Source organism: Schistocerca serialis, chromosome 9, assembly GCF_023864345.2.
Source record: "Schistocerca serialis cubense isolate TAMUIC-IGC-003099 chromosome 9, iqSchSeri2.2, whole genome shotgun sequence".
Classification (NCBI taxonomy): Eukaryota; Metazoa; Arthropoda; class Insecta; order Orthoptera; family Acrididae; genus Schistocerca; species Schistocerca serialis.
The window spans coordinates 344,482,044-344,626,222 of NC_064646.1; the positions used below are offsets into that span (position 1 = coordinate 344,482,044).

The 144,179-nt window shown below is 41.5% G+C and overlaps 1 protein-coding gene across 1 annotated transcript; it reads right to left on the reverse strand.

Moving 5' to 3' along the window:
- Positions 1–19,313: 19,313 nt before the first annotated feature.
- Positions 19,314–79,706, reverse strand: LOC126419024 (septin-1). Its single transcript, XM_050086081.1, has 9 exons — positions 79,516–79,706; positions 79,234–79,426; positions 58,304–58,427; positions 57,765–57,899; positions 57,245–57,362; positions 48,707–48,793; positions 41,605–41,765; positions 29,433–29,534; positions 19,314–21,672 (listed from the first exon to the last, which is right to left on the reverse strand). The coding sequence occupies exons 1-9, from the start codon at positions 79,537–79,539 to the stop codon at positions 21,543–21,545; spliced, it is 1,074 nt and encodes a 357-aa protein (XP_049942038.1). The 5' UTR covers positions 79,540–79,706; the 3' UTR covers positions 19,314–21,542.
- Between the last annotated feature and the right edge of the window lie 64,473 nt (positions 79,707–144,179).

Genomic DNA, 144,179 nt, shown 5'->3' on the forward strand with positions numbered 1-144,179 from the left:
TGTTGCCGTCATGACATTCGTCTTGTTACAGCTCTGCCATTCCGCCCTCAATCAAATGGCAAGATACAATAACTAGTGCATACGTTCAAGTCCCAAATGAACAATTTTGTTGTGGATTCTTTGCCAGATGATGCCCTTCTCTATTTTCTGAGCACCAACTGCTTCACACCTATGGCTGAGATACTTCACTGCCAACAGCCACACTTGCTACTCCACCTTCTGTGGCCTGCTCTTCACCTGCCGCAGTCGGGTTCATCCGGCTGCTTCGCACTGGGATTGCCCGTATGGACATGAGGGTTTTTCTTCAGCCCAAGTTGATACCAGCCAGTGTTGTCCACCACTAGGGTTGTCGTCTTTGTGATGACCATACAGCTGACAGCGTGATGGCATGTCATTTTGGCTGAAGGCTGGTGGCGTGTCATTTTGATCATTTGCACCTCAGCTCGCTGTAGCAAGCTTCCAGTTCACGAGTGTAGCTCCCGTCATCGTAGCCTGCTCTGTCGCCAACTGCCTTGCACCTGCCATCAAGATTCTTCCATCCTATTGGTTGCCTCCTTCACATGCGGCGCCCTGGTGTTCCAGCTTCCAAGCGTCGGGTGCTGCTCCATCTTTGGCATTGAGTCCATTGCCGCAGCCTGCTGTTCCATCTGGACTGCCTCCAATGGCCCCCTCGTCATCATCGCCTTGGCCCTTGTTGCCAGTGGGTCCAGCCCTGTCTTCTCCGCACTGGGGCCTGCTTGCTGATGACAACACAAAGATGATGTTGGCACCCTCCTCTTTGGTGCTGGCACCGGCCACCGTGCAGGCCCATCGCCCTCGGATGTGCCAGTATCCCTGCACGGTGCAGCCCTATACTTCGGTGCCCGCCTGGCACATTGTCCTATTCCCTTCATTGGCATCAGCTCCGATGGGTGTGCATCTAGTCAAGCCACTAGTGTCTCCTCCGTCAACTGGGCACCCACATTGCATGAGGAAGAGTGGTGCTGTATCATGCTACTAGTATGTGTCAGTGCGAGTGTGCTGAGTGTGGGTCGCCTGCCAATGTATTAGCATGGGCTGGGCATTAGAGGCCACCGGTAGGAAGCATACACATGGGCCTATCTTCACTGCACCATCTACTGGCAGCCTGCACCAATATACCGGTATCAGTGGAGCAGCACTGCCTGAATCTCTTGTTGTATTTCTAGGTTTCTTCATGCACACCACTGTTCAGTGTCCTTTGGAGTCAGGGGACTTGGTTCCTACAATAATAAATGTGGGGATACACACATCTGTTTCTTAATTAATATTTTTAATGAAGTAAGTTTTGCACACTTTCCCTTTGTATTTAGCATGTTTACGTCTATTATGTATTTGTGGTGTTTGTTTAAGCCTTGTGTGTCAAAGATTGAATCTGGCTTCTTAAATCTCCAGCTTCTATAGTGCTTTTTGGGCATAATAGAGATTGCCTCTTCATCTGTCCAGTATTGCATGACTGACACTCTTGGCATATGATCTCATACACCCCACTTTTTATGATGGCTGGTTGTCTACCAGTATTTTTTGGACTGAAGAAGCATCTACCTAATGTCTGTGGGACGTAGAAAACAAATAGGATCACCTATATCAGGTTGTCACTATCGATGTAATCGAAAGGGGGAGGTAATGGTGGTCTTTTGTGTGGGTACATTATGTTTTTTTAAAAAAAACTGGAGGGTGGACTGTGAAAAGCTGTTTTATGTGTCACAATGCCCTGGAAGTGCAGAATGTTGTATGATCAGGGCTTTTATCATATTGTTCCTTTGAATTGGGTCTAAAGTTTTTGTTATAAAGCTTTTATGTTGCCCTATGGAGCGGTTGTATTGCAGAGTGTGTTCTTGAAGTAACATGCTTTGCTTCTGTAGAATAATAAAGTGGTGCACCACTGCAGTTAGTAAGTTTTAAGTAAGGGTGTTTGGCTGCAACTGATGAGCTGAGTACAGTTGCACTGGTTATTTAACATTGTTTTTCACAGCATCTTAGTGTCTGCAAAGTGTGGCCAGTGTTCAACCTGGCTTGCATGGCTATACCCTGTTAAGGTTAAACTATTGCACTGCGGTTGTGGCTCCATGAGCATGTAGTGCATCTGGGTGACAGTAGCTTATTGTTGGAATGTAGTGGTCATTGAGCTTGGTCAGAATTAAGTTTAGTGTAGTAAGTTTTAAAAGACATGTTGCTAAGCTCTGTTGCATATTCTATTTGAATGTAGTAATCATGTGTTTGACTAGTACAAAGTTTTTTTTTAGCATAGTAAGTTTTAAAAGCTTGTTAGCTTAATTATACGTTTGACCATTATTAAGTTTAAGTTGTAAGAACCATGTTGCTAAAGCTTGACTCTGTTTTGCGTGCCATTTACGTGTTTGATGGTTAAAGCTGTACCGTAGTATTGAACCTGCCTACTGCCCTTTCTTGTTGTGTGTTATTTATACTCATTGTGGGACTAATTAGTTGAGCTTCGGGCTTGGGCCACACCCATTGAAGCTGAAAAGGGCTGATAAAAGAAATTTAACTGTTCATTGGAAGCTTACACTGTTAAGCCTACTGCTATGTTTGTGCTTAGTTACTTCTAGGGTGAAGCTAGTGTGTAGCATGTTTGGCCTGGGTTCAAGTATCATCATCCAATCTTGCAGGGGTCTTCCTACGGGAAGGGAGGGGGGGGGGGGGGGGGTGGGAGCGAAGATCCCAGAGCTCAATCAGGACCGAGACAGTGTTTGCTTCCTGCTATCATGCAATGGACGACAGGTGCTGATCATCCAGGAGAGCCTGTTTTTTTTAAATTGTTGAAGCCCATTTAAAGAAATTAAAAAGATTGATTCCATTTCAGGCTCAACACCTAATAATCCAGCCCTCCAGTCCTATGATAAATGTTTTGCCAATGTTATACTCTTAAGAAAATCATTCTTCCATGTGACATGAGCATTTTTGCTAGCAAGGAGGGTGAAGGTGAGCCCACTGCCATACCATCTGCTTGCTTATAATATTGAAAGCAGATAAAATTTTTGTTTAAGCAACATCCATTGTACTAATTATGCTCAGCTGTTCTTCTCAATTACTTTTGTGTACACACAATGATTGTGACACAATTTTATATTCTGGGCAACCTCAGCCGTAGCAAGGCATGATGTCAGGAAGAATTCTGCTCCTGATGGGTTTCACGGCTTTAAGTCACATCATCAGGTGAACAATGTTAAAAGATCATATGCATACCCACACCTGATGATGTGGCTTAAAGCCACGAAACTGACAGTCTTTTAATAAACAATAATTTTACCAGCTGTGAGCAGAATTCCTTCCTGATGTCATACACTCTATACAATATTTCATAGGAACTGGGGATATCAAATTGTGTCCATAAAAGAGGCTAATTTTGCAGTTGTTGGAATCTTAACATCTTTTAACTTATTTACTGAATCTAAACTGTTCTTTATGCTGTGTGTGTGTGTGGTTTTTTTTTTTTTTTTTTTTTTAGAAGTTCATTTATTATTGAATGAGGAAACTCATTTCAGTTTTACACCACTTCTAGACAATATTACAAATTTCACATAGGAGAAGAACCTGGGTGCCTCCATTCAGTAGTAGATAATGACAAAGATTCCATTTCCTGTGTGCAGTTCTCCTCTAATCTATGTTTAGACATATTTATTGTAAATGCTGCTATAATGAATTTTGTATATCCATACGTAACTGTGTTAAAATTGTCAACAGCGATAACTTTTATACTTTAAGCCAAGAATTGATAAATTAGAAATTTCACCTGTTTATCTTTGCTCGGTTCTCATCTTTGGGACCAGTTGTGTATTATAAAACAGGTTTATAATGTGAAATGTAGGTCTTGCTGTAATAATAAAGTTTATGGAACAAGGCTAAAAATGTGTTTCCCTTCATTAATACAACAAATAATATTCCATGAAAACCCTGCAGTTATATCAGTTAAAATGAAGAGTAATTATTTGATTATTTAAGGAGTAGCGCCAGGCCAGTTCCAGAGGCAGTTTATCTATGATGTTTCTGACACACGCTTGCTATACAAAATACATGATAATGTGGCACAGAAGTTAGTGTTTCATTCCAAAATTTGTGTAAGTCCCACACCAATCAGTGAAGATTGTATTAAGACTGGTCATCCCATTCATTTTTTCTAAAATGGGTGAGAAAATGAAGACTTGCAGGGAGTAGAGGTTATTGGCTTAAACAGTTTAAACTAAAAGAATTTGTATGTTTGTAGTGTATGACAATGTGGGGGCTCAATGCAGCCAAAGACTGCTAAGGTGCTCCTTCCACACCCACCCTGGGAACTGGCACAAAACTGTTAGGTGCATTAAATTTTGTTACAAGATCCACTTTTTCTCATGAAACATGTTGAGCAGCTATCCCACTGTCCTCAAATATCAACAGTAAGAAAAGCACTGTCTCAGATTAGCCAGAGGGGACACTTGGTGAAAATGTCGACTACCACAACTGCACAAGGGTGGATCCTCTTGCCGTAAGAGAAATTTAGAGGACAGTCTGACTGCTTATTGTGAGAGGCTTGAAGAGAAGTATGCCATGCCTAAGTGGACCCATTGATCGCCCTCAAATTTGGTGCATCAGTTGCAGTTGTAAGTTCATTCCTGATCCTGCAAACTAAAATTTTTGTCTTTCCATTGCTTCTTTCGCTAATTTGGTAGCACATTCATTTCCCAGTACTAAAATGTGGCATGGTGTTCAGATGAATGTTATAGTGGTTCCAGTAGTGTGTAGGACCGATAAGAGGTCTCATATCGGATACCAGGATGTTTTGGGGTACACTGATGTATTCCTTGTAGACAGCTCATGAAGTCACTAAAAACCAGAAAGTTCTTCATTGTGAAAGTTTTTATGTATTCCAAGTCGTGAGCTGTGGCTGCCAACTATCAACTCTATGGTGAACATGTTGCATGAACTCAGTAGAGAATGCCATTCATGCACTGCTCATGCTGTAGCTTGTATCTATGGTAGAGTAAGATTTGTGTGCTGTATTAGTGTGTGTTGGATCTCTGATGTCAAGTAGGGAGGGCTCCAGCTCAAAAATTAATTGCTCTGTTACTTTGTCCCTACTAGATATGTTTTTGCTGCCACACAGGTGATTGTGGGCAATTTAGATCCCCCATTAGAAGGAATGATAGGGCTTGTGATATGGCGTGTCTCAGTCAGGGAGAAGGCAAATTTTATGGTATTGTTACCACAATGGACAAGTGCACATCAGCTGCCGAAGCCTCCAATACACTGTTTAGTCGTAAATGTTCTTTAAAGGCAACCAAGCATATGAGCATGGCAGCATTCTTAGACACCCTCTAGATATGAGTATAATTTCTGTAGGTGTTATAGGGACAATTGTTTCAAAAATAATGTAGAGCCACACAGAGTGGTTATTAGCTGACTGAGCTTGGACAGTGGGATGGTAGCTGTTACAATTCCATTGAAGGAATGCCAGAGTTTGGTCTGGAAGAGCTGTGAAGTGTATAGTGAGTACAAGTTATTTTATTAGAAGTCAGATTACACATAAGACCATGGTTCCACATCAGTTTTCATAGATTCAGTCTCAGGAAGGATGAAGGCAGAACAGCAAAATCAAGTTTCACTTTTGATGTTTTCTTTTTGTCCCTGTGAGGTTTCAATTTATGTGAGGATTTTCCTGTTTTAAATTTGGGACAGAAGATGACAGTTCTTTTCTACAACCTGCAGCTCTGTCAGCCATAGGTTGATGTTAAGTTCCTTAACTATTTTATTCTGAGAGGTGTCCTGCTCTTTGTCGGTGCCAGAGGAAAGTGAGATATCTTCAGCTGTACTTGGGTTGGGGGGGGGGGGGGGGGGGTACTTACCATTAGTGCTGTGGGTCTGGAGGCTGATGTAACCCGAGCCTCTCCTGCAGCTAGATAACTGGATTTGAGATGTTGCTAGTGTTGGCAATTTGTGTTTGAGAGCTTGGCATTGCTGTCAGGTGCAGACTTTGTCACTATGTTTACAAAGTTTGATGCCACGTGTATAGCATGAAGTTGTCCACACTTTTTCAAGCATCTTCATGTGATAGGCAGGGTAGTGTTTTGAATTCTTTAATCTTCTTCTCCACATTGAACACTGATCATGTGGTGTTCTGCACAGTTCATGAATGAAGGTAGTTGTTTGCAAGGTCAGTCATCTGTTGCAATGCCCTACCACACACCCCACAGATAAAGACATTAATACAGCAGAAGGACATATGTCCAAACCTCAGGCACCTAAATTATCTCATACACAGGGGAAAATAATAATTGACATCACACATGTAAGCCAAAACCTTTATCTTATCAGGTAAAAGATTTCCATTCAAGGCTAGGATAAGTGTACCAGTGTCCAGCTCCTTGCTGAATGTGGCAAACAAAATGTACTCTCCTTTGCTCTATGTTAGGGTATAGTTCCTTGTGTGTTTGTAATGTTAGGGCCTGGTGAAAGATAAGATGCTGAATCCTACTGAATGTTTTAAGAAGATGAATAGTATTCAGTATATCTCCAAGCTTGTCATAGGCCTGAAGAACCTGTGATTGGTTAGAATTCAAAGTTTTGGTCAACAGAGATCCATTGCTCTTTTTTTTTTTTTCAGATGCTTCTCCAAATTTATCTGAATATTTTTAATGAAAAACAATGACTTAAATGTTGCGAAAGATTCTTCATTGTTTCTGGAGCATACCAAGACCCCCATTTCTTCTTCCATTGTTGTCATCCCAATGTGTAACCAAAGAGGTGAATGCTGTGGTTGTAACTTCGGAGTTGTGTCTTTGCTAATGAGATGGCTGTGTTGGCATGGCCACCAGTTTTATCTGTTTCATTGCAGCTTGTTCACCCTGAATGCCACTCACTGTAGGTGCACCTCTTCCCATGTGTGCCATTCCATTGACTCCACCACGGGAAAGGTTACCTGGCACAGTAACTGCTGCATGGAGTCCTGGATTGAGCAGGCACCTATTCCTTGGCATACCTGGGGAGTTTGCAGCTCAATTATCAGCAATTTGATCCCTTCATTGTCAAAGGGATGTAACTATGATGGTACGTAATGACCCAATGAATGACAGAGTGGCAGCTGCACTGGATTATGGGTGTGAAAGTAAATCCATTTGAACAAGAGTTGCATCTGATCTTCATGCTCAGTGCATGGATTATGCACTACATACAGTGTCCTCCTACAAATGGCCTGCACTTCTGTTTAGAAAATGAGTCAGTCCCTAAAAGGGGATCATACGTAGTTAAGCCAAAAAAGTATGGAGGTTTTATAAGAGGAACTAATATGAAGGTTGTCCTGGTATCAGCTTAGTCATCAACCTGGAAGTTTACCTAGGTACAGGACTTCGTTTATTGCGTCTTGCAGCAGGCATGAGTTATCGTGGGTCTGTTCTAGTCTCAAACCCCTCAGGGAGAAGGCCGGGTTTCATTGTGTTAAGGGGAAGGTGAAAAATATAAATGAAAATAAGGCATATGCATGTTTTAAATACTTAAATGGGAGTAATATGAAAGGCAGCGAGTCCAGGAGCACCAGTATATAAAAAATAGAAAAAAGTAAATACTGCAGTGAGAAAAAATTATTGTCAAACTCTGTTTGTGTGTGTGTGTGTGTGTGTGTGTGTGTGTGGAGGGGGGGGGGGGGTTATTCCACAGAAACGAGCAATCAGAATATTATGCAAAGCTGATAAGTAAACATGAGAAGATTGGCTTGGGAAGTTACCCTTACTTATAAATGTCCCACATACGGCAAAATTTTTTGATGACGGGGGAGGAGGGGGGGGGGGGGGTTTGGTAACATCATCTCAGATGCCTGAAGATAAGTAACGTTTCAGTGTAACCTATGAACTAGTGTGCAATGAGGATGCTAACTAATTCAAGTTAGTTATCTCACAACAAGGATCAGAAACAAAAATTAGTTGCAAACAAGAAGTAAACTACGAACAAGAAGAAAGGAAACAATCACATATGTAGTATGCAGTTTGTTGAGTAGCTGAGTAGAATTGAGCATTCGGGTACTTGGCAATCAGTGCACCTGTGAATAACAAGGTGGGCAGAGCCATTTGTTGCAGATTTCACAGAATGTAATTACCTTTTTCACTCATTGCAAAGCTTCAGACCCTCCGTGAGTTTTCAGAGTTCTTCAAGTAACTCTTGTGGCATCTCTTTCACACTTTTCTATTTCTGTTATCTTTTTTCTTGTGAAATTGCTAGGCAGTGACCTTGTTACCGATATTGGACCATGAGATTGTAGTAATTTTTGTGGTGCCTAGAGAATGTTGAGCAAGATGTATCTGGTTTTTTGTACACTGGTGCAATCAAGAAATACAAGTTAATACATCATACTGCAAGGAATCTACAGCAAGTAGAACTTTAAGAAGCTTTAAGTGTGACCAAGGCTAAACTGATAATACATCACCAACCTAAGAACACATTTCCAGTCCACATTCATCTACAGCATGTTTTACATCAACAAGCTGCAAGTGACTGATTGTATTAGGGGAAAGATCCACCGTGGTATAACAATCATGTACGAAAGGTACTACGGAAACAAAGAAAGCTTCATCATAGGTTTAAGAGTAGTCGAATCATAGCTGATAAGGAAAAGCTGAACGAAGCGAAAAAGAGCGTAAAGAGAGCAATGAGAGAAGCATTCAACGAATTCGAACATAAAACATTGGCAAACAATCTAAACAAGAACCCTAAAAAGTTTTGGTCATATGTAAAATCGGTAAGCGGATCTAAATCCCCTATTCAGTCACTCGTTGACCACGATGGAACCGAAACAGAGGACGACCGAAGAAAGGCAGAAATACTGAATTCAGTGTTCCGAAACTGTTTCACTGCGGAAAATCGTAACACGGTCCCTGACTTCAGCCGTCGCACGGACGCCAAAATGGAAAATATTGAAATAAACGATATCGGAATTGAAAAACAACTGCTATCACTTAGTAGCGGAAAAGCATCCGGACCAGACGAGATACCCTTAAGATTCTACAGTGATTATGCTAAAGAACTTGCCCCCTTTCTATCAGCAATTTATCGTAGATCGCTGGAAGAACGTAAAGTACCTAGCGACTGGAAGAAAGCGCAGGTCGTTCCCATTTTCAAGAAGGGTCATAAATCAGATGCGAATAATTATAGGCCTATTTCGCTTACGTCAATCTGTTGTAGAATAATGGAACATGTTTTGTGTTCTCGTATTATGACGTTCTTAGATAATACAAATCTCCTTCATCATAACCAACATGGATTCCGCAAACAGAGATCATGTGAAACTCAGCTCGCCCTATTTGCCCAAGAAATTCACAGTGCCGTAGACACTGGCGAGCAGATTGATGCCGTATTCCTGGACTTCAGGAAGGCATTTGATACGGTTCCGCACTTACGTTTAGTGAAAAAAATACGAGCTTACGGAATATCGGACCAGGTTTGTGATTGGATTCAGGATTTCCTAGAAGAAAGAACACAACATGTCATTCTTAACGGTTCAAAATCTGCAGATGTAGAGGTAATTTCGGGAGTACCGCAGGGAAGCGTGATAGGACCTTTATTGTTTACAATATACATAAATGACTTAGTTGACAACATCGGTAGCTCCGTGAGGCTATTTGCAGATGACACGGTTGTCTACAAGAAAGTAGCAACATCAGAAGACTCGTACGTACTCCAGGAGGACCTGCAGAGGATTAATGCATGGTGCGACAGCTGGCAGCTTTCCCTAAACGTAGATAAATGTAATATAATGCGCATACATAGGGGCAGAAATCCATTCCAGTACGATTATGCCATAGGTGGTAAATCATTGGAAGCGGTAACGACCGTAAAATACTTAGGAGTTACTATCCGGAGCGATCTGAAGTGGAATGATCACATAAAACAAATAGTGGGAAAAGCAGGCGCCAGGTTGAGATTCATAGGAAGAATTCTAAGAAAATGTGACTCATCGACGAAAGAAGTAGCTTACAAAACGCTTGTTCGTCCGATTCTTGAGTATTGCTCATCAGTATGGGACCCTTACCAGATTGGATTAATAGAAGAGATAGACATGATCCAGCGAAAAGCAGCGCGATTCGTCATGGGGACATTTAGTCAGCGCGAGGGCGTTACGGAGATGCTGAACAAGCTCCAGTGGCGGACACTTCAAGAAAGGCGTTACGCAATACGGAGAGGTTTATTATCGAAATTACGAGAGAGCACATTCCGGGAAGAGATGGGCAACATATTACTACCGCCCACATATATCTCGCGTAATGATCACAACGAAAAGATCCGAGAAATTAGAGCAAATACGGAGACTTACAAGCAGTCGTTCTTTCCACGCACAATTCGTGAATGGAACAGGGAAGGGGGGATCAGATAGTGGTACAATAAGTACCCTCCGCCACACACCGTAAGGTGGCTCGCGGAGTATAGATGTAGATGTAGATGTATTACCAACATGCCATCCGAAGATCTATTGTACTAAACAGAGTGGAGCTTGTGGCCTTTGGTGGGCAAATGGCATCATGGGTCAGGCTCTGCTGTGGCCTCATGGCAGTTAACATGTTGAACATTTTAATACTTTGGCACCCCTAAAGCCCAAGACTCCTACTCTTCACTACCATGAGTGATATGTACTGCTTCCAATAATTAATAATCCAGTACTCACGATATGAGCTAAAGAGAACAGATGCAGGAATCCTGCATTACCGCCCATGGCCAGGTCCTAGTGGATGTGGCTTGCCATTGCTTTCCGCCAACCCGTTATGAAATGTTAAGTGTGTATCTGTGCCTAATGGATGACTGATGAATGTTTGCACAGTGTAGTGTTGTGTTAGTGTTGTTATGGATGAAAGGAAGGGAGAGGGTGAAATCCGATGCCAACACACAGCCTAGTCCTTATGAATAGCACTGAGGTGCTGCTGAGCTTAACATCCCCATCCGGGTGAACAGATCACCATCAACAGTGTCACATGCCTTCACTTCATCAGACACTGCAGAGAGTTTTAGTATCTAAACCAGGACATAGGCACAAAGACTGGTGATAAGGAGCTTTACACCACTCTCTCTCCTCACCTCGCCGACCAAATACTGGCAGTTAAAATTTCATCCACCAACTGGATTTGAACCAGCTTACCTCATGAGTCAAGTGTAACTGCACAAATATGCATTAATGACCTGAGCTTTAAAATTGTTTAGTAAGTGGAGTACAACAAGCAAGTGAATAAACTCTTCATGTTTTTGTAAACATTAACCAAAGAATGAACAAAGCGTGTTTTCGTAGTTCTACTGTGGTATTACCTATCTTGCCTGTGAACAGGTTCATGTCATACCTGTTTCAATTGTGTTTATTATAAAAATGCACAGTTCCTCCCATAAGTATATATTAATGAAAATAAAGGACGGTTTCAGGATCAAAATATTGGTGTATGAGTCTGTGTGTTCATTTTTTGAAATTACTTCCCTGTAAAGTTTATTCACATGGACTTACCCCTTCTTCCTCCACAGTCTTCGATTATTGAAGTTAAAATATGCTATTTATTGCTGCAAAAGAAAAAAAAAAACACTAAGCAACTGGCAGTTAAAAATCATTCTGACAGTGGAACAGAAATATTATCTTATGACAGAGGCAATGAATTTTGGTTGATTGGCTTGTTTAATGATTACACTGGCCAAACTAAGAGGTCATCAGCCTCTCCTATCTGGAACAGGCAACTCAACAAAACTACATACCACAGAAAGGCCTACTGCACAAAACCCAAGGAAAAAACACTCCAAGGTCAGCAAAGCCTAGAGGAAGGAACAAGGAAGAAGAAAAGGGGGGCAAAGGAAGAAAGGTAGGTGAGACACCCCATGCAGGAGCAGCCAGCAGCCCCCAAGAGCACAAATTGCCATGGGAGACATACCCCTTCCTATGTACCAGAGGCACCACACCTAACAATAACCATAAAATATAAATGACATGGACAGAGTGGGAGAAGCACAGAAAAACAGATGAAGATGACCAAGTCAAACAGAACATGTGAGAAGGGGAAAGAAGAGCAAAAGAATGGTTATGGCATTGTCTGTGGTGGACTACCAAGCCCACACAGCCGCTGCACATTCGGGGCAGAGGAAGCAACAGGACATCCTGCCAACCCCTCAATGGTCCAACAAGGCTGCAGCGCCCTCCCTTAGAGATAATGGTAAAATCCTCCTCCATCAATAAACTGTAAAACCAAGTCATCCTGTGAGACATCATCCAGTAACACCAGGGGTAGCAAGTTAGGAAGATAAAGTGTTCACAGCAGGGCGGCTAGATGAGGACAGTCCATCAAAATGTGGACCACTGTCGAACAGGCATCACAACAATAGTGGAACAAACCCTCGTAACAGAGTAAATGACCATGAGTCAGCCGAGTATTGATGGAGCTGGCAAAGGACAGTGGAGTCCTTACGAGAGGTGCACGTGGAGGACCTCCATAAATTCGTGGTCTCCTTTATCGTGTGTAGTTCGTTCAGCAAAGTCGGAGTATGCCATTCCTCATTCCAGATCCTCAGAACTTACAGCGTAATTCCAATCAAAGGTCTGATTCCAGAATACCATTTCAAAAGGCGGCGTGTCAGTAGCCAATATGGCCAGCCTGTTAGCAAGTTCATTTCCCCAGATCCCAATGTGACCCGGTGTCCAGGCACAGACCACCAAGCATTCACATTGTTTGAGGGCAAAAATGGAATCCTGTAGAGTCAGACCAAATGGTGGCAAGAGTAACACTGGTCAAGAGCCTGTAAACTGCTCAAAGAGTCACTACAGATGGTGGACGACTCACTGGTCCAGCAATGAATATTCTCAAGAGTACGAGAGATGGCTACCAACACCAAACTGAAAGAATGCAGCCATGCAGCAAGGAGTGGAGTTCATTACATCCTGCATGAACATAAGCAAAGCCTGTGTGACCGGCAACCATCGAGCCATCAGTGTAGACTACTTATGAACCTCGAAAGGCACTGCTGGTGGATGGCCTCAGGATAAGTTGAGTCTTTCAGACCTTGTGACAGGTCGAGATAGAGCTGTGGACAGGGGATGCAACATGGAGATGTACATGAGCAGGCCTGGAGAAGAGGTGGTAAAGGGGAAAGCCAGAGTTCAGAAAAAAGGGACCAGATGTGGAGAGCAATTATAACCCTAGGTGGAGCTCCATATCTGGAAAGAGGAGATGATAGTTCAGGTGCTCTGGGGAGCAGCAGATGCATAACGCATAAATGATCAACTGTTGTTGGTGCAGAACTTGCAATGATAGAATCTCTGCCTGCACTAGGGGATCGATCACAGAGCTAGCCGGAAAAGCACCAGTTGCCAGTCATATCCCCCATCAGTATATCAGGTCTAGCATCAGTAACATCGAAGCTGATGCCGAGCCATATGCAAGACTCCCATGATCTAGATGGGACTGGACCAATGCTGTGTGGAGCTGTACCTGCACCCCAGCTAGTGTTCATGAGGCATCGAAGAACATTGAACTGTGACGAACATGACTGTTTTAGCTGATGAAGATGAGGAAGCCATGTCAATCAAGCATCAAAGACCAGTCCCAAAAAAAGATGAGAATTCACCGCATTGAGGGATTGGCCATCAATGTACAGATCCAGATGGGGTTGGACTGTATGGTGACGACAGAAAGGCATAACACGTCTTGGCAGCCAAAAAATGGAAGCTATGAATGAGACCCCAAGACTGAACTTGATATATTGCCCCATGCACTCTGCATTCAGCAATACCTATCACAAATGAACAGAAATAAATGCAAAAATCATCAGCCTACAAAGTGGAGGACACCGTAAGCCCCACAGCCACCACCAGACCATTGTTAGCCACTAAAAGGAGAGGGACACTCAAAACTGTGGCATGCTCCTGATTTTTATCCAGAACTTACTTTCATGTTACACTTTTCAGATACAGGCCTCCCATATCACCTTCCATAAGCAGGAGAATGGGGTTCTGCAATGTTCTGTTTCGAGATCCCCTTCATGTAAGGTGGCAAGGATGTGGTGGCGCCATGTGGTATCATAAGTTTCATGCAGACCAAAGAAGACTGCAGCAAGTTGTTGATGCCAGATGAAAGCAGTTTGGGCAGCAGAGTCCAGGTGGCTTAAATTATCTGCAATTGACTGGCCTCAGTGGAAACCATCCTGGGTCAAAGCCAAAATGTCCCGAGATTCCAGGATCCAGTACAGCCTTCAACTTACCATATGTTCATGTAACTTGCAGGGGACATTGGTTAAACTGATCAGATGAGACCCTTCCATACGATGAGGCGATATACCTGAGTTCAGAACTGGAATAACGATGCTTTCTTGACATTAGGAAGCAAATTCCTTTTCACTCTAGAGATAAGGGCATGTATATGACGTTGACTGTGCACCAATAAGTGTTGAAGAATTTGGTTGGGCAAACGGTCCGGTCCAGGATCCATGTCAGAGCAAGGGCAACAGTGAATAGTGGACCCACAGGAATGTGTCATACCTGGGTATTATAAGGCTACAGGTGGTGGGGAAGGAAAGATAAACGGAGGCATTCCAGATGGTGTTTAATATGAATGCGGGCAGATAGCGGGCCGACACTGAGGACAGGGCAAAACAATCAACAATAGAATCCAGACTGGTGAGGATAATGCCATTCAGGGAATTATCCAGGACAGCAGTAGGAGGACGGCAGCCAAAAAGTGCCTGATCATTGCCCATACCTGTGAAGAGGGAGTATGCAGTCCTAAAGCACTGACATATAATTCCCAACAAATCCATTTCTGATGTTTACAGGCCCAGGCACACAACTGTGTAAAGGCCACAAGGTGGCTGAGAGATAGACACCATTTGTAGCGTTGGAGGGCACAATGGCATAACTGCAGCAATTTTGGGCGTCCACAAAGGGATACTCTTCTGTCGGGGAGAACCCGAGGAGGAAGAAATCACCAATGCAGCTGCTGAAAGGATGGCATTGATCGAACTCCATATGGACTTATCAGTGCCATAATGTGGTGAAGTGGTTGGGTTGGTGACCAAGGAAAAGGCATCCCAATCAGCAGTGGCAGAGGTCCACCTGGCACGTTGTCCAGGCAAGTGATACTGAAGAAAAGACATGATGATTGGAAAGTGATTGCTGTTGCACAAATGTTAACTAACTCCCCACTGAACAGAGGGGAGGAAACCAGAGCTGCAGGTGGAAAGAATAATGGCTGAGAAAGTGCTGCATGCTACACTAATGTGTGTGAGGGCTCCAGTGTTTAGGAGGCAGAGATCATGCTATGCTAGCAGGACTTAAAACAGTCCTGCCTCAGTCAGTAGTCACAGTACCATCCCACAGACGGTTATGGGCATTAAATCCCACAGGAGGAGGACATGGGGTGGGAGATCTCTAAGGAGAGAAAGAAGAACAGAAAGTGAAATTTAGATTACAGTGCTGTAAAAATATTTCTGAATGTGAAAACTAAGGCAGGCAAAATTTGCATACTGGCCAGTGGATAATCATAAGCATTGAAGAGTTATGGCGTTTCTTTGTTTGTTTCTCCATACAGAAATTAAACTGGTTATGAGGTAATAGAAAAATAATGCCCTCTTCAGTGACACAGATTTCTCAAGGAGTACAAGTAAGATCTGATTTCTCCTCATGCGGCAGTCTCCACAACTTATTCTCCAATAATTTAATATTTAAATGTGTCTTAATTATAGTGTTTTGTGTATTGAACCCCAAAACGACGGAGAGACTTCGTCCCACCGTAGCCCTTGGCGGTTCACAATCCCCCAAAACGCCACAGCAGTCCACCCACCCCACCACCGCCCACACCGAACCCAGGGTTATTGTGCGGTTTGGTCCCAAGCCCCCCTCCCTCTGGGAATGTCTCATACCAGACGAATGTAACCCCATATGTTTGCGTGATAGAGTAAGTGTGGTGTACACATACGTGGAAACAGTGTTCGCGCAACAATCGCAGACATAGTGTAACTGAGGCCGAATAAGGGGAACCAGCCCACATTCGCTGAGGCAAATGGAAAACCGCCTTAAAAACGATCCACAGGCTGGCCGGCACACTGGACCTCGACACTACTCCGCCAGACAGATTCATGCTGAGGACCGGCATGCCTTCCCGCTTGGGAAGCAGTGCGTTAGACCGCACGGCTAGCTGAGCGGGCCTTAATTATGGTTTTAATATCCGGATCCATTTAAACATTCGTATAGCAACCCCCAGCACAATAGATACAAAGTTACGACATGCAGTCATTTCACAACAGCAATTATGATTCAGTATTGACTAGTGTGTGCCATGAAAAACATAACAAGACAGAACAGGTAGTTGGGCACTAAATTACTGCAGCCAGTGGCATCTCTACAATCTGAAGCTGATGGAAGATTCGGGTTTAATATCCCACAGACTGAAAAGATGATCTGAGACAAAGCACAAGCTTAATTTGGGGAAATGCAGGGGAGAAACTTAGTCCTGACATTCACCTTAATCAATTTAGGAAAAGAACAGAATGGTCATGTGCTTAAGCCCCAATCCTGCTGAATGATATCTGGTGCCTTGATGTCGCCTCATTTGGTGCACTTGGACACTCAATGAGAGTTGCAACAGCTTATCACACCAATTATATAAACTCCTACAACCTTATTATTGACATGTTTAAAACGATTCGCTGGTCATTACTGTAACACCAATAAGTTCCAACTCAAGATCTAGTCAACTATCTCATCACCAGAAATATGTGTGGAAATCTTAGGCAATCACTTGTCAAATTTCAAGGGCTTGTACAATCCATGCCACATCAGATTGAAGCAGTTTATTGCACAAAACAATTATGTATATTGTTTCTGTGTTATGTATGATCAGTTCTTAGACTGAGCGGGTGAGATTTTAACATAAAGATACGTCCTACTGAGATACAATTGCATCCCACACATTTGCAAAGTACATTACAGTGTCTGTACAAGCCAAAAGACAAAAATGTGCCAAAAAGAAATGTCCATACTGTAATGTAGCCCTCGTTACAGCTGGGCATAGACATACTACATTCAGACAAATTATGTGTAAAACTGACGTGTACAAGGCATCCCCCCAAGAACAAAGACGTGATTCAGTAAAACATTTTGTACATCTATTAAGTTTAATTTTTCATAAGTTTTGTAGGAACAGATTTCATTTTTTCAAATGAAACACTGCATGTATTTATTGTATTCATAGTTACTAAGTGATGATTTTTTTAAAATTATGTTAAAAGTAGTAGTCCAGCTGCCCTAATCAAGGTGACAGAGTCTAATCTCGAATGCGTTTGATGTGAACAAGCATGCAGAATCTCCTTATCAAATGTCTGGACCCATGTGAACATGAAAGTAATACTAGTTATAATACACATGAAGGTGGCAGTAGTAACCTTGTCCCTCCTAAAGCCTCACTGCTTGTCAAGCAATACAACATATATCACAAAACCAATTTTTCGTATATTTTCAAGGATAGAAATTTAACTACAGCAGCCAAAACTTTCATAGATGCAGCTTTGTTGAAAGTATCCTTTCCAATGATATGCAATTGCATGAATTTGTACTGTACATACAAGGTACATTGAAGCGCCAAAGAAACTGGTATAGTCATGCATATTCAAATACGGAGATATGCAAACAGGCAGAATATGGCACTGTGGTCGGCAGTGCCTATACAAGACAAGTGTCTAGTGTAGTTGTTAGATTGGTTACTGCTGCTACAAAGGCAGGTTATCAAGATTTAAGTGAGTTATAGTCGGTGCATGAGCAATGCAACACAGCATCTCAGAGGTAGCAGTGAAGTGAGGATTTTCCCATATGGCCATTTCACGAGTGTACCGTGAATATCAGGAATCCGGTAAAACATCAAATCTCCAACATTGCTACAGCTGGTAATAGATCCAGCAAGAACGGGACTAACAACAACTGAAGAGAATCGTTCAACATGACAGAAGTGCAATCCTTCCATGAGTTGCTGCAGATTTTAATGCTGGGCCATCAACAAGTCCAGCGTGCGAACCATTCAATGAAATATAATCAATATGGGCTTCCAGAGCTAAAGGCCCACTCGTGTACCCTTTATGACTGCACGATACAAAGCTTTACACTTTGCCTGGGCCTATCATCACTGACATTGGACTGTTGATGACTGGAAACATAGTGCCTGGTCATATGAGTCTCATTTTCAAATTGTATCAAGCAGATGGATGTCTACGGGTATGGAGACAACCTCCTGTATCCATGGACTCTGCATGTCAGCAGGGGACTATTCAAGCTGGTGGAGGTTCTGTAATGGCGTGGGGCACGTGTAGTTGGAGTGATATGACTCTTGACAGGTGACACATACATAAGCATCTTGTCTGATCACCTGCATCCATTCATGCCCATTGGGCATTCCTACAGACTTGAGCAATTCCATCAGAACAATGCAACACCCCACACACCCAGAATTGCTACAGAGGGGCTCCAGGAGCTCTCTTCAGAGTTCAAACACTTCCGCTGGCCACCAACCTCCACAGACATGAACATTATTGAGCATATCTGGGATGCCTTGTAAAACATGCTGTTCAGAAGAGATCTCCACCACCTCGTACTGTTATGGATTTATGGACAGCCCTGCAAGATTCGTGGTGTCAATTCCTTCCAGCACTACTTTAAACATTAGTCGAAGCCATGCCATATCATGTTGCAGTACTTCTGCATGCTCGAGCGGCCCTACGCAATATTAGGAAGGTGTAGCAGTTTCTTTGGCTCTTCAGTGTAACTTTGCAGCACTTTTTGTGTAGGCATCTGGAAGCATGCGATTGCCAGCAAGCACCGTGGTTGCTGCGAAGGGAATGAAACTGCGGGGCACATAAGCTCCACCTCCTCCAGGGGGGAGAGGAAGCAGCAAACCAAAATCAACATTGCATTTGCATTACCTATTCCAGTGCTGCACTGCTATGGAGTGTTTTATTGTTTCCTAACCAGGGTTGGCAGCAGGTGGAAACAATACATAACAGCACTGAGTAATGAAAGTTCCATAGATTCCTTAACTTACCATTAGGTACCATGTTACATTGTGCATATAGAGATAGAACTGAAACTTTTTTCATTGCTTTCTCATATCTCTGATGTATTCCACATTCCCAAAGGTTATACTGAAAATGATGATTCATTTACTTCTGCCTCTCTGCTCCTCTTGTCCTTCACGCATGTGCATTTGTATTTCCTGATGATTATAAGAGCACAGCTTATACAAATTATAGAATAAATACTTAAAAACATGCAAAATGAACAGGATATACATTTTGCAGAAAATTAATTGCTTAAAATCTTTCTGAAATTAAATTTATTTATTTAGCAGTGACTGGGAGATATTATCTATTAGGTTTCATAAAAATACTTTATCCCATCACTGGAATATACATAGTCATCTTAGTGACTAATAAACATCTGGTTCATACATGACAAATATATTTCTAAATATTAAAAAATAGTGAGTAATATAGTTTACAGACACACTTTCAAATTCTTCATACATTTGTTCTGCCTATCTCCAATAACTCACAATTTTTTCACATTTTCTGTTGATAATTATAAAATGCACAATGTTTTAAAAGAATATGCATGGCACATTACAATTTAACTGAATATACTGCTATAGCTACATAAAAAAACCAACATCTTATACAAAATATTGTGCATATAATTTGCAAATGCAGTCTGGGAGTATGAAAGTTTATCTAGTGCAAAAACAGCAGAGGCAATAGAAAATAAATAACCACATTAAAGTGACTGTTCTGCAGATGAACATATCAGACACATTAAAAGTTAAATAGTTGTATTTTTGTAGGCACAATGTTTATTAAAAAAGGGATTTCTTCTTGTTTAAATACTTTCTCACATGGTAATTTATTTCTGCTTTATATCAGTACCACAATATTTACACATACTGCTTAGGGAATCAGAACAAAAAATAATAAAATCTTCAGATTTATAAAACTGTTACACTCACACATTTTCTAATTTATAATATTAAAGCAATTACAACTAACTCCTATCACAAAAAATGTGAAGTTATCCATGTCAAAACTATTAACAGTCATTAGTCATCAGGAACAAAATATCTAAGTACAAATGTTATGATTGTGAAAAATGAGAAGGAAAACCAGTCTCATTCCACTAACCATTTATTATGCTTCCTCACTAATATGCATTGAAACATAACAAGTAATAATAAGTTCTTTTTGATCATAGACTAGGGGAAAAAACTGGTCTTATAATGAACATGAAATATGACATTGTTATGTCATATAAATAATGCGAGGACAAAGAATCAGATCATTGGCTGGCCTTAATATCAATTAGCACAAGAGTAATGTAAACATTTCAGCATGAAGAGACAATCAGCTTAGGACAAAGAGTACTTCATCTTATTTGAAAAAGAATTCAGAGGAGGACATATATTTCAAACTACAGTATAATGAATAGACATTTAACACACCAGGAAGGAGCTACTAATAAAGTACAGCACATTTTAGATGAGGTAGCAAATCTGTATGACTGCTCTGTACAAAACAATATCCATTATGCTATGGAATGTGCCGCTTTATGGTAAAAAAAAAATTATACTGACTGACAGAAGAGCAAGCAGATATACCTCATCTAACTGCCATTATACTGTTTTGTATAACTAATAATAAAATAAATTCCGATAAGGTTGTTTTGAATATAAGAGAAAAATAAAGTATTATTTCAAAGATACAACTGTGCCAGGAATATTTACTAGAATTTTGTTTTAAATTCTAATGCATGCACAGTTAAGTTGTTCTTGTTAATAATAAATTATTTTCTTTCACATTTTGTCTAACTGTTGTGGGTGTTCTCCGACACATATTTGCACTATAAAATGTTTGGAAAAAGTGCCTTTATCAGACATGTAATAATGTTAGTGATTAAACCTTATTATGCTGAATCAAGTGCAAATTATTGTAAGGATCATAGTAACACTCCTGCCAAAACATTTTTGTTCACTGTGTACATTGTAAATTTCTGTTCATTGCCTTTGTGAGAAAGAGTAGAGTAATCAGATGGACTGGTGTGTCTTAAATTCAACAGAAATCATTTGCACAGTCAAGGGAAAGTAATACTGATAGACAATGGAGGCATTTATCCACAATTAGTATGTTTCCTGTATAAGCAATATCAGCATGGAACATAATTTACTAGCAACATTCAAACAGTACATATTCATTCCTAAAATTACAGTTGAATCTGTGACATTCCTAACTGAAGTAAGTACATTCACAGCAAAGGTGTTTCTTTCCTGTACCTACTGAAGGTACTGGCTATGGATGCAGCCACCAATCAAACAAAAAGAATGTTTCCAACAATTTGTATGCAGATGTTCCTACATCAACAATGGTTATCCTTTATATTCTTATGCAACATAATTTCATAATAATTTCGAAAAATTAAATCAATGTAATGAAATTGACTTAATAACTCTTCACATTACTCATTAAATAAAATGAAAAAAAAAACACCACACATGACATTACTAAGGCTGTTGCTGCTGCATTTGTGCTTGCATTTTGGCTAACATCTCTTGCATTCGTCGAAGTTCTGCTTCTTTCTCTTGCAGGATACGATCCTTCTCACCTGCACCAACTTTCTCCTCTGGCAACACCCTACCCAGAAAAAAGACACACATAGTAATGTAGAATTCAACAATGCGAGTCAATAACCAACTCACTGTATAGTGGTGACATTGGGCAATACACACACAGATAAATGCAAACTGGGCACGAGAGTAATTAAACGCAGATTCTAAACAGAAAAGACAAATGAAAAGCTCTCTAATTCTAATGTTCCTTTTTTCTTTGGTAAAAGAAGATAATACAATATGCAGAGGGTATGCAGGTGTTCTCAAGAGAAGGATAAATCAATAAAAGGTGGTCAGCAATTAAAAGTTCTGAAACATCTCTGGGATATTATGACAAGTTTCACTGCATGTGCAAAATAGTGATTTATTGATGGTCAGTTTTGTGTAGGAGAGGATGTCTATGTGTGATACTTAGAACAAAACAACTTTGAGAGTTCCCTTGTTATGAAATATCAGCTCACTTGTCTCTGCAGTCTTGTGCATGTTGTCACCCACAGAACTCATCCTGAGTGATAGCTCAGTATCATTGCAGCAAGAGATCTTTATAGGGCTGTTTTTAACACTCTCATTTGGATAAATACTGAACAATATGCCTCTTTTGGCAAAACACAGGAAAATGATGTAGCTGTAAAGAGGAATGTCATCCTCATTCTTCCTCTTAACCACTATGGAGCCCAACGTTTTAATAGGTATCCATTTATGTACAAGTAAAACCATAAAAAAAGGTCCCAACAAAGCTTTAAATAACACACACACTTGTGTGCAAAACTTAATGACGTACTGTCACATGGCGAGAGGTGGGAACACATAATGCACCCAATAACACTGTCGAACATAACTGTTCTGGTGGTGCAGGTGCTAAGGTGTGAGCAGACATAATTGGGCATGGGTGCATTAACCTCCAAATCTCTGAACACAGTACACTCACTGGTCAATGTTATTGTGACACTGTACTCCTTCCCCATGTGTGTCATTTCAGTGGTGCATTTTCAAGCATTACATTGTTCGGTCGCATCAAACTGTGCAGGTAGAGGGGCTCTTGGAACAAGAGTATATTGAATGATTGGACTATCCTGCCCATTCCCCTGAATTAAATCCCACTGAGAAGCTGTGGAATGTGTTGGGGAGACGTATTGCAGCACACAAGTACCAACGACCATCCAGTGCTGGTGAAAGAATGGATGCCATAGACAACCATCATAAATTGCAGTGGCTTCAGTGTAATTACTGTCTTTAAATAAGGGTGTAATTTCTGTTCATCTCATTTCACAATTCTTTCAGTCACCTTCTGTACTACACTGTAGCAGTTTTTTTCTACGTATGGTCCACGTTTCATTGAGCTGCCATACACGGCAGTGACACATTATGCGAAAGTTACTTTCCTCCTTTAGTTTTGTACACAAATGTGCTATTATATTGGTACCGGAAGATTGTATTTTGTTTGTGGATAGTTGAAAATGCAAGTGCTTATTCACCTTACATTTATTAGGTGTAAGCAACAAAATATTTTTGTATTTGCAGTTAAATGTTGTAGCATTAGCATTTATTGTGTCTTTGCATAATAACTGATTCATAAGTCTGCTTAATTTACTTCAGGAGCTATAACTAATTTCTCTACTTTTTTTGTTTATTTATTTATCTTTAAGTTTGTGCAGAGACAAAACTGACCACTAGTGATGGTTGTAGGAACTAATGGAGGTCCATTAGCAGAGGGGTATGATACGAGTTTTTATTTATTGATGCACAAAAATTATGAAGAAACCAGTGAGGCCCTTCTCTTGAAATGCAGAGTGGGTAAACTGAGTAAACTGTTAGGGGAATAAAAGAGAATCAGTATTCTTCACACACATTTAGAAGCAGCAAAACATGAACTTTCCAGGTTGTGGATAGTGGACCATTCAGAGAATGCTTTCTGAGATTATATTCTCATCATTAATATTTAAGCTGGATGTAAAAACAGTGCAATTAACTAATTGTTTTAGGGCTGTGTAAGATTATTTCAATTTTTAAGCAAAGTACATTTAATTGTGGTCTTCTACAGATCTCCCATTTTATACTACAGGGTGTAGACTTGAAAGTGTGCTAAGCTCAGGTCACAAGCGAGATCAGCATTAATATTTGAACTACACTGTTTCCAGTTTTATTTACAGGTTATTTCAGGAACAATAATAAATATTTTAGGTGGTGTTACTACAGACCAATTTGAACAAATCGTTCCATACGAAATGTGTCCAGTTTTTATTGCTTATCAAGATACAGATTTTAGACTGTAACCCATACAAATATTCACAAGTGGTGCTACATAAAGGCAAATAATTAACACAGTAATACTTGTTCTGGACTCACAGTGTTCCAGAATTTTTAAATGACTTACGTTGACCGTCCATTTATTAATGATATCGACTATAGCAATTCAGATATTTTGGTCATATTCAAGTGGTTACTGGTGCTCAGAACAATGCAGTAGCCAGTGTTAATAAGAAGTATAAAAATGACAGGAGCTTCTATGGCTTGTGTCAACCTGTGTCACATGGATAATAATAATCTGATGCATAGGATACTGTGTTTTCCGCACCTGTGCACTTGAAAGATTGAATTTTCAATGGTGGATGTTGTTAATAAATGTACAACCAATGCCCAACATAATCTCATTAAAAAATAAGAATGATTAAGTTTGAAGCTGTTTTCCATAAATCACACCTCCAACTTCAATGCACTTTCAAACTCTCGAGAGTAGTTTTTCTGAGGTCATCTTGGCATTATTTTATGAGAAATGCATTAGTCATTATTCAAATGATCAATTCCTGTACTTTGCTTACTTTTAATTTGTAGACTTCACCTTTCAAACCATACCCTCAGGCAAAAATCTGAAGAGGTGATGTCCTGAGACCTATGCAGGCAAGAAATATGATGATTTTTGTTGATCCATCTACATGGGGAGATATGGTGCTACCTGATGACTCGAATGTGCAGGAGATCCATCATGCTGGGAGAACGTAGCTATCCTTGTAGCCCAACAAACCTCTTCGAATAATTTTGGAAGCTCGTTCTCAGGGGGCTAGATAACTGGGCCCTGTAAGACAATGCAGTAACACAACAGGCCAAATCCAGTGACTGTCTATCATACCAGATTGTACATAAACAGAGAAGTGTTACTGAAAATATGTATCCACAAAGGCATGTGGATTTTCATTGGATCATTGATGTGAGTTATGAGCGTTATTCATACCATCACGAGAGAAATGGTGTCAACAGTAAATAGTATTAATGGGGGTTACTTGGTAATTTTCTTTTAATTTAGATCTGAAAATCTGAAGTTTATCACTCAATGCTCTTCATTTCTAGTTACATGACCAACACTTCAACAGATACGTAAATTATGCCACAAAAGCCTACTTACAAAGTTTGAAGAACCAGCTTTAATTGAGGATCTAGAAATATACTATGGCTACCTATATATTGCTCCAGTGGAGACTGCAAAAACACTTAAGAGATTAGACTAATTACAGTGAACAAAGAAGCATTTATATAGAAAAGACATGTGATACAATGCTTTCTTCCACGCACTTCACTCTGGTTAGCAGACTATAGGCAGACTACAGATGTACACATAGATTGGTTTAGAGAGCAGGCTAGTATTTAATATCAGGTTTAAGCAACAAGCATTTAATATCAGGTTTAAGCAACACTAGTCCAGAGCAAGACCCTTCTTTGTGCTAATGTCTTCCAAATGTGCAACACACAGTCCTAGAGTGTCGGTAGGAGATAATTGCAAGTCCCATCTTATCAGCTTCCTCACACTGGCTCTTATGTTCTCTATGCTATTCAAGATGAGATCCTTTGCAGGCTAACAGAGGAGTCTGGTTTTACAGCTCCCAGTAAACCTAGCCATTACACATTTACAGGCAATAATGATCTCGGAATCATACCTGTTGGACATCGTACCATCACAAAGGGTAACACTGGAGATTACCTGCTACAAAAGATCCTGAATGGCAGTAAGGGCACAATCAAATCAATGAAGTATTTCAAACCCTCATGACAATCTCCATATCAACCTGAAACAAATGTATACATACTGAATAAAGGTGAAACTAACCCCCTCTAAGTTTGTATGCATACAACTTGTCATGACTTCTTTTTCTATTCAAAACGGGTATTCATCATTGAATATTATGTGTCTCCACTTTTCATTAAAGACAAAAGCATGTGGTGGTATATTTTGCAGTCCCATCTTTTGAAGATGCTTTTCAACAGGACAATGTAGCTTCCTTCAGTCATTACCAAATGCTCTTGGAACTCCAGAGAAATAAAATAAGGACACTCCTGTAAGGTTTCAGTCAGCAACGCATCTTCCTTCTTTGCTGAAGTGGGTTGCAAACCACCACTTGGAATCATCTCCACGTATTCTATCCCCTCATCCAACTCAGTACTGTTTGAAATGGTGTTCAGTACCGTAGAAATACAGTCCTTGCAAGTCCTATAAAATTGTCTTCAATACTATATCATAATTACCTGCCAAGTGTGGCTCTCCCCCCCCCCCCCCCCCCCCCCCCGCACACACACACCCCGATTTCATGCAAGGACACAATGATTTTAAACAAATATACAAGGACACACTGATTTTAAACAAATATAAATCACTTATAAAGGGTGTTTAAAAAGTTTTGCACAGTCGTCTCCAATTTTTTTTATTTTTTGCAGGAGGAGAATGAAATTTTTTGTGAAGATACTTGGAACATTTAGCTATACGTTGGTATATAAAAGTATTTTCTTTAATTTACAGGTGAGCCATAATGGACCGTGAAGCAGATGTCAGGTTGCGACAACGGTCGGTGATGGAGTTGCTTTTCAAGACCGGCGATGACTCTGCCACATCGGTTCACAGTTGCTCCCTGTTTATGGGGAGGACACAGTGGATCGCATCAGTATCCAGCAGCAGTGGTTGCAGAGGTTTAAAGACGGTGATTTCTCTCTACTTGACAATCCACGATGCAGTAGACCATCGACGGCAGTGAGTGACGTGAATAAGGAGACCACTGATCAAATCATCCAAAATGACAGATTGTGTGATGACACGATAGCTTGCTGAAGTGACTCTTTTGTCACTGGGTTGTGTGGTATCACTGGTACAGTCACTAGGTTACAGAAAAATCTGTGCATCTTGGGTGCCTAGATTATTGACAAGAGAAATGAAAATGATGAGGAAGAATGTGCGCGAGGGTCTCATGAAGACCTTTACTGAAGAATGGACAGTGTTTTGACAGCGTCATTACCCAGGATGGAACATAGTTGTTTTTGTCTGAACCTGAGAGGAAAACCCAATCCACGGAGTGGTATCATCTGGGTTCCCCTCGGAAGAAGAAACAGACTTTCATGAACAGCAGCCTGAAAGGTGATGGCCTCCTTCTTCTGGGATCAGTGTGGTGTCATTTTCATTGATTTTTTGAAACCTGGCAACACAATTAACTGGGACCGTTACTGTTTGTCATTGGACAAGCTGCAATGTGCCATCAAGACTCACAGACCACAGCTTCAGGGTGAGCTCATCAGACTACACCATGACAATGACAAACCCCATACAAACCTTATAACGCAGGAGAAAATCAAGAGAATGGGTTGGAAAATCGTTCCTCATCCTCCCTACAGTCCGGACTTGGCTCCATTTCATTTTTACCTCTTTGGTCGTCTGAAGGCCCACCTGCACGGTAAAACATTTGATAGTGAGAAAGACCTATTTCTTGTGTCAAGCAATGGTGTAAAAGTCAATCCCCAGAATTTTACCAAAGTGTATTTACATCATGGAAAGAAAAACATTGGGCCCGATGCATCATAGCTGATGAAGGCTACATTGAGTAAGCTCAATTTGTAGCTAAATGTTCCAAGTATGTTCACAAAAAATTTCATTCTCCTCCTGCAAAAATAAGAAAATAGAGACGACTGTGCAAAACTTTTTGAATGCCCTTTGTATTTTGTTGTTAGAACGCAGCTTTCAAAACAAGAAATTTGTCACTATGAGTAAGGTTTCAATGGCCTGGAATAGTTGTGATGACTGAATATTCTTTACAGGATAAACACTTACGGTGATATTTTTCTCTGTTTTGAAAACAATACATATAAATTCTAAATGACGAACCTTGAGACTAGCACTGAGCTTCTATCTAGAGGCAAATAAATGCATATTTATGAATGGCCATGCACCCAATTCATTATATTTATTGTTTGCAGCATAACTGATGCGTGTCTGACAGAGCAGTATCTTTTGTTCCTTCTGAATTACGAAAATTTAATCTTATCACCACCAATGCCCTATAGTATTGTGACTCTACAGAATGCATAAGTATTCCTCATTTTAATGAGTCACTTTGTTTGCTGTGGATTTTACAATCATACTTAATCCTTCCAGGCCTGAAAGTTGTTAACATCTATACTATATATAACTTATGCATCTATTTACACTGATGTGACAAAAGTTATGGGACAGAGATACGCACATATACAGATGGCAGTAGTATCAGGAATACAAGGTACAAAAGGGCAGCGTTTTGGCGGAGCTGTTGATTTATACTCTGGTGATGCATATGAAAATATTTCCGATGACATTATGGCCACATGAAAGGAATTACCAGACTTTGAATGCAGAATGGCAGTTAGGGCTATATGCATGGGATATTCCATTTCAAAAAACGCTAAAGAATTCAATATTCTGAGATCCAGTGTCAAGAGGACCAAATATCAGGTGTTACATTTCACCTCAGACAACGCAGTGGCCAACAGACTTCACTTAATGACTGAGAGCAGTGGCATTTTCACTGAGTTATGCCAAACATAACCATCAGGAAAGAGCGGGTAAATTTGGGGCAGCAGATGACTGAAATGAGTGCCTTTGCTAATAGCATGACATACCTGCAGTGCCTGTCCTGAACTCATGACCATTCTGACTGGAAAACCATGGCTTAGTCAGATGAGTCCCAATTCCAGTTGGTAAAAACTGATAGTAGGGTCAGAGTGTGGCACAGACCCCACGAAGCCATGGACTCAAACAGTCAAGAAGACACTGTGCAAGCTACTGGTGACTCCACAATGGCATGGGCTATGTTTACTGGGTCCTCTGGTCCAACTGAAGCAATCATTGACTGGAAATGGTTATTTTCGGCTCATTGGAGACTACTTGCAGCCATTCATAAACTTCTTGTTCCCAAACAATGGTAGAATTTTTATGGATAACAATGTGCCATGTCACTGGGCCACTATTGTTCACAACTGGTCCGAAGAACGTTCTGGACAATTCAAATGAATGATTTGGCCACTTGGCTCACCCGACATAAACCTCATCAAATATTCATGGAACGTAATCGAAAGATCAGTTCATGCACAAAATCCTGCGCCAGCCACACTTTCACAATTATGGCAGTATGGCTCAATATTTATGCAGGAAACTTAATAGAGCTGTTGAGTCCATGCCGCAATAGTTGCTGCACTACACCAGGCAAAAGGAGGTCAGAGACAACATTAAGAGGTCTCCCATGCCTTATCACCGTAGTGTATTGTTCAAATGCAATGTCCATATGTAATTTTATTACTCTGGTTTCAAAGTATTAATTTTTTGTGCTTCACCAAACTGATTAATAGAAAACACATTTTTGTTTATCCAGACAATTGATGGCCTGCTAACCAGACTCAAAACCAAGAAATTTATTTTTTATCAATAACACTTCTCATGCCTTAGATATCACTTATTGAATACTTCCAGTTTCAACATAACAGAAACTATAAAACACTTACGTTTGCCTTTTTGGCACCGAAGCTCCTTTAGCAAGTCGCTCAGATCTGTAATTTTCGTAGTGTACTTCCTGTGTCACTTCCTGCAAGTCCTGCATGTGGGTTCTGCAAACAAATGAGATTGTTAATATTCCATAAGTAATCCCTCCATTTTTCCTTAAGATCTCTAAACTGCCAATGCCCCCAAAAGCTTTAGAAGCTCAGAACTTACGAGGGCAGTTCAATAAGTAATGCAACACATTTTTTTTCTGAAACAGGGGTTGTTTTATTCAGCATTGAAATACACCAGGTTATTCCCCAATCTTTTAGCTACACAACACTATTTTTCAACGTAATCTCCATTCAATGCTACGGCCTTACGCCACCTTGAAATGAGGACCTGTATGCCTGCACGGTACCATTCCACTGGTCGATGTCGGAGCCAACGTCGTACTGCATCAATAACTTCTTCATCATCCGCGTAGTGCCTCCCACGGATTGCGTCCTTCATTGGGCCAAACATATGGAAATCCGACGGTGCGAGATCGGGGCTGTAGGGTGCATGAGGAAGAACAGTCCACTGAAGTTTTGTGAGCTCCTCTCGGGTGCGAAGACTTGTGTGAGGTCTTGCGTTGTCAAGAAGAAGGAGAAGTTTGTTCTGATTTTTGTGCCTACGAACACGCTGAAGTCGTTTCTTCAATTTCTGAAGAGTAGCACAATACACTTCAGAGTTGATCGTTTGACCGTGGGGTAGGACATCGAACAGAATAACCCCTTCAGCGTCCCAGAAGACTGTAACCATGACTTTACCGGCTGAGGGTATGGCTTTAAACTTTTTCTTGGTAGGGGAGTGGGTGTGGCGCCACTCCATTGATTGCCGTTTTGTTTCAAGTTCGAAGTGATGAACCCATGTTTCATCGCCAGTAACAATCTTTAACATGAAATTGTCACTCTCAGCCACATGACGTGCAAGCAATTCCGCACAGATGGTTCTCCTTTGCTCTTTATGGTGTTCGGTTAGACAACGAGGGACCCAGCGGGAACAAACCTTTGAATATCCCAACTGGTGAACAATTGTGACAGCACTAACAACAGAGATGTCAAGTTGAGCACTGAGTTGTTTGATGGTGATCCGTCGATCATCTCGAACGAGTGTGTTCGCATGCTCCGCCATTGCAGGAGTCACAGCTGTGCACGGCCTGCCCGCACGCGGGAGATCAGACAGTCTTGCTTGACCTTGCGGCGATGATGACACACGCTTTGCCCAACGACTCACCGTGCTCTTGTCCACTACCAGATCACCGTAGACATTCTGCAAGCGCCTATGAATATCTGAGATGCCCTGGTTTTCCGCCAAAAGAAACTCGATTACTGCCCGTTGTTTGCAATGCACATCCATTACAGACGCCATTTTAACAGCTCCGTACAGCGCTGCCACCTGTCGGAAGTCAATGAAACTATACGAGACGAAGCGGGAATGTTTGAAAATATTCCACAAGAAATTTCCGGTTTTTTCAACCAAAATTGGCCGAGAAAAAAAATGTGTTGCATTACTTATTGAACTGCCCTCGTACATCAATTATCAGATTTTCTCAGTTGGCAATTTTTAGCACAATACAAATTGAAACCCTGCAAAACTAACTGCAGATGAGACACGAGAGAAAATCACCCTGAATAGTGAATAGACTGAATGGTCCTCCTCCTCCTCCTTTGTACTTCCAAGTGTAGATGGTTGGTTATTTTATTTTTAATTTTAGCTTTGAATAAGAAAATTTCATTTTCATGAAAGATGCACACAACTAACTCCAAAAAATTTGACACCTAACTGTTTACAACCAATTACACGGCACTGGTAAAGCCAAAATTTAAATGACACTCATAAGAACAGAGTCAAAAGGTACCACAGATGCTGATGAACTGGCACCAACAGAAAAACAATAAAAGAGAAATAATGGTGAAAAGGCAAAAAAATAAGAAGATTATATGATGTGGTAAATATAAAGGAAGGAACAATGAAAGAAGAAGGTTCAGATTACATGTCACAGTGGAGCAGCACTTGCTTATGAATGGCTAAAAGATTTTCAAGCTCTGGCCTAAAGTACCAAAAATGCTTCTTTATGTCTGGATAAGTGTTATATTATCCAACAAACTACTGTAACAAAATTTGTCAGTTTTGTTACACTACACATGTCTACATTTTTCATTCTCTTTTCACATGACCCTCTTCGATGAAAATCTTCCTAATGCACAGGTCCCTCAATTGGTATCAGATATTTTAATCTTGTGGATTAACGAATACTTAAAATGAAGGGAAGCATGCAACTCTGACATCTGCAAGAGTTATGTCAATAATTTTGATGTGACTAGTAAGTGGTTTCTTTGGTTTCTAAAGCCTTGCCTGCTTACACTACTGAAATTCACTAGATTAGCATATTCGAAAAAATATGATGGTCGCAATAAGTTTTTAAATCAGCATTACATATTTGTTCCCTTCAAACAAATCCAAACTAGTATGATACAATGAAAATTAAATGAGATTAAACTTGGAAAGGAAATTCTTTTAGGCCTCACAGTATTGCTGTTGGTGGCCATGACAAATCCGGACTGAGCTGTCTAGCAACACTTTACCTCCCAACTGTGTTGGTTGGTTGGTTTGTTTGTTTAAAAGAGGGGGTGAGGGACCAAACTGCTAGGTCATCGGTCCCTCATTCCGATTAAACTAATTCCGCAAGGGCAGGAGTAAAATAATCGAGACATACAAAACACAGCTGGAAGAAAGGAGAAAACCACAAGAATGACAGAAGGGCAACAAACATTAAAATGGACAAAATCAGACAAGAAACACACAGAGAGATGCAAGAAACATGTACAAGAGATCAAAGCAAGGGAGCAGATTACCATGTCTGCCTGACCGTGAGAATAATGAGGAGAAGCCAGTCACTCTGCAATACATTAAAACCTCCACCCTAAAAGCACTAGGGTGGAGGATACAGATGAACAAAGGATCAAATTATAAAACCCATCCTTATGCATAAAATGTAAGACTAAACCTGCTGTTGAGGCATCGTCACCCAACACCGAAGGTAGGGTGCTGGGAAAGTTAAAAGTCCACCGCAGAGCGGCTAAAAGTGGGCAGTCCAGCAAGAGGTGGACGACCGTCATTTGTGAGCCACAGCAACACCGAGTTGGGTTTTCGTGACAGAGGAGGTAACCATGCATTAGCCACATATGGTCAATGTGGAGCCAGCAGAGGGCAACTGATTCCCTGCGAGAGGACTGCATGGAAAACTGCCACACATTCGTAGTCTCCTTAATGACATGCAGTTTGATGTACGTTCTGTTATGCCATCCCATCTCCCAAAGCCAAAAAGCCCTGTGGCATGAGACAACGCAGGTCAGTTTCGGAGATGTCCATCTCCAGAAGCAGTTTCCGCATAGTCTGTTTAGTCAGCCTGTTGGAAACTTCATTGCCTGGGATTCCAACGTGTCCTGGGGTCCACAAAAACACCACTGAATGATGGGACCGTTCCAGCGCATGATGGACTCCTGAATGGATGCTACCAAAGGATGGTGAGGGTAGCACTGGTTGATAGCTTGTAGGCTGCTCAAGAAGTCAGTACACAGGAGAAATGAGTCACCAGGGCATGAGCCGATGTGCTCAAGAGTACAACATATGGCCGCCAGCTCTGCAGTGAAAACATTGCAGCCATCTGTCAAAGAGTTCTGTTCAATATGTCCTCCATGAACATACGCAAAGCCTATGCGACCATCAGCCATTGAGTTGTCAGTGTAATCCACTTCATGGCTCTGGTACATGTCGGGAATCGAGAGGAAGTGATAGCGGAGAGCCGCAGGGTTAATGAAGTCCTTAGGGCCATGCGAAAGGTCCAGAAGAATCTGCAGCCTAGGTGTACACCATGGACGTGTACGTGTATGGCTCTCGAGGAGAGGTGGTAACGGGAAGGACTCCAGTTCAGACAGAAGGGACTGGACGCGAACCGCAACGGTACGCCCTGACCTGGGCTGCGGTTCGGAAAGGAGACAGTAATTCGGATGCACAAGAGAACTACTAATGAGTGCAACGTAACTCGCGAGCAGTTGTGCACGCCTAACCTTCAATGGAAGGACTCTGGCTTCCACCATGATGCTGGTCACCAGACTCATCCTAAAAGCTCCTGAATATGAAGGGAACTAGGGGAGGCACCGGCTTGGACACGTAAAGTACGGAGGAACAGTAAGTTTTGGGTGAAAATCGGGAGTGGGCCCCAGAGACCCCACTCATACAATGTGACAGGGATATGATGTCTCCAGGTCATGTCATATGCTTTACGTAAGACAAAAAAGACAGCAACCAGATGTTGGCATCTGGAAAAGGCTGATTGGATGGCAGACTCGAGGGACACAAGATTATCAGTGATAGAGCGATCCTGGTGGAAGCCGACCTGACATGTAGCCAGTAGGCCACGTGACTCCAGGACCCAACCCAACTGATGATACATCATATGTTCCAGCAGATTACAAAGCTACAAGGCTGATGGGCTGGTAGCTGTCCACATTAAGCAGGTTATGACTGGGTCTGAGCACCAGAATGATGGTGCTCTCCCACCATTGCAATAGAAAGATGCCATCGCACAAGATCCTGTTGAAGACCACGAGGAGATGTCGCTTGTAGTCAGACCACACAGGTCGTCATGTGCTCTCCAGTGGATAGATGGGAGGCCAGGACTGCAAACCGAGAGATCAATGGCCAAATATGTGCCATGTGCCACGCTGAAATGTGTGGGGCCACCTGTGTTTGAGAAGCAGAGGTCAAGTTGAGACAGTAAATTTTCAACATCCTCGTTTACGCACGTTAAAATCTGCCAAAAGGTTTAGGGAGTTGCTCAATCAGTGCAACCAATGTGTTCAGGGATACTGCACCATCTGGAGGAAGATATACATTGTAGACAGTTATTTCCTGCATTGTCCTTGTCCTGACAGCCACAGTTTCAAGAGGAGTTTGAATGGGCACAGGTTCACTGCGTACTGAGTTCAGGACATAGATGCAAACTCCACCTGACACTCTATTATAGTCACTACGGTTCCTGTAATATCCCTTATAGCCGCGGAGGGCAGGGGTCCGCATTGCCGGGAACCAGGTTTCCTGGAGGTCAATGCAGAAAGCAGGTATAAAGCTTAACAATTGCTGTAGCTCAGCCAGGTGGTGGAAAAACAGCCGCAATTCCACTGGAGGATGACGTTATCGTGAGGCTGGGAAGGCATTAAGCATACAAAAAGGTAGATTATGCCTCAGGTTGAGCCACTGGCAGGTGTCCGCAGTGGCTTAGTGGAGACCTTGGGAAAGAGGGCCCCACGAGACCCCTTCTGCACGAGAGGAGGCTGTTGCTGCTCCAGCAGGGGAGAGGGAACCGATGTCACTTGCGTTTGGGGGGGGGGGGGCGGGGGGGGGGGGGCGGCCTTGCACCTGAAGTAGGTGCTTTGGGAGCAACGGAGGAAAATTTGCCCCCTACCACCAAGGGGGTGGATGTATTCTGGTGGCCCAGAGGGCCCACTGTTCTTGTCACAGAGTGAGTAGCCGCTGGGACTTGGGACGGCGATAGTAATGTAGCTGCAGCATATGTCGACAACAACCGAATAGTGTGTAATCTTTTGAAAGTATGTTTAGCCTCTGTGTAAGTCAACCGGTCCAGGGTCTTTTACTCCATGATTTTCCACTCCTTTTGGAGTACTGGGCAGTCTGGCGAGCAGGGAGAGTGGTGCTCTCCACAGCTGATGCAATTGGGAGGTGGCGCACAGAGTATCTGGGTGCAGTAGACGTCTGCAGTCCTGACATGTGGTGCTGGAAGTGCAGTGGGAAGACGTGGCCGAACTTCCAGCACTTAAAGCACCGCATAGAGGGAGGAACGTATGGTTTAACGTCACAGTGGTAAACCATCACCTTGACCTTTTCAGGCAATGAATCACCCTCAAAGCCCAAGATGAAGGCACTGGTAGCAACCCTGTTGTCTTTGGGTCCCCCGTAAATGTGCCGGATGAAATGAACACCCCACCATTCTAAATTGGCACAGAGCTCGTCGTCAGACTGCAATGATAAATTAGTTCCTGGACCGGCCTTTATGGGGAGTGATGGAAACAGGAATATCACCCGGCTTCTCACAGGTGAGTAACACTCAGGATTGGGCTGGGGATGCTGTCTGAATCAAGACTGCACCATTTCGCATCTTGGACAACGCTGTCACTTCTCCAAACTTATCCTCAAGCTGTTCAACAAAAAATGGAGGCTTTGTAGGTAGAAAAGAGTCCCCATCAGTTCTACAGATTAAAAACCGAGGCGAATATGGCTCTCACCATTCTGTAGCCCTACGTTCCTTCCATGGTGTAACAAGGGAGGAAATCAATTTAGGGTCATACCTGTTGGCATTGTATTCTATCTTGCCCTTCTTAGAGATTACTGGTGCCGTACAGTCACCAGCAAGAGATGCCATAGTCCGCTTCATTGCGGGTCATCTGCGCTGATGCCACCCACTGCGATCAGGGGCTCTCCCCACGGGCGCCGCCCAGCCACAGCAAAGGCCAACTGGCATGATGGCTGTTGCCAGGAGTCCCAACACCCCAGGAAGACAGGCATCTCCTTGGCATACATGGGGAGTTTACAGCTCAGGCATCAGCAGTGCGACCCCTGTGTTGTCAGTGGGCTACCACCAAATGGATACATGATGGCCCCACCACAATGGACAATACTGGATTATACTGTGGCATATACTGCACCTTCCAGTGTAGGTATCAGTTGTTTTATGTTATGATCATGTTATTTTTACTTAGTTTTATTTGTGTTACCTCAGTAAAATTGTAACAACATTGCGGAGATGCTGAGTTGCAGGTAGGCACAACAAAAAGAATCTTGGAATTCACTGCAGTAGTGTGTGTGTGAGTTGCGTTTGTGTGAGTGTGTGCACATGTGTGTATGTCTGTCTATTGTTGACGAAGACCTTAACAGCCAAAAGCTATAATTGAGAGTCTTTTTGTTGTGCCTATCTGCAACCCAGCATCTGCCCTGTATGGTGAGCAGCAACTTTCCTTCTCATAATATTGTTACATTCCATCCTGGACTTTCCTCAGTAAAATTGTTTTTGACAGCTTTGACAACTCCAGAAATGCTATATGTTTACAATGGAAATTATATTTTGTGGAAAGTCAGTACGTTTATTTTCAGAGATAGATTATTTGGGTTTTACGCAAAAAAATTCTATTGGTTTGTGTCATGATAATTTACTCTCTTTTCTTTTATAGTGCCAATTAAATTTTCCACTTATTCTTTGTGTTTAAAATCTGTTTTTGATTAAGTTTGTCTTCTGGATATTTTGGGGAAATGGAAATTTATGATCATACAGAAAAATTATGAGCAAACAGATTTTAAATATCAAAAATACCAGGAAAATTTTATTAATATCATAAAAAAATGTAAATTAGCACAACGAACACAAATCAATAGAATATTATTTACATAATACCAAGAAATACCTTCTCTGATAATCAAATGTACTCACTAAATTTCCGCAAAACACTATTTCACTGTAAACATATAGCATCACTGGACCTTTTGCAGTCAAAATGCTGTCAAAATTAATTATACTAAAATTATACAAAAGTATATAAAAATAACATCATCAAACACAAAAGAAAGGTAACCGATACTTCTGCTCCAAGATGCAAGATTGATCATGACATACCAGCCAAGATGTAAGCATAATGTACCATACACGGACAAAGAATCTAACACAGACATTAGGAACAATATTATATGTATTGTACCATCTTACAAGTACACCAGATAATATAAAACACCTAAACAAGTTCACCATGGAAATTTGTAATACCTAAAAGTGAATAAATCAATAGTGCAGCAGAAACCTGCAACAAAAATAAAATATTTTAGTCAAAGAATTCGTGAAGACCACATGCACTGCTAAAATTCGACCTTACTAATCATCATGTTTTTGGACTTACATAACTTACTTAAAAGACCCCATTCCCATCTTTGTAAAGACCATGTTATCTTTTCCGGAAACTATACATTTCAAAAGTTATCCCAATTAAAACTTTTATCATCATAAGTATTCCAGAGTTTTTCAATTTGACAGGGTAATCCTTTCAAAAATTCATTGTCATAGTATTGTAGCCCAAATTTTGCTGATTCAAGAAATGAGGAAGTCTCTTCAAATAACATGTTAAGTTTATGAAATATTCCAATTAGAGAATTTTGAGTTTCTTGGTAAGCTTTGGTAAATTTTCGTATGCGCCAATACTTCCACACTATAAAATAGCACCACCATTTGTACCATTTTAAGGACATTGAGCCAATGGTTCATTAAAATAATTTCTCTGCCTACAGCATATGTATGTCTTAAGTTACTATCTAAAATGGAAGGACATTGCATTTTAACATTTTATGATAACTATGCTACATGCATCTAAATATGTCTCGCTGCACAAAGCCACATCTGGTTGGTGTCTGTAGTAACCAAAACCAACTGCGGGAACGCCTTGGGCTGCGGATTGGAGCCGCCAGGCGGGGAAGCCGGCGGCGGTGGAGCACGCACCACCGGGTAAACACAGGACGAGTCGCACGACAGACCAACGACAACTGACAACAACCGACCACGACCGACACAACAAGGAAGAGATAAACAACGGAGGCTTGTGGAAACCACAACACCAAACACCAACAGTAAATCCACTCGGAAACAGAGCCAGGCAAATGTCAACAACAAGCAACGACCAGAACGCAGTACCACCGAGATAGAAACGAAATCCAGAGCGAGTACCAGACTGACTGGGCTAGGGCAGAGCGGGTCCCTATACACGAAACCGGAGGGAGCAGCTATTGGCCGCTGTCTGCACGTGGTGTAGAGGTGGTGCCCTCGCTGCGCAAGAGCCGCTGCCCGGAATAGCGGCCGCGGAGGCGGAGCCGTCCATTTGTTCTGGCACGTGTTCCACTACCGCGGCGGAAAGTACTAGAATGTCCAACATTCACATTATCGTAAAAGGAAATCAGTTGGAAGTAATGTAATAATTCAACGAAAATTATTAATTGTTTCTTTCAACAGTCTCACTGTAATTTTATTTGTAAAAACAGGGGGAGTAATATATCACTGATTATAATTGTGATGGACAACAGTAATGCACATGTGTAAATGTGAAAAATCTATTCCAACAACATTGTCTGCAAAGAGTCTTACAATCAACATATAGAGTTTTAAGAAGAAGGAGGCTATCGATGAACACGATTGGTAGGTCAGTAAAATTACTATCCCACTTTTACAAATTGGGGAGGCAGGAACACATACAACATGCATTATGGGGCAGAAGAAAATGTGAAACAGTTGTGACAGGTAGCTGTTGCATAGTTGTTTGGTGTGATACTTGGAAAAATAAAATTACTTGACTATATTTCACTGATGGAAGCCTCAGCTGCACACTACTAGAATTGCAGGAACATATTCCACTGCACTGTTGACAAAGTATTCAGTATCAAAATGATGGCTGTCCATCACATCTTACACATCCAACAGTGCTGTCCAGAAAAGAAAGTATCCAAACAAATGGATTTATCAAGCAGAGCTCTTTGACTGAATGATTTCTACTTAAGTACATTGTCTACTGCCATCCCCCAATAACCCAAGAAAATATGTGAGAAAGTATTCTTAAAGTATGTGACATAATCATAATGGAATGTTATGATAAAATGATTTCAAAATTGTATCAAATCAGATAACTTCACTTTGAGCAGCTAATAAAATAAACAAAAAAGTAGCTCACAATTCTTAATTTACACAGTAAAACTCTTTCTGAGTTGAGAAATATCACTTAAGTTGTAAAAAGACTAGAAACTAGTTTCTACATTTAATCACACTTAAAGGTAGTCACATTATACATGTCTGGAATTGGCTGAAATCACCTGCCACTCAGTGAATACGAGGTGCGATCTAAAAGTAATTAGAATTTCTGTTTTTCTTAACGAATCTTTCCTTATTCATCAACATCAAATTTGTCCCCTTCGAAGTAATCCCACTCTTTTTCCAATCTTGAAAGCACTTCTGGAACTTACTTTTCATTACAGTGTTGAGCTTCTTCAGTGATTCTGTTTGTATCCCATCAATGGTGACAAAACTATGTCCTTTTATGGTCCTCTTTAGCCTTGGGAATAGAAAGAAGTCAAAACAGGGATATGCCTGGCAAATATGGTGGTTGAGGCAACATAACAGTTTTGATTTCTGCCAAAAAATCATGACCAAGCATTGAGGTGTGAGCAGGAACATTATCATGATGCAATTTCCACAAGTGGTTTTACCATAATTCTGCTCGTTTTCTTCACTCAAACGGTGCGTATCTTCCAGGTAGAATTCCTTATTGCTCATATGACCATAAGGCAGGAACTCGTGATGCACTACCCCACTGCAACCAAAGGAACCAGTCAGAAGAACTTTCAAGAGATCAAATTTGTCAATTTTTTTTTTTTTTTTTTCGGTCTTGGGCCTTCAGGCAGTTTTCATTGGCATGACTAGGCCTTGGTTTTGATGTCATCCCACTACACCCATGTTTCGTTACCTGTTATAACTTTCTTTAGAAGTTCTGGATCATTGTTGACTTTATTCAAATATTCCTGAGCAATATCTATGTGACATCATTTTGGTCGAAATTTAACAATTTTGGAACAAACACTGCTGCTACACGTTTCATGCCCAAAATGTCTGAAAAATTTGCGCAGCATGAGAGAAAGGATACGCCCACATTGTCAGCAACCTTTCTGATGCTGATTCAGTGACTTTCCAGAACAACTCTCACTACTTCTTCCATACAGTAATCAATAATTGATGTGCTAGGGTGTTCAGAGCAGTCATCAAATTCATTGTCTTCTCGATCCTCTTTGAAACATTTACACCACTCAAACTCTTTTCTTACTCAGTGGATTCTCCAAAAGTCACAGACAATTTTTAGAACATACTGCTGGATTTAATGCAAATTCTTTGATCCATCTTTTTTGAAAGCAAAAATTTGCCGAGCACCTGAAGACACATAAATCTTTTCGAATGTCAATAATGAACTAAATATTCAGAACAGCCAAAATGCAAACATACATCAGGAAAGTGTGAACCAAAAACATAAAAAACTGAAAATCTAATGTATAAGCCCCATGAAATTAAAAAAGTGCCATTACTTTTTAATCACATTTTGTATTTAAAAATGACACTGATCTTTCTTTTTTTAGAATATGTCATTCAAGCAATTTTCATTAGCATGACCAGTTAAGGCTTTTACAGCCAAATAATGTTTATTTGACCCATTCCTTGTCAAATAAAACTTACCATGGTTTTTGCAGATGCACGAGTTAGGTTGGACATCCTGCAAATGGCATTTATCCACTATCCTGAGAGTTATGCAAAGAATTTTGTGTTGCTACACTCTGATTAAAATTATTTTGTGACTGAAGTTTCAGTGAATTGAGTGGAAGGTGCCAGCCACCATCCAATTGTAGTTTTTCCTTGAGTGCCATATGCTCACTGTGTTGCCTGTTTTGCATATTACAAGCAGTGCCCTGTGAGGCATGGGTGGCTGCATGCCAGCAACACTGCACCTCTCCACTGCAAACTGTCAGTCACAAAGTTTAATTGGAGTAAATGAACACAACTAATCTCATATATCAACTAACTCTTACAGCAGCACTGAACATTCTATTCCCAAATACACTTGAAACATTACAGTACAAACTTCTTCCTTCCCTTTTCTTCTCTTTTACTACCGCATTTAGCTTTTACCATACAGCTGGCTATCCATCACATTAGTATTTTTTTTATATATGATCTCTTCTCAATCCTCATGAACAGCTTTTTTCCTTTTCTTTATAATTTGCTTTCACTTTTTAGTCTGTCTCTTCCAGTCTCCTTTTCCAATAAATTCCTAGATATGCAGTGTTTGGGTGTGTTTGTGTTTGTGTGTGTGTGTGTGTGTGTGTGTGTGTGTGTGTGTAAGAGATATCAGTTCTTAGCCTCATTACAGCAAATAGTGTGTCTGTTGTTAATACACAAACTAGCCACACAGTTCACATCTCCTTATATTTAATAATGTTACAATCTTCATAAATCACACAATCAAATGGAGTGTGAGACTATAAGAGAAATTAAATAGAAAGACATACATAAGCATTGTGCGCAGCTTGATAAAGTCACAATGGTCTGGATTCTCCACTTCCACCACCCCCCAAGGATAGAGACGGCCTCGCACCTTTCGTCCTCTCACCTCCAGAAGTGTATTTGCACCACATACAGCAAAAGGAACTGCTTCTTTCAACTGCCGGACCTGACAGAAAATAATATATATTAGTTATCATTATAAAATATTTATCAATGTTAGCACTGATCGAGGACAAGTATTCAAATTAAAAAAATTCTGACTGTCAAAAGATGAGTTCTGTAGGTCAGCATACACACATGTGACATTTTCATAAACATAATTTAATAACTCTGGCACTGTTTTGCAAATTGCAGCTAGTGAATGAAAAAAAAAAAAAAAAAAAAATCAAAATTTACAGCAATATCAAAAACAATGAATAAGTATTACACATGCTTGGCAAGGGCACTAAGACTATCTAAGAAGTGGCCCAAGACTTGTATTAACAGTAAGCTTTTCCTGAGAAAGAAATGTGTAAAATCCTGGAAGATTGTGGTCAATCCATGTGGTGAGTCTCTGAAGTTAATCTATTAACTCAACTCAATTAGGATGTTCATCAAGAGAAAGTCTGGACCAACTGCACTTTTGAAAAGACACATGTGGTTGCAGTAACGCATACCTGTACTTATTATCATTAACAATACTCCTTCAGTTACTAATTGCTATATGGTATCCACCACAATGTCTTTTCTTTACAAATTCATGTGTGACTAGAATCCTACAACAAACAGAACCAGAATTCATCAGTAAAAAGCACTATGCATTCTAGATGACATAATAAACAGGTGGTTTGTGTCTGCACCACCATCCCCCCCCTCCTCCCCCCCCCCCCCACACACACACTGAACAGGCGTGCCTCTGCACCATCATCTCACCCTCCTTCCCAACACATGGGTGGAGCGGGAGAGGGAGAGTGAGGGGGAAAGGGAGGGGGAGGGGGAGAGTGAGGGGAAGAGGGAGAGATGTCTGACATACAAACCAACTGATCTTGGCCTCAAACACTTAATTTGTCAGAAACTGTGACTGAAAACTTTGAACACAGAAGTCTTCAATCATCAATGTATTCTGCCATGCATTTACAACCAGTTACTGTCCTTTATAGTGACGACTTTACACTAGTAGTCAGAAAACTGTGGCTCACAAACCACATACGCGTCTTTCTCCAGTTGAGAGTGATTGCTACAAAATATCAAATGCTAGAATGCACACTCAGTGATAAAGCTCTTAATGACTGCCAAATTACAGAATTTTTTTGTTGAAATGGAGAGTGAGTACACAAGAACAGAAATTAAAGCATTTCTTCTTGAGAAGGATGATCACTATTCAGAACTACTGAACCATCAGTGCATCCAAAAATTTTATTTCGTTGTAGATATAATGTCTTATTTAAACTAGCAGGGAAAAGGTGATAATTTGTTGATGTTAGATGAAGTTGTTTCATTGAGAACTAATTATATCATTTTGGTCTTTATTCTGAAGAAAAATTTTGATTCACTTTCAAAGCCTGCTTAAATACCATTACAAAAATATTCTAATACCAACATTTGCCATTCCAAAACAACACTTTTAAATATGACAATCTTTTCCCCAACAGATTCCAGGAATTCAGAAATGGCAAAGTGACATCAGAAATTGCAAAAATTATTGCAATAACAAGTCAATGCATACAGTAATGGGATTTATAAATAATAATTGTTAAACAAAAAAATATATACATCAACCTCTTACTGCTACTAATACTACTACTGTAACATAATTAAATTATTCTCTCTCTAACATTGACACTGCAACTCCGAAAAGCAACAGCTAGATTCAAAAAGCAGAGAATTGTGGAGCATGGAATTTGAATGCCTTCTTGTGATATAGAAATACTGAAGAGAAACAAATGTGAACTTAGTTCAGAGCACAAGTGGGCTGCTTTGAAAGACCTGGAGTAGTAGGAAATTCTGATTCTTCGCACCTGGGATAGTATTCTTGATTCATATTATCAGTTGGGAAAAAAGAAGATAAAGAACAACAACAACACCAAATGGTCCCTAGCCAATTCTTTGTCACTAAACATTGAAAAAACACACTACATGCAGTTTATAACTTTTCAGAGGTTTCCCACCTGTATATGTCTAAAATATGATGATAAATAGATAAAATAAGTTGACAATGTTAAATGCTTGAGATTACAGCTCGATAATAAATTCAACAGGGAGGTGTGTACCACAGAAATGCTGAAGTGCCTAAAAAATCTATATTTGCAATCTGAATGTTGCCAGGCATTTGTGATACAAACGGATAGCATACAATGCTTACTTTCATTCTATAATGTCATATGGGGCTATTTTTTGGGGGTAATTAATCAAGCCAAGGTAAAGTTTTCTGGGCCCAAATATGTGTAAAAAGAATTATTATTTGTGGTGTGAAATCAAGAATATTCTGCAGAGGCCTGCTTATGCAACTAAAACAACTAACTACTGCTTTCCAATATATTTATTCTTTAATGAAATTTTTATTAAAATATATCTCTTTTTCAAGTCAACAGCTCAGTTCATGGAATCAACACCAGAAATAAGAATAATTTACATCTACATCCATGAGCTGCAAACCAATGTGAAATGAATAGCACATCACACTGTATCAGTTATTACAGTTTTTTCCCGTCACATCAAAATATGGATTGTGAGAAGAATGCCCGTGTGTGCCGCAATTAATCTAATCTTGAGGTGCTGGCAGAAGTGAAGCTGTGAGAGCTAGTTGTGAGTCTTTCTTGGGTCGATCAGTCAGCAGAGCAATTACCCGTGAAAGGTAAGGCTCAGTGTTACACAACAACTCACAGAAATATCCAGAGGTGCCTCACACAAAGAGCATCCCAGAGTTCCCCCGAGAGCTGCAACACCAAGAACAATCATTTCTTGGCTTTTACACGATCAATGTATAGTATCTTTTTTCTAAATTAGGGCAAGGCTCTTTATCTCAATTTTTATAATACATTGTAAAATAAGCCACAATTTTTACATTTGCACATACACCAGCACCTTTAAACCATACAAAAAAAGACTGTCTCATTAGCCTTACACACCTCCCAAATCCTTATAACTGCAATGCATCAGACGAATCACACGATGCCGTGTTATTATAGGAGGAGAAGGCATTTCTGTGGTATATTTACAAGTCTGTTCAAAATATATCAATTACTACACAGAGCCAATTAGGTGCTCAACCTGTTCTTCGCAGGCCGTCTGTTTTTGTTGGAGGACTTTTGAACCTTACATTTACAAAGAAGAATACTGCCTATCATGGTTGGGGTGGACAATAGCCACAATTGTATGTTATGGTAGCGTTAAAAACAAGCTTGGCCTTGAATTTTTCAATGCCCATGACATTATTGCTTATCAGACATTTCAGATATCAGAAGTTTTTAATAGGGACATAGAAACATCATATCTCAGTTTAAGTATGCCTTTAGTTACAAGGACTTGGAATGTACTTAAGGCTATTGAGACCGAGTCTGTTTTTGTATGGTTTAAAGACTCTGTTGTACAGAGTGCCAATTACTGAACTATACGAAATAAAACCGTCATAACTTCTGAATGGTTTGCGTTAGGAAGTTCAAATTACGCAGTTGACTGTGCATGATGGGAATTAGTATGTGCAGTGCTGTTTGGTTTAGTGACAAAACCCACTTTCATTTGGATGCATCGATCGATAAGCAAAATTGGTGCACTTGGGGAACTGAGAATTTGCATTTCACGATTGAGAAGTCTATTCACCCTCAACAGGTGACTGTGTGGTGTGCAATGTCCAGTCACAGAATAATCGGTGCGATATTTCTCGATAGCACGATGACTACCGAACGGTACGTGGAGGTTTTGGAAGATGATTTCATCCCCATTACCCAAAGTGACCCTGATTTTGACAAGATGTGGTTCATTCAAGACAGAGCTCAACCTCATCAAAGCAGGGAAGGAGCACTTTGGGGACCACAGTCTGGCTTTGGGGCACCCAGAGGCCACTGGCACGGCCCTCAATTGGCAGCCGTATTCTCCAGATCTGAACACATGCGATTCCTTTTTGTGGGGCTATATTAAAGACAAGGTCTACAGCAATAACCTCAAAACCATTGCTGACCCATTCAGGACATCATCAACAGCACAGATGTTCCAAAACTTTAAAGGGTCATGCACAATTGTGCTATTTGTCTGCACCACATCATCATCGATGATAGCAGGCATATCAAAAATGTCATAACGAAGATCCGAATATCTGTAGTAACATTTACACGTTGAATAAAGTGTGTGCACACCATAGTCTGTAACCAATTTACTTTTTTTCTTATAGTTCAGTAATTGTCATCCTTATGTGCAAATGAAAAAATTGTAGCTGATTTTACAATGTATTATAAGGAACTTTCAGTCGGTCAGCAATAGTGCGCGCAGCGCCTAGTAAAACCAGGGGCACCGCAGATACACAAGGGTTACTACATCCAGTATGGCTCAGAGTTGCGCAACAAATCGTAAGCCAAGACTTGCAGAGATGATTTACTGCACAACGTTGAGCCGTCTGCATGCAGGGACCCCCACGCACCTGCCATGCCTCTAGTTGTTGTAACATTAACAATAAGCTTGGTCTTGAATCTTTGAATGCCCATGACATTAGTGCTTATTGGACATTTAGGCATCAGAAGATTTTTAATACGGACATTGGAACACCGTATTTCGGTTCAAGTATGCCTTTAGTTATAAGGACACGGAATGTATCTAAGACTAATGAGACTGAGTCTATTTTCGTATGGTTTAAAAGTGCTGGTCCAGCACACAGTTTTAATCTGGTAGGATGTTTCAAATACTGCATCAAACTGACTCCCTTGATTCATAGCTTTCTGTATGTCATGTGAGAAAAGAGGAAGTGGGGTTTCACATAGTCAATGGTTACAAATCCATGCTGGATGGCACGGAGGATGTCATTCTCTAAAAGATATCTCATTATGTTTGAGCTCTAAATACATTCTAAGATTCTACAACAAATGAATGTCAGGGATACTGGACGGTACTTCTGTGGATCACTTCTGTAATCCTTCTTGTAGACAGGTGTGATCTATGCTTTCTTCCAACTACTGGACATCATTTTTTATTCAAGGGATCTACAACAGATTATAGTTAACAGATGATGATGATGACTGGTTTTGAGGCACTCAAGTGCGCGGTTATCAGCACCCATACAAATTTCCAATCTTTGCTCAGTCCAATCTCGCCACTTTCATGAATGATGATGAAATGATGAGGACAACGCAAACGCCCAGTCCCCGAGGAGAAAATCGACAACCTGACTAGGAATCGAACCCAGGACCCCGCGATCCAGAGGCAGCAATGCTGCCCACTAGACCACGAGCTGTAGACTATCGTTAACAGAGGGGCTAACGCAGCCACAAACTGGGTATAGAATCTGATCAAGGCTCCACTGGACCATGGGACTTAGGTCAATTTTAACAATTTCAGCTGTTTCTCACCACCACTGGCACTAATATTCATTTCGCTCATCTTTTCAGTGGCATGAAAATTAAATTGGGACAATACCAATCGATACATTTGAAAACAAGAGTAAAGCATTTTGCTTCTGCTTTGTCATCCTCAATTTCAGTTTATGTCTCATCTATGAATGATTTGACTGACTTTGGTGCTACTAACAGCCTTTACTCAAACGTGTTTTATTCGGAATGTCTCTACCTATAGTACTATGTTTTGTTTTACATCTGTATTATGAATGGATTATTTGCGGGGTGTGAAGCAAAAACTATGTTCTCTGCATCATCGAGTGACAATAATGGTGGTTGATTCATGCCAGAAATGGCGTTAATGACAGTAAAAATAAAAATCGGTGTGGATGCATCCTTTGATTGTAGACCATCCACACTGCAGATACTTTCATCAAGTCTAATAACAACTCAAAAATTAAACAGAGCATTTTTTGAGACAGTTACAAATGTCACAACATATTTTCCAGTTTACTTTAAATATTATTGTACCAGAATTGTTTAAGATATGAAGGTCTGATCCCAAATAATTAATGTAATTTCTGCTGAAAGCAATTTGTAGGGCTACTCACTCTGAGGCAATATTTTGTCAGTTTTTATCCACATTTATTTCATGTACTGCATGTGCCACTTGCACATTTTCATGTAGATATTCTGATGAAAAAATTATAAATTAGTTGAAACACAGGGACTAATTACCAAAAATTATTACACTTAATATTACCCATTACAAAGAAAAAGCGGTTTTCTATAAGAACAGTGCTCAAGTGTGTGGGATCTATTCAAAATAAGACTATCTGCAGACAATGGAAGTATATAACAGGGGGCAGCATCATTGGTCACATATTTGATTGATCCACAAGAGACACTCACAGAAATGCAGAAGAACTACAGTTGGCAGGTTTCAAGTATTAGTATTAAGTGAGGAATCTAGGATTGTATGACAGCTACCTACGTATCACACTTGCAGTGATTGTGAAGAGAAGAATAATCTAATTACAGCATGCACAGAGGCATCTGAGAAGTCATTTTTCCCGCACTCCATACATGAATGGAATGGGAAGAAACTTTAAGAATAAATGGTACAATGGAAAAGTACCCTCTACCTCAAACTTCACGGAAGTTTGGAGAGTATGGATGCAGATGGAGCTGTAGAAGTAGTATGATATGTGGGAAACCGCAAAACAAGGAGCTTGCTACAGTGAATTTGAAGCAGTTGATCACGGCTCAAGTTTCAGGATGGATGGTAATGGTTACTGCTCGAAACACAAAACAGCTCGATATCCTCACCCGGCAACGATCGTAGCGAGCAGTGATGGTGCAAGTTAAATGCAGAGGTAAGACTCTGTGTACTTGTTTCATCATCAGCACGACGTCCCGGCCAGGGGCAAATATTGAGGGGGCAGCATAACGCAACCTTAAAATGATCTATCATTTTCCTCCTTTACTGATATGATGACTTTAGGATAGTAGGGTGCACATGGTAGTAAAGTGTGTACATACATTGATTACGTGAATAAAAAAAAACTGCTTATGGCTTCAGTAATACCTGCTCTTTGTAATCTTCATCTTCATCACTATCACAATCAGGCAGTGGATAAATTTTGATGCCGTTGCTTTCAATTTCTTCCAGTACCTGCGAAAATGAAAGTTATTAGAACTGTACAATTTGCTACAAGATCATGCGAACAAAACTTTGATAAAATACTGAGGAAAGTTTATGAAGCTATTAATATACACTGATGTCATGGAGATCATAGGATAGTGATAAGCACATGTGCAAATGGTGGTAGTATGATGTACACAAGGTATAGAAGAGCAGTGCATCAGTGGAGTTGTCATTTGCACCCTGGTGATCCATGTGACGTGGTTTCTGACACGACTACGGCCGCGTGACTGGAATTAAGACTCTGAACACAGAATGGTAGATGGAGCTAGATGCATCGAACATTCCATTTAGGAAATCGTTAGGGAATTCTATGTTCTGAGATCCAGAATGTCAAGAGTCTGCCGAGAATACCGAATTCCAGGCATTGCCTCTCACCACAGACAATGCAGTGGCCAACGGTCTTCACTTAATGACCGAGAGCAGCAGCATTTTCATAGAGTTGTCAGTGCTAACAGAGAAGCAACATTGTGTGAAATAAGCAGAGAAATCAATGTGGGATATATGACACATGCATGCATTAGGACAGTGCAGAAAAATTTGGTGTTACGGGATATCATAGCAGACAACCGACACTAGTGCCGACAGTGCCAACAGCACGACATCACCTGCAGCGCCTCTCCTGGGCTCATAAGCATATCGGTTGCACCTAGATGACTGGAAAACCAGCGTCTTGTCAGATGAGCCCCAATCTCAGTTGGTAAGAGCTGATGGTAGGGTTCAAGTGTGACGCAGATCCCATGAAGCCACGGACCCAAGTTGCCAACGAAGCACTGTGAAAGCTGGTGGTGGCTCCATAATGGTGTGGGCTGGTTACATGGAATACACTAGGTCCTCTGATCCAAATGAACCAATCACTGGCTGGAAATGGTTACGTTCGGCTCTTTGGAGACCATCTGCAGCCATTCATGGACTTTATGTTCCCAAACAATGAAGTAATGTCACTGAGCCACAATTTTAGGGAATAGTTTGGCCACCCAGACTAGCCAACATGTAACCCATCTAACATTTATGGGACATAATCAAAATGTCAATTTGGGAATAAATTCTGCACCAGCAACACTTTCGTAATTATGGATGGCTACAGAGGCAGTATGGCTCAATATTTCTGGAGGGGACTTCCAATGACTTGGTGAGTCCATGCCATGTCGAGCTGCTGCACTACAGAGGGAAAAGGAGGTCTGACAATATTAGGAGGTATCCCATAACTTTTAATACCTCAGTGTAGATCATATAATGTAGGAAAAGATAGACTGCTACTTGCTGTAAAGAAGACACGTTAAGTTGCAGACAGGCACAATTAAAAGACATGTACATAAAGCTTGTGACCACAGCTTTCACCACTAAAATAGACACACACACACCATTCACACACATGTGCAGGCACAGAAGACACACACATGACCACCAGGAAAGCTTATGGCAGCAAAGGAAAGGATAAGGGCTGAAGAACAAAATTAATGTAGTTTTAGGGTGACAGCACTGTGACATGGAGATATAATTGAAGGGATGGTTTCCACCTGTGTAATTTAGAGAGATAGTGCTGAATACAAGAGAAGCGTGGAACCCAAAATGGCACAGCAAATGAATTTGTTGGTTGTGAGACGTTCAGTAGTATCTGAAATTGGTGTGAGGGAATCAATTCTTCAAAAATTTTCCTGTATTACTATGAACTTTCAATTTACTATTCTCTTCTTTTGTGATTATTTTCTTAACTTTTACATACAATCTTCACATTCCACATTGAATTTAATATTCCTCAACATATAAGTATCTTTTCTTGTTTAACTATGCAAGTCTAAACATGACAGTTTGGTGCCATAAAAAGGACACTTGCCACAATACAATGGCAGAGCATTACAACGTGGCACCCACTGAGCACCACTGCCCATCAATCAGTCTGTGCCTGTCTAATTACCGAAATCCAGAACACTTTGCCACTTGACATACACAACATCTGCAGCAGCAACACCACAACAAACCTGCTTTGACATGTGTAAACTTTGGCCATCTAGGCATGCAGGCCACTGAATAGTCAAGTCATCACATTGGCATCCATCACAGTGTCCGGTTATGAGATGTCGCTACTGTGCTACTATTGCACTGGCATCCTGGCATGACCACCTGCCAGGAGGTCCAACCCCAGCACTGAGACACAGGGTGTCTGCTAACATCAGATGCCACCAACCTGTACCGCATTTGGCCTGACAGTATCAGTCTGCTGTATCAGCTCCTGATGCTGTTCAGCCACCAGCCGAAATTGCTTATCACACAAAGTCATGCCACACATGGTCGGTGCTGGGTGTAGGTGCTGCAAGCATCTTCACAATAACGATTCAACAACTAGGTCTGTGATTCGATGGCTGCTGTGCAGTGGCCATCAGATGCGGGCTTGAGCTACTAATATAAATTGTTTGAAAGTAATAAAGGGCTTCTACCGCCATTAAGTGGCTTTTTACTCACCCTCAACCCGTCCCACCATTCTCCACCAGAGCACCTCCACACCCCCTACACTTAACAGTCACTAACAATAATACTTCCACTCAAACATTTGTTTAACCTCTTCAATTAAATTATTTATTAACAAAGTATACTGTAGATGTGCTCATTCTGAGTCTTCTTCAACGACTGCCAACTTTTTATCACAAGAACACATAACATTCATTAAGAACAATGCTTCAGGACACTTTTCAAAGAAACTTTTTAAGTTTTGTATGTTACTTGATAATTTCAGAGGCTCCCATCTAGTCCACATACAATGACTAGCAGACACACCACATCACTTTCTGTTCATGATACTTGTGCGTTTACCATGCCCAATACACAATTGCACCACACTGGTGGGTGAGTGTGGGGGCAGCGCCTGAAAATTATGAATATATCAGCATCAACTGGTTGAGCTGATGCTAAATATTTACACTCTTAGATTGGGTTCTCTTTTCTATAGTTAGCCTGGTTGCAATACATTCAAGCAGACCACTGCAGAACAGCTATAAATAATGTGATTGCTTTCACATGTCTCTACCTTTAATTGGACAGGAAATGTATGTGACTGGACTGCAGTACGAGATACCAGGTTGGTGTACATTAGATGTATTACACCTTGGTCATTCGCAGTGCAAACATTTTTAAACTACCTAGGAATTTCTCACTTCCCACCAGGCTTCACTTTCTATCCCAAAATTCCTATCCATAGAAACTAAAATCCTATCTATGGAATGAGTAGCTATTCATGATCTTAAAACCAATCCTGACCTCATTATTATTCTGTACCATCATGGTCATGATGTAAGGTGACATGTGGCTGAAAGTGTCTAGCAGCCATTCGACATTCGCACTTACAAAACACACTATTAAAAACATATTGCTGAAGTCCATTATATCCAGTGTCTCCAAAAAACTACACATCCATCTGAAAAATGTGACACAAATTGAATGGCAATACTGACAATACCCACCTGTCCAAAACATTCAACTTTTCAGAAGATAGAAAAAGCATTCCATGTCTTAAAATTATGCTGAAATTCTGGTTTTCTTCCCATTTTTTGTTAAAATGAATGTAGAGGGAAGAGTCTCAATGCACGCTGGATGATCACGATATGTTTTCTTGACATTATGTTAAATTGTATGTAGTGAACATATGGGCTTTCTCAATATTATGTAATCCCACACAAGTTTCATTCTTTGCCCATGTTTGCCAACTGAATGTGACAGTGTACAAGCACTGGATGACCTCTTCTCTTGGTAGGAATGGTAAAGTCGCCTTAGGCCATCCATTTTCTTGTCATTTATAGATACACACTGATTATTCTCTCTGTTTTAAAACAGTACCGACAACATAAAAGTTTGGGACATCCCATATCTTTTGTGCCTGCTGGGATTTCTCTTTGATTTAGATGATACAGTGGTTGCATAACAACACAGAATATATTACAACATAAGGATTTTTCTATTCCTTATTAAACTCCTTTTGCCTTTTCTCAAGCTGTCAACTCCAGTGGCTTCCTTACCGGTAGTCCCAACGTGGCTGGTTGCGATACTCCCATTAAAGGGCAATCTATCTTCACTGACCTGCACCTACGAACAACTGTTTGCAGTTTTCCTTTCACGGAGTGTTTCTTCCTATATCTTCCCTATCCATCTATGCTATATATTACTCCATCCCTTTCCACCCATACTTCCAATACTGCCCCATAGGGAAACCTACAGTTCACAAAACTTCATGCAAATTCGATGTCATTTCGACATCACATGCTGAATCGAAGACAAAAGGAGCTGTCTATCGACTTACGATCATTTGATTCACATTTCACAACATGTGAGAATATATCACATTCAAAACAATAACATTCACCGCAAGTAGCGAGAACCGGAGGTTAAGCTGTTTCTTTACTACAGGATACTTAACCTCTAAGTTACATTGTTTATAAATGTGTAAAGTTCTGCCTTCATGTGGACTTGGTTCTGAATAAGGGAGATAAAGTGTTGACAAGAATTAACTCTTAAACTTACTGAAAAAGATGTACAAACTATTTTTCCTAATACGAAGCAGCTGAAGCCATCCAGCATTTAATCCAACGACATATTTATTCAACAGTTTTCATTAATGTGTCTCAACAAAATAATTTTACTTTTTATAAACTACAAACACTTGAAACTTCCTGGCAGATTAAAACTGTGTGCCGGACCGAGCCTTGAACTCGGGACCTTTGCCTTTCACGGGCAAGTACTCTACCAACTGAGCTACCCAAGCATGACTCACGCCCCGTCCTCACAGCTTTACTTCTGCCAGTACCTCGTCTCCTACCTTCCAAACTTTACAGAAGCTCTCCTGCGAACAGTTCACAAATCCATGCACATAACTATTTCTCCACAATGAACTAGAGAACATTCAGCCTTTTTACAGTAGTTTAAAGCTCACTGTTGATACATCATTATATAGCATTTAATTATAACAAATCACACTAAGAACAACATATTTTAATCAATATGTAGAGTCGACAAACTGCCTAGTGGCTTTTGTCTCAGGTTCTTCGGCTGACGTTCGTTTGATGATTTTACTGAAGTTCTGCCAGCATGAGTGGCTGACATTGTCAAAGCTTCACGCTCCATTGCTGGTGGTGAACTGGAGCTGAGCTAACGGCTGCAGACTATATGTACCTGGTGTGCCACTGTCCAAGGGCTTCTCTGAGGCCATTTCCAGTTCGGTTCTCCTCTTGCTACCTCCGACAGTCATTCACTGCAGCATGGGAAGTCAGGATCCGTTTACCTTATGCTTTCTTCTTTCTTGTTGAAGCTATTCTCGTGCTTTTGTATTTCTATAGCCTCTCTGAACATGCAGGTGTGACAGTGCTTCTCTACAGCCAGATCTTCCATGTTGGCTAATTTTACTACGTGGTTGGTCTCACACAGTGCATGCTCTGCCAATATTGATTTCTCCACCTGCCCCACATAATGTCAACAGAAGAAACCGAGACAGAAGCCAATAGCCAGTTTGTCAACTAGTGGCCACAAAAGCCTTAACAATTTTGTAATATGTAGAGTGCCATTATCTTGAAATGGCATATTTTAATGATATGCAAGTTACGATATGCATTTATGGAAACCAATACAGTGTCTCCCGTGCACCCATACCGAACATTAATGAAAGTTGACAGCAGTTCCTGTGGTCTTTGATAACTCTGTGGGACATCAAAATGACGTCACGTTTGCATGAAATCTTGTGAATGTACGTTGCCCTGTCACCTAGTTATTTTCCTGCTAACAATGAAAGTTTAAGACCTGTCCTATACACCCACCAACCTCTTCCAACTGCAGTCTAGTCACAGGCATTTCCCGCCTTTTCACAATTAGCTCCAAGCGCGATAGCAGCCATGCCATGTATGAGCTTTTCTGTAACAATCATGCAACATTTCAATGTTATTGTGACAATATGTTGTCAACTGGTAAGAATGGGCACAGCCAAACAATGGTCAACAATGCAGTCAGCCTCCAAGTTACTGAACTTGGCTGCACATCAGTGACTTTAACAGATTATTCAGTACCTATACCATTTGGATACACTCTCCCTCCAAATCTTCATTCTGAACTATGTAGATGATAACTGTGCTTCTACCATTATTCAGTTGCCAAAATACCTCTGGTCTAAACCCCTGTTAGTCTCCTTCTTTCTCTTCTTATTCCATTACCCACTTGCTTTTTGCTCCTGTTAATTTCCACTCTCCATCCATCCCCTCTTGCCACATCTACACACAGTAGTCCTCTCTCTCTCTCTCTCTCTCTCTCTCTCTCTCTCTCTCTCTCTCTCTCTCTAAGCCCCCCCCCCCTCCCACCCTCCCCATTCCAAAATCATACTGTTACCAACACATCATCTCTCCCCTCTCTCTTGCCCCCCCATTCCCACCGTGGCCCCAGTTGCCATAATCCTTCTGGCATTTCCATTCCACATCCCCTCTTTCCAAGGTGTCACTGCAGGTAAGTCCACTTGGGTGCACAGTAATTAAACAGTAAAAAACTGAAGTCTTGAAACCTAGTTTTGCTGAAATTCAAAATATAGTGCATACTTCAATGCGAGATGCTTTTAATAATTTCCACAACAAAATTCTGTCTCGAAATCTGGCAGAAAACCCAAAGAGATTCTGGTTAACATAAAGCACACCAGTGCCAAGACACAATCAATACCTTCACTGTCAATTATGACAGTTATTAAACACGGTTTGCCAAAACTCTTCACAAAAGAAGATGAAGTAAATATTCCTGAATTCCAATCAAGAACAACTGGCAAGATGAGAAACACAGAAGTAGATATCCTCGGTGTAGAAAAGCAGCTTAAATCACTTAATAGAGGCAAGGCCTCCGGTCCAGATTGTATACCAGTCAGGTTCCTCTCGAGTATGCTGATACAATAGCTCTATATTTAACAATTATATACAACTGCCTGCTCACAGAAAGATCCATACGTAAAGGCTGGAAAATTGTTCAAGTCACACCAGTACCCAAAAAGGGAAGTAGAAGTAATCCGCTGAATTACAGGCCTATACCACTAATGTCAATTTGCAGTTGGGTTTTGGAACATATGCTGTATTCAAAAATTATGAAGTACCTCGAAGAAAACGATTTATCGACACATAGTTAGCATGGATTCAGAAAATATTGTTCTTGCAAACTACAACTAGCTCTTTATACTCATAAAGTAATGAGTGCTATCAACAGGAGATGTCAGATTGATTCCATATTTTTAGATTTCCAGAAAGCTTTCAACACCGTTCCTCATAAGCGTCTTTTAACCAAACTGTGTGCCTATGGAATATCACCTCAGCTGTGTGACTGGATTCACGATTTTCTATCAGAAAGGTCACAGTTCATAGTAAATACACGAAAAGTCATCGAGTAAAACAGAAGAAATATCTGGCATTCCCAAAGGTAGGTTATAGGCCCTCTATTGTTCCTGATCTATATTAACGACATAGGAGACATACTGAGTAGCCGTCTTAGATTGTTTGCAGATGATGCTGTCATTTACTGACCTGTAAAGTCATCAGATTACCAAAGTGAATTGCAAAATGATTTAGATAGGATATCTGTATGGCGCAAAAAGTGGCAATTGACCATGAATAAAGAAAAGTGTGAAGTTATTCACACGAGTACTACAAGAAATATGCTAAATTTTGATTACACAATAAGTCACACTTAATCTGAAGGCTGTAAATTCAACTAAATACCTAGGGATTACAATTGACAAATAATCTAAATTGGAAGGATCACATAGATAATGCTGTGGGTAGAGAAAACCAAAGACAGTGATTCACTGGCAGAACACTTAGAAGGTGCAACAGGTCTTCTACAGAGACTGCTTACACCACGCTTGTCCGCCCTGTTCTGGAGTATTGCTGTGCGGTGTGGGATCCGCATTGGGTGGGACTGATGTATGACATCAAAAAAGTACAAAGAAGGGCAACTTGTTTTGTACTATTGCGAAATAGGAGGGACAGTGTCACAGACATGATATGTGAACTGGAGTGGCGATCATTAAAACAAAGGCGTTTTTCGTTGCGACGGGATCTTCGCATGAAATTTCAATCACCAGTTTCCACCTCTGATTGCGAAAACATTCTGTTGGCATCCACATACATAGAGAGAAATGATCATCATGGTAAAATACGAGAAATATGGGCTCGCACAGAAAAATTTAAGCGCTTGCTTTTCCCCTACGCAGTTCGAGAGTGCAATGGTAGAGAGACAGCTTGAAGGTGGTTCACTGAACCCTCTGCCAGGCATTTTATTGTGAATAGCAGAGTAATCAAGTAGATGTAGATGTAGTGTATTGTTATGTGAACCTAAGAACCATGCATCGATCACGCGACATTGAAGCAGATTGAAAAATTCAGACATGTTCTGAAAGAAATTACTAATCACACTTACCCTCTTTTTCAAACGTGAAACTTCCTTCTTTGTCAATACATCAGCTTTCGCAATAACAGGCACTATATTGACTTTATTGTGTAGTTGCTTCATAAATTCTATATCTAGAGGCTTCAATCTGTAATAGACGAAATAGTTGAAATAAACATATAACAGTACACAACATTTTTTCCAATGCAACTCTAATTACAATAAATCAAAACTGATGTTCATCATTGTAAGAATGACATACACTTTCATAATTGCAAATAGTCACCACTGCCACACTTAAATAAGCACGACAATAACCTACCCAAGCATTATCCAAGTTGCTCAAGTAAGTGGACTATTGCATAAAATATGGGGACTACTTTTGTGAGATGCGAAGAAAATTTCCAGAATAAACCTCACAAAAGAAAGCTGAAACTACATATGACTTTTGCAGTATAAGAAGGCATATCTGTAGCTAAAAAAGTATAATAAAAACACACAAGCTTACAATAATAGTTTTATCAACACAGTTACTTTTTATTTTGCTTACCCATGACCAAATGGAGATATGAAATAAAAACAACAATGTATTCTGTTGTCCACTATATTTCTGCGATTCAAACCACTTTCATCCCTAAGAAATCTCTCAAACTGGTCATCAATATATTTGATTATTTCATGGAAACTGAAAAATAAAAAATAAATATATTTCCAACAGTAGAGGTAGAATATCTCTTCAGCTAATGAGGAAGCATCAAAACTAAAACCTTCTATAATGCAGTACTATGTAATTAATGATTTGACATTTCTCTGCTACTATGAAAATAGACTACAGAAGGAAAAAAAAGTTCAAGCAAAAATATTGTGGTTAGCAAGAAGGTTGAAATTAATTTTTAATTATATGAAATGATCACTGTTTTGTAAGAAATTTAAGAAGAATGTCCTGAAAATTCCCAATTTCATGTTAAACACAACTTTTGTGAAAATAAAAAAATAAATAAAAAAAAGCTGAGAAAATATAATACGTGAAGTAATACAATATTGATACAAATGGCAAGCAGAAAGATCTGACATAAATTTTAGCATTACCAATCTGTATTATCAATTGCATCTCCGTATCCTGGTGTATCAACAACAGTAAGCCGGAGCTTCACACCTCTCTCTTCTATTTCCACTGTTGATGCATCTAGCTTCACAGTCTGGTGTGTTTTTTCTGCAATATTGAACAGTTTTCATCAAATTGCGTTTGACAAAGCTGTTTTAATATTGTATTAAGTGTAATGAGGAAGGAAAGAAGATTATGGTTTAACATCCTAATCACAAGGAGGTCATTACAGATGGTGCACAAGCTCTTACTGGACAAGGAATTTGGCAGAATCCTTTCCAAAAGAATTATTACAGCACTTGCTTTACACAGTTTCAGGAACCCAAAAAAATCCTAAACCAGTATGGCTGGATGGGGATCTGAAGAGTCCTACTCCCAAGATTAAGTGCGATGTCGTAACTGATGCATCACCTGGCTTGGTAAAAATATCAATGAGATTCATTGCCTTCAAAACTCGGGCAAAGATTAAAACACACATATTAGTTAAACATTAAGGTCAGTCAGGAATCTGCTAATGTTTGAAACACTATTTGTTACAATAACTTTGTCTTTAAACTGCACGTGATGACATTCGCCTACTGATAATGTAACATCTAAAACTACAACAGAACAGAACAGAATACTTTCAACTTCGAAACACCTTCACATGCAGCCATTATTGTCAGATAAAACTAATATACCAGGAGAAATAAAATATTACATGACTTTTGCAAGAGCCACAACTTAATGTATTGAATTCTTTACAATCTTGTCACTATTCCAATGTAAGATGTCATGTATAATGACTGCAACAAAGTATTGACTTACATTTTTGATATAATACTTTAATTTGTACTACAGGGTGATTATAATTAAAGTTAAACTTTGTAAACACTATAGAAATAACACCACTGGTCAGAATGATGCCAAATTGTGACAGAATATTGTCGGAGAACAGGGAAAACACACGGCAGAAGAAAAAAAAAATATGTGAAAATTGATCAATAGGTGGCACTGTATGTGTTGAAATATATAAATAAAAACACCTGTCATGCACACTACCCATAAAAGTTGGTATAAACACGCTGGGTACACGGCTTTTCTTCCTTTCGCGTCTATGACATTGCCCACAACTGTCTCAATGCAGGATCCCTCTCTGCTTGTAAAGCTGTATTACAAGAATGATGACTGTGCACACGTCACTCTGCAGAAGTTCAGGACACTGAAGGGTTTGAAAAAAGGCGTTGGTCCGATGACTGCCATGAGTCTGGAGAAAATGATTCAGCAATTCAAAAAGACAGGTTCTTTTGGTGTGCAATCTGTTATAGGGAGGAAACGAATTGATTCAACGTCAGTTGCAGCAGTGGCCACAGCAATGCAAGAGGAAACGAGTGGTGGTGTGCAAACGTGTAGTGCACAGAGAATTGCCCGAACATCGGACATAACCGTGAGCACAATGCATAAAATCCTACACAGCATCCTCCTTTGTTATCCATTCAAAATTACCCATGTGCATGAATTGCTTCCTGTTGACCTGCCAGCAAGAGAGACCTTTGCTTTAGAATTTCTTGCTCACATGGAAATGGACAATGATTGGCCGTGGAAGATTTTGAGGACAGATGATGCCCGCTTCCGTATGACAGGATATGTCAATATAAAGAACTGTTGAATATGGGCAATGGAAAATCCACATGCAAATCAACCAGTACCACTTCATCCTGGAAAGGTCACTGTGTAGTGCGGATTTATGGCATCATTTATTGTAGGGCCATATTTTTCCGAAGAGACATGTGCTTCCGGTTCTGTTACCTGTACCATCACTAGTAAGCGCTATGAGTGTCTTTTGCACAACCACATCACTCCAGCTCTCCAACAGCGTGGACGTGATCATTTTTATGTAAGATGCCGCACCTCCGCACATTGCAAATCCAGTTAAGCAGCTGCTGAAGCGCCATTTCAGAAATGCTAGAATTATCAGCTGCCGTCTCCCCACAGCATGGCTGTACCGATCACTTGATCTTAATCCCTGTAACTTCTGGCTGTGGGGCTATCTGAAAGATGTTCTATTCAGTGTTCTGATTGCAAACTTAGCTGCATTAAAAGCATGCATTGCGCAACACATTCTGAATGTGAGCTCAGAAACACTTTGGTCAGTTGTGGAACATGTTGTTTCTCGATTTCAACTTATTGCAGAAATGGTGGACAGCATATTGAACATGTTTTGCACCAGTCGCACAGAAATTAATAATCTGATTTGATTTTGATTGATGCTTTTTATGCAGTTTTTGGGCTCAGGACAGTTAAAAACTGATGAGATTGATGATTTTTGTGTTTTTTTGCATCAGGACAATTAAAAACCAATGTGGGTGATGTTTCTATTCGGTTTTTGGCCTCAGGACAATTAAAAACTGATTTTTCCTATCCAATGTGATGTGGCCTTGCCAGGGTGGATGGGCTTAATGTAACTAACAGTATCATGCCTGTATATCCACACACACTGTCTAGTACAGTTCGTTTAACGTCAAACGTACACCTTAGGCATTGTTGTATCTTTCATTTTCCATTTGTACTCAACCATTATTAAATTATGGTGCTTACAGCACCATCTATTGCTACATTTTGTAACTATTTATTTTTCTTCTGATATGTTTTCTCCCCTCTCCGATAATATTCCGTTACAATTTGACATTATTCTGACCAGCGGTGTTTTTCTACAGAGGTTAGAAAGTTTAACTTTAATCATAATCACCCTGTACATTTCTAAGAGCACACTGTATTGAATAATCATAAGTTTTAAAATCTTGCACATGGATGGACGCAACAGCAATGTATTCATCATAAGGAAAAGATGAAAAAATAGCCAAACCAGTTGCACTAGTACAAGGTTTATTGAAAAGCACTTGACCCAGGTTCTGATGTCTTTAAAAATGTCTTCTTTGGAAGGCTCAATGATTAACACCTACCATGGTTAACATTATATATATATATATATATATATATAGCAAAGGTAAAAATAAATCACTGACTTACGCAGAATTTTTACCGTTACCAGTTACATGAAGTTTTGAGGCACATATTAAATATGTAGCCATAAGGCGCAACTGAAGATTAAATTCACCTCCCCAATAAAAAAACCACAAAATATTGTACAGCTGTTTATTAATTCTCCCTCATTGCAAATTACATACAATCTTATACTCATCAATAAACAGTAACAATAATAAGTAGAAATTCTAGTGTCAAATACAGATCCCAGTGATATATACAGACTGTACCTACCATTCACAGCACGTTACTCTCATTTATCCCTCCCCCCAACCCCCACCCTTCTGTGGCTTTGTATTTACAGGGTGTTTCAAAAATGACCGGTATATTTGAAACGGCAATAAAAACTAAACGAGCAGCAATAGAAATACACCGTTTGTTGCAATATGCTTGGGACAACAGTACATTTTCAGGCAGACAAACTTTCGAAATTACAGTAGTTACAATTTTCAACAACAGATGGCGCTGCGGTCTGGGAAACTCTATAGTACGATATTTTCCACATATCCATCATGCGTAGCAATAATATGGCGTAGTCTCTGAATGAAATTACCCGAAACCTTTGACAGCGTGTCTGGCGGAATGGCTTCACATGCAGATGAGACATACTGCTTCAGCTGTTCAATTGTTTCTGTATTCTGGCGGTACACCTGGTCTTTCAAGTGTCCCCACAGAAAGAAGTCACAGGGGTTCATGTCTGGCAACTAGGGATGACAATCCACGCCGCCTCCTGTATGTTTCGGAAAGCCCAAAGCAATCACACGATCATCGAAATATTCATTCAGGAAATTAAAGACGTCGGCCGTGCGATGTGGCCGGGCACCATCTTGCATAAACCACGAGGTGTTCGCAGTGTCGTCTAACGCAGTTTGTACCGCCACAAATTCACGAAGAATGTCCAGATAGCGCGATGCAGTAATCGTTTCGGATCTGAAAAATGGGGCAATGATTCCTTTGGACGAAATGGCGGCCCAGACCAGTACTTTTTGAGGATGCAGGGACGAAGGGACTGCAACATGGGGCTTTTCGGTTCCCCATATGCACCAGTTCTGTTTATTGACGAAGCCGTCCAGGTAAAAATAAGCTTCGTCAGTAAACCAAATGCTGCCCACATGCATATCGCCGTCATCAATCCTGTGCACTATATCGTTAGCGAATGTCTCTCGTGCAGCAATGGTAGCGGCGCTGAGGGATTGCCGCGTTTGAATTTTGTATGGGTAGAGGTGTAAACTCTGGCGCATGAGACGATACGTGGACGTTGGCGTCATTTGGACCGCAGCTGCAACACGGCGAACGGAAACCCGAGGCCGCTGGTGGATCACCTGCTGCACTAGCTGCGCGTTGCCCTCTGTGGTTGCCGTACGCGGTCGCCCTACCTTTCCAGCACGTTCATCCGTCACGTTCCCAGTCCGTTGAAATTTTTCAAACAGATCCTTTATTGTATCGCTTTTCGATCCTTTGGTTACATTAAACCTCCGTTGAAAACTTCGTCTTGTTGCAACAACACTGTGTTCTAGGCGGTGGAATTCCAGCACCAGAAAAATCCCCTGTTCTAAGGAATAAACCATGTTGTCTACAGCACACTTGCACGTTGTGAACAGCACACGCTTACAGCAGAAAGACGACGTACAGAATGGCGCACCCACAGACTGCGTTGTCTTCTATATCTTTCACATCACTTGCAGCGCCATCTGTTGTTGAAAATTGTAACTACTGTAATTTCGAAAGTTTGTCCGCCTGAAAATGTACTGTTGTCCCAAGCATATTGCAACAAACGGTGTAATTCTATTGCTGCTCGTTTAGTTTTTATTGCCGTTTCAAATATACCGGTCATTTTTGAAACACCCTATATATACAGGATGTCTCAGAAATGTTTTGACAGGCTTCGAGGGGGTGTAGAGGGTTTCTGGAAGAACAAATCAAGGATACGAACCCATGTGTAGAAACATCATCTAACAATGCTACAGAACGCTGAAGTTATAGGCGTTGGCACATGCTATTAGGCCACCCCTTCAGCAGAAAATATGACTTTGTACACTGACAGATCATAGGCTGAACATTTCACAGTGTTGTTCATTTTTCAGTGATCACGACTGATTGTCACCATGGCCAGTGGAGAAGTGGAGCTAGCGGCTCCATAAAAAAGTCTTCTCTTCTACGAATGCGATGCTCTGTTAGCTCGGTGGATGTCTGTTTCAGACACAGGTTTCCATTCACATGTTTTCTTTCTCCTCGAACCCTCTAAAATTTCCAATGTTTCTTTTTACACACGATAAAAATAAACTGCAGATGTAAATTCTTGTTTTCATCACCCACAAAGGCAACGGAACACTGTAGTCATAAGGGACAAGGACTATCTATGCAACAGCTAGCACCATCTTCTCCGCTGTAGATCATGGCAATCAGTTGCACACCACTGAATAAGAAATAACATTGCAAAACATTCTGCTTACAGCCTGTCAACATACAAAATCATGTTTGCTTCCATAGGAGTGGTCTAATGGCAGGCACTGGTGTCTATAACTTTAACGTTATGTAGCATTGTTGGATGTTGCTTCCAGACACAGGTTCATACCCCCGATTTGTTCCTCACGAGATCCTCCACAATGCCTTGGAGTTCATCACAACTTTTCTGGGTAACACTATTTCACAACGCCAACTGACAAGTTCTCCTTCGCTACTGTATAGGCAGTTTTAGATCGTATCCTACTTTGTTTATGTTTTAGTTATGTATATATCATTTCTGTAATGTACCTGACACGTCTGATACTGTTGCACCAAATAGTCTAAGGATGAACAAATAAATAAACTAGGTAAATTACTGAAGTGGACATCGCCAAAAATATAGTTCACATGAACTTAGCAATACTAGATGTCAGCTTCGCTGCTGAGGTAATAACACTGTGGCATGTGATGATATACATGCACAAACAGAAAGAGAATGCTGTCAATACTTCTTTTGCATTATGTTAGTTTTTGGAATGTAGGCTGTGGAGATAGTTTGATCTGCAACACGTCCCAAAGTGTAGGTTTTGCTGAAAGGTAATGGTTTGAACACTTCAGTTAATAGGGAGGTACTTTTTAACTACCATGAACGCTCACCAAACTATGATTATTGGCTGTATGCTTCATGTGTTGTACTCATGAACACTGCACATTAGGTACATATAAGGTACCGCAATTCTCAAGACACTGACCTCACATTTGGAAGCATAGTGTTTGCTCTGTTCAGCCATTTTTATTTGTTTTCCCAAATCATTTCAGGCAAAAGCTATGATGGTTCCTCCAGCAAGGCCATGGCCAACCACCTACCCTATTCTCATAAAAATATACTAAGCATATTTTATGCTATTTATTTTCACTTTGTAATGACAACGAATCTTACATCACCGTAAGATGATTCCTATGTGAATAAATAAATAAATAAATAACATGCATTTACCTATCAACAAAATACTAATGACATTTATGATATTCAGTTTTTTCAAATAATCACTACATGATTCACACAGATATAGTTAATAACCTCTTTCTGCACTGAAAAGGAACAAAAGCACTTCCTGAGAAATGTTTCTACAATGCAAGAAAATATATTAACTTCCAGAAACATCAAGCCTTCATTTATTATTCTGTATATTTTTAATCCATTAACAGGTTACCAACTTTGCTGTGTGTGTCTTTGCACACAAACATTTCTGCTGTTGGTTTCCTGTTTCCTCTGTTTCACATGCAGTGCAGTAAACGACCTCAGTGAAGGAAATCTGTTACAAGAATAATAGTGGAGGAAGTAGAACTGGCAAGTGTTCCTGTGTATTTTTCAGAAGTGTAATACAACAAGATTTCTTGTCCTAATAATGTTATTGTTTATCTATTTATTTACACGTCTAGTTCTGGAGGACCAAACTGAGTAGCAAATCTTGAAAGACATGGAACATGTCAGTACACGAAATTACACCACAGAAGTAATAACAGATGAAATAAAATGTTTATCAATCCAAAAAATGTCAAGCCATAAGCTTAAGTAAACGCAATCTACAATATAACATAGGAATTGGCTTGATTTTTCAAGGAACTCCTCAACAGAGTAGAAGGGGTGACCCATGAAGAAACTCTTCAGTTTCAACTTGAAAGTGCGAGGATTACTGCTGCGATTTTTTAATTCTTGTGGCAGCTTATTGCAATTGGATGCAGCCGTATACTGCACACCTTTCTGCACAAGAGTTAAGGAAGTGCAATCCAAATGCACATTGGATTTCTGCCTAGTATTAACCGAGTGAAAGTTGATAGTTCTTGGGAATAAACAGATACTGTTAGAAAATGACAGTAAAGAATATATAAATGTAATCTGAGGTTTTCCAGGCATACAGAAATCTTGAAAATTTCTCAGGTATTCAGCTGGGTAGCGTCATCCAAAAGGCGCGATATTTCAACAAGCGGATTTCTTGCCATCTTCAGGTGTTCTTGGAGTCTGATTGATCTCTGATGGATGCCGACTTTAATCTCCACCCCTCTCCCACAGCCTCCGTCTGGGTGCTTCCAAATGGCCCGTGGCCAATGGTGGGGGAAGAGCAGGGCTGGGTGGTGGGGGAAGCGCGGCGCCCCGCGATAGATCATGGGCCGCAGTCCTTCCGCGGCCATGGCCGCTTGCAGAACTCTGCTGTCATGGTGACAATGCTTCTTCTTCTTCTTCTTCTTCTTCAGGTGTCCTGACAGTAGCGGATTTCCATGTAGACTGTTGTTGTGTTTTAATCATACTCAAAGCTGGATCCCAAGCATTGCTTAGCTGGAAACCACTGTCTTTATTTATAAAGTTCGTCATCCGGCCGCATCTCCACTGACTCTTTGAGGATACAGCCCCAGAAGGTGTTCAATTGCTGTAACACCTTTGTGCCATCGTAGTTCATGTCATGTCCATGTGAGATGCAGTGCTTTACCATGGCGGTCTTGGTCATCTGTGCGTTGTCTGTGTGGCACTTATGTTTAAGAATATATATACTGAGAGGCCAATGTCAGAATATCCAGACGTGAACAGGGGTCGACAAGAGGTTCGCGAACTTAGACCAGTTACTGCCCGTTTCTCAGCCAAAAATATCCTATGAGAATGAGAAGAGTTACACCAAAATATAAGACTATATGACATAAGTGAATGAATATATGCAAAGTAGACTAATTTTCGTGTTGTAAGATCATTTACTTCTGACACCATTCTAATAGACAAAATGGCAGCATTTAGTCTTTTCAGGTCTAATACTGTCTACATTATTCCTTTTTATAAAGTGGCTTTACTAGTGAGTACTTAAATTGCCCAGGAAACTGACCATTTTTAAAGGAAAAATTACAAATATGGCTAAGTACAGCACTAAAACGTGCAGCTTAGTACTTTAATATTCTGCTAGGCAGTCCATCATATCCATGAGAGTCCTTGTCTGTATCACATACGAGCATTTCCGACATCAATCTCGGAAAGCCATTTTTCAACAGAGTTATGTGATTCCCTGTAGAAACAAAATTTTTATTTAATTCACCAGTAATGCTCAGAAAATGATTCTTACATACTGTACATATATCTGACTTATCAGAAACAGAAATATTTTTACTACAAACTGACTTTATATCATCAACCTTGTGCTGCTGAGCAGACACTCCCTTCACTATTGACCATATGGTTTTAAATTTATCCTGTGAATTAGCTATTCTATTTGTGTACAACATACTCTTTGCCTTCCTAATAACATTTTTAAGCACCTTACAACACTGTTTGCAATGGGCTACAGTAGCTTGATTGTGACTATTTCTAACATTTTGATATAATTCCCGTTTTGTCCTAAATGATATGCTTATCCCAGTAGTCAGCAACCCAGGCTGCATTTTACTGTTAGTACCCCATTTAGTACATTCTAATGGAAAATAACTCTCAAAGAGCATGAGAAATGTGTTAAGGAAAGCATTATATTTGTCATCTATGTTATCAGCACTATAAACATCCTGCCACTCTCATTCCTTGACAAGGTTTAAAAAACTCTCTATTGCTGTTGGATTAACTTTCCTACATAGTTTGTAATTATGCATAACATTTGTTTGAGTACAAAAGCCTTTTAGAGTTAAAATTTGTGCATCAAGGTCTGAAAGGTCATTCACCCTTTTACTAACAGAATACCCAGCTAGTAATGAAGAAAGAATAAAAATATTGTCTATGGCTGTGCTACTGTTCCCCTGCCTCTTGGTTGAAAAATATACAGTCTGCATCAGGTCATATGAGCTTAGGGGATCAACCAACATCCTTTTTCTTGCATAATCATATACAAAATTAATATTGAAGTCACCACATATAACTAATTTTTGGTACTTCCTGTGAAGTGAAACAAACCCTCTATAGCTTGAGTAGAAATGCTTTGAAGTCAAAGCTAAAGGACCTATAAACAACAACAATTAGAAGTTTAGTTTCACCAAATTCAACTGCCCCTGCACAACATTCAAATACCTGCTCAGTGCAGTGCCGTGATACATCTACGGACTCAAATGGAATACTGTTTTTTATGTACATGGTTTTTCCCTACCCACTCCGCAAAGAAATACTTGAAATACAACCAGCTAATCTGTATCCTGGTAAAGGAAGCCTCTGAATTGTCAAATTATTTAAGGGGTGCTCCGATATAACAATAATGTCAGACTCAATATCTATAAGCAGTTCACTAACTTTATCTCTAACACCTCTTATATTTTTTTGATGAAATATGTTAAATCCTTCTCTAATACATGCTTCTTGTGCTTGATGTAAGCTAATTGTCAAGTAAATACATGTGGTTCCACATCTTCATTGTACCCCACAAGCCACCCAATGATATGTGGCGGAAGATAAAACTGGCATCACTAACTGATCCCCCTAACCTCCTACATCACGATGGCACAGGGAACAGTGACTGTCAGTAAGCCTCTGTATTGGTTCTAATTTCTCGAATTTTCTTATCGGGGTCATTACACAAAAAGTATCTAGGGAGAATAATATGTCGTCCAATTCTTCCCGGGCAGTGCACTCTTGAAATTTTAATAGCAAACCTCTCCATGATGCATAACGCCTCTCACGTAATGTCTGCCAATGGAATTTGTTGATTACCTCAGAAACGCTCATGCACTAAGTGACCCATGATGAAACACATTGCTCTTCTTCATTAGATCTCCTCTCTCTCTCTCTCTCTCTCTCTCTCTCTCTCTCTCTCTCTCTCTCTCATCAGTCCTCCTTGGTAAGGATCCCATACTGATCAATAGTACTTAAGAACCAATTGAATAATCACCTTGTAACCCTCTTCCTCTGTGGATGAGGTCCATTTCCTTAAGATTCTTTCTATGAATCTCAGTCTGGCATCTGCTTTTCTTACTATTTGCTTTACATGGTCATTACACTTAAGGTCACTCTGTATAGTTATTCCTAGATAGTAGTGGCTTGTTTTCCTATGTAGGCACAATATTCCATTTATTTATGTTCAGGGGCAAATGCCAGAGCCTGCACCATTCATCAATTGTCTGCAGGTCATTCTGCAAATTGATACTGTCTTCTGGTGTTGCTACTTTGTTACAGACAACTGAAAAGTCTATAAATAGTCCTAAAGAGCATCTGACACTTTCTGCTATATCATTTATATGTAAAAATGGTGGTCCTATCACACCTCCTTGGCAGTACTCTGGTTCTATTTATGTTTTCCCACCAAACTGTATACCAAGCGAGATGGCATAGTGTTAATCTACTGGATCAAAATTTGGGAGTTTGGGGCTCGAACTCTTATCTGACCGTCCTTACCTAAGTTTTCCATAGTTCCCCAAATTGCTAAGATGAATACTGGGATGATTCCAGAGCAAAGGCCATGGCCAATTTCCTACTCCGTCCCTGCCTTATCCAATGCAAGCTAGCATATGTTTTATATATTTACCTGAATATATTATATCTGTAATGTAGGAAACAAAAGAAAAATTCGGAGTAGGTATTAAAATTCATGGAGAAGAAATAAAAACTTTGAGGTTCGCCGATGACATTGTAATTCTGTCAGAGACAGCAAAGGACTTGGAAGAGCAGTTGAATGGAATGGACAGTGTCTTGAAAGGAGGATATAAGATGAACATCAACAAAAGCAAAACAAGGATAATGGAATGTAGTCTAATTAAGTCGGGTGATGCTGAGGGAATTAGATTAGGAAATGAGGCACTTAAAGTAGTAAAGGAGTTTTGCTATTTGGGGAGCAAAATAACTGATGATGGTCGAAGTAGAGAGGATATAAAATGTAGGCTGGCAATGGCAAGGAAAGCGTTTCTGAAGAAGAGAAATTTGTTAACATCCAGTATAGATTTAAGTGTCAGGAAGTCATTTCTGAAAGTATTCGTATGGAGTGTAGCCATGTATGGAAGTGAAACATGGACGATAAATAGTTTGGACAAGAAGAGAATAGAAGCTTTCGAAATGTGGTGCTACAGAAGAATGCTGAAGATTAGATGGGTAGATCACATAACTAATGAGGAAGTATTGAATAGGATTGGGGAGAAGAGAAGTTTGTGGCACAACTTGACCAGAAGAAGGGATCGGTTGGTAGGACATGTTCTGAGGCATCAAGGTATCACCAATTTAGTATTGGAGGGCAGCGTGGAGGGTAAAAATCGTAGAGGGAGACCAAGAGATGAATACACTAAGCAGATTCAGAAGGATGTAGGTTGCAGTAGGTACTGGGAGATGAAAAAGCTTGCACAGGATAGAGTAGCATGGAGAGCTGCATCAAACCAGTCTCAGGACTGAAGACCACAACAACAACAACAACAACAACATCTTGTATGTCCTATACTGCTGTGCTGGGTGGTCAAAGGAGGAATATGTAAATAAGAAGGAAACGTATACACTAACAGGTTTTACTAGCACAACTTCTCATCTTAATATAGTAGTGTATCACATATGCCAGTCCAGCACACAATCCTTCTGTGTGAATATGTTAACTGAGATGATGATCTGTGAATGCATGGTTTTAAGGTGATATATACTGATAAAATTGCCTTGAGATTCCAGCTTTGTTAAGTTGTTTAAGATTTATGAGCTTTCAGTTGAGTACTCCTCGGCCATTCTCAAGTGGTGACTGTCTTCTGCTTGCTGCTGCTGTCCTTACACAGCTGCGCTGCCTCCTTTGACGCCATTGGTGCTCACTCCAGCACCATATGTGGCACCATTTCTGTTGCACTCCTACTTTAACCTTCCAACAGCAGAGTTCCAAGCTATGCTTAACTGCAGGCCACTGTCTTTATTGAGGGCATTGTCACAATCTTTTATCTCAATGCCTTCTTTTATGACACTATTCAGAAACTATTAGTCCGCAAAGTAACAGACGTCTCATTGAGTGCAATACAATGTTTGTTTTCTAGAGCATGCTCTGCTATCGATTTCTCAGGGTACCAAAGGCAAAAAAAGTCCCTCGTAATCAACAAAGTGCTGTTCAATAGTAAACACAGTCTATCTGACCTACAAATGTCCAAATGCACACACAGTATTTTACATACTCCTGACATTCTGAGGCCTTGCTAGTTGTCAAATTGTTGCTGGAGTCCTGAACATCAAGTCCATACATGACCCAGCTAATCCTTCCTGTTACTGAGCCACAAAACAGCAAAAAAAGAAGCCGCTTCGTGCCTCCTCGGGTGCATTGTGCTTATGTGTCTTCAGGAATGGCTTCCGAAATCAGTAGTTGCTGTAGCTGTTTACTCAGCATCTGAGACTGCTTCCATTTGATGCATCCTGATCCTCAGAAGAGAACGTTTCTGTGATGGATGGTCATGGCTGTTAGCACGCTGATATCATTCCATGTGGGTAGGTCTTTGATAAACACTGTGGCTGAATTTCCATTTGTGTTTTTGGTGGGCAAGGATGTCAAGGAATGGTAAGGCACCATCAGAAGTGGTCCAAAAATTCTCCTGAATTTTCAAGTCCATGAGACAAGAAAACAAATGGTCTAAAGTCTAGATCAGGGCCAGCAGTAGCCATGATGGTGCTTACCTACAATTCATAAGTTGGTAATGTGTCAGTTTTCCATATTGAATGGGTCAATTCTTTGACAAACAATGAGAGGTGAGAACAGAGACAACGTATTTCTAGTGCCAAAATTGAAACCATTGGCTTGTTTGCTGTATCAGCGAGTTTCAAGAGAAATATTTTGTGATTATGGCAGCAAGTGCTATAAAGTGGACTGATTTAAGTGATTTAGTTCGGCACGGTGATGTCGTCCACTGGTGCATCTCTCATAGATTAATTGCAGAGACATAAAGTACCAAATGTGGTGGTGAGATGACTCTTAAAGGGTCGAGGGTTTGTATGGATGGAATCATCTGGAAGCACAGCAAAAGCTGTCACGTTGAGTAAGTGGACCAACATTTTAATTCAGTCATGGAGAAAGGTAGGTGGCTTAATGTTTATCAATAGCAGAGTCACATGTTTGGTACATTAATAAACAATGATCCACTTATTCAGTGTGCTCGTGCAGATCGACTGTGTAATAACACACAGCACAGAAATATTTCACTATTTCCAGAATGAGATTTTCACTGTGCAGCGGAGTGTACGCTGATATGAAACTTCCTGGCAGATTAAAACTGTGTGCCGGACTGAGACTCGAACTCAGGACCTTTGTCTTTCATGGGCAAGTGCTCTACCAACTGAGCAACCCCAGCACGACTCAGGACCTGTCCTCACAGCTTCAATTCTGTCAGTACCTCATCCCCTTCCAAATTTCACAGAAGCTCTTGTGCACAAAAGAGCTTCTGTGGCGTTTGGAAGGTAAGAAATGACGTATTGGCAGAATTGAAGCTGTGAAGACAGGTCATGAGTCGTGCTTTGGAAGCTCAAACAGCAGAGCACTTGCCTGCAAAAGGCAATGGTCCTGAGTTCGAGTCTTTGTCCGCCACACAGCTTTAATTTGCCAGGAAGTTTCATTTCACTGCTTTTTCGAATATATCACTGGCTGCAATGTTGTCCTTGGTCTACAGATACTAGCATGATTTAAACAGCTGTGATTCATAAAAGGAGCAATTAAATCTATAATCCTTGTTAATTCCGAATGTACTATCTTTAAAACATGTCATCTGCCTGCTGCTCTCTCATTGGCTGCATAACACAAAGAGCTGGAAAACCGTCCTTTGTTCGCATCATACCTCATGGCAAGTGCTGGCAACATTCCTTCATGACAAGTATGTCCCTGGCCTATTCGAGCCCTTTACCCAATGATTGTGTTGTAAACATAATGATAAAAGCAACTAGGCTTCGCAGGAGCTATGTCCAGGGCACTGTCCCCAAAGTACTTCATAAACAGGTTGGTTACAACAGGAGCTCCTGAGATTCCCATTGCAACACTGTCCATATGGTTCAGATTTTCTCCACCATACAAAAATATATGGTGCTGTTGTGTGTGCTTAAATAAATTCACAACCATCTCGTCAAGTAACTGAGAGAGCAGATCTATACAATCTTAGATGGGAACCTGCATGACACAAGCATTTAATTCAACTGATGAAATCTGTCATATTCTTGATGTGGTGCACACAGAGACAAATGTCTGGAGTAAGGAGGCTGGCCACATGTTTCATGACTTTGTAAGTTGGTGGTAAATGGTGCTTACGATGGGAATAGGGTTGTGTTCATCTTGTGAACTTTTGGGAGGCTATACAATGTATATGGTCGTGATGCCCAAAAGAGAACATTTTTAATGGCATTCTCTTCCAGTGAATGCTGCTTGGGAAGCTCGAACAACTTACTCAGTGTTCTAGATGGTGGTTCGATCAATAATTTTGTTATGTCTCGTCCTCCATCACCATTCGAATCTTCACATAGTAGTCAGATCATTCCATGATGTCGGTGCATTGCCCTTGTCATCTAGTAGGACTATGACGAGAGAATCATGGAATCTGCGAAGACCATTGCGCTCAGCTCTAGTCGCGTTCAAGGCTGGCAGCTTGGATTTCGAGAGAAAGCAGCTTGTTTCTTGATAAATTTTCTCTGCAGTTTCACAGGGCATCTTGCGAACTGCATGTTCCACACAATGTATTGTGTCAGCGAAAGGGCTACTCCATAGTTAGGGTGTAAAATTAGCGAGTCCCTTCTTAAGAGCTGACATGGCACCCATGTTGATATTTCTCACCGCTATGTAGATAATGATGCGCTCTGTTGTTTTACATGCTGTCACTGCAAAAGCTGGCCCAATTTCCCTTTCTGTCTCTCTGTGGTTTTACACTGTAATGATATCTGTTGTACTACTGTGGCTGCATCAATCTATTCCCAATCCAAAGCTGAGAGTGACTCCATCAGCCACAGGTGGGAGGCCATTAGTTTCCACCATGGCGACGAAATGTGGTGCAGCATTAAATATTTAGGGAAGCTGCATTTTAAGAAGGCAAATTTATTAATCTCCTTAGCCCTCCTACTACACTGTGTGAAGAGATGATGATTCCACCTTTTGCTGTCACGAGCCACCATACCAACAATGCTGGTGCCAGGAGAATTTTTTGTGGTGCCAGCTTTGCCCTGCTGTGAGAGAGGATTCATCACACCAGAAAATAGATGGAAACAAAGGGCCGCAGGCTGATGGCTGTCCAACCGCAGCTGACAGAGTCACTTTGAATTCAGACTGTAATGATGCAGGCACAGTGGCACAAAAAGAGGTCATTACAGAGCAAAACCGTGGAGAGACAGAAAGGGAAATTCAGCCAATTTTCGCAGCGACCGCATGGGGCAGAATGTAGAACACGACGCATCATTATCAAAGAGACGATGAGAAACATTGAAACAGGTGCCATGTCAGCTCTTAGAAATGGACTCAGTTTTGCACCATAACTATGGAGTATCCCTTTTGTTGACACAATAAGTTGTGTGGAACATGAAGTTTGTTGAGAAACAAGCCGTTTTCTCTCAAAATCCCAGCTACCAACCTAAAATGTGACAAGAGCTGGGTTTAATGGTCTTCACAAACTTTGCAATGATCCTCTCGTCATAGTCCTGCCAGCTGACAAGGGGAATGTAGTCATCATTACGGAACAAGCCAACTATGATGCAAATATTCAGTTGATGCTGGAGGAAGAGACATATAAAAATTATTGAGAGACCCAACATCCAGAATGTTGAGAAAGATGTTGGAACTTCTCAAGCAGTTTTCACTGGAAGAGACTCTCACTAAAAAACTTCTCTCTTGGGAACCACAATCACCTACATTTTGTGGTCTTCCAAAGGTTCACAAGAAAACAACACCCCTACAGCCCATCGAAAGAAAAATTGGACTACTGACTTACAGACTTGCAAAACATGTGGCCAACCTCCTTATTCTGAACATTGGTCACGATGTGCACCACATCATGAATACAACCAACCAACTTCATCAGCTGAATTAAATGCTTGCATCTTGGAGAAGGAGATATGATCATAAGCTTTGATGTAGTGCTATTATTCATGTGAATTCTCATCAAATATTCTATAGATCTGCTCTCCCAGTTACTTGATGACACCTCTGTTGATATATTTAAGCAAGTCCTGACAATGTCGTCATATTTTTTTGTGGGATGGAGGATATCTTAATCAGATGGGAAGCCCATTAGTTCTTGTTAAAGGGGTTGACCAAAGCATCCGACCCCACCCATCGGTGTTGACCCGTGAGGTAAGACGGCTGTTGTGTGCGAGGTCACGACAGCGTGGAGTTTCTGAGGGTGACATGTTTGTAGGTCGTGTTGCTGTTTGTGGTGCCCTCTGGTAGTGTTTAGGGGTTTCGTGGTGTGGTGTATTGGGTTCAGTTTGGTGTTACTGCTTCTTCTGGCTGGTTCTCGTTTTGGCTGTGTGTGGAGTGGAATTGGTTTCAGTGAGTTAACGATTTAGTGTTTTTGTGTGAAAGTTATTGTAGTGCTGTTCACCATAGGTTGTGTGTTAATTTGAGTAAATTAATTTGTTGCTGCTCTTGTTAGGTATGGATATGACAGATAAAATTAATAGTGTGCGCTGGCATGCTATGAAGGGTGCGACTCCATTGGAGTTGATAAAATTTCTGAAGCTGTTTGGGTTGATTGCGGAGGTGGTGAAGTGCGCTGTTTGTGGGCATAAAATGACATTGGCAAAAGTTCCACCATCTTGGACCAGGGACAGTTATATGTGGCGGTGCCGTAGGGATAACCTATGGCACTCCATATGTTGCGGTTCCTGGTTCGAGAAGTCTAGGTTGGGCATGTGCGAGATTGTGTTGTTGACATATTACTTTTGTTATAAATCCTCTCTCAGTTTTTGCGCCCATGAGACTGGCGTGAGTGAGAGGAGTGTGCTTGACTGGTTTTTGTTTTGTCGTGAAGTATGTTCTGAGTTGATTAAGTACAGGGGGAAGTTGGGTGGGCCTGGGGTTGTGGTGGAGGTGGATGAGTCACAGTTTGGGGGAAAGGAAGTATGGGAGGGCTACGTCTGTGGTTGGTCTCTGGGTGTGGGAGGCTGCTGTACCAGGGGGTTGGTGTTCAGAATGTGTTTTTAGGGTTATGAAGGGGCTGACTAAAAGGGAATTAGTGAGGTTAATTGAGGAGTTTATAGAACCGAGTTTTACTGTAGTTTCTGATGCTTTTTCTTCATATAGGGGGTTGGGTGTGAGGGGGGTACAATCATTTACTTGTGACCCATAGTTTAGAGTTTAAAAATTATGAGATGGGGGCTTGTACGAATGCTATAGAGGAGATGTGGGGGGCCATTAAGTCAGTTCTTGGGAGAGGAAGGGGTGCTCTTATAACCTTCAGTCTCATTTAAATGAGTATTGTTCGTGGTAGAGCGTCCCTGAGGGGTTTATTATATTTTTTTTTTTATTTATTTTGGGGTGGGGGCTATCAGTAAGATGTACAGGTGGTTAGTTAGGGTGGTTTGGGTGGATGGCTGCGGCTCGCGGGGAGGGGGGGGGTTAGTTGTTTGTAGTGTTTGCGAGGGGGAGTGTGTTGGTTTGTGATTTAGTTGTGGAGGATCTATTTTGCTGCAATTTTTGTTGAGTTGTAACGTGAGATTGAGATTTTTTATTTTGCATTTGTTTTTTGTTTACGGGTATTTTAGTTTGGGGTGAGGGGGGAGGTTGGGTTGGGGTGTGGGTGGGTTGGGTCTTTCTTTTGATTGTGTATTTTTTCACTGGTGTGTGTGTGTGTGTGTGTGTTTGTTTTATTTTTCTTGTTTTTAGTGTATTTGTTGTGTGGTGTTGTGGCTAGTGGGGTGGTTCTGAGTTGTGTGGTTTGTTGTATTGATGATTTGGTATTGTATGTTGGTTTGTAGGTATGTAGTTGAAGGGAAGTTTTAGATTCAAAGTTGTGGTCATATCTGTGGGTTTTTTGGTATTGGAAGTTGCTGTTGACCTATGTGGGAGAAGTGAACTCTTTGATCCCAATTTGTGGTTGTGGCTGTGGGTGTTCTGATATCGGGAATTGCTGTTGAGCTATGTAGGTCGAGGAAAGTGTTCATTTCCAATGTGTGGTTGTGGGTGTTCCGGTATCAGGAGTTGCTGTTGAACTATACATGTCAAGGGAAGAGTCCGATTCCAGAGGATATTGTGTTTATGGGAGTTTTGTGTTGGTGGTTTTTTTCCTCATTTTGTGTGGTTTCGTATGGTGGTGTGTGTCTACATTTGTTTACATTTACTTTGTCCCCACCCAAAAACCCCCATTTCCCACGCTTGTCCTGTTAGTTTCATTAGGTTTTTGTAGAATGTGTGTGTGTTGGTTTTTCAATGTATTTTCATGTTTGTTGTCATGTTTACATAATGACATCATAGGCGCCATATTGGAGTCGTAGTGTATTGTCGTTTCCACCATATTTGTGACATCAGGTGTCAAAGCAGACAGGTGGAATCGGAAACTTCTGTATTTCCTGTTAAAGCCACCCTATTTTGAGGGCATTGCCCTACACAAGGCTCCTACAAAGCTTAGTTAATTTTATCATTATGCTGATGACACATTCACTGTCTGATCTTATGGACTTTAAAAGTTGGGAGAATTCTTGGATCATATCACCAATATCAATGACAACCCTCAAGATCACAATGGAGAGAGAGAGAGGTCCTTACTGATCCTTGAGATCCTTGTCTGCTGTAAAACAAATGGGTGTCTCAGCCACAGTGTTTACCAAAATCCCATCCATATCTACGCTGGCAGCTACCACCATCCACCGCAGAAATGTTCTGTTCTGCGGACCCAGGCATGTTGAGTGAAGCTGTCTAATATGCTGCAACCTGCCAAAGTAACTGAGCCATGTATGGGGAGAATTCAAGGAAAACAGCTACAACAACAGCCATATTTTGCAACCCATCTTTATGAAGACACATAAGTAGAATGCCCCCACATTTTTGCCGTTCTGTGGCTCAGTAACAGGAGAGATTAGCCAGCTCGTAAAGAGGCACAATACTGACTCAGACTTCAGGGCTCCAGCATCTATTCAACAACTTGTGAGGCCTATGAATGACCATGTAGGCCTCAGAATGCCAGGAGTATATAAAATACTGTGTGGGTGTGGACAAGTTTATGTTGGACAGACTGTATGCACTATAGAACATCACTGTGTAGAGAATGAGAGATGTTTTCACTCGCAGTACCCAGAGAAATTAGAAGCAGCGGAGCAAGCTCCAGTACACAGACACCATATTGCAGTCGATGTGACATCTGTAATTTCTAAATTATTTATTCTAAAACATCATAAAAGAAGAAATCAAAATAAAAATGAGTGACAAAACATTCGATAAACACTGTGGCCTACAGCTAAGCACTACTTGGGACCCAGAAATCAGAAGGTTGAAGTGTGCATGCAACAAAGACATTGCCGTACATGACAGGAAAAAGTTACAAGTCTCTTAGCACACACTATGGCACTTGCATCCAGTCTTTTAACACCAAAACTGGCAGAAACAGCTACAAAATTTAACCTCGAAAATTCGAGCTATCACTACTGAAATAAGCAGACCAGTATTTGCACCTCTAATATCTTTATGACAGTTATCACCATGAATGGATAGATGATATACCAACATACCTATATAGTTCAATATCTTACGAAAGCTGTAACTACAGTCTTAATACATTTCTAAATATTGAACCCTCTGCTTATATAGTTTCATACTTTTGGTTCAATACTCGATTGACATTGGTGGATACATCATCCTTTTGATTTGTTTTGCAGCATCATATTAGTTCAAAACAAAATCCTCTAATGCATCACAGCTAAGCCTGGAGCAATTCACTACAGACCAAAGCAATTTAGGGGATCCAATTGGCACTCATGTTCATTATCTAACATTCGTGATGATACTGGTAGATTAAAATACACGAAAGTCAACTACACACTCCCATCAGGGAATTATCACAACTTTATTTTACTTCAGTGATGCACACTATTTATCTTTTTGTAGGGCACTATGTCAGATAGCGACTAACCACACTGTGTGATAGTTGTTTTATCAGTGTTCCCAAAGAAACCACTGAATCACCATTTTCTTCTATGGACTTATAAAACTGTAGTACTTCATGGCAGATATCTTGAATGAATAGAGATACTGTCAGTTACTACTGATTTTATAAATCCCCCTAAGGAAAGTGTTTCATGCTCTCAAATGTGGTCTCAACCTGATGATAGTGCAGTCATTTGATGTTGCCCCCATTGCAATGAAAACAGTGTTAATCAGTTTTAAAAAAAGATTTGGTTTTTTCGGTTGTTACGGTTAATAATCCTCCCGTAGTTCAGAACTTCACAAACTTCTCGTGGAAGATATATGTTCTTCGTGGTATTGAAAGCGCAAATAAGGTGTTATCAAGTTAAGATGTATGTATTACATTTACATTAAAGGAGTCATCTATCTCCCTTACTCACTGCTTATGATGGAAAGTTACTCACCGACAGCATCTGGTACAATTCGTTCTGGATACAAATCTGTCAAAAACAGACTGTTAACGAGAGTTGACTTGCCTAAACCAGATTCACCTACCACCATCAACGTAAATTCAAATCCTTTCTTCACTGACTTACGATGCACTTGATTTGGCAAATTTGCGAATCCTACATATCCCGGCGTTTCGATACTTGCGAACTATAAAACGGAAATGCAATCATTAGTGTACAGAAATCCACTCAAAAATGAATTTATCGCCATGCAAGCACTATAACTGATTGACTTACTGTTTTCACTGATTCGTTCGACATAATATACTACTTTGTATCAACCAACACTACTATCACAACACTTACACACACTCACTCTTGTTACAACCTAAACAAATACAGGGCGTTGACAGTCTTTGGTTTAGCGCGCTCTATCATTGCCAACATGTCATATCCTATGCGCAGAGTATTTCCTGGTAGAAACATTTCAGAGTACTTCGTAAACATTGTGGATCGATCAGTATTCTCTGGGATCTATCGATACGATCCTAGAAAACTTTTTGTTACTTGATAGTGCATCAAATGTCATGCAAGTGGTACACACGTCTGAGGACATTCGCCCAAATCCTGACAATATGTAAGTAGATCGAAGATAAAACTATTCTCTTTCGCAACAACAATTTTGCAATTACGGCTACTAAATAGTTATAACATAAACACCACACTTTAAGGGCCACTACATCAATGAGGCGGAGCTGTAAGAAAGATATAGTGTAGTAAAAATTTTAGAAGAAGTTTTTATAATAAGAAACATCAATTAACATTGAAATATAAAAACTTTGACATTAACTTATCAAAGATATTGGTGGTTGAACTACGTGGATTAAATTACGTGTAGAAATATAGCAACCAGCCATTTTTTATATATATCTTTATTTATGGCTGTTGTAATAACAAGAAAAATGCTTCTCGATTTGCAGTAAACTGCTGTGCCATGATATTTTAAAATATCCTTGATTTTTATATAAAACCCTCTTTGTAATTCGTTTAGTTACTGAATAATCCATACCCTGTAAATAAATAGTTTGCAAGTGGAACTCTGTTGGTGAAACTTAATACGTCTGCTATAGGTTATGGGCCAAGCCATAAGAAATTGGAAAATACATGATTAAAGAAGACTGAAAAATTCAAAGTATGCCCGTAAAGTTATACAAACTTTCCATAAGAACATGAAATGGCGATTATAAAGTGATTATTAATAAACTTGAAGGACATAATGATTGTGTAGTATGATACATCCCTACAGTGCTTCTTTCATAAGAACTTGAAGATATTATGTGCGAACGTGTGACAGTGCCACAGGCAACACCACGTGAACAAAAGGCATCGTACGCAGAATGACAAAAGGATGACGCGAAAGCAGCAAGTCTGATAGCAAATTTGTGAACTTCTGGTGACGTGCAATAAGTTAAAGAAATGAGGAATAATTACGTGCGTGATTTTCGAGTCAAGTGCGATGAAACAAAAGATTTTAGCGCACATCTAGCTAAACTGCGTAAGCTATTTGTAGTTCCATTCGATAAATTAAAGAAATGTGAAAAGAATATGTAGACTAGATTCTAGAACAATGTTAAATGGTCAGATTTTATCCACATTAGAAAATGAATATTATAATTTTGAAGATCGTTGTGACGAAAGACCATTGGAAAAAGGGTTAGAATTTACACATGGCATACTTACTGAATGCCATGGATCAAGGTTGTCAAGTAGCTGCAATTTTTCTCTATTTCCGAAAAACATTTGACATGGTACCACAACTATACTTATTATAAAAAGTACAATCATATGGGGTATCAAGCGAAATTTGTGACTGCGTTTAGGATTTTTGTGTAGGGCATATGCAACAAGTTACATTGGACGGAGACTAATCGACAGCTGTAGAAGCGACTTTGGGTGTACTCTAGGGAAGTGTCTTGGGACACTTGCTGTTCATGTTGTAGACAATATTAAGATTAACTTCAGATTTTTCCCAGATGGTGCAGTTACTACAATGAAGTACAGTGTGAATGAAGCTGCTGCCAGACCTTCATAAGATCTCAAAGTGATGCTGAAATTGTCAACTTGCTGTAAATATTCAAAAATGTAAAATTCTGCACTTCAGAAAAAGAATAAATGTAGTATCCTATGACTATAATATCAGTGATTCACAATGGAATCAGTAAATATATACAAATACTCGAGTGTAATGCTTAGTAAGGAGATGAAATAGAAAAATTACTTAGGCGCAATCATGTGGAGAGCAGGTAGCAAACTTAAGTTTATTGGTGGAATACTAGGGAAATGTAATCAATCTACAAGGGAAATTTCTTAAAAACCACTCATATGACCCATCTTAAAAAATTGCTCAAGTGTATGGGACCCATATCAAATAGAACTAACAGGGATATTGAACATATACAGAGAAGGGCAGTATGCATGGTCACAGGTTTCTCTGACTTGTGGGAAGGAATGTTGAAAGAACTGAACTGGTTTATTCTTGACGATAAATGGAAATCATCCCAAGAAAGTATACTTACAAAGTTTCAAGAATCAGATGTACCGAATATCTGTAGGAATATTCTACAACCACCTACATTTCACTGCAGGAATATAATATAAGACCCTTCATTACAGCACATACAGAGCTGTTTAACACTAGAATAATATCCTCATATCTCGAGATACACAATAACGCAAATGTGGCTGCAGAGCAGTTGTAGTCTTCCCCAACCTATCTTCCTAATCCATGTGCCACCAGACAACAGTGTAGTGCCAACCATTGCTAGGTGAATCTTCTTGCTCTCAGTGGCTTTTGTATCTTTGAGGCATAACAACAGAAAATGTTTGACCAGTCTATATTTTTGTCTTAACTGTATTATTGTGGTACGATTATAATTATTTTAGTAGCATGCGAACTTACTGTTATTTTTCTTCCTTTTGAACTGAAGATCGTCATCATCAGAAGCCTGTGCCTCTTTCGAATATAATAACAGTGAATTTGTACGAATATTTGCTGAATCTATAATTTTGTTCTTGTTTCTATTTATGTGCGTTTACTCTAATTATTTTACCAAAACACGCGTTAACTATTAGTATTTTTTTCATTACAGACTCAGAATGGTATGACAAGAACATTTTTTGACTTAAATAGCTCAGCTGACGTAGAAGGAGTCCACCAAAAATTGTCTGATGGTATGGATGAGGATAAAGTGCGAGCAACTTCTTACGATTTAGAAGAGGAAGACTGTGACATTGATGTATCAGAGAACATTAAGGAGTGAGAGGAACACTCAGAAACAGAGTAGAGCAACAGCACACATGTGAGCTCTCAGAAAAAAAGCCAAAGAAGAATTTCTATGTCATCAGAAGCAAGTAAAGACGGTAATAGAGACATTCACTTGGAAAAAAAAATCCTTACACTTAACAGAGGAAAACCACCAAGCACAGTCTAATTGCACAGCATCCAAGTGTATCTGGAAAGGCTCAAAATACTGATAAAATGGTGGACGCATGGAAGTGTCCAATTGATCATGACGTGATATGAGACTGGTCTGAAAAGTCCTTGGAACAGAATAGAAAAAAAGTTCTTACATCACTGAAACTTTTTTTAAAATTTTTCAATGTAGTCTCCTTATAGATTAACGCACTTGGTCTAACGATGTTCCAGTGCCTTGATCCCATCTCGAAAACGAGTTTCCTCCAGGTCTGCAAAATAGTTGTCAGTTCCGGCTATCAATTCTTCATTTGAAGTGAATCTTCGTCCACCAAGAAAAATTTCCAGTTTTGAAAAGAGATGGAAGTCTGACAGAGGCGAATAAGATGGGTGTGGCAACAATTCATACCTTAGTTCATGTAACTTTGCCATGGCGATGGCACATGTGTGCAGATGCACCTTATCTTGATGGGACACGATTTTCTTCCTCACTAAAGCACGCCTTTTTTCACATATCTTCTGTTGAAATTTGTTGAGGAGGTTAGCATAGTATTCTCCAGTAATTGTTTGCCCAGTGGGGAAATAATCTACAAACAGAATCCCCTTTGCGTTCCAGAACACTGATGCCACGATCTTTACCACTGAAGGAATTGTCTTTGCTTTCTTTGGTGACGGAGAATCAGCATGTTTCCTACTGCTTTGACTGTTGTTTTGTCTCTGGGGTATAGTAGTGCACCAAACCGGCGCAAAAAATCTTGTTCGTTTCTCCAGCATCAAGTGTTGTGCAGATAATTTTTTCATTTCTAATTAAAATGTGTTATACTCTTTCAGATTACATCTGGCAAGCATGACCGTTCTGTGCACTTTTGCAATGATTTCTGGAGTAGTGACATTCTTGGCCTACCACTTGCAGATCATCATCTAAGCTCTCCTGATCTAATTTAAATTCATTTGTCCACTTGGCAACAGTTGAATATGAAGGAGCAGAGTCCCCCAGTGTATTCTGGAAATCGTCATGAATGGCTTTCGTACCTTTCATAACAAAGTACTTAATCACTGCTCGAATCTCTATTTTTTTCCATTTTCGAAAATCACTATGCGGGAACAACAACAGAGCCACATCACCGCCACAACTCTCTTCCAAGAGCACTGACGTCGCAAATGTTTACAGGCAACAGTCCAATGAAATCACGTGAACAACTCATTGCACTAGCACTGACCTCTTGTGGTGATTCTGAGAACTTTTCAAACCACCCTCATATATATGATTGTTAGACTTTCAAATCAGTTTATTGACAGCATAAGCCGACATTATTCACAGCCTAAGTTTGCACACCATACTGATCAGAATTAAATACATGCCTTCATAGGCCTTTTATACATGGCAAGACACGTGATGGTGAAGGAATCGATCTTGAAGATTTGTAGGGTAAAAATTTCTATGCCAACTCCATCTCTGTCTCACAAATGTTCAAGATTGATTCTTCCATCTTTATGATGTCCTGCCGTGTATAACGGGTCTATGAAGGCATGTATTTCAGTTCAATCAGTATGGTGTGCAAACTTAGGCTGTGAATAATTTGAATGTCTAACAATCATATTATCTACCATATCATTGTCAATGACCACTTCCAAATGTCCACAATTTTATCAATAATTCAGCCCTTTCAATTTATTGCCTGAATGCTGCTTGGTTAGATTGCACTGTTGATGGTAAGGAGTGTTTTTCCAAGTAAATGTTTTTGTTATCTTCTTCCCTTGATTCTGGCGTCAAATAGAAATTCTGCTGTTCTTCTTCTCCTGCAAGTCTCACATCTGTGCAGCTCTGCTCTATTACTGCCTTCCTCCCACTCTTCAATGTTCCCTGATGCATCAGTGTCACACCTTTCTGTTTGGCATTTACTTTGCTCCAGCTGCATCTTGATGCAGCCTTTTTTTTCTTCCTCCTCACCCTTCAGTCCCTTGATGCTGCGATCAAAGTGCTAAGCAGGAGCACAGCTGGAGCGTTCATGGTTACTGACTGCTGTCTGGCTAGTTCTGGCGTACTGTGTCTAGTTCTACATAACAGAGAAATGTGAATGAAAGGACCGATTGGCTCATATTGCACACTGTTAAGAACAACGACACAAACCAAAGTGCAATATTTGTAAAAGAAAAAATCTACATAAAGTATTGTGTAGTATACTGAAATGGTACAAGCTTCCTTTAATTTCAAGGAAGTAGTTTTGGCGATAAATTCCATTATATCCTATAAAAAAGCAATATGGACAAACCCTCATATAATTGTTTTCCATCCCAAATAACATTTTTTTCTTACTGTGATATAATGTGACATTCAAATCTCCAGCAGGCAAAATGTATGTTAAAAAAAAACTGCAAAACAAGTTGAAAATATTTTACTAAAGAAATACAATATGTTAAATTATAATTTATGAAAATCAATACAGTTTAATATAGAACATAAGAAATTAAATTTTTAGTATCTGTGAAAGGCTGCACTCAGAAAGACAAAATTAGAAACAAAGTAATTAGCAAACAATTAGGATTACAACAAATAATGCAAAAGGCAATCCAATTAAAAAATGGAGGGAACATGTACTTCATACACTACCACAAAGACTTCCTAAAATAGCAGCAGATTATAAACCAGGGACAAGAGAAGCGTGGGAAGACTGAGGATGAGATGGTAAACCCAGAGCAGGCCCTAGGCCTAACCCTGAAGAGACAAAAGAAGAAAAACGAACATCAGTTAGCCACAATTTAAAGATCCCATTCTACAAAAAGAATAGTGCATGTAAAAGGCTGATTCTGGTGCACATTTTCCTGACTCATCAAATTCAAGCAAAAATCTGGCAAAAATCAAGGAAAAATCGACAAATTTAGGGAAAACATGATTCTCACCAAAAACAGCGATTTTTTTGGAAAAAGAGGGAAAACCTGATTCACAAGGGGAAAGAACAACAATTTCTACAAGTATTTTCACTCTTTGCCCAGACCTTGATCAAGCAGCAATTTTTGTAAAATTTTACCTTTTCTTGCATTTCACACAATTTTGCTCCAGTTGGAAAGACACAGCAAAAGCAATGACAGATTTGCCACCACAAAGATAATTCTCATGTTCTTCCTCCCAAAATTCAATGTGTTCTTCATATAATTTAGTGTTATCCTGATGAGTGATTACTATACAGAGTGTCCTACCTAACTCTGCCACCTCACATATCTCTGGAACAACAATATATATTCAAAAATGTTTTACACCAGCATGAACATACAGCAGAGGCTTAGGAAACCAAATACTGTGCTAAGTTTTAAAATGTAAACAAATGCTATTTTCAACACAAACTTTTGTATTTTTAAATGGACACCACATGTTATTTCGTGTGTAATCAATAGCATAAAAAATCACAAAAATAATGGTGTTGGTTGCATCACAATACGTCAGTTACATCCTGAGAAATTGCGAAGCGAAGTCGACACTTGAAATAAATGAAGTGCACAGCTAGCGCACATCCTGAGACTCAAGCTTGTACCTCACGCTGCCTGTGTCAGGGGCTCACACAATGGAAAGGTATGCACAATCCACAAAAATAAACAATGAACAAGTACAACCGAAAGTTACGTTTTTCAGATTGTAAATGTATGTTTATTCTAGAGAAATGACAACTAGTGCTACAATTAGAGATAACACACTTGAATTCACTTTGCTAAATACATTTACTAGGCTCTGTCGCCCACAGAAACTGTATTGTTGTGCATTACATCCAGAATAGAAAATACACCGACATCTTGACCAATGAAACTGTCACGTAAACATGTGTTCAAAATGCCATCCGTTTGCATCAATGCACATTTGCAGATGGGTAACGAAAGAGTGTTGCACAGACTGTAGAGCTTCTACAGATACTGCCGCACACGCCGCAGTAATATGATGTTGCATATCCTCTACTGTCGTTGGGGGTTCTTGATACACTCTATCACTGCACCCCAGAGAAAGAAGTCTAATGGTGTCAAGTCAGGGGACCATGCTGGCCATCACAAAGTACCTCCCCACTCCATCCACCTATATGGAAATGTCGCATCTAGAAAGTCTCTGGCAACTTTTGCATTGTGTGCGGGACATCCATCATGTTGGAACAACATTCATAGACGAGTTTCCAATCCTAGATCCTCCATGAGGAGCGCTAATGTGTGTTGAAGAAGTGATACATATCACTGTCCGTTCAACGTTCCACGGTAAAAATAGGGACCTACAATACAGTTAGCAATGATACCGCACCAAACACTGATGGTTGGTTGGTTGGTTGTTTTGAGGAAGGAGACCAGACATCGAGGTCATCAGTCTCATCGGATTAGGGAAGGAGGGGGAAGGAAGTCGGCCGTGCCCTTTGAAAGGAACCATCCCTGTATTTGCCTGGAGCGATTTAGGGAAATCACGGAAAACCTAAATCAGGATGGCCAGACGCGGGATTGAACCGTCGTCCTCCCGAATGCGAGTCCAGTGTCTAACCACGGCGCCACCTCGATCGGTCCAAACACTGTGCATACCAAACACTGTCGTTGATGAGCAACTTGGCGAATCCAGTGGCGATTTTGCATGGACCAGTAGTGCATGTTCCGCGAATTCACATTACTATGATTTGTAAATGAAGCCTCGCCCGTAAACAACGTATTGCTTAGGAATACTGGATTACCTTGCAACTGCTGAAGCGCAAAACGACAGAATACAATGCAGGATTCAAAGTCATTCCCGTAACGTTCTTGGTGTAGTGGGATATGGAACGGATGAAACTGATACCGATGCAAGATTCTGCACACACTACTGTGGCTTATTCCTACACCTCGTGCAATTTCTCGTACGCCCACCTGAGGATTGTGTGCTACAACAGCCAGAACAGCAATTTCGTTTCCATTGCCAGTCGCTGGCGTTGTACGTCGACGTTTTGTGGGAGCCCAGCTTCCTGTTTCCTAGGGTGTCTTGCAGATGTTGCCAATGGTTCGACATGACGGACACTGGCGACCTGGGTAGCGTTCAGCATACAGTGTCACAGCTGCGGTTGCATTTCTGTGATATTAGCCGTAAATTAAAATAATATCTAGTTCTTCTTCATTACTGAAGGCCGGCATATCGACTAGATGACAGCAAATGTAACAAGCCACAAGCAAACAGGTTTTAATGTGGCAACGTATGTGGATTAGGTTACAGTATGAGAGCAGTTCAGCAGACCAGATTAGGAGACACTTTTACACTGAAGGTAGAGAGTGCCGTTGTGGTATTGGTATGTTTATGGTAGGATACAGGCGCCAGTGCAGGCAACCCCTGCTCTGAGCACAGTACTAAATGCGACGCATTACGTCAGAAACTGTGACGCCGTTGCTATCTTTTACAAGCCACATATTTCAGAGCGTATGAGGTTTAGAAACGTGAAAACAAGTGTGTTACCACTAATTCTGCCTCTAGTTGCCATTTCACAACAATAAACATTATGCGCAGGACATCCATGATTCTGATACCGCATTATTTGACACATTATAAGAGGTACAGCTCAAGAAGGCGATAAACTATCCCCCTTTAGGAGTGCCATCAATGAAATATGGGCCAATGATGTGTTGTCATACAATACCATACCATACATTAACACTCCACTGACGTAGTACGTCAATCACATCACGATTACTGGCAGTGTGAGGTGCATGCTTGAGTCTCAGGATGTGCGCTAGCTGTGCGCTTTGTTTGTTTCAAGTGTCAACTTCGCTTCACAATTTCTTGGTTTCCTAAGCCCCTGTCGTTCGTTCATGCTGGTGAAAAGCGTTTTTCGATATCTATTATTGTTCCAGAGATATTTGAGGTGGCAGAGTTAGGTGAGACACCCTGTATATCCACGGTAAATTTTTCTTCAAAACGTGCTCTAATTTTTCTTCCTTCAGTCATGTGATGATGTTATTTTAAGTTATATCACCTCGGTTTTTGCATGACCAGCTGCAACAACCTTTGTGGGTCCATTTACATAGGAAACATTTCTCTAGATAAATGGAGAAAACTAATACTAAAGAATGCAAAAAATGTAGAGTGGAGAAGTCACTTGGTGACCATTACTCGTACAAGTACACAAAGAATAAGCATTTGCATATTTGAAAAGAATGTACTAGAAACAATCACAAAATTAGGTATGTTAACGGTGGCAGAGTGCTTTGCCCATGTGGAAAATATGTCACAGCTGCTTATTACAAGGAACTTTTAAAACTAATCTCGAATGATGAACACACAACACTATTGACATCCATGAAAAATTATGAACAAACTGAATCTAGTATAACAACAAATTAATGAATAAAGTGCCCAAAATTTAGAGATTTAGACTTTGTGCAAGCAGGGATCTAAGAACAAACATACAGTTAAATGCAAGATCTGTTAATGAAAATATCATAAGAAATTATCACCATCTGCGAAAAATGCTGACGATTATGCTTCGATCTGCACCAAGCACATCTGGTGGAAAAAGTACTTCATTTTTCTTACTTTTTATTTTCCCTGTGTTGAGGATATGGCCTTCCATGGCTAGCTAATCAGCAAGAGGCAAAGCAAAACATAACAGGACTAATGAAGAAATAAACAGATACTCCATTCGAGACGAAACATAGGTTGAACAGCTTCGTTACATACACTGAGGTGACAAAAGTCAAAAGATACCTCTTAACGTCGTGTTGGACCTCCTTTTGCCTGGCATAGTGCAGCCACATTCACGTGGCGTGGATTCAACAAGTCGCTTGAAGTCCCCTGCAGAAATATTGAGCTCTGCTACTTCTGTAGCTGTTCATAAATGCAAAAGTGTTGCCAGTGCAGGATTTTGTGTACAAACTGACCTCTCCAGTATGTTCCATAAATTCTTGATCGGATTCATGTTGCGCGATCTCAGTCAGGCAAATCGTTCACTCGAATTGTCTAAAATCTTCTCCAAACAAATTATGAGCAAATGTGGCATGGTGACATGGCGCATTGTCATCCATAAAAATTCCATTGTTATTTGTGAACATGAAATCCACGAATGGCTGCAAATGGTCTCCAAGAAACCAGAAATAACCGTTTCCAGCCAATTATCGGTTCAGCTGGACTAGATGATCCAGTCCATTTTATGAGAATACAACCTACACCAACATGGAGCCACCACCAGCTCGCACAGTGCCTTGTTGACAACTTAGGTCCATGGCTTTGTGGGATCTGTGCCACACTCGAACCTTACCATCAGCTCTTACCACAGAATTTGGGACTCATCTGACCAGGTCGCAGTTTTCCAGTCGTCTATAGTCTAACCAATATGGTCACAAGCCCAGGAGAGGCGCTGCAGGCGATGTCGTGTTGTTAACAAAGGCACTCTTATTGGTCACCTGCTTCCACAGCCCATTAATGCCAAATTTCAGCGTAACTGATACGTTCATAGTTCATCCCACGATGATATCTCCAGTTTTTTCACGCAGTTCTGTTGGCCTGTTAGCACTGACAACTCTATGCAAATGTCACTGCTCTTGGTCGTTAAGTTAAGGCTGTCAGCCACTGCGTTGCGTGTGGTGAGAGCTGATGTTCTTGGCACACTCTTGACACTGTGGATCTTGGAATACTGAATTCCCTAACGATTTCCGAAATGGGATGTACTTCGTGTCTAGCTCCAACTACCATTTCACATTCAGAGTCTGTTAATTCCTGTGATGTGGTCATAATCATGTCAGAAATCTTTTCACATGAATCGCCTGAATACAAAGAGCAGCCCCACCAATACACTGCCCTTTTACACCTTGTACGTACGATACATCTGTATATGTGCATATCGCTGTCCCATGACTTTTGTCTCCTCAGCTTAGTTCTCAATCAACTTTTTACTGGATTTTCTGTTATACATTGGATAATCTGTGCTATCAGCATGGACAGCACTAACGTTCATGTACACCCAGACATCACTGGGATGAACCCAACCATCATACATGTAGATATTAATCACCACATCTTTGTTAGGAGTATTAAGGTTACTTTTTGTCTTCTTGTTCACTGGGATGTTATTCATTTATGAAGGATAAAATTTTACTACATCAATTCGAAAACAACTGCCATGCTGGCACCACCAAAATCAATCATCTCGTCATTGTCGATAGTTATGGTTAGTTCTGTCTGTTGTGAATTTGAACAAAGAAAAATTATTGGTACACAACACTCGACATATGTCTTGAACGAAGCAATAATGTTTGTTCTCGATGAGATTGGTCATTGTGCTTCAAGAATATGTCATCAGCATTGTTAAAATTAGTATTAATTAACTGAAATGGTATAATTTTTGGTAGATCAAGAGCGACAGTTTTTTCATTTACTTCAAGTATTTGGCTATTAAATCCTAACACAGTATGAAAACCACATTTTGGGTCCTTATACAATTTAATGTCACTCTCGATAGCAACTGTATGAAGGATTCTATGTGTTTGTTAGGCTTCCATGCAAGAACAAATTCAGCCAAACTCTTCAAGGTATACTGACTGACAGGAATCACTAATGTTCGTCTATCACAATACACTTTGTGTTTTTTTTGTGATATGTAGAGCTAAAAATGTTCTACAGAAATCTACCAGTGCAACATGCGCGTTTCTATATATCATAGGCACAGCCAGTCTCTTCTTGAGTACTGAGGACTTGCCACTAAATTGAAACAATCGATCTGTCTACTACTAGAAAAACTGCTAATTGAATGAAAACAGATTAAGAATCAAATGAGAAAATTCCTGAGAAAAAATAAAAAACGAACATGGTAAATTCTTGGCCAACTCCATTCAATGTGAAGTCATAGGGCCAAGCAAATGTAGAGAAACACACTAATGATAGACAACTATGTCCTAGCTCCAAGATGGTTGAACTGAGAAAAAAATCAGTATTTTGTATGTTTATTCTAGGAGTTAGATCGGCCAAAATATCAAGAATTCATGAAAATGTGTAAAAAGGTTGAAGGCAAAAATGTTGATGGTGTTAGGACAGCAACCAGCCACAAATTTACTTTCAGTTCCTTTATTCAAAAGGTACCGTTACTGGTTTCGAATCGTTGTGATTCATCCTCAGACAGTTTACATGCTTTCTTTATGACATGTGGTGTGTTTTTTACAGATTAATTGTCGTGAATCGTCGGTTTCGAGTGTTTGTTTTCATAAAATCCGTCCAACAGATGTAAATGCATTCCCACTGCATTTTTATTGTTGCACACGTAAATTGTTCTCACTGAACACTTAAGAGTTGTCACGGAGCCTATTTCTACCACACATCACATGTTTTGATACATACAAAGAGCCAAGATCATCAATATTTGTCTTCATACAACAGCCACGATCTCCATCATATCATCATATGACAAAATTGCATGAAGACAAAAACGATGAGAAAATTGCCATTTTTGTTGATAATGACGATATCATACTGATAGACGAGTGTGAAGAAAACTCAGTCATTTTGTTTGGTGACTTCATCCTCGAAAATCAAGACATTATTAGAGATTATTTCACTAGAGGACGACACAAGAGGATAGACTGTTTATATTTGGATTAAATATACTTGAAGATACCAAATCAACTTGTGAGGTACAACCTAAATGTTTTGAACATCTTTAGTCAAGATGACACAAATTTAAATCATATCTGCCATGATTTGTTGTTAGTGATCTAAATTTTAATGACTTTAAGAAATGTGTAGTACACGTTGGAATGGAGATCAGTTTGGTTTTTCGACGATAGACATGAAAAGGGAGCCCACCAATGGGAAGGACAGCAACAAAATCAAAACTTTTTTGACAATATGAACATAGACATTGAACACAGTGAGCATAGACATCTAACAAAAATGTATGTTTTTGTATCCTAATTAAATGCTAGTGAAGTATGATCCTGTGGCTGTTGAAAAAGCCAAACAAAGCAGAAAAAAAGGAAGAGTTGAAGAAAGCCTTCCAAACATGGAAGAAACAACCACAAACAGAATTCTAAAAGTACAATAAAGAAGATCAATGTGTTATCAATGCCATCGACCAAGTGAAGCAAGGAATGAAGTGCTTGGTGACAATGTACTGAAGGCCTTCAAAGTAAATCATTAAGTTGAAAAGAAAATGTAGAATGTAACAACATACCAGCAATTTAACACTTTGAGGTTCCCAAACGTCTTCAGTATAGCAACCACAGTGAAGACAAAGTTTTTGGGTTAAGGTCCATTGATACCTTTAAATATGTTGGATGATTTGCTAATAAAATTTTATGATTATGGACTCACATACAAGGAAACAGATGGATTGATGAATCTTTTGACAAATAATGCATCACTATGGATGACGTGGACACAAGATTTACAAATTATGCAGATATTTTGTTCCATTTAGAAGTGCTGTATTCCGATAAAAATCCTAACAAAAACAAGTCGAGTGTAGGCATCAAGTACAATTGTTTGTTAAAAGAAATCATTGGCATATACTTTCCAAACTTGGCGCAAAGAACTGATCATCCACTGGAGAGACTGTGTGAAGTGGGATATATGTCACATAATCGACAGATTAATGATTATCCACGGTGAAGAGATGGCTGGCAACAAAAAAGTTCCTGTAACGCTGGAACTGATTAATAAATCCAGTGGCTTAATTATCAACAATCCCAAGGGCATAGCATATTTGATCAGATGTTTGAAGAATATTCCTAACACGTCTGGGCGAGTGAAAAACATGGGGAAGACTAGCTCGAGGAGACCAAGGAATAAATTCGTTGGATGAAGCAAGTAGAATACATGACATTGCCTACAGAGACTACAAAGATTTAGATAAAAGACATGAAGCTGACAAAGAACTTCAACTGGCCACAGAAAGCGAATGCATGGAGAAGACGCTTCATTTGGCGAAAAATTGGTGCAACAGCAGTAAGAGACATTATGTATGGATATAGAAAACTGGGCATGGCCACAAATATTGATGATAGTGGTTGGAGGTTATAAAAATTTCAGTTGCAATGCTACACAAATACACTCCTGGAAATTGAAATAAGAACACCGTGAATTCATTGTCCCAGGAAGGGGAAACTTTATTGACACATTCCTGGGGTCAGATACATCACATGATCACACTGACAGAACCACAGGCACATAGACACAGGCAACAGAGCATGCACAATGTCGGCACTAGTACAGTGTATATCCACCTTTCGCAGCAATGCACGCTGCTATTCTCCCATGGAGACGATCGTAGAGATGCTGGATGTAGTCCTGTGGAACGGCTTGCCATGCCATTTCCACCTGGCGCCTCAGTTGGACCAGCGTTCGTGCTGGACGTGCAGACCGCATGAGACGACGCTTCATCCAGTCCCAAACATGCTCAATGGGGGACAGATCCGGAGATCTTGCTGGCCAGGGTAGTTGACTTACACCTTCTAGAGCACGTTGGGTGGCACGGGATACATGCGGACGTGCATTGTCCTGTTGGAACAGCAAGTTCCCTTGCCGGTCTAGGAATGGTAGAACGATGGGTTCGATGACGGTTTGGATGTACCGTGCACTATTCAGTGTCCCCTCGACGATCACCAGTGGTGTACGGCCAGTGTAGGAGATCGCTCCCCACACCATGATGCCGGGTGTTGGCCCTGTGTGCCTCGGTCGTATGCAGTCCTGATTGTGGCGCTCACCTGCACGGCGCCAAACACGCATACGACCATCATTGGCACCAAGGCAGAAGCGACTCTCATCGCTGAAGACGACACGTCTCCATTCGTCCCTCCATTCACGCCTGTCGCGACACCACTGGAGGCGGGCTGCACGATGTTGGGGCGTGAGCGGAAGACGGCCTAACGGTGTGCGGGACCGTAGCACAGCTTCATGGAGACGGTTGCGAATGGTCCTCGCCGATACCCCAGGAGCAACAGTGTCCCTAATTTGCTGGGAAGTGGCGGTGCGGTCCCCTACGGCACTGCGTAGGATCCTACGGTCTTGGCGTGCATCCGTGCGTCGCTGCGGTCCGGTCCCAGGTCGACGGGCACGTGCACCTTCCGCCAACCACTGGCGACAACATCGATCTACTGTGGAGACCTCACGCCCCATGTGTTGAGCAATTCGGCGGTACGTCCACCCGGCCTCCCGCATGCCCACTATACGCCCTCGCTCAAAGTCCGTCTACTGCACATACGGTTCACGTCCACACTGTCGCGGCATGCTACCAGTGTTAAAGACTGCGATGGAGCTCCGTATGCCACGGCAAACTGGCTGACACTGACGGCGGCGGTGCACAAATGCTGCGCAGCTAGCGCCATTCGACGGCCAACACCGCGGTTCCTGGTGTGTCCGCTGTGCCGTGCGTGTGATCATTGCTTGTACAGCCCTCTCGCAGTGTCCGGAGCAAGTATGGTGGGTCTGACACACCGGTGTCAATGTGTTCTTTTTTCCATTTCCAGGAGTGTATATTCATCCTCTTAAAATTTTAATCTCTGTAAATAAACAGTTTAACGATTGACTACAGTGTGTGTTGCCTAACGGAACTGGGTATGTTTCGATAAGGCCTATGACAGTAAATCTGTGTTCGACTAGATTGGTGGCAATATACGAAGAGAACTAGTTGATTACTTAGATTAAAGTGAGCTATACTACAACGTTGAGAAAATACAAAACAATGATGAAGCCATATGTGGTCACTTGTGTGTATTTGTTCTGAAGCTTTTGTCAGTTGGTTGCAAGTTTTGTGAAATTTTAAACCTAGTAAATGGACGGTTTTGTAAATAATCAGTAGTTTTCCGAAGAACTGGAAGCAAAAATCGAAGATTTTCTCTAGTTTGAACCAAAATTAAGCGAGAAATAGCTTCCAAAATCGACGATTTCCCCTAAAAAATCGAAGGTTTTCTTTCAGCTGAGCCGAAAATTAAGAAAGAATTGACTTCAGAACTGAAGAAAATAAGGCCAATATTAGAGTCGTTAGAGACAAAGATGAAAGAAAAGTCAGAAGAATAGGAAGTAAAAATCGAAGATATTATATTAGATCGTTTGAAGCAAAAATTAAGAAAGAATTCGTTTCAAAAATCGAAGATTTTCATTCAAAAATTCGAGATGTTTCTAAAGACACGAGCATGATGCCTGATACTCAATCAAAATTTAAAAAGGAATAGACCTCAGAATTGGGAAAAATGAGGCAATATTACAGTCATTAGAGATAACAATTGAAGATTTTCAGTCGAAGTCTGCAGAAGTGGAAGAAAAAAAATCAGCTTTAGAACGAAAAATCAACGATCTTGTATCATTAGAACCGAAAATTAAGAAGGAATGATTGAAGTTCCTGGCAGATTAAAACTGTGTGTCGGACCGAGACTCGAACTCGGGACCTTTGCCTTTTGTGGGTAAGTGCTCTACCAACTGAGCTACCCAAGCACGACTGCCGATCCGTCCTCACAGCTTTATTTCTGCCAATACCTCATCTCTTACCTTCCAAACTCCACAGAAGCTCATTTGTGCACAAGAGCTTCTGTGAAGTTTGGAAGGTAGGAGACGAGGTACTGACAGAATTGAAGCTGTGAGGTCAGGTCCCAAGTCGTGCTTGGGTAGCTCAGTTGGTAGAGCACTTGCCTGTGAAAGGCAAAGGTCCCGAGTTCGAGTCTCAGTCCGGCACACAGTTTTAATCTGCCAGGAAGTTTCATATCAGTGCACACTCCGCTGCACAGTGAAAATCTCGTTCTGGAAACAGTGCAATATTTCTGTGCTGTGTGTTGCTACACAGTCGATCTGCACGAGCACACTGAATAATTGAAGGCATGATTAAGCAGTTTGATAAGGAATTGGGAAATACTTACGTCACTTTTAACAGTTTAAGGTTAGTATAAGTGAGTGACCCAGTAAGTGGATATGGTGCAATCACAAAGAAATATTTAGAAAAAGAACTAAAAAATCTTACCACGAGCACAGAGTATACGAGTATTGTCACACAATTCAGCTACTACGAGAAGATCTAGAAAAAGAAGTAAAGCATCGTGTCATGAAAGCTGAATTTAAGAGATGTCTAGAAAATTGTAATAAACAAAATGGAATTTCTGATGGTGTCATGGAGAGCTTAATGCAGAGACAAATAATATGAAAACGAGTCTTGAGCATACATTAGATGGGGTCAATATGCTAAAAACAGAACTGAAATCTTTTCAATTAAAAATCGAAGAATTTCGACCAAAGATTAACAATCAGTGATATACAAAAGTTGGAAAAGGTATAGAAATACTGAATCTTTAGAATAATAAATTGAGAATTTAATGTATATAAATCCTTAACATCAATCATATTTTGTGTTCAAAGTGCAAAACATTTACTGACAGTCATCATCCTCAATGCATGACTGCAAAAAATTGAAGACAAGGGATTTAGGGTCTATACACAGTATGCAAGCCAAACAAGAGTAAGTTTGTTTTAAAAAAGTTCTAAATGTGTACACTGGAAGTGTACTCATATTTCAGGACACATTTGAGAAGAGATCATCAATGAACTACACAAGCCAATGAGGAAGGCTTTCAAGAGAAGAGTGTTGTTTCCATTTGTGTAGACGATTTATGCCAAGGAGATGTAGTAGAGATGAATTGACCCAAGCTGTAGGGCATCTCTAAGATGAACCAAGGGTACAAATATTTATTGACTGTTGTTGATGTGTTTTCAAAGTTTGCATTTGCCATCCCAGTTAAGAACAAAATGGGCAAAAATCTGGCTGACGCCTTCGAACAAAATTTGAATGGTGAGAATACCAAGAAACCTACAGACACACAATGGTAGAGAGTTCTTCAACAAAGAATTTAGTGAGCTGATGAAGAGGCATGGGGTCAACCACTATTCCTGTAGGGCGTATAATAATTATGTAAAATAATTACGTGTTATTTATGGTTCTTCAAAGCAAAAAATTATGTAAAGACTTATTACACGTTAAGTGACATTTTAGAGACTTTGACATGTTAAGCCACAATATTCGGGAGTGGCAGCAGTCGAACAAGGAAAGCTGGCACTTGTGTGGCACTGGTCACGTTTCTGTCCAGCGTGAGAAGGCCAGTGACCAGCAGACTTTGCGCAGCAGCAGTCAGCACTTCAGCAGATCAGTGACCCAGCAGATGGATAATGCTTCCAAGGAGAACAGAGACCAGCACTGTTCATACAGCAGTGGTCAATGCTGCAGGAACTGTCAGCATACAGAACTCACGTGCTATCTGTATGGGAATAAATTCAAAATAATCATGGACCATGCTGCTCTCAAGTGGTTACTTGGGCTAAAAGATCCCCTGACGCATTGGTCCCTATACTTCTCCAAAATGGACTTTGAAGTCATTCATAAGCCAGGGAAGTAACATTTCAACGCATATGTCTTAGTAGATAGGTAGTGATATTAGAAGCAGTAGGTCATGAAGCAGAAGAATGGCAAAAGGCACTGGCTTCAGATGCAGATTGCAAAAGATATGTAACAAAATGACATTTTTGTCTGCAGGATGGGGGTCTTACGTCAATAAACTAGACTTGGGCCGCACTATTTTTGGAGTGGTGTTGAGATGTGGATCCACAATATGGCGTGCATGGGATAGGGTTTGGAGGTGGATCCGTCACGCGCAATGTACGAAGTGGTGTTGGGATGCAGATCCACAATATACCACATACGAGTTAGTGTTGGAGTGTCAATCTGCCACAGACTATATATACAGATCTATGTTCGGAGACGGATCCACCACATGCCACATCTGCAATGGGGTTCGCAGGTGGACCAAACTTCAAACATAGAATACTCAAATGCTAACTTGGATGTGATATATTGTGGATCTGCATCCCAACACCGCTTCATACATTGTGTGTGACGGATACACCTCCAAACGCTATCCCATGCAGGCCATATTGTGGATCTGCATCTCAACACTGCTCTGGAAATAGTGCGTGATGGATCCACCTTCAAACCCTATCCCATGTGAGCGTTGTGTGAAGCAGTCGCCCTCCGTTTCTGGCGGTGGCGTCGCTGTGGCAATCACAGCTTTGGTGTCTCCCTCTGGTGGGAAAGGGGAAAGGTTGCCTGTTCACGTGCATTTAAGGGGCGCTATGAGCTCGCCAGTCGGTCAGTCTGGGGTCAGTCTCTCGTCCCTAGCTTGCTAGTCTGTCTCGTCCGAATTTGTGGCGCAGTGAGAGAACTCAATGAGTGCTCGCCTGCTTGGGGGCTTAGTCCCTGCATCTGAGACTGCGCGTGAGACCGCGAGTCTGCTCGAGTTGCTCAGGCAACGGTCATTGGCGGCTGGATCGATCGGTTGGTCGGTCCCGCACTGAGACACACGATTACTTGTCCGCCTTGAGCGTCGGCGCATGTGAGGTCGCCACGTGAGTCCAGTGGGCCTCGCCGTATAGCGAGGGGTAGTGGCTTCGCGATCGACACGTGAGCAACAGGAGTCAACCCACGACATCGGTCTGGCCGGTGTGAGCGGCGGCGCCGTGGTGTAACTGGTTCTCTGAGCGCTTCTGGGCCCCTCAGTTACCATCTTGTGGTGCTTGGCTCGGTCCTTTCCTGGTGCAGGGATGTCGTTTTGCCAGTCGGCGTGTTTCCTCTGCATGGTTGGGTGCGAGCCAGTATTTCCGCCATCATGGGAGACGCACCAGCAGTGCAGTCGCGACGGAACAGCAGCCGCGGACGGATCAGCGGGCAGTCGGTCGGTTGGTGCGGACCAGGAAAGACGGGAGATCGGCGCGCCTTCCTGCGTCCGTTAAAGCGGCTGGCAGCGGGTGGCTCGGGAGAGCGATTTTGGGGTGCTGCGCCAGGTCTTCTCCAGAAATCGCAGTTTATTAGAAGTTAGGTGATTAGTGATATGTTGTTTCATTTACTTCTTAAATTCTACTTGTTTTCTTGGTCAGTCTCTCGTCCCCAGCTTGCTCGTCTGTCTCTCGTCCGCATTTGTTAGGCAGTTAGTGTCTGTCTGTCTGCCGTACGTTAGTAGCTGCCTCTGTCATGTTTGTCGGATTTGGCGTTTTAACGAATTTATTGCTTGTAGTGTGGTTCAAATGGCTCTGAGCACTATGGGACTTAACATCTCTGGTCATCAGTCCCCTAGAACTTAGAACTACTTAAACCTAACTAACCTAAGGACATCACACACATCCATGCCCGAGGCAGGATTCGAACCTGCGACCGTAGCAGTCGCGCGGTTCCGGACTGAGCGCCTAGAACCGCTAGACCACCGCGGCCGGCGCTTGGAGTGTAACGGCCTAATTCCTGAAAAATGTTTTGATCTTGCCTATCATCTTGAGAGGCGGTATCTGTGTACTGTAGAGCATCTTAAATTGTTTGGCCAACCTTGTAGGATTTTATATAAAACTGCATTTTATGGGCTTTTATTTAAATGATCATTTTAGTATATAAAGTTGCCACCCTTTCACTGTAAGACTTTTCTTAGAAGTTAAAATCATGTTGCACCTTCGCTGGCAAAGTTAATCTTTTAATTTTAGTGTTTTGTACCATTTCCATCCCTCCTACAGGGTGCATAGTTTGTGTGCTTGTGTGAATTGTTAAAACTTTTATTTTAAGGTAATCTGGTGTGTTGCAGATTTGCACCTGTGTAGTCTTTCAGAGGTTGTTGTGAGCGGTCGTGACTACGGCCGTGTCAAGAGGGAGTGGCAAGGTTCTCAGCCCGAAAGCTCATACACTCAAAAATTTGTTTCTTTCTGCCTCTGAATAAATTGTAACTTGATATTTAGAGAGTGCTTTCTGCTTATAATTTTAAGTCTGTTTCGATTTCATCAGTTACTCCCTGGCAACTACTTCCACGCTCACATGGTGTGATTAAATGTGTTACTGTTCTTGATGAATCGCTAGTAAATAACGTAAATTATTAAGTATATTCTTTGAAAATAAAATCACGGTTCACCATGCTTGGCATATTGTGGATTCGCATCTCAACACCGATCTGGATATAACACGAGGCAGATCCACACTCGAACGTTCTCGGGACTACTGCAGGTCCTGGTAGCCTTCTGTGAGGTGTGCATATGCACAGACATACAGAAAACAGGGCAAACGCCCTGCGAATGTGGAGGTGACTGGATACAGTCGAGTACAGTGCTATATTACGCTTCCAGATCAGTGCATTCGGGATAGGTGTTGGCAGCTGTGCTATTTTTACAAGCAATTTGAGAACACAGAGTGAGATGTTATATCGTGATCGCATGGATGGATCTAATCAAAAATCGATAGAATTGCGTAAAATGACGAGGGAATAGGTATAAACTGAGAAAATATACGCCGAAATGTTGAGAAATTCAGGAAGTACTTGCGTATCTTCTGGTTCACGCAGTACAGTTTGTACATGGGAACAAGTATGTGGCAACAGGAGGAACCAAGGAAAACGTCGACATCGAAACGAAGGGAATCAAGGAGGTAGTCAATTTTTTTTCCTCGAGGCAGTATTATACTGTATGTCTGTTGAGGTATCAATGATACAAGCGAGTTGACTACTGTATTTGATGCTTTTCCGGAGGACAGAGAACCATTCACCTCTAAACTTACTTGCATCTGCGTTAAAGGATGACCGAGAGTGGACGGAGTGATCGACTGAGATAGAGCTGTAACGAGGTACTATTTAATTGTTGATTGATTCATTCTAGAGAAGTAGAAGTTGCTGCAGGACAATTTTTTCCCAGTGTTTTGTCTGGATGCATCAGTCACGTGACATAGCCTACGTTCTACTCGTATAAAGTCACGTGTTCTGTATGCGGTTTAAAGCACTGTCTACTTGCGATCGTTAACAGTAAGTAAACCTGTCGGTCATCAGAGGACTTCCATCTCATGTGTGATGAAACTTGACACATTCGTCTAAACGAACTTTGATTTATGTGTTGTATTCCATCCCCCCTATCGTATCTTGGGTGTAAAATCGAGACTTCAGCGTCATAACTAAGTTAGCGATAAGAGCTTGTGAGGCGTTGCAATCCCCGTGTACACATTTGCCCGACAGATGTGCTGTTAATAATGGGATGACGTAATTTTCACATGTCGGACGCTACTGCTATTCGTTTATTTGGTTCCTTGTAGGACGTATCCTCCGCTACTAACGATCATTTTATATAGGTCTGATGCAGGCATGGTATAATTTCTGAACAGTGTTCGGATGTGAACAGTGGACACAATACGTCTTCGGAAAGATATATTGTGCTTGTTTTACAGTTCGAGACGATAGTTTTTGGTAGAGAAACCGGGATGGAGCATGTATGTCATGCGCTTGAGATAATTTCTCACAAAGCAATATTAACGACGCTACATTCCATACGTCTGATAGGTCGGAAACGCCTGTGATCTAACATTATAGGCTCGTTTTAGGTGCAGAACGTTGTAACCTTAGGCATGCATGTGTTTATGTTCTCTCTCACCAATACCTTTCAGGTACCGATCCTAGACTCTCGAACAGTACTTTGTAGTTGATAGCTTGGTTGATTTACGTAAAAATGCGTCGAACTCCATCCGTCTGGAGCTCCATCGCCTATAAAAATAATTCCTTTCTTGTTCTTCGTAACTGTCTGCTATTAAATCACATCACTTTGAAATCTGTTACTGTACATCGATAAGGAGTACTAAGCTCCTCGACATGGGCGCATCTCGAGAAATCTAATGGACTTGGACCGGTGAGGATTCGGAAAGCTCAATTCATTCAAGAGACGTGGAGTGTAGTGGTTTCTTCTTGACGGTTGCAGATTAATTCGGTAACGGTGCTACATGGCTGGTTGGTCAATGACAGTGTGAGGAGGGTCTTTCACTCTCTAATTTTACCCTAAGACAGCGAGAATGCTCTGTGACTCCCATACACAGAGAGATAGATCGTAAATTAAACACTATACTCGTGGAGATAGAAATATGTGGAGCGTTGTCTGGTATACTTTGATGATTTATGTGTTCGAGAATTAACACTGAATGGACGTACTGCACAGTCATCTATCCATGTTCGCAATGACGCTTGCAAAGTGGAGAGGGGCTGGTTTAGCTATGATACTGAAATTGGGAAACTTGCTGTCACATGATTGGCCGCTGTTGAAGTTATTGTAAAATTCTTCACACTGTCAAATGTGATGTTTATTATTAAAGTACTTCGATGGTGTGTTTTCCAGCCCATCCGTGCACTGATATCGCTTATTTGAGTTGGGGAACAAGTTTTGGTGGATGGGCAGCAACATCTGGGGGATTGCTAGCAGCGAAACAGTGATCGTGTACATGAGTGCAATATGAGGAATCAGTCGCAAGGGAACACAGAGGTCAGCTATTCCGTCAGTGTGAGAGACGAGACTAAATGTGTAGCTCGTGAATCAACTGCGGACCGTAGTTTGGTGACCTACGCCAACGCCCTAAAACTCTTCCAGTTTGCTTATGTTGTAACTGTCTTTTATTTAAAATCATCCAGTGTTATGCTATCCCCCGTAAGACTATGACTTACACTGTGCTACGTCTAGTTTCCCGCGAGAGGCCGTGGATCAGAACTTCTTAATGTCAGTTTAGAATCTGGCCCAGGTCACCAAGTCGTGGCAGAAAAAAGGAAATGTTTGACATTGTACAAAGGCGTGTTAGAAAACAGAGTCTGAAGCAGCTAAACACGACCAGAGGGGGCATCTCATAACGATCATTCGCCTAGAGTATAGGTGATCAAACTTTGAAGTGGCCTCTGCGGAACCTGTATACCTAACAGGCGGCAGTAGCAGTAGCAGTTTGAGGTGATGGACTTGGTAAACCGTTAGGAATGCGTAGATGGCTGCATGGTGCGGTTTTCTGGGTAAGCATTGCGAAATCACTTTCTCCACGCTGGAGCCCCACCGCAGCTTTGCGTAATTGCGCCAGTATCGGTGTCTAGGTGACTTAATATATCGGATGAGGTTAGTGGAAGTTCTATACTTCGTAATTTTTCTCTGATTGGGGAGTAGAGAATAACGATGATAACATGTTCGGTTGATTGATTTGAATGGATGCGGATCTGTAGTACTTGTATGTAGTTTGGAGACGTAGCACATTGCGCGCATTTCCGTCGAATGGTCAAAACACGGTCCTGTTGCACTAACTCAGATCGTTCTGTTTCTACACAGGTTGCAGAAGGTGGTGGGTATGGTTTTCTCTGACTTTTGCTCAGTTCCGACTTAAAATGGAACGATCGCATGCGCGAAGCTGTAGAAATGGGATCAGGTGCAAGATGTGTAGGGGCTGGCTAAAGCCAGGTTGGAATTTTACTGTAGCAGCTAGGTTCGAGGAAGGTGACTCGTTTCGAGACATGGGAGTGTGAGAAGTATGATTCACTTGTGTGTGTTATCCGGTGGAGGTATGTGCTTGAATCGAGAGACCTGATTCCAAATCATTGAACTCATTTCTAGCAGATAGCATAACACTAGAGATCTGAGAAGCTAGTGTACATTTTTCTTCTTAAGGCCTCAATCGGCACATCATCTACTACTACTGTTTGTGCTCCTTCTCAATCAGTCGATATATCGCCGAAGCTCTGATATGGTATCAAGAGAGAATGTGCTACAAATACTATAGAATTGTCTAGTTGGGGCGGTGTGAGGGAGTCGCAAATACCGCTTACATACAACGATCCTTAGCTGAATCACTTTCAAAGTTCAGTGATTTTATCACGAGGTAGCATCGTGAACGGATAATATGCATTCGTACGATCACCTTCACAGTATTTGTCCGGAAAGAAAAACTATCTCATTCAGAGGTCATGTTGTACCTCGATTTGTAAAGCGGGTATAGCTCTTAACATGGATACTTGTGTGCATCTGTAAAACTAAGACTGCTTGTGACAGTAACATGCAGTAGTTGATGCGATCGGTTTTTTCTTTAACATCTTGCCGATTACGGCTCTGTTTCTAAGACACATTGCTAGGACTCGCAAGAAAAACATAAGAGACACGCACACCCATCGTTGATTTTCGTTCAGTATTATTTCGTATCGTAGGCAATCAGTTATTGACGGAGTATTATGCTTAGTAGTAAGGGATGCGTCATATGTTCGCATTTGAGTATCCGGTCTTAAAAAGTATGTGTTTGTGGGAAGGAAATGACTATGTACAGTGGTAAGGATGGTATGGATTTGACTTGGAGTACTGTGATAACAAAGGGAAGAGTATGTCCAATCGTAAGGAAGGTACAGATATTTCCATTTCCAGAGCCACTGCCGACAGCAGGGTGTATTTCCGATACTTCGCTCATTGTCGAATGCCGTTCAACTGAGACCGCAATCGTAACATTTAATTGTAAGTATGGTGATAAAAGGTATCTAGAATGATTACATGTATGCATGGCCTGTGGTTATTAATGATTCATGTTTCCCATTAACAGCAGCATCCGTTCGAATGCATAGGCCTATGGGAGTGTAGGAATGTATGTGTTGGGCAGCTTTCATGATCACGTGGAAATTTGAGAAGATCCTGCTTTTGCGTTGGACCGTTATTCCCTCCCACGTAAATTGTTCGGTTGACTGCTTCTGCACATTTCGCGCCTTTATTTAGTTGAGAGAAGATAGATTGTGATGAATGGAAGACACGTTTGCCTGTTCTCTAGACATGGGAAAGAGGTTAGTTGGCTTGTAAATTATAGGGCTGATTTGGGATCTGTTACATCACCGACATCGGTATTCGAGAGTGGAAATAAGAGTTTCCTCTATTTGTTTCTAGTTACTCAGTGGTTTACAGCATGCTACACGTCGCTAAAGTTTGGGGTTGTAGATAAATAATTTACAGTCTATATCTTGGGCAATATGTTGCGCTAGGAATCGGTAGGATGCTGTCTAGTGCTTGATATCGAGAAGTACCGTGAAAATGATATAACATTATGGCGACAATATGCGTGTTCTTGTAATCCCTGAGATGTGTGTAGAAAAAAGCGAGCAAGCAAGGAAGCATGAGCAGTAATGCATTTGAGCTGGGGGTAAACGAGTGCACGTTAGTACACATCAATGCACATTAATGTATGCGACACTCTCCCCTTGAAATATACCACTTGGAGTTCATTCTATCATGTAGCCGTTGTAGTTCAATATTCAAGCTCCTGTACTCAGTGGGAGAACAGTGTAGTTGAGTGAGAGACTTTCCGTATTTGACGATATGTATGACAGTTTGCGAAGTTTAGTTGTCGGTGCAGACGGCGCTTCCCTAGAACTAGGGAGCATTGTGACATATAGCACGTGTGAGTGTATATATAAGATAACTTTTTCGGGTGTTGTAGAGATATAAAACATAACTGCACTGTTGGTGTAAAATGTGTATATATTGTATTGTAAAGTTAGTGTGGCTTACATTGTGTAAAATGTATATATATTGCATTGTAAAGTTAATATGGTTTATGTTATGGCATGACTAGAGAGGACGAGTGTGTCCTAAGATAAGAGTCTTTCCATATTTGACGATATGTATGGTAGTTTGTATGATTTAATTGTCAGTGCAATATGACGATCTGTGTAAAATAACTGCTGAAAGCCTCGTCTGCAGAAGGAAAAAAAAAGAGGCAGACAGTGCTGCGATATTGGCGGTATCAGTAATTCGGTGGGTAAATTCGATAACAGCCAATCAGAATGCTCGATTCATTCACATCATTTGTGCTGGGAAATAGGAGCCTCTATATAGCGGAGGGAACATTTGCGTATGTTGGAAGCATGAAGGGTAACAAGCGGTGGACTGGGTACCACGTTAGGCCCACGAGGAAGACTGCATTCGGCGCTATTTTCGAAAACAGGTTCTGATAGCATAGGAATTTTTGTGCATGCAAGCTGAGACGTTTAGAAAGCGAGCGTTAACTACACTCCTGGAAATTGAAATAAGAACACCGTGAATTCATTGTCCCAGGAAGGGGAAACTTTATTGACACATTCCTGGGGTCAGATACATCACATGATCACACTGACAGAACCACAGGCACATAGACACAGGCAACAGAGCATGCACAATGTCGGCACTAGTACAGTGTATATCCACCTTTCGCAGCAATGCAGGCTGCTATTCTCCCATGGAGACGTTCGTAGAGATGCTGGATGTAGTCCTGTGGAACGGCTTGCCATGCCATTTCCACCTGGCGCCTCAGTTGGACCAGCGTTCGTGCTGGACGTGCAGACCGCGTGAGACGACGCTTCATCCAGTCCCAAATATGCTCAATGGGGGACAGATCCGGAGATCTTGCTGGCCAGGGTAGTTGACGTACACCTTCTAGAGCACGTTGGGTGGCACGGGATACATGCGGACGTGCATTGTCCTGTTGGAACAGCAAGTTCCCTTGCCGGTCTAGGAATGGTAGAACGATGGGTTCGATGACGGTTTGGATGTACCGTGCACTATTCAGTGTCCCCTCGACGATCACCAGTGGTGTACGGCCAGTGTAGGAGATCGCTCCCCACACCATGATGCCGGGTGTTGGCCCTGTGTGCCTCGGTCGTATGCAGTCCTGATTGTGGCGCTCACCTGCACGGCGCCAAACACGCATACGACCATCATTGGCGCCAAGGCAGAAGCGACTCTCATCGCTGAAGACGACACGTCTCCATTCGTCCCTCTATTCACGCCTGTCGCGACACCACTGGAGGCGGGCTGCACGATGTTGGGGCGTGAGCGGAAGACGGCCTAACGGTGTGCGGGACCGTAGCCCAGCTTCATGGAGACGGTTGCGAATGGTCCTCGCCGATACCCCAGGAGCAACAGTGTCCCTAATTTGCTGGGAAGTGGCGGTGCGGTCCCCTACGGCACTGCGTAGGATCCTACGGTCTTGGCGTGCATCCGTGCGTCGCTGCGGTCCGGTCCCAGGTCGACGGGCACGTGCACCTTCCGCCGACCACTGGCGACAACATCGATGTACTGTGGAGACCTCACGCCCCACGTGTTGAGCAATTCGGCGGTACGTCCACCCGGCCTCCCGCATGCCCACTATGCGCCCTCGCTCAAAGTCCGTCAACTGCACATACGGTTCACTTCTACGCTGTCGCGGCATGCTACCAGTGTTAAAGACTGCGATGGAGCTCCGTATGCCACGGCAAACTGGCTGACGCTGACGGCGGCGGTGCACAAATGCTGCGCAGCTAGCGCCATTCGACGGCCAACACCGCGGTTCCTGGTGTGTCCGCTGTGCCGTGCGTGTGATCATTGCTTGTACAGCCCTCTCGCAGTGTCCGGAGCAAGTATGGTGGGTCTGACACACCGGTGTCAATGTGTTCTTTTTTCCATTTCCAGGAGTGTATTTCTGGGATAGGCTACTATAAAATTCCCGAGAGGTCGTCTTGGGTGTTATTTTTTTAAAATAGCAATGTACGTAAGAATAACATTGGGAACGTTTTAGATGGCGAGTCACCACGCAGATGTTTTGCATCGAGGTGTCAGTGACATTGGGGCGGATATGAATCTCTTATGTTCCGTTATGGGGAGAGCAGGCTGTGCTATTCTATCAGCAGTAATGACAAGTGCTGCCCTAAGGTGTCTCGCATATGGGGTCTGCGCCTTGGACTTCTGTGACGTCGGTATATAACAGTAAATGTATACTCGAAAATAGAAGCAGCTTTCACCTGTGTACAGCGGCGGCTCGAGTCTGGGCTCCTGCCCGTTCACAATGGCTGTGTCAACCACATGCACGTGCGGCTCAGCTTGGAGCATCTGCACTCTGTAAATAAGTCTTCGTTCCTGTCCGATCACGTCATCATCGGCGTCCAGGTGACCACGTATTGCGATAGGAATTTCTCTGGTGTTAAGTATGAAAAAGGATGTGGCCGCCTCATGCCTGAGGGCACCTGGGTATAGTTTGACAGCTGACGGAGGCGCCACTTCATTGGGGCTGCCTGTGAACTCTACTGGACAGGGGTTGGTGGAGGGTGCTTGCGTGTGTTGATTTCAGGTCTGTAGGCTATGCTATGCGTATTTGGACAGTTTATGAGTACTGAGTGTGTCTACACAGCCCTATGCTGCATTATTTAGGAGGACTCCGAAGGTGTGTAATGAAATTATTTCGGAAAATTAGGAGTTGTTTGCGTGTCTGGAGAGCGTTATTTAGAAGTAGGTTACAGGTCTATGGTCTGTGTGAGATGGCCCCGAGTATTTCTTTTGTATCAGTGTGATAAATAAAAGGCGGCCGCTGTGGCCGAGTGGTTCTAGGCGCTTCAGTCTGGAACCTCGCGACCACTACGGTCGCTGGTTCGAATCCTACCTCGGGCATGGATGTGTCTGACGTCCTTAGATTAGTTGGGTTTAAGTAGTTCTAAGTTCTAGAGGACTGATGACCTCAGATGTTAAGTCTCATAGTGCTCAGAGCTATCTGAACCATTTGATAAATAAAATGTTCAAAAATAAATAGAGTGCACTCCCTCCTTACTCACCCCAGCAGCCCAGCACAGCCTGAGTCACTGTCGAACCATTTTCCCCTACAGACCACCATCTGGGGTTCTATGACATAGAATCACGAGACTATTGCAGTAGCCAATAGGAGTGCAGCATTCTACGTCATGAATTAATTAACATTGCGGTCCTAGTGGGAAAATGTGAAAATTCTCATTTCATAATTGAGTATCGAAATCGTACGTTCATTTATGGAATATAAATCGAATTGAATTGGAATTAAGTACTTAGGTAATTGATACGTTAGATGCACTCTGTGGGTGTCACGTGTTCAGTTACATTCGTTAGGGTATTTGCAGAAGACTATCTGTGGCGCGAGTATGAACATGCTGGCTGGAGGCTGTGACGTCGTCAGTCACGCGTTCGCTGACCGTAGATGCATCGCGTATCCCGTTATAAACGTGTGAGAGAGAGCAGGCGATCTCGGATTACGTAGTGGGTTCGTGCAATGGGTATGTCCTTGAGCACATGGACAACAAAATATATGAGCCAATCTTGAATAACAGTACTCGCGTCATCACCTGACATCACGGTAGCGCACTCTGGTGGCACGATATGAACTAAGCCAGTTGGGGCCTGGACCTTGTAGTGAACATACTGGGTCCCGCCATCTTGAATTACGGTACTTGCATCATCACCTGGCGTCATGAGAGTGCCCTGTGCTGGTGGCCATATGTACAAAGCCAGATGGAGTCCAGACCCGGTGGCGAACACATCTGCTTGAAACTGGTAAAATAATAAAGACAAGTCCTTTTTTACCACGAATCCTTAGGAGGAGGTCGGGTTAGTACAAGTGTCCTTTCTTTTGCGCCAGCAGTGAAACCCCAAGTGACCTATCTTCCCACCAAAATTCAATCTTGGCGCCAGTTCGTAGGTTGAAGTGGCGATCGGGTGACTTAGGTTTGCCCAAGTGACCTTTCTTCCCGCCATTTTCTTTGCTTAGTAGAGATAACCGAGATGTGGTGCATTATCCTGTTGGAAATTGAAATTCGCGCCATTTTTCTGGGGGAGGGGGGCGTGGCACTTTCCCGCCAAAATTCAGACTTCCCGCCATCTTGAACGACATCATAGCCGCCATCTTGGCTGACGTCATGCGGTGTCGCCAAGACTACATGACGCCATCTTGGATGACGTGATCGCCGCCATCTTGGATACATCTGGCAACAATGCAGAGTGGACTCATATTCAGGTTGTTCCAATACTATTATGAAGTACCTCAAAGAGAACCATCTATTGACACATAGTCAACACGGATTTAGAAAACATCGTTCTTGTGAAACACAACTAGATCTTTACTCATATGAAGTGCTGAGTGCTATCGACAAGGGATTTCAAATTGACACCGTATTTCTAGATTTCCAGAAGGCTTTTGACACTGTAGCTCCCCAGCGGTTGGTGATCAATTTGCATGCTTATGGAATATCCTCTCAGCTATGTGACTGGAACCGTGATTTCCTGTCAGAGAGATCACAATTCGTAGTAACTTGCGGAAAGTCATCGAGTAAAACAGAAGTGATTTCTGGCGTTTCCCAAAGTAGTTTTACAGGCCCTCTGCTGTTCATTGTCTGTACGGTTTAGGAGACAGTCTGAGTAGCTGTCTTAGGTTGTTTACAGATGATGATGTCGTTTATGGCCTAGTAAAATCATCAGAAGATCAAAACAAACTGCAAAAAGGTTTAGAAATGATATCTGTATCGCGCCAATATTGGGAATTGACCCTAAATAATAAAAAGTGTGAGGCCATCCACATGAGTGCTGAAAGGAATCCGTTAAACTTCGGTTACACGATAAATCAATCGAATCTAAAGGCATTAAATTCAACTAAATACCTAGGAATTACAATTAAGAACAACTTAATTTGGAAATAACACGGAAAATGTTGTGGGGTAGGCGAACTAAAGACATGATACAGGATTTGGGGTGGACATCATTATAACGAACGTGTTTCTCTTTGCAGTGGGATCTTCTCACGAAATTTCAGTCACCAACTTTCTCTTCTGAATGCAAAAATATTTTGTTGACATAGGGAGAAAAGATAATAATAATAAAATAAGGGAAATCACAGCTCGCACGGAAAGATACAGATGTTGAGGTATGCAACAATAGATAATTATTGTGAAGTTGGGTAGATGAACCCTCTGCTAGGCACTTGAGTGTGATTTGCAGAGTATCCATGTAGATGTAGATGTAGATCTCGCACCTTCCAAATTCCATCTGTTTCGTCCAGTGGAGGATGCACTTCATGGGAAGCGGCATATGGATGGTGGGGAGGTTCTTGATGCAGCTAGACATCAACCAACACAATGGTATCATGCAGGCGTACAGGTTCTTCCTAGTAAGGTGGCGTACGGCCCTCACACTGAACAGATGTTATGTTGCAAAACTGTTTTTTGTAGCCCAAAGAGTGGGGAATAATATGGTGATTTCAAGAAAAAATCTGTTACTTATCGAGTGGCTCTTGTAATTTCAGTGATTACGAAATCGTGTCTGATTTACAAAAAACTCAACAGTATGAGCGCAGTTATCTGTGTGACATTGTACCTCTTCTGGCCTAGATGTAAGTATTGGTACGTTTGGGAATCGAACCATAAAGCCATTGTACCATCTCCTGAGGCAGTGTGGCACACAGCTGTTGTGGCTTTGTCCTTGATATCTTAGATACTGGTACTGGGATGGTGCTGATGTCCGAATTGGTCCTAGACATATTCTGCCAGGGACTGGTCAAAGAATCTTGCTGGCCACAGGAGTACCTCAACATAAGACAGACACTTTGTAGAGTCACATGTCGTATATGGACAAACAATGAGAAATGTCACCACATTACAGTCGTATGAGAAGTAACAAGTGAAGATGCGAGATGTCTGTGACTTACTGTTGTGCTGTTAGAGCTTCCTAGTCACTACCATCTGTGACCCAAATTCACACCCAATCACTTCTTACACCATGATGCCAGGAGAAACACCACTGTGTCTCTCCAGAACCCTGGAATGGGACCTCTCCTCAGATCGTTACCATACTCGCTGACGATGGTCAGCCAAATGCGGAACTACAGTTGATCACTGAACACAATGACTGCCACTAATCTCTGATCAATGATGCAGGATAACACAGGATGTTGCATGCAGTCCATTACTTGTTCTCAAATATCAGGCACAGATGTGAAGGGGTTATCATGTGTTTGGTGCATAACACGGTAATCCTCACTTGTCGTAGTCAGATATGGCTGATAGGAACTTTGACGAGTATACCTGCCTTCACACTCTCTTGCAGCCCAACAGTAGGCCTCTGTCACATGTGTATTGCACGATTTGATCAGATGACCAAATGAAGTCCCATAATGAGGCCAATTTCAAACTGTGTTGGCGCCTTGTGAACTCTATCAGACCTGGTAACAACAATAAATACGAATAACACCAATGTCGTCTGGTGGCACTCTTACTTGTCACAGAGAAATCCGGCTCTATAATCATTTACATACCCACTAAACGTACATACATTACTGGCCATTAAAATTGCTACACCAAGAAGAAATGCAGATGATAAATGGGTATTCATTGGACAAATATGTGATTACATTTTCACACAATATGGGTGCATAGATCCTGAGAAATCAGTACCCAGAACAACCACGTCTGGCCGTAATAACGGCCTTGATACGCCTGGGCAATGAGTCAAACAGAGCTTGGATGGCGTGTACAGGTACAGCTGCCCATGCAGCTTCAACACGATACCACAATTCATCTAGAGTAGTGACTGGTGAATTGTGATGAGCCAGTTGCTCGGCCACCATTGACCAGACGTTTCCAATTGGTGAGAGATCTGGAGAATGTGCTGGCCAGGGTAGCAGTCGAACATTTTCTGTATCCAGAAAGGCCCGTACAGGACCTGCAACATGCGGTCGTGCATTATCCTGCTGAAATATAGGGTTTTGCAGGGGTCGAATGAAGGGTAGAGCCACGGATCGTAACACATCTGAAATATAACGTCCACCGTTCAAAGTGCCGTCAATGTGAACAAGAGGTGACCGAGACGTGTAACCAATGGCACCTCGTACCATCACGCTGGGTGATACGCCAGTATGGCGATGACGAATACGCGCTTCCAATGTGCGTCCACCGCGATGTCGCCACACACGGATGCGACCACCATGATGCTGTAAACAGAACCTGGATTCATCCGAAAAAATGTCGTTTTGCCATTCGTGCATCCAGGTTCGTCGTTGAGTACCCCATCGCAGGCGCTCCTGTCTGTGATGCTGCGTCAAGGGTAACCGCAGCCATGGTCTCCGAGCTGATAGTCCATGCTGCTACAAACGTCGTCGAACTGTTCGTGCAGATGGTTGTTGTCTTGCAAACGTCCCCATCTGTTGACTCAGGGATCGAGACGTGGCTGCACGATCCGTTACAGCCATGCGGATAAGATGCCTGTCATCTCGACTGCTAGTGATACAAGGCCTTTGGGATCCAGCAAGGCGTTCCGTATTACCCTCCTGAACCCACCGATTCCATATTCTGCTAACAGTCATTGGATTTCGACCAACGCGAGCACCAATGTCGCGATACGATAAACCGCAATCGCGATAGGCTACAATACGACCTTTATCAAAGTCGGAAACGTGATGGTACGCATTTCTCCTCCTTACACGAGGCAACACAACAACGTTTCACCATGCAACTCCGGTCAACTGCTGTTTGTGTATGAGAAATCGGTTTGAAACTTTCCTCATGTCAGCACGTTGTAGGTGTCGTCACCGGCTCCAACCTCGTGTGAATGCTCTGAAATAATGTTACTTAAAATCCGTCTTGATTGCAAATTTTTTTATTATTCATATGACCGGTTTCGATTCATTCAGAACCATCTTCAGATCTGTAAAAATAATTATACTAATTTACTATTTCACGAAAGCAAATCTTTTTCATCCTATCTAATCAACATCAAATGTACCAGAACGTACCTGATATTTCAGTTACAGGAGTAACCCGTCCAAATCCAGCAACTTTCACATGCTACGTCACATAAAATTGGTTGGCAGGGTGCACGTCATTTATATTAATTATAACACTATTACTGACAGGTGGCGTCTGGTACATTTGTTACATTCCATTTGCACATACTGTATTCAGTAGATCTTTTTTACATGGAACAGTTTAGCTGGGGAACAGTTTAGCTGGGACGCTGGCTGACATTTTTGTAAATCACTTAGAAAACAAATTCTTTGATGAAAATCCTAATATCGCTGAGAAAATTGTATATTACAGGATGTATGTGGACGGCTCCATTTTATTATACAAAGGAGATAAAAATGATATCGAAAACTTAGCACAAAAAATGAGCTCTCAACACCCGAAAATTAGATTCACCATGGAATTTGAAGAAAACAACCGTATAGATTACTTAGATTTAACACTAATAAAGAAAATTGGGAAGCATGAATTTAGCATATTCAGAAAACCTACGTGTACAGATCTAGTTATCAATGAGCGCTCTTGTCACCCACCGCGACACAAATGGGCATATTTTACTTCGATGGCATACAGGCTACTAAGATTGCCACTAAGCCAACACGAAGTAGAAAAGGAGTTAAGTATTTTAAAACAAGTGGCCGTAGCGAACGGATATACGTGTAAGCAGGTGATGAGTATTTATAGGAAGATAAAGAAGAGGCAAATGGAACAAACAGAAGGAAGTCAAGTAGCAGTTAAGAGGAACAACAAGAAAAAAAATATGTAGCTCTCACTTACAATGGAAGAATTGCAGACAAAATTGAAAGATGCTTTCGTAAATCCGGCGTTAAAATAGGGTTCCGAACAAATAACACGTTAAAATTGAAGCTCCGGCACAGAACATGTAATAGTAGGAATAAATTTCAGGATTCAGGTGTATATGAAAACAAATGTAATGACTGCTGTAAACAATATATAGGGCAGACTGGTAGGAACTTTGAAACCAGATTCAGGGAGCACACCTACTCTCAAAACAAAACAGCTTTTGGGGCGCATATGGCTGCGACAAAGCACTCAGTCACGAATATTGAAAACAACTTAGACATCCTGCATAGAGCTCATAAGGGACGGTTTCTTAACATTTTAGAAGAGATCGAAATATACACCCACAAAAATAAAGATCCGGATTTAATCCTCAACGAACAAAGCGAATTCAATCATAACGCCTATTTTAGCATTTATGACGACCTACTAAGATGACAACTGTTGCGTATGGAGATCCAGGCCGAGGGATGAGAGATGGTGCGCGGTGGAGAAGCCGGAAGACGCGTGCAACGCCTGGCGTCGTTGACGGGGCCCTCCTGTGCGGCCCTCTTGCCCGCGGCGATGGACAGCAGACGACTGAGCGGACCGCGGCACAACACCAAAATGGCGGGAACCACGGAAGCAGACCGTAGAAGAAAACAAGTTCACACCAGCACCATAGATATATAAATCGCCCTAAGCCTTTTAGATCGTATAAAAATGATAGTTTTACTGTTTTTTAATCCTGACAAGTACAGATTTTTGACATCTACATATTTTAATTAAATATTTTTAATATAAAAAAGATCTGAATACAGTATGTGCAAATGGAATGTAACAAATGTACCAGACGCCACCTGTCAGTAATAGTGTTATAATTAATATAAATGACGTGCACCCTGCCAACCAATTTTATGTGACGTAGCATGTGAAAGTTGCTGGATTTGGACGGGTTACTCCTGTAACTGAAATATCAGGTACGTTCTGGTACATTTGATGTTGATTAGATAGGATGAAAAAGATTTGCTTTCGTGAAATAGTAAATTAGTATAATTATTTTTACAGATCTGAAGATGGTTCTGAATGAACCGAAACCGGTCATATGAATAATAAAAAAAATTGCAATCAAGACGGATTTTAAGTAACATTATAAAATCACTGATTGCTGTTATCCCATAAGACATTATGTCTGTTTTTGCAAATGCTCTGAAAAGCTAATCATTTGCATATCACAGCATCTTCTTCCTGTCGGTTAAATTTCGCGTCTGTAGCACGTCATCTGCGTGGTGTAATAATTTTAATGGCTATTAGTGTATATATACAGGGTGTACATAAAGTCCGGGTACACTTTCAATTATTTAGTGGACAAGAACCAAACGAGGTACAGATATCATACATATGTCACTTTGAAGAGAAACCTTGAAAGTTTTTTTTCTTCTCATGTATACCGCCACAGCGTAGTTTGGTAATTTGCCGATAGTCGCAAACATGGCGAGTTCAGGTGTGGAGCGAGTATTCTGTGTGTTGGAGTTCGACAAAAACAAGTGTGCAACAGCTGTTCAACGGATGGTTAGAACCAAGTACCGTAAGAAGTCACCAACAAACTGGTCCAAATGGCTCTGAGCACTATGGGACTTAACATCTATGGTCATCAGTCCCCTAGAACTTAGAACTACTTAAACCTAACTAATCTAAGGACAGCACACAACACCCAGCCATCACGAGGGAGAGAAAATCCTTGACCCCGCCGGGAATCGAACCCGGGAACCCGGGCGTGGGAAGCGAGAACGCTACCGCACGACCACGAGATACGGGCAAGTCACCAACAAGGGAGGCCATTTACCACTGTCACAACAAATTCGTTACGACAGGTGCTTGTGCCCGGAAAAGAGAAGCAGATGTCCTAGTGGGAGTGAAGTGAATGTGGAGCGCGTACGAGAGACATTCATAAGAAGTACAAAGAAATCGGTGTGTCGTACATCCATGAACTCGAAATGGCTCCAAAGACAGAGTGGAAAGTCCTGCGACAGAAGCTGTCTATGAAACCATTCAAATTGGAGCTAGTGCAGAAGCTCAACGACGGCGACAAAGACAAGCGTTTTGCGTTTTGTTCGCAGTTGCAACAATTGAATGAGGATGGGGATGCCGTTGTTGATCGCTTAATTTTTAGCGACGAAGCTACTTTTCACACTAATGGGAAAGTGAACAGGCATAATTGTCGAATCTGGGGTACAAAGCATTCACACGAATGCACTGAATTTGAGAGTGATTCCCCAAAGGTAAATGTTTTTTGTGACTTGTCACGTCGAAAACTGTACGGGCCATTATTCTTCGCCGAGAGCACTGCCACTGGATATTCCTACTTGGACATGTTGCAGCAATGGCTGATGCCTCAAATGCAATCGGACTCTCCATTTGTCTTTCAGCAGGATGGGGCTCCACCCCATTTTCATCGTGAAGTTCGTGGGTACCTGAACACGGAGCTACCGCATGATGGATCGACGGTGCTACAGAAGGGGACAGCTGTTTCATGAAATGGCCTCCCTAATCACCAGATCTCACTCCGTGTGGTTTTTTTCTGTGGGGACACATTAAAGATCTGGTGTATGTACCGCCTCTACCACGTGATGTAGCAGAGCTCTGGGAGAGAATACGGGAAGCGACTGCCACAGTCGGCAATGCTATGCTGGGACGGGTATGGCAAGAATTCGATTACCGTATTGACGTCTTCCGGGTCTCTCATGGTTCTCATACCGAATATTAGTAAAAAAAAAAAAAAAAAAAAAAAAAAAAAAAAAAAAAAAAAAACGGTTCAGCGTTTCTATTCAAAATGCAATATGTATGACATTTGTTTAATTCTTGTGCAATAAATAATTGAAAGTGTTCTCGGACTTTATGTGCACCCTGAATGTGTACAAAGTGATATTGACATCCGATCGCATTTGTGTTGCTTCACTTTTTTGCCAAGCTGTGTATTTCAACTTTTAAATACGAATTTAAATGTTATGAATGTTTTCTGAAAGTGGAAGTGAAATGTGGATAACATGCAGTATTGATAAGAAGACAACAAAAGCTATTGAAATGTGGTGGAGAAGATTTATGAAGATTAGAATAACTATTCTTTAACATATTATTTTTCACGACCAGACTACGCGCCTTGACTCCTGTTGCAAATGAATTGTTTTAATTTGTACCCCAAATGTGTGTATTTATTGTGATTTATCATTTTTGTGAATGATATATGAAAGTTTTGCCACCTATCCTCAGTGCCAAGTGCGTTATGCGTCACTCCCGGGATTCAATCTGCCTCATGGATTAACGACAAGGGTTGGTGAGCTGGCCAGCCTCAATGTGACTTTTACGTGGTTTCCCACATCCATCTAGGTCAATACCAGACTAGCACCCACGTAACACTTCAGCTACATGCTACGCAAACATATAGTAAATGTTGTTGCATTTGAACATGAGATTCACCCTGTTCAGAGGCAGATACGGTAGTCGAATTCGGCCTAGAGGAAGAGGCGGTTCGGAAGTGGTGGCGTGAGGAAGGCCATCCGACCATCAACTGTCACTGCGAGACGTTGAGAAAGGACAAGTTACTCTCTTACCGATTTTTCATAAACATTTTGTATGAAACAAACATTTTTGGTACAACGTTACGCAACCGGTGCGAGACACCAGAAAGTTAACTGCCTCAGCGTTAAGTTGATGGAGCTAGAAGCATGAGGAATTTTTATGGTTATTAGTTCTTAGAAACGGTGTGTTTGAAGTTGAAAGCAAGTGGCGGCGAGCCACCCCTCAGTAAATCTTGCCGGGCAGGCCCACGGCCGCATAGGGGCCGACTGAGAACCACCTAGTCGAGATGGGTTTCCAGCAGAACAATGTCCACTTTACCTACATCGGCGTCAGCTGAAAGCTGGGCTGGGGGCGACGGACTGAAGGGACACGTCTACACACTGGGGTTGCAAACAGGGCATTGTGGACTGCACCAAGTCTAATAAAAATTTACAAGTTTTCGCCGAAAACTGCAAATGGGCCTGTGACCCACTCCCATAGCCGCCTTGGTCGTAAAGGAAACGCTGGCGTCTGGGAAACGTTTAGAGATATCATCTTTATTACAACACATAGTTAGCACTAACTTGCTCGAAGGCACAGGCAATTAAGGTAAAGATCTGTAAGATTGTATCTGTTCGCTTGTTGCTGTGGGAAGCGACGCGACTTCAGAGAAAAACACCTTCACCCACCGCGAAAACTTAAAAAAGTCAGTAATTGGCGGTTTCTTTTTTTTTTTCAGAGACACAGGTCTCTTAACTCTTCGCTGGTTGGTCGTCAGTTCATGCTGGCACGTAGGAGGGGAAGCTCTGTGGTTGGCTCAAGACAGAATGGAAGGCGTTGTAGTTCGTGTACTGTGCGGAAGAACGGGAATTTTTGTGCATCTGGAGAGGTGCGAGGCACTCTTTGGCTTAGGACTTCGGTCTGCGAGGCACTCTGGTTCTGGACTTCGATCAGGAAGCAACTTCTGGTGGAAGTTCTGGCAGTTGTGGTTGGTACTTGGCACCTGTCCTAAGACTGAGTCAACTTGCGATAAGTTAGACTGGGGAACCTGTGGTGAAGTTTTCCCTGTACTGACAGTGTGACTTCAAACGTCTCGAACTACTCGTTTGCCGAGGGCACACTTATTCGATTTGGTTTACCAGTCTCGACGTTCGGCATCCTTGCGCGCTCTGCCATATAAGTGAGCCGAATTGGTCCTTGTATGACCAGCGAATGGGTGTGTCACACACAGAAATCGTCCGTGATTTCAGTGCTCTAGTAGGGAGTAAATTGCGATCCGCCTGCCTGATCGCTAGATCGTGGGATTTTTTATTTCTTTCGTGGCGCGATCGACTGACAGGTGCCACCTTACGACTCGATGTGCCGCATGCGACTGGCCAGATACAAGTAACATCGCTGCACGAAGCGAACAGGGTAAAGTACTGCCGCTCCGCCCTTGTCTAGGCGTACAAACCCCAATCGCCACTTGCTCTCAGCTGCATCGACATAGCCTAATATAGACTGAACAGTCAAAGTCTGCTCAGCCTCAGAACAATTAAAGATCACGTTATCCACATTTTTTTTTAGGGCCAGTGTATTTAACTCACCTTTGTCACCCAGGATCCTTGTCCATTGTGGTCTTAAGCCAACTGTTAGTTGTTTACGATATTCGAAAATAATCTGTTTAGGTTTAATTAGACCTGTCTTTGTTTCTTTTTTTGTGTGTTTGGAAAAATAAATGCTGTCAGTAAACTAAATTTTGCCTGCCTTCTCAATCAAATCATTACTTTAATATAGTCACCCCAAGTGTTAACTTTCATTGCGTACGGCTCTGGTAGGATATTATTTATGCATTTCAGCGTCAGCTGCCAAGAGTAAACATTACATTTAGCGGACCCTATCAGAAAAATTTTCGTAACTATTCCATTTAGCGTACCCTATCAGAAGGATAAAATTTCATAGTAGTAGTAGTTGTCTTCAGTCCTGAGACTGGTTTGATGCAGCTCTCCATGCTACTCTATCCTGTGCAAGCTTCTTCATCTCCCAGTACTTACTGCAACCTACATCCTTCTGAATCTGCTTAGTGTATTCATCTCTTGGTCTCCCTCTACGATTTTTACCCTCCACGCTGCTCTCCAATGCTAAATTTGTGATCCCTTGATGCCTCAGAACATGTCCTACCAACCGGTCCCTTCTTCTAGTCAAGTTGTGCCACAAACTCCTCTTCTCCCCAATTCTATTCAATACCTCCTCATTAGTTATGTGATCTACCCACCTAATCTTCAGCATTCTTCTGTAGCACCACATTTCGAAAGCTTCTAGTCTCTTCTTGTCCAAACTATTTATCGTCCATGTTTCACTTCCATACATGGCTACACTCCATACAAATACTTTCAGAAACGAATTCCTGACGCTTAAATCTATACTTGATGTTAACAAATTTCTCTTCTTCAGAAACGCTTTCCTTGCCATTGCCAGTCTACATTTTATATCCTCTCTACTTCGGCCACAATCAGTTATTCTGCTCCCCAAATAGCAAAACTACTTTACTACTTTAAGTGTCTCATTTCCTAATCTAATTCTCTCAGCATCACCCGACTTAATTGGACTACATTCCATTATCCTTGTTTTGCTTTTGTTGATGTTCATCTTATATCCTCCTTTCAAGACACCGTCCATTCCATTCAACTGCTATTCCAAGTCCTTTGCTGTCTCTGACATAATTACGGTGTCATCAGCGAACCTCAAACGTTTTTATTTCTTCTCCATGGATTTTAATACCTACTCCGAATTTTTCTTTTGTTTCCTTTACTGCTTGCTCAATATACAGATTGAATAACATAGGGGACAGGCTACAACCCTGTATCACTCCCTTTCCAACCGCTGCTTCCCTTTCATGCCCCTCGACTCTTATAACTGCCATCTGGTTTCTGTACAAATTGTAAATAGCCTTTCGCTCCCTGTGTTTTACCCCTGCCACCTTCAGAATTTGAAAGAGAGTATTCCAGTCAACATTGCCGAAAGCTTTCTCTAAGTCTACAAATGCTAGAAACGTAGGTTTGCCTTTCCTTAATCTATTTTCTAAGGTAAGTCGTAGGGTCAGTATTGCCTCACGTGTTCCAACATTTCTACGGAATCCAAACTGATCTTCCCCAAAGTCGGCTTCTACCAGTTTTTCCATTCGTCTGTAAAGAATTCGCGTTAGTATTTTGCAGCTGTGACTTATTAAACTGACAGTTCGGTAATTTTCACATCTGTCAACACCTGCTTTCTTTGGAATTGGAATTAACGATCCCATTTAGCGTACGCTGCCAGTATAACTTTAATTTTAGCGTTCCCTGCCAACTGTTATCTTGTAATTTAGCGTACCTTGCCAGGATCACCTACATATATATAGGTATATAGGTGTTAGAGCTCATTTTATTACTTCTCTTCAAATCACATTAATCATGGAATGGAAACACACAGCAACAGAACGTACCAGCGTGACTTCAAACACTTTGTTACAGGAAATGTCCAAAATGTCCTCCGTTAGCGAGGATACGTGCATCCACCCTCCGTCGCATGGAATCCCTGATGCGCTGATGCAGACCTGGAGAATGGCGTATTGTATCACAGCCGTCCACAATACGAGCACGAAGAGTCTCTACATTTGATACCGGGGTTGCGTAGACAAGAGCTTTCAAATGCCCCCATAAATGAAAGTCAAGGGGGTTGAGGTCAGGAGAGCGTGGAGGCCATGGAATTGGTCCGCCTCTGCCAATCCATCGGTCACCGAATCTGTAGTTGAGAAGTGTACGAACACTTCGACTGAAATGTGCAGGAGCTCCATCGTGCACGAACCACACGTTGTGTCGTACTTGTAAAGGCATATGTTCTAGCAGCACAGGTAGAGTATGCCGTATGACATCATGATAACGTGCTCCATTGAGCGTAGGTGGAAGAACATGGAGCCAAATCAAGACATCACCAACAATGCCTGCCCAAACGTTCACAGAAATCTGTGTCGATGACGTCACTGCACAATTGCGTGCGGATTCTCGTCAGCCTGTTGTGGGTTGGCAGGAGAACCAACACTGTATTATTAGAGGAAGCCGAAAGGCACGCGTTTTAGCTCACGCAGGCTGGCGTGAGGTCTGGAACAGGACAAGGAAATTAGACTTTAGAAAAACGGACGTAGCTGGTAGAATACCATAAATGATGAGCGTCGCTCTTGACTGTACATGAGTCAGTATCAATAGTAACTGGTAATGGCGCCTTGCTAGGTCGTAGCAAATGACGTAGCTGAAGGCTATGCTAACTATCGTCTCGGCAAATGAGAGCGTATTTTGTCAGTGAACCATCGCTAGCAAAGTCGGTTGTACAACTGGGGCGAGTGCTAGGAAATCTCTCTAGACCTGCCGTGTGGCGGCGCTCGGTGTGCAATGACTGATGGTGGCGACACGCGGGTCCGACGTATACTAACGGACCGCGGCCGATTTAAAGGCTACCACTTAGCAAGTGTGGTGTCGGCGGTGACACCACACAGCCCACACATGTTGACTGTGAAAATTTACAATTTGATCACGTTGGAATGAAGCCTCATCCGTAAAGAGAACATTTGCACTGAAATGAGAATTGACACATTTTTGGATGAACCATTCGCAGAAGTGTACTCGTGGAGGCCAATAAGCTGCTGATAGTGCCTGCACACGCTGTACACGATACGGAAACAACTGGTTCTCCCGTAGCACTCTCCATACAGTGACGTGGTCAACGTTACCTTGTACAGCAGCAACTTCTCTGACGCTGACATTAGGGTTACCGTCAACTGCACGAAGAATTGCCTCGTCCATTGCAGGTGTCCTCGTCGTTCTAGGTCTTCCCCAGTCGCGAGTCATAGGCTGGAATGTTCCGTGCTCCCTAAGACGCCTATCAATTGCTTCGAACGTCTTCCTGTCGGGACACCTTCATTCTGGAAACCTGTCTCGATACAAACGTACCGCGCCACGGCTATTGCCCCTTGCTAATCCATACATCAAATGGGCATCTGCCAACTCCGCATTAGTAAACATTGCACTGACTGCAAAACCACGTTCGTGATGAACACTAACCTGTTGATGGTACATACTGAAATGCTTGATGCTAGTACTGTAGAGCAATGAGTCGCATGTCAACACAAGCACCGAAATCAACATTACCTTCCTTCATTTGGGCCAACTGGCGGTGAATCGAGGAAGTACAGTACATACTGACGAAACTAAAATGAGCTCTAACATGGAAATTAAGCGTTTCCGGACATATGTCCACATAACATCTTTTCTTTATTTGTGTGTGAGGAATGTTTCCTGAAAGTTTGGCCGTACCTTTTTGTAACACCCTGTATATTTTGTAAGAGGTCCATGATTAAGGAATTTGTTGCTAGTGCACTCGAGCAGATGTAATTTCGATGAATTGCTCGCGCGCTGCCTGGGATATATAAGCTATAAGAGAATCTCAGACCAGAGAGCAGTTGTATGCAGTAAGAGCAGTGTCTGTAGCAGTTGTAGTAGTAGTAGCTAGCAGTCTGGTGTATCGAGTTGGCTGGGCCGGTCGTGTGGAGCGATGGCGGTGCCTGAGCATTGCAGTATAAGGTAAAAGCACGCTAGCGCATATGTACTATTGTTATATCAGATCCCATGTAAAATGTTTTAAAAATCTCTTAATAATAATCTTTCTCATAAAAAATTAACTTTTGACAATAATTCATTTCAATTTAAAGAATTTACTAATTTCTTCAATCCGTGGTTATTCTGATTATTGTAAAGAAAAATCAGTTGTTTCTTTTTATACATGACAAAGCTATCGGCCAAAATTGCACAGGGCTGTGCCAGAAAAGTTTAGTTTCATATAGGAACAGATATATACACGTTATCCGGCGACTTGACTGAGGTAAGAATTTTCAATTTATTCAGTATGATCTTTCAGGGCCATGACGCAGCACTGCTGACGTCGAATATTTACCAGTTTAAATTCAATCAATTATTGAAAGGTTATCTATGAGTCACATTTTTTTTAACTGTAGGTTAGTCACATTGTATTATTGGTAGGTTACAGAATTTATTTCTTGGGAGGTTACAGAATTTGTTATGGGGAGACCGAACGAACAAGAAATCGTGTTACCTGATTGCTAATCGTGAAATTGAAGTGTTAGTGATGACTGCGTCGGAAGGTTAGCGAGTAAAGAGGAACAGAACCACAAAGAGTAAAATTATGACTGATAGGTCACATCACAGTGACTGACTTATCAATCTGAACCAAGCCACCCATCGTCCCATACGAACTTAGTGCGCCGTTGCTGCGACACTTAACGTCATTTGCGGGAGGCGAAGCACGGTGAAGCCGCAGTCAGGGGCAGACGCTGTCGTGGCGCGACCTATCTGCTCGTGAATCGACTGCCGCTCTCGTAATAAAGAAGCCTGTCCTCGAAGTGATATCTGTGCCTCTCAGCCGCGAACTGTTACTTTTCTCCCCTGCTTCTCCTCGCTGTGAGCCTGCCAAAGCTGCCATTTCAGCCAGCCTGATACTGCGCACTTTATTTCGCCAATCTCAAACTTCCTGACAATTTTGTTCTGGAGGTTCAGAGTCGATCTTTTGGAACATTCGATCGCCGACCTACCCGAAGGCCTCTTTCCATCAACTTGCGAGTACCACTCTATGGCACATGGCTGTTCCTAAAGATTCCGATTGCCGATCTATCAAACAGCATCTCGCCAAAAACTTCCCGCAACATTCTCAGTGTTTACATTCAAGGCATCGGCGGTCCATCGGCACTACACTAAAGACTTGCCTGTGGAACCACCCCATGGTTACTGCACAATATAGTAATGTTATCGCACCGGGCACGCCATTTACGTGAGTGGTCTGTAATTCGGAGAAAACTCTATGTTCGCCAACTGACGAGGAGAGAGCGAGTTTATTGCAGTCAGCACGCAGATGCATTATTTCCCTAGCATGGCCAATTTTGTCAAAGACGCACACCGTCCTCTGCTCGGTAATGTGACGGCGTGTGGCAGCTCACAGGACAGGTGGAAGGCATTATACCCCGTTCCCCTCTACCCCCCCCCCCCCCCCTCACCCCACCAACCATCGTGTGTTACAGCGACGTCGTCCGCTGAAGGCAGGCCAAGGCAAGCATCAAGTGCAAGGGCCATGTTGTCACTCCTCGCTAACCACTAGAATGAATTCAGCGTGCACTTTAGAATTAAGAGAAGTTAATGGAAATTCTCTACAATCATCGCCCACTCCCAAGGACAATCCGCTCTTTTGCATATATACCGGAACTTACTGATTAATTACATCCACCTCATCGATATAGGCGTTCTGACGGCCGAGGCTCCAGATGTCAGACGCTCAGATCGGTACCAAACGTTATGTGTCGATAGAGTATCAATAAAACACCGATTTAATTTCTGCTATGTGCTGTCATCCAGTAGAACAAGCGTTAATGGTAATTAAAAGTAGCACCAGAACGAGGGAGCACATGAAACGCGTATCAGTGAGTGTTAGTTTCGTCGATCTCGCATCGATTTGTTGGTAGCGCGTGAGACCGTTGTACCAATGGTCCCACGTTCAAACCCCGCTGATGACAATTTAACAGTTCACGCGTGGGACCATTATATGGGAACATATAAACGGAATTTTTGGATTTTGTACCAATGTTGTTTTGGCAGTCTCCATTGGCTTCAATAGTATAAAGTAGCAACCTATAGATTACATATGTATAGATAGTTGTGATGTTCTACACACATCAGAAAAAGTTTTGCATCTCCTCGATTCCGAGAGTTCCGCAACCTCTATAGAAAATTTGAATAGCGATCAACATAAACATCATTTCCGCCCTTTTTATTGTTCATGAAAACCACACATTGCATGTTGTACCACCATACAGCGAGACCTTCAGAGGTGGTGGTCCAGATTGCTGTACACACCGGTACCTCTAATACCTGGTAGCACATCCTCTTGCATTGATGCATGCCACAAGTTCATCAAGGCACTGTTGGTTGAGATTGTCCCACTCATCAACGGCGATTCGGCGTAGATCCCTCAGAGTGGTTCGTGGGTCACATTGTCCATAAACAGCCCTTTTCAATCTGTCCCAGACATGTTCGATAGGGGTCATGTCTGAAGAACATGCTGGCCACTCTAGTCGAGCGATGTCGTTATCCTGAAGGAAGTTATTCACAAGATGTGCACGATGGGGGCGTGAATTGTCATCCATGAAGACGAATACCTCGCCAATTTGGTGCCAATGTGGTTGCCCTATTGGTCGGAGGATGGCATTCACGTATCGTACAGCTGTTACAGTGTCTTCCATGTCCACTGTCGATAAAAATCGGCCCAACGTAATGTCACTCCAAAACATCAGGGACCTCCACCTTGCTGCACTCGCTGGACATTGTGCCTAAGGCGTTCAGTCTGACCAGGTTGCCTCCAAACACATCTCCGACGACTGTCTGGTGGAACATATATGTGACACTCATCAGTGAAGAGAATGTGATGCCAATCCTGAGCAGTCCGTTCAACATCTTCTTGGGCCCATCTGTACTGTGCTGCATGGTGTCGTGGTTGCAAAGATGGACCTCACCATGGACGTTGGGAGTGAAGTTGCGCATCATGCAGCCTACTATGCACAGTTTGAGTCGCAACACAACGTCCTGTGGCTGCACGAAAAGCATTACTCAGCACGGTGGCGTTGGTGTCAGGGTTCCTCTGAGCCATAACCTGTAGGAAGCGGTCATCCACTGCAGTAGTAATCCTTGGGCGGCCTGATCGAGGCATGTCATTGTTCCTGTCTCTCTGGATCTTCTCCATGTCTGAACAACATCGCTTTGGTTCACTTCAAGACGCCTGGACACATTCCTTGGCCGGCTGGAGTGGCCGAGCGGTTCTAGGCGCTACAGTCTGGAACTGCACGACAGCTGCAGTCACAGGTTCGAATCCTGCCTCAGGCATGGATGTGTGTGATGTCCTTAGGTTAGTTAGGTTTAAGTAGTTCTAAGTTCTAGGGGACTGGTGACCTCAGAAGTTAAGTCCCATAGTGCTCAGAGCCATTTGAAACATTTTGAACCACTTCCCTTTTTGAAATAAGCAATTGTCAAACCTCTTCATAAGAAAGGGGGCAAGAGTGACTTAAATAATTATAGACCAGTCTCATTGCTGACTTCATTTTCTAAAATATTCGAGAAAGTTATGTATTAAAGAGCAGTATCACATTTAATTGAAAATAATTTACTCAGCATGTCACAGTTCGGATTCCGGAAGGGTTACTCGACTGAGAATGCTATCTACACATTTACCCATCAAATAGTAAAACCTTAAATAACAAATTATCGCCAGTTGGTATTTTTTGTGATCTCTCCAAGACATATGACTGTGTGGATCATGTCACACTTTTAGAAAAACTCAGGTTTTATGAAACTGAAGGCTATACACACAGCTGGATTGAATCATACTTAATGAACACAAAGCAAAAGGTTGTGCTGAATAGCACAAATAATGTTGGGAGGGTGATAAACTACAGTGAATGGGGAGTTAACACAAAGGATGTCCCACAGGGTTCAATTTTAGGTCCTCTGCTGTTGCTTATTCATGTGAATGACCTCCCACTTAACGTTCAGCAAGCGGAACTAGCACTTTTTGCAGATGATGCGAGTGTTATAATAAATCCCATTCCAGAAAAAACAGCTGAAGATATTGTTAATGATGTCTTTCAAAGAATTATTAAGTGGTTCTCAGAAAATGGACTCTACCTTAATTTTGAAAAAACTCACTATATCCTGTTCTGTACACCGAATAGAGTCATACCGGCAATTGATGTAGCATATGAACATGGCTCAGTTAACAAGGTAGATTTCTCCAAATTTTTGGGTGTTCACATTGATGACAACTTGAACTGGAAGAAGCATATTACTGAGCTTCTCAAACAACTAAGTTCAGCTTCTTTCGCTCTTGTATAATCGCTAGTCTTGGTAATAAACAGACCAGCCTCCTAACGTACTTTCCATATTTCCACTCAATAATGTCTTATGGAATAGTTTTCTGGGATAACTCACCACTTATACATAAAGTATTGATTGCACAAAAGAGAGCAGTGAGAATAATTAATGGTGTTCACCCAAGGACGTCACGTAGGCATCTTTTCAAAGAGTTAGGTTTTTTAACTGCACCATCAGAGTACATATATTCGCTAATGAAATTCGTAACAAATAATCCATTTCAATTTGCGAAGAACAGTGATGTTCGTACGTACAACACTAGAGGGAACAACGACCTTCCTATCCGTTATTGAAGCTGTTAGTTGCTCAAAAAGGAGTACATTATTCAGCAACAAAAATCTTTGATCATTTGCCCATGTGCATCAAGTTTTAAATTTAGCTTAAAATCATTTCTTTTGGACAACTCCTTCTACTCCATATATATATATATATATCTTGTAATCTGACTTGTTCCACATAATATCTATAAAATAATCAGGAAAATGATCTACGGAACATGACATAACTAAAACTAAACTAAACTAAAGAGCCCTTCCCGGCAGAAAGTAACATTGCGGATTCGATCGAACAGTGGTATTGACCGTCTAGGCATGGTTGAACTAGAGACAACACAAGCTGTGTACCACCTTCCTGGTGGAATGACTGGAACTGATCGGGTGTCGGACTCCCCCCGTCTAATAGGCGCTTCTCATGCATGGTTATTTACATCTTTGGGTGGGTTTAGTGACATCTCTGAACAGTCAAAGGGACTATGTCTGTGATACAATATCCACAATCAACGACCCACTCCAGGAGTTCTAGGAACCGGGGTGTTTCAAAACTTTTTGATGTACGTCTGCTTTGAACAAATATAACTGTAACACCCCACCTGTCACTCAGCTGGTTTTGGCGTGTGTTCACCCCAACTAATTGACTACCAGATCAACAAAGAGTGCAAAACTGCTGCAATATCGGATAACGCAAAAAAGTAATATGGCCCTGTGACTCCTGATTGAACTGCGGTGGCAGTGTTGACATTAATTTATTTAGAATTGATCACTTTTAATTAAAAAGGGGTGCACATTGATGTTATATTCAGCTATTGGACACCAGATGCAAATTTTGAACATAAAATTAATTAAGAAAGTGACTTGGGATTTCAACTACTTGATTGAAAACAGCTGGAGTCGATTAGCACAAATTTATTTTAACTCCCGACCTTCAATCATCACATTACAAGACTTTCCTATCGGGCAGTGGTAATAAATTGCGTTTGCGTGAAGTAAAGTGCGATAACTCAAAAGTAATTCCTATCGACTGACCCAGGCGTAATGCGAAGTGCAAGAAGAATTCTACAATACACGGCCCATGAAACCCTCGTGGAAACTTTGCCAACGTGATCCAACAAATTAATCAGTGGCCGGAGCGGGCGCAATATCACCGAATACAGCATGGTGGAGCAGCGTCATTGTGTGGACATCGGCCGACCACGTGGTGCTGCAAGGCTGCGCTCGTCCATTCACTCCTAGCTATCTTGCTCAGTACATAGCTGAACCAAAACTTCCTATCCCCGAACTTCCTATCCCCGAACTCAATCGTTCCATTTGCTAAGTCCTAAACTGCAGAGATGCTCACTCTTTCTCAGGCAAGCTGAGTAAAGAGCGCCACGTCCGCACTCTAGGCAAGCTGCGAACGGAGGACCTCTATGGAGACTTCTCACAGTCTGCTTTTCGCCTCAGTTTCCCCTCCAGCAAAATCACTTACGCCAATTGCACCGCAAGTCGCGTTAATTATGCGTCGCGTTAATTATGCCTCAGTTTCCCCTCCAGCAAAATCACTTACGCCAATTGCACCGCAAGTCGCGTTAATTATGCGTCGCTTCCCAGCGCCGACCAATGCCTGCTCTGGGAAGTGAACAAATTCCCACCAAATTTCCCTTCTTCTCAACTTCTGCTATATAGCTCCTCCCAGGCCACCCATCAAGGTTAGCGTCTGCACAAATGCCAAGTTTTCCGGAATTCTGACTCCCAGGAGAGGTCGGCGTATTTCATGCTGTCGCTCTTCACCTGATTTACTTCAGGCTCTGCGGACCGTGAATTCATCATAAAGTTGCTATAGTCAGGAACACGCATATTTTGACCTCTGTTGACCACTCCTCCGTAGCTTTGCATGGCTTTCTCGCATGTTTCACAGAAAATGGGAAGACGGACATTTATCAACAGGCATAAAGATCTCTGTCTGTTTCCCGATACAGCAGCATGGAGTCGGGGTCAACCACCCACTCACTGTCAATCATCTTAAGGCAGCTGGAGGCCGCACCGCGTTACCTCTTTCTCAGAGCTTGAGCCGCCCGAAGCTGCCTATTGTCGCTTCCCTTAGCCGCTCCCCCAGTGCGCCACGGTCAACTCTAAATGCTTCCCTGGGGTAAACTAGCGTCCAGTAAACCGACTCGTTTCCACAAAGTTTTCATGTCGTGTGAATTACTTTGAAACCATCACCCGACATTAATTATTCCACTACATCCCTACTATACCCTCTACAAGATGCATTGTGCCTTGTCAGTCATTTTGTTCAGCCCTACTGTTCGCTCAACGTGAGTTAGGTGAACTTTAATGACTTCATGTAAGGGGCATAGTTCTTGCCATCTTACATAACGAACACTAAAGAACAAAATGAGATAAAAAAAACGCTGTTTTAACTGTTTACCCACAGAACCGTTATATGAGAGAACATTTTCCTGACATGTAAACGGACTTTTCGGGTTTTGTAGCAATGTTGTTTCGGCAGTCTCCTTTTGGCTTTGTTAGTTGAAAGTAGTAACCCATAGACTACATGTGTATAGATAGGTGTGGCGTTCTGTCGGACATATGCGACAGAAGAGTCACCACTGATTATGAAGCAGCTAGTGCATAGTTTTACAGAATAGATGTAAATAATCGAAGAGTACAATAAAAAGATAATTGCATCACACGTGCGGAAGTATTAATAGTCCCATATTACACTTTCATGCATGACACACTAAAAAAGAACGTCATCATTTAGGTTTGAATCCATGACCCTTGGTACGATGATTTATCACTCTACCAACTTCCCCACTTGTCATTCACAGTTATCTTTTCCCGTGTTCCGCGCAACTGCTACGGTCGCAGGTTCGAATCCTGCCTCGGGCATGGATGTGTGTGATGTCCTTAGGTTAGTTAGGTTTAAGTAGTTCTAAGTTCTAGGGGACTGATGACCATAGCTGTTAAGTCCCATAGTGCTCAGAGCCATTTTGAACCCGTGTTCCGTAGTTCTGGCATTACTTTTAATTCATGTTTACGCCCGCTCTGCTGGATGACAACACATAGTACGAACTAAATCGGAATTTTGGTTGATATTCTATCGACATACAACGTTTGGTACCGATATCAGTGCCTGACATCTGAAGGTTTGATTGTGAGTAAAAAGTTAAATGAAACATGAGGCTGGCTACAGACTGATGCACGTCATCACTGACATTGCAAAAACTCATGTGACGATGGTGACACCGTAGAGAAACGAGAAGGGGCAAGGAGGAAGAAAAATTTAAGAAAATTTTTGGCGTTTCAGTAACATGAAATTTACGAAATGTCTTTCACCACTTACACTGCAAAAACTAATGTGACACTACTCACCCCCCCAGAGAAACGAGAAGAGAGAAGGAAGAAGAAGAAGATATGAAACTTACGAAATTTGAAGGAAATTACATATCACAGAATCCAGTGCGCAACATATGAATACAAATATTCCGAATCCATAAGGTGTTTATTTGTTTAAATTTTGTTTTTCAATGAATAAATTATAGCATTATTTAAAAGCCGCGGAAAAATGCTCATGTTGGAAAAGGCTAATATGTTCCTGTTTTGTTTGTTAGTGTGGTCTTCAGTCCAGAGACTGGTTTGATGCAGCTCTCCATGCTACTCTATCCTGTGCAAGCTTCATTGTCTCCGAGTAACTACTGCAACCAATATCCTTCTGAATCTACTTAGTGTACTCAGCTCTTGGTCTCCCTCTAGCATTTTTACCCTCCACGCTTCCCTCCAATACTAAATTGATGATCCCTTAATGCCTAAGAACGAGTACTATCAATTGATCCCTTCTTTTAGTCAGGTTGTGTCACAAATTCCTCTCCTCCCCAGTTCTATTCAGTGCCTCCTGATTAGTTACGTGATCCATCCACCTAATCTTCAGCATTCTCCTGTAGCACCACATTTCGTGAGCTTCTATTCTCTTCTTCTCTAAACTATTTATCGTCCATGTTTCACGTCCATACATGGCTACACCCCATACAAATACTTTCAGGAAAGGCTTCCTGACGCTTAAATCTATATATGACGTTAACAAATTTCTCTTCTTCAGAAACGCTTTCCTTGCCATTGTCAGTCTACATTTTATATCCTCTCTACTTCGATCATCACCAGTTTTGTTGAGATCTTCTCGGGCTTACACCCGGGGAGGTGCGTCGAAAATCCGCGACGTTTCGATGTGCTCCACAAATAGCAAAACTTATCTACTACTTTAAGCGTCTCATTTTCTAATCTAATTCCCTCAGCATCACCTGATTTAATTCGACTACATTCCATTATTCTCGTTTTGCTTTTGTTGATTATCATTTTATACCCTTCTTTTAAGACACTGTCAATTCCGTTCAACTACTCTTCCAGGTCCTTTGCTGTCTGAGATAGAATTTTACAATGTCATCGGCAAACGTCAAGGTTTTTATGTCTTCTCTGTGGATTTTAATTCGTATTCCAAATTTTTCTTTTGTTTCCTTTACTGCTTGCTCTGTACACAGATTGAACTACATCGGGGATAGGCTACAACCCTGTCTTACTCCCTCCTCAACCACTGCTTCCCTTTCATGTCGCTCGACCCTTATAGCTGCCATCTGGTTTCTGTACAAATTGGAAATTGCCTTTCGCCCCCTGTATTCAGAATTTTAAACAGAGTATTCCAGTCAACATTGACAAAAGCCTTCTCTAAGTCTACAAATGCTAGAAACGTAGGTTTGCCTTTCCTTAATCTATCTTCTAAGATAAGTCGTAGGGTCAGTATTGCCTCACGTGTTCCAACATTTCTATGGAATCCAAACTGATCTTCCCCGAGGTCGGCTTCTACCAGTTTTTCCATTCGTCTGTAAAGAATTCGCGTTAGTATTTTGCAGCTGTGACTTATTAAACTGATAGTTCGGTAATTTTCACACCAGTCAACACCTGCTTTCTTTAGGATTGGAATTATTATACTCTCCTTGAAGACTGAGGGTATTTCGCCTGTCTCATACGTCTTGCTCAACAGATGGAAGAGTTTTGTCATGGCTGGCTCTCCCAGGGCTACAGTAGTTCCTATGGAATGTTGTCTATTCCCGGAGCCTTTTTAATGACTTAGGTGTTTCAGTGTTCTGTCAAATTTTTCACGTAGTACCACATCTCCAATTTCATCTTCATCTACGTCCTCTTCCAGTTCCATAATATTGCCCTCAGGTACATCGCACTTGTAAAGACCCTCTATACACTCTTCCCACCTTTCTGCTTTCCCTTCTTTGCTTCGGACTGGTTTTCCGTCTGAGCTCTTTATATCCAGCTGTTCCTGTCTTAACATACTCTAACTGGAAAGTGGGGTACCAGCTGCCTCATTCTACTTCCTCAGCAACGTTTTTTCCCCCCAGATATTTTTGCGTGTAAACGTATTCGCGCTCTTTTCAATACGAAATTCGGATGTCACAACCAACTCTAACTCGCCCACACCCCACTAATCCATCGCCGTACGCCGCTCACACTCGTACATTCCCACGTGCCCATTCTCTCTCACTCATTCCATCCAACTGATTGTCGTTATTTCTTTGTGTCTCTCGAACTGCCGCTGTCTCCCGTCTCATTGCCTCAGTCTCCTTCGCTCTATCCAACAACTAATGTTCCCTCACCCTGTCTCCCTATTGCTGTCTCTTCCTACTACTACCTCATTCATTCCTTCCCGCGGCTGCTGTCTTTTCGGACTGTCACTGTCTCTCTCTTCCTCGTAGTCGTTGTCATAGACTCTGTCTCTCATTATCACTATCACGGAAAATCTAAATAAAGATGGCCGGACACGGGTTTTAACCGTCGTCCTCCCGAATGCGAGTCCAGTGTGTTGAGCAGTGCGCCACCCCGCTCAGTGGCTCTTTTCCTCGCACTGTTCTGCCACGGTCATCTACGTTCCAGTAAAACTGCGTGCCTCTCTCTCACACACACTGCCTTTGTCTCCTTCACTCTTCCCGAATCACAACCATTGTCTACTATCTTCCAGTATTTATTACTTTTTCGTCTTTTCCCAACTTCCGCTCTTTGCATCACTCCCAGCAGAAAAAGAGCGAATATGTTCCTATGCCAAAATTTACGAGAAAATTTTTAAAGGTGGTGAGGAAGGTAGATTGTGGCAGCTGGTAACACTGCTTTTCAGTCAGAGTCTTTTTAAACAGCGGCATTTTTTATGTTCTGATAGGAGCATTTTTCCTCTGGTTCTCTTCTTTTCCCTGGTACGATAGGGCACGTAACTCATAATAAAATAAATGTATTGGTCAGTAACATTCAGGTAGTTTACTTATGTGCAACTGAAACAATAAGAAACTAATTTTACGCATCAGACCTGATTTTACGCGTACAAAAATTTTTGCATATGCTTCAGTACCACAACATAGGGTTCCCAGAATCCTACTAATAACAGAACACTTTTTAGCATATTTATCCGTGCTACGACATTTTACTAACTACGTTTTCGCCTCATACCGGATAATGGTTCAAATGGCTCTGAGCACTATGGGACTTAACTTCTGAGGTCATCAGCCTCCTAGAACTTAGAACTACTTAAACCTAACTAACCTAAGGACATCACACACATCCATGCCCGAGGCAGGATTCTAACCTGCGACCGTAGCGGTCGCGCGGTTCCAGACTGTAGTGCCTTGAACCGCTTGGCCACTCCGGCCGGCATACCGGATATTACGTGCGTATTTTACGTGTACAAGTAATGTAAAATTGAACCTCTATTTCAGTAAACGAATAAAGATACCAAGAATGTCTTCAGTGTTATTTGAGACCTGAATCTTAGAAACAAAACGTACAACTTTCAGCCATTTGCTCTGCGTAGTCGCTTTGGAATCTGCGTCTCGGTTTTTGGGTTTTCTCAGGAACCACCCATGAACTAAATGTTGCCTTCATAAGGACGCGCCATGGACTGATAATGCAAAAAGAACCGACCGATTTGCTCCACTTGCGTAAGATGGAGGAAATGTCTAATATGCATACTTTGACACTGTACTGTAGGCTAGTTAAAGTAATAAGATGCTTCTTCTGAGTATACAAATGGCCACTAGCCCAAGGGCTATCCAAAACACTTGACCGTATCTTTCTATCACCAATGAACCCGGAGGTGTGAGTTCAGAAAAAGACTTGTTTTTATACAGAGCATTTTGGAATGTATTGGTAGCGCATAGTGTCCCATGCATGTCGACGTCTGATGAGTAATTGTTCTTTGAAATATTATTTTTTACGACTGTACTATGTGCTTTGACGACTGTTTTATCTGATCTGAAACTTAATACGTAACACATACTTTTATAATTAATAATTTTTGTGCCTAATACAAAATTTTTGTCGTCTCAATGAAGAGCGGAAAAAAGATGATAGAACAGAAACGACATTATACGAGTTCTGGCTCCTTTGCTTGATATCGTTTTTATCTGCCAAGATTACCTGGTGATTATTCCACAGCAGAGTGGATAAGTGGGTTACGTGATGCCTACTGTTCTTGCTGTTGAAGTGGAACAGCAAATAAGTGAGTAGATGACGTCAAATGAAAAGCACTTTCTGACTTAATGCATAATTCAGAGTTTACGAGAAGATTTTCAGTTCTAGTAATTGTCGCAACTGCCCTGGTTAATGGTTTATTCGTCTATATTACCGAACGCATCGAGAAAAGCACGATAAATGTTTCCAGTGTTAATGTGTGCTTCCATGCATCTTCCTGCGATCGATCAGATACCACAGCTCGGGACACAGCGAGAAACTAGTTGAAAATACGGACTGAAAGCTCTCGCCTTGGAAGCTGATAGTGGCGCCCGATTAGTCTTATGAAATCGTTTCCGCTCCCTGCGTGAACTTCGTCCTACTACCATTTCCGTATCACAATGCCGTTAACTCATCTGTTAGTGCGTTCAACAGACTGAACATTCAGCTGTCCCCGTAGTGACACTGGAAGATGCGGCCCGGTCTGCGTAGCAAATGGGACAGAAACGATTGCTAATTATCCAAATAGACAGCTGCCAGGATTCAGCTTATGGCAGGAAAATGTATAAGAAATGTGTCACAAACTCACGTAAATCTGCAACAAGCTCTAGGAAGATTGTTGAATGAGGAATGAGAAAGATGTGCTGTACGGGTTGTCCCAGGAGGAATGGTTCAAAATATTAAAGAATATGACAGGAATGATCATTTGAAGCAAAGAACTTCATACGTACATATTATACCTTATTCCGAATGATTTCCGAGATAGAACACATTTGATGTATATTGTTATTTACTTTCTGTTGTAAGACGTGTATATTTCTATTTCTTTTGTCAAACCACAATTTATGAAAGATGTTTATATTTTATCAATAGGATTAAGTAGGAATAATTAATATTTGTCATGTTGGAAATAATTGTGGTAGCAGGGAACGTCTGCGCCAAAGTGTTGTTGGCAATAGAGACCGCACATTGATACAATTTTAAAAAGGGCGGGAGAGACCTCGTATGAATACATTTTAAGAAAAGAGCGGGAAAGACCGCGCATTGATACATTTTGTAATGGTAGGAGGCATTGTCTGCACCAGAAAACATTGTTGGCAGGAGAGACCGCACTTTAGCGTTTGTAGGAAGTCAGTAGTATGCGAGAAGTGAAGCGAGTCGGTAGCAGGTCTGAAGCGAGAGGTTGAGAGGAGCGGTGTGCCTGCCAGCCACCAGCTATGATTTATAAGAGATTATAAACGGATGTACAGAGACATCAGCTAACTATTATCATAAGAGGAAATAATATTATTGAATTATTTTTTTGAGAAACGCAAGACTACTGAAGTAGCAGGTCTGAAGCGAGAGGTTGAGAGGAGCGGTGTGCCTGCCAGCCACCAGCTATGATTTATAAGAGATTATAAACGGATGTACAGAGACATCAGCCAACTATTATCATAAGAGGAAATAATATTATTGAATTATTTTTTTGAGAAACGCAAGACTACTGAAGGTACGTTTGCGCAATGCTAGTTGTAAGATTATTGTAAAAAGTAAGTCCCATTTGAACGTTTGTAAAATCATTTCATTCAGAATATAATTAATTTTTGCTAGCAATATTGCGTTTCTGATTATAATCCATCCCAAAAATCATCAACGTAAAACTTTGCAAAATTTTATTGTTGTCAAGAAAAAGTTTTAACTATTAATTACGTCCCTTCAGTCAAATTAATTAAAGAATAACGTCAGCTTTGCTATTCAAGAATAACGCCAGCTTCGGTAATAAATACAGCCATTTATTATGAAAGGACACCAGCAGCTAACACAGTATAGTAAAACAGAGTAAATATATTCATGTCGCAGTTCGATGTAGCAGTCAGACGGCGATCCAGTAACAGTAAAAAAGGTAAGGAACAGTTTTGGGTTATTGCAGGTAACGACTGAGGACCACGACGACGACACATTCCATGTTTCGTCGAAATAATAAGAAAATAACTTTTAATAAGCAGCATTTAAATTTGTATGCGAAGATTGAGAAAGAGAATTAATTTCAAAGGGAAGATTTCATTTGTTATTATAAAGCAAGAGGTAGAAATCCAAAGGGAAAGCTTCATAGGTTATTGTAAAAGGGAAGGTTGTGTAACAAAAGAGATATAGGGGAGACGGGAAGGTTTCACTGTGTCATTTAACACACTGTCTGGGTTACACATGAACACATGTGCAAGAGTTAGTAGACAATAAAACATGTGTTTCAGAAAGTATCAATTAAAAAAACACGTATTTTTAACACATTCACCTCTAGGCATTATCGTACATGTCACATTACATCTGTTGTATAGTTCACAATAAATTTTGGAATATCCAACCATCAACTTCATTACATTTGTGCACTCTTGAGAGAACATGTTGTGTTGCTTGTCTGAGTGTCTCTGCACGTTCCCTACTGGGTTTGATATCAAACTGAATGCAAATTAATTAAACTGATCAATTAATTTCCTCCGCCACCCACCCTTCCCCGCCAACCTGACCCACCCCCATCCCCAGATGACATCATGTGTTTTCCTCAGCCTGCACGTGGCTTCCCCGCCCCCGCTCCCATTCCCACCCACCCTTCCCCCTCCCCCACCTACCCTTGTGGCGGGAATTTCGAATTCTGGCGGGAATTTCGAATTTCCGAGATTGCCCAACACTGCACTTCCTCAGCAGCAACAGAATAGGAAGAAGCCGTGGAAGAGTAAGAACCTCCTGCCTAATCTCTGTGTTTACTATCGTCTGAGAAAGATGAAGTCTCTGAGCGTCTATCATCGCTTGTAACGATTTTTCTTCTTTGCTCGCAAGTTAATGCGACGTCCTCCAGCCTGTCAGGGTCTACAACAGCAACGTGTCCACAGCAGCGGCAGCACCCTAGGATCCTGTAACGCGCCTGCTCAGCTTGATGGAGCAGGACAATCAGCTGTTATTGTCCGATGAAGGCATCCAGCCAGTCCCTGACTCGCTGAAGTACACTGGGGTCCTAATCAGCATGACACAGGTCAGTACTGGAGCCCGTCATACGCGCCATCGCAGAATATTCCAGTGATACTGCAGGGACAGAGTGAGGATGTAGTGGATGAGAAGATAGCTGTGAAGCCCAGTGCAACACTACTCGTCACTTCAGTGTACAAGTAAACCACTAGTGGTTCGAAGTGTTTGCATATTGGTATAGCAGCAACCGCACACAGAGACTGGCATGTTGTAGTAGAGATTGAGAATGCATCTAAGACTTTCAAAGTGTGGTTTATGGAGGTGGAATGGGATGAACTGTGTCGTGCAAAAGCCTATATCAAGCAGCAGCTGACCGCCGAATATCATCTAAGTCATCTTCCTCTAGACATTTACTGTGCTGTTCTAACTTTATCCATTACAAAAGTGTACGATGACTCGGCACTCCGTGTGAAATTGGGTGACACAACCATTTATCTACAGCGCTTCATCATTATAACCTTGTCTGGCCTACAGATGGTGCTATCCATTGTGTTGGAAAGACTGAACAGATTTCTGCCTTATGTTAAAACTGAGTTTTCGAACATTGCGCAGTATCTCTGTACAAACAGTGGCTCAATAAGGCGCCAACATAAACTAATATACCACCAATAAGTTTGAGAGAAGTACATGCTGAATTCTGTTCTTACAAGAAGACTTTGTTTTTTATATTCTGTACCGATGTTAAGATAAAGAAATAACCTGTTGATATAGTGCATCCCATGCATAATTACTCGATAAAAATGTGTATAACCATGTGAGTGTTTAATTTCTTACCTCTCATTATACTGCAAGTACTAAAGCTATTGTTACCAGTATTTTAAGAGCAAACATGCGACAGCAGAAAATTATGTCATTTAATTAAATTCTCTGTAATATCCCATAGCATGCCAGTATCTGACAAAGGCGATATCAAAAATGGTTCAAATGGCTCTGAGCACTATGGGACTCAACTGCTGTGGTCACCAGTCCCCTAGAACTTAGAACTAATTAAACCTAACTAACCTAAGGACATCACACACATCCATGCCCGAGGCAGGATTCGAACCTGCGACCGTAGCAGCAGCGCGGCTCCGGAATGGAGCGCCTAGAACCGTACGACCACCGCGGCCGGCAAGACGATATCGTGGCAGTGCATAGTGTTCATTATTTTCTATAGAAACCCGTTGTACGCCAGTATCAGACATATTAAGTATCATGGCAGGGTGGGTGAAGTATCAAGACTTTGTTGTAAGCGGCTGGAGCTGTGACTGCATGCAAGAAGACTGGAAGAAAATGGTGTACTCCTTCCTGACAACATATGCGGAATAATTGTATGTCCACCCAACTGTGGCAAGACAATTGTTCTTTTGTTGCTGCACAACCAGACGGGGTCCACCTTGAGCATGTATGTGAATTTTCAAAAACACTGTCTCAGTCCACATACCAACTATTACAGGAGATATTGCAGGGTGTAGGTGGTGTGACATGTACAACATTCACTGAAAGCAGTGATATCCCTCCACCGGAAAAAGGAAAGTCAAATACAGTGTTCATATTTGACAATGTTGGTGCGGAAAACCAAGATCGAATTCTACAATATTTCTGTATTGGTCACCATATTGCTGTTGCTGTGTTTTATCTGAATCAGACATATTCCAGAGTCCCAAAGCAGTTGGTTAGGGATAATGCAAAACTAATTATAGCATTCAAACAGGACAGTCTGAATTTAAAACACATTTTCCAGGCTTATGTAGGAACTGATATGTCATTCAATGATTTTGTAAAGATATGTGCAGATTGCTAGAATCACTCACAGAATGGGTTTCTCGTCACTGATTAAACAAGAAAACTGAATTATGGCATGTTTAGCTGGAACTTCCTGGAGTTCCTATATACATAGCCATGGAAAGAGGTGAGTACATCAGCATACGCGTCACCGTGGACAAATTCGCATGTATGCCGGGAGCTCAGTCTGATAGGATGGGTGTGCATAGATAAAAATTCGTTTGTCCATGGACGCGAAAATTCAAACTCTCGAACGTAAAGTTAGAGGCATATGCAAGGAACTAGAGATGTACCGTCATACCCTTCTGAGACTGAACGGTACAGTGAATGATCGGGTTAATGCGATAGAGAAGGAAGTAAACGACTTAACTGAAGGGGAAATAGCTGTTATTGAGAAGGGGAAATTGTATGAATGGGTTAACATGATTTTTTAAAAAAGCAAGCGACTTAACTGAAAGGAAAACAGCTGTTACCGTGAAGGGGGAGCAGCATAATAAGAAGAGCGAATATATAAAACCTCACGCTGCACAGAAGTGCAACTACTATACAACGAGATGTGGACTAAGAATAAAGTTATCGAGTCATGGAAGGCCGTTCGAGAGAAGTTACGGTTGCTGAGGTTAGGGCGTTTGAAGTGGGAGCAGACACTGCGAGAAACCTTTAAACCAGTTACTGAATCTCTCGATGTACTCTCAGCGGAATTCCACAACGACGACATTACGATATTGCCGATTTCATTAACCGTAACAGCGACTCAAGGGTACACAAAACATTCGGTTTCAGTGGTGAAAAACGTATACATGTTGGACAAACAGCGTGTACCTTTAAAAACAATACAGGTTGGTGTTAGACAGTTTCAAAGAATACCCGGTCTACTGCACCTTATTTTCCTAAGAGCTGCAAAGATTGTAAACTATTCGCCTAAGGATCTGGAAATGTAGCGTGAAATATTGCTTTTGACTGATCTGCATGAGAATGCAAAAAGCCAAAGCGATGTTAAATACAAATCCATTATGAAACCTGTATTGGATGGTGAAAAAAATAGCAGTAGGGATGGTATTGACATTTAGCATAAAAGAGTGAAAAATCGTCTCCCTCAGTATACACATTTCGACGACCCCAATGAGTTAATAGACCGGCTACGAATGCTCATGGCAACAGCTGTTGCTGGTAATAAAGCTCATTGGAATGAAGTTGTTTCTATAATTTGTGAGCTTAGAGAGAGGGGTACCATCGAATAAGTATGGAGACTCTAGTTCGAGGACTGCGCAAACCAGCACTCAAAACCGAGGGAGGTGGCGCAGTGGTTAGCACACTGGACTCGCATTCGGGAGGACGACGGTTGCATCCCGCGTCCGGCCATCCTGATTTAGATTTTCCATGATTTCCTTAAATCGCTCCAGGCAAATGCCGGGATGGTTCCTTTGAAAGGGCACGGCCGACTTCCTTCCCCGTCCTTCCCCAATCCGATGAGGGGGGCGGGGGGGGGGGGGGGAATAGAGCGTTAGTTAAGTGGTTTGGTTTTCCCGCACCACAAAACAGCTGGATCGACGCTGACGATCGATTTGCTATATAACAGGGAGCGCAGACCATAACCACCTCGGCAGCATAACATGTCTGTTAGGAGGTACTTTAGAGGAGAAGGCGATATTCTCGACAAACTATCAGTCGAATTACACATTACTAAATATAACTGCTGTGGACCTGGAACAGAACTTCAAAATACGATTGGCACGTGGTGGTAAGGGGATAAATCTACGCGATGAAGCGGGTATGGAACACGACATTGCATATGCAGCAAATAAAGGTCGTCACACCGCCAGTCGAAATTTGGCTGTCAAAGCTAAGGACATCTGTGCGAGGAAAGATATTGGAATAGGTCAATACATTGCAGCATTTGCAGTTGAAAAAACTATGTATGGTAAAGTTAAGTTCAGCTTGGGTGTGAAGAGGTTTAGCCAAGTTGGGCGCTAAGGAAGAAGATAACATCCAAAGGGTGCATGAAAAACTGTATCCTGATAGCGTTGTATGCAGCTAAACGCGCACTGAAGCAGAAAGGAACAGGAAAAAAGACCGACTAAACCACCCAGGGTTCTACCAACACCCAAGACGTCGGGTGGAATTATTCCCTTCCTCATTCCTGCCCTAACCGGTCTCTCAACGGTGGGTTCATTGGCTGGGGGTACTGCGGCTATTGCCAGGTCTGTCAAGAATGCACAAAACTCTCAGGACATCTGGAGGAGGCTCGAAGTCATAACAGCACGATGGAAGCAGCAGCCATCTGAAAACGGATATACTTGAAACCATACAAGAAAGGACTAGGTTTCTTCCTCAACAAAAAAGAAGCCCCCTAGCAATTCTACCAGGCAGGGAGCTCACAAATACAGATATGCTTAAGTTTGTTAAGAAGAAATTCAACATTCCGAGGCGTGTTTATGCGGAATACATTACCGAAGACTATTTGGAAATCAGGAGAATGCGGAATTGTTAATCTGAATGTACAAGGAAGACCTCGAACTCACGGGTAGCATATGTTTAAAAAAGAAATAAAAATAATGTCTACTATTTCGACACATTCGGTGACCTGCAATCTCTAGGAGAATTACAACGGTACTTCACAGGCAGAAGACATGTGTTTTACAATTTTCGATGCTATAAAGATTTTAATACTTTCCTGTGTGGTCATCTATGCATTATGATCCGCCTGACGTTTACGAATGATATATAAGAATAGGTATTAAGCATCTTTTCACCAGTCGATGTTTAGATGCAACGTCGTACACTCAGACTTTGAAAGAACGATCGTCTGTATTACGTACGAATTACTTCCCACCATCTGATTTAAGCATTGGAGATTGGAGCATCGCACTGACTGGACTGGAGACATAAACCACCATCCCAAATATCACAGAGGCTAACAATAAACTGCATCTGTAATTAAACGGTAAAAACGAAATTGCGGGAACTGAATCTTACGCATATGATATTGGCGATTTAAACGAAGTTTTGAAACAATCTGGAAAAGGAACTGAGCTCCTTGCAAACAACAGTGCATTTAAGTCTGAAATAAAGACGGTGAATGTATTGAGTTACTTTGAGCAGAAAGGTTCAATAGGCACACTACTGGGTTTCCAAAGTAAGGGACAGATTTTGAAGATGGATCCCAGGAAATTTTCCAAATCTGATCGGACAGTGGATATTCTCAGTAAAATCCGTGTTCAGTGTAACATTGCAACGAACTCATATCTCGACGTTAGATTGGTTCATTCAATCTTCGGGTTGGTCCCATTAGCTGGAACAGAGTTTAAGATT

Excerpts from the sequence above, each read along its gene's own strand:
- LOC126419024 (XM_050086081.1), bottom strand. The coding sequence starts at position 79,539 with ATGTCGAACGAATCAGTGAAAACA. Across the intron at positions 57,363-57,764 it reads ATATCTCCATTTGGTCATGG|ATTGAAGCCTCTAGATATAG; the intron begins GTAAGCAAAATA and ends CGTCTATTACAG. Across the intron at positions 21,673-29,432 it reads TCGGTGCCAAAAAGGCAAAC|GGTGTTGCCAGAGGAGAAAG; the intron begins GTAAGTGTTTTA and ends TTTTCTGGGTAG.